The 118531-nt window shown below is 41.1% G+C and overlaps 9 protein-coding genes across 14 annotated transcripts; 5 read left to right on the top strand and 4 right to left on the bottom strand.

Moving 5' to 3' along the window:
- Nucleotides 1-3952: 3952 nt before the first annotated feature.
- hcfc2 (host cell factor C2) lies at nt 3953-10279 on the bottom strand. 2 transcript variants are annotated; one of them, XM_018662744.2, is made up of 17 exons: nt 9949-10279; nt 9060-9208; nt 8802-8962; nt 8510-8712; nt 8290-8374; nt 8069-8172; nt 7693-7923; nt 7403-7603; nt 7135-7199; nt 6229-6337; nt 5982-6038; nt 5822-5874; nt 5600-5734; nt 5270-5467; nt 4842-5139; nt 4666-4738; nt 3953-4565 (listed from the first exon to the last, which is right to left on the bottom strand). In XM_018662744.2, exons 1-17 carry the CDS (start codon nt 10253-10255, stop codon nt 4556-4558), a joined length of 2439 nt encoding a protein of 812 aa, XP_018518260.1. In that variant the 5' UTR covers nt 10256-10279; the 3' UTR covers nt 3953-4555. The 2 variants fall into 2 exon arrangements, with proteins under 2 accessions (XP_018518260.1, XP_018518259.1); XM_018662743.2 differs by having other exon boundaries at nt 5600-5737.
- Nucleotides 10280-11508: 1229 nt separating this feature from the next.
- Nucleotides 11509-21498, top strand: elk3 (ETS transcription factor ELK3). Of its 2 annotated transcripts, none has more exons than XR_001959653.2 (5): nt 11509-11979; nt 15310-15532; nt 15675-16400; nt 17843-17994; nt 19591-21498. XR_001959653.2 is itself a non-coding variant. In XM_018662729.2 (5 exons), exons 2-5 carry the CDS (start codon nt 15326-15328, stop codon nt 19684-19686), a joined length of 1152 nt encoding a protein of 383 aa, XP_018518245.1. In that variant the 5' UTR covers nt 11523-11979; nt 15310-15325; the 3' UTR covers nt 19687-21498. The 2 variants fall into 2 exon arrangements, 1 of the variants encoding a protein (XP_018518245.1); XM_018662729.2 differs by having other exon boundaries at nt 11523-11979; nt 17872-17994.
- An 83-nt stretch (nt 21499-21581) lies between these two features.
- cdk17 (cyclin-dependent kinase 17) lies at nt 21582-62610 on the bottom strand. Its single transcript, XM_018662728.2, has 17 exons — nt 62300-62610; nt 42377-42521; nt 38931-39095; nt 33197-33330; nt 30384-30509; nt 29221-29277; nt 29001-29115; nt 28728-28822; nt 28441-28503; nt 28162-28285; nt 27837-27957; nt 27384-27481; nt 27154-27259; nt 26777-26819; nt 25856-25946; nt 25658-25735; nt 21582-24826 (listed from the first exon to the last, which is right to left on the bottom strand). Exons 2-17 carry the CDS (start codon nt 42501-42503, stop codon nt 24786-24788), a joined length of 1584 nt encoding a protein of 527 aa, XP_018518244.1. The 5' UTR covers nt 42504-42521; nt 62300-62610; the 3' UTR covers nt 21582-24785.
- Nucleotides 62611-63794: 1184 nt separating this feature from the next.
- LOC108874300 (protein NLRC3) lies at nt 63795-72502 on the top strand. Its single transcript, XM_018662736.2, has 12 exons — nt 63795-63955; nt 65104-65241; nt 65341-65472; nt 65600-65713; nt 66193-66271; nt 66348-66576; nt 66698-68495; nt 68603-68776; nt 69488-69661; nt 70041-70214; nt 70994-71040; nt 71152-72502. Exons 2-12 carry the CDS (start codon nt 65153-65155, stop codon nt 71874-71876), a joined length of 3735 nt encoding a protein of 1244 aa, XP_018518252.1. The 5' UTR covers nt 63795-63955; nt 65104-65152; the 3' UTR covers nt 71877-72502.
- A 1478-nt stretch (nt 72503-73980) lies between these two features.
- On the top strand, nt 73981-80199 carry phyh (phytanoyl-CoA 2-hydroxylase). Its single transcript, XM_018662737.2, has 9 exons — nt 73981-74148; nt 74941-74999; nt 75530-75640; nt 75786-75954; nt 76293-76374; nt 76618-76799; nt 76898-77047; nt 77172-77306; nt 79327-80199. The coding sequence occupies exons 1-9, from the start codon at nt 74083-74085 to the stop codon at nt 79378-79380; spliced, it is 1008 nt and encodes a 335-aa protein (XP_018518253.1). The 5' UTR covers nt 73981-74082; the 3' UTR covers nt 79381-80199.
- A 2557-nt stretch (nt 80200-82756) lies between these two features.
- ucmaa (upper zone of growth plate and cartilage matrix associated a) lies at nt 82757-89005 on the top strand. The gene is made up of 5 exons (XM_018662740.2): nt 82757-82912; nt 84315-84374; nt 84477-84569; nt 87227-87325; nt 88440-89005. The coding sequence occupies exons 1-5, from the start codon at nt 82855-82857 to the stop codon at nt 88526-88528; spliced, it is 399 nt and encodes a 132-aa protein (XP_018518256.1). The 5' UTR covers nt 82757-82854; the 3' UTR covers nt 88529-89005.
- A 1572-nt stretch (nt 89006-90577) lies between these two features.
- mcm10 (minichromosome maintenance 10 replication initiation factor) lies at nt 90578-99053 on the bottom strand. 2 transcript variants are annotated; one of them, XM_018662739.2, is made up of 18 exons: nt 98812-99053; nt 98236-98286; nt 97859-98158; nt 97545-97763; nt 97308-97448; nt 97019-97208; nt 96741-96906; nt 96211-96378; nt 94893-95009; nt 94594-94790; nt 94103-94197; nt 93356-93469; nt 92695-93186; nt 92353-92483; nt 92107-92220; nt 91826-91971; nt 90971-91013; nt 90578-90866 (listed from the first exon to the last, which is right to left on the bottom strand). In XM_018662739.2, the coding sequence occupies exons 2-18, from the start codon at nt 98240-98242 to the stop codon at nt 90783-90785; spliced, it is 2724 nt and encodes a 907-aa protein (XP_018518255.1). In that variant the 5' UTR covers nt 98243-98286; nt 98812-99053; the 3' UTR covers nt 90578-90782. The 2 variants fall into 2 exon arrangements, with proteins under 2 accessions (XP_018518255.1, XP_018518254.1); XM_018662738.2 differs by having other exon boundaries at nt 97019-97211; nt 98812-99051.
- Nucleotides 99054-100181: 1128 nt separating this feature from the next.
- On the bottom strand, nt 100182-106372 carry optn (optineurin). 2 transcript variants are annotated; one of them, XM_018662735.2, is made up of 13 exons: nt 106211-106372; nt 105123-105247; nt 104552-104760; nt 104048-104191; nt 103772-103938; nt 103510-103600; nt 103196-103311; nt 102386-102535; nt 102043-102127; nt 101759-101917; nt 101482-101624; nt 101300-101382; nt 100182-101131 (listed from the first exon to the last, which is right to left on the bottom strand). In XM_018662735.2, the coding sequence occupies exons 2-13, from the start codon at nt 105241-105243 to the stop codon at nt 101019-101021; spliced, it is 1581 nt and encodes a 526-aa protein (XP_018518251.1). In that variant the 5' UTR covers nt 105244-105247; nt 106211-106372; the 3' UTR covers nt 100182-101018. The 2 variants fall into 2 exon arrangements, with proteins under 2 accessions (XP_018518251.1, XP_018518250.1); XM_018662734.2 differs by having other exon boundaries at nt 101294-101382.
- A 1430-nt stretch (nt 106373-107802) lies between these two features.
- On the top strand, nt 107803-117480 carry ccdc3a (coiled-coil domain containing 3a). Of its 2 annotated transcripts, XR_007814999.1 has the most exons (4): nt 107803-109213; nt 109638-109815; nt 115975-116362; nt 116584-117480. XR_007814999.1 is itself a non-coding variant. In XM_018662733.2 (3 exons), the coding sequence occupies exons 1-3, from the start codon at nt 108810-108812 to the stop codon at nt 116278-116280; spliced, it is 888 nt and encodes a 295-aa protein (XP_018518249.1). In that variant the 5' UTR covers nt 108308-108809; the 3' UTR covers nt 116281-117480. The 2 variants fall into 2 exon arrangements, 1 of the variants encoding a protein (XP_018518249.1); XM_018662733.2 differs by having other exon boundaries at nt 108308-109213; nt 115975-117480.
- The last annotated feature ends 1051 nt before the right edge of the window (nt 117481-118531 follow it).

Consider the following 118531-nt stretch of genomic DNA (forward strand, 5'->3'; position numbering starts at 1 on the left):
ATAAATATATAAATAAATATTAATATTTTTTGCAACTACATTGTTGAAAAATATTAATTACAACTAATAAATTACAGCACCTTTAATTTGTTGCTATTTGTTCCAGACGAGGTTTTAAAGTGTCAAACTACAGCTGAGATAATGACAGAGTCAGACTGAAAAGAAGAAACTACCACTGACCTTCTGAAAATGTCTTCACGTCTGTCTCTTCCCTCTGTGATTTAATGGTTCAAGTTTGAATCCTGTGGAGAAAGACACAACAAACATTAATATAAAGATGTAACTTTTAACACATCAAAATAAAAGCACAGAGTGCTTCTGGGTATTAAACTTCAAACTGTCAAAAGATAGAGAAGTAAAAGACAATAAATCTACAAAGAAACCAGAGTGTGGACTAACTGGTTCTAGACTATACAGAACTAGTCCAAGAGTTAAATTTGCTTTCTACACAAAAACAAAAAGAAGCTGCTCTGACTGGAGAACTGACTGCACCAGCTCCTGATATTCACACAACAGCGGTGGATGGAGATGTTTGTTTCTCCAAAGACAGTTAAAATTTGAACTAAATTTGGTTGATAGAAGCCAAAATGAAGCAAAATGACAGTGTTTCTGAACTGAATATTTTTCACATTTTTATGATTTACTGCACTAATGAGAGAGAGAGGGAGAGACACAGGGAGAAAGAGAGAGAACTGAAGACGGAAGCACAAGGGACATCGTCATCAGTCATATTTATTTACGCTAAAATCTCATTTAACCTCACGAGATTTGGAGTTGTGAGATTTTTAACATCTTTTAGCGCGTGGCAAGCTTAAGAGAGAGAGGGAGAGAGACAGAGAAGGAGCAAGAGCGAGGAACAGGGAGAGAGAGAAAGAAGGAGACAGAGAGCTGATGTTTAACTTGTTCATTTTCTTTGAACTGTACATTCATGAACTATGTTGTCTTTTTGTGACAAATCACACTGTTCAGACTTCAGATAAGTTACTGAGGATATATAATCTGTGTTGGACAGTCGATGTAAAGCTGTTACCTGGAGGCCTCAGTCCTGCTCTCAAAGAACTTCTTCGTGGTATGAAGACTTTCTGTGATCATGGACGAAGTGGTGACATCTGGAGAAAATAAAACATACAAAGAAAAAAATGCTCAATACACTATGACCTATTCCTCATCAACAGTTTAACCATGAATACACAGATAAATATTCAACATTACAGCTGAACCAGAAGATTTTCCAAACAATAGAGGAGTGTCTCAGAAAACGGGCTGTTTACTTTTACATGTGACAAGAAAAAGCATCTTTAAGAATCAATAAATAACAATAAATATTTGGGAAACTTATTATCTTAAATTTCTATATTAATTGTCTGTCAACTAATCACTGGAGGAATCATGTATATTACTGCGAACTGCATAATAAAAACATTTTTGAGAGTTTTAACGTGTGGTATTTTTAATGATACTTCAGTCCACAGGGAGAAAATTAACTAACAACTATTCTAGTTTTAAGCAATATTAGAACTAGTACTATTTTCTGACAATTTATAGACACAATTAATCAGTTATTATCATAATCAATACTAAACTCATTAAATACCAAGGATTTAAACAATAACACTGTTACTAACATTAATAATTCAGCTCATCAACACATATTTTCAGACTGGGTAAATCTTTAGGACACATACCAGTTTGGTTTGTAAGATGAGAGCTGGTGTCTCTGTCCAGGCTGCAGCAGCTGAACCAGTAAACCTGGAAAACACAAGTACAACAAACAAATAACCTCATTAATAAAGAATACTTCACCTCCAAAACCTGAACAGTGTAGAAGAATACAACACTGAAAACTAAACACTAGAACCTTGACAATCACACTTTGAGTCTTGAGGTGAATAAATTAATTCTGTTACTAGAGTATGACTTCATTGATCTCTGAGAGAAAAGCATTTAAAATAGTTTTTATTATAATTCCTAATGATGTATTTAACACAAAACTGAGTTCAATAAAGTCTCAAGTCACCACAAAGCTACAAAGACACACACAATGACCAAGAGGCAAAAAAACAAAACAAAACAAAACAAAACAAAAACAACTGAGTCGCATCACAATGAGATACTTAACTGCCACTCTGAAACACAAAATGATCTGGAAAACCACAAAGAAACAATACGATGCAAAAGAACCACAAAGAATATAGCTATAAGTAAATGTAAAACAGCCAGCTAGAGACTAAAACAATGCAATGCAATACCACCACAAATGATATCGACATGATAATCCACCATAAACTGACTTAAAATGACCGAGATGGAGCACAATATTACAAAGAAGCAGTAAAATGTCTCCAAAGTAATTGTAAAGAGATGCAAACTGTGTGAACAGACAGACTATTAAACAGTTACCACTCTCCGCAACTTATGTCAGGGACGCTTTAGTCACAGAAACACAAACACACTTTAACCACCGCAAATAAAAACGACGACGAAAAGGGAAAAGCCCCAAACACACCATAAAACGAAACGGCTAATTCGAACACTCGATGCTAATGCTAACGCTAGCCGCTAACGCTGATATCGCTTACCCGCGCGATATAAACGCCTGAAAATGGAATTAAAATATATCAATACAAGGTGGTGCTAATACTAACCTTAGCCGCTAACGCTACTTGCTAACGCTAGCCACGAACTCTTTGCCTTACCTTCGCGCCGTAGGTGCGTTGAGCGTCCAGCCTCACTCCCGTTTGACTAAAAGGTAGCTCCAGAGTTTGTTGTAGCATCCAGACCTCCTCGATTACAACGTTTTTTCATTGTACTGGCAAACAGAAGAATCCGCTCTAACGTGGCTTAAATATGTTTTCCTACTTCCTGTCTCCGCCTCTCTGCGCTCCTCCCCCAAGATCGTGGCCAATGACGATTTGCGTCAGCTAATATTGGTAGAATAACGCTGATTGGCCAATCGATTCTGGTCCGCCGTAGTACGGAGAGAGGCCTTAGATGTATTATTAGATATGTGGTACAGCCGTGCTCCAGGCGCATCATCAGTGCACGAAATCACAACTTAGACTTTACAATGGTGGCCTATGGGGAAAATGCTTTTTGGGCCGCAGGGGATTCTTCGTTGCAGTACCAGAGTGGCTACTGGGAAAAAAAATCCATGCTGTCACTATGGAAATGAGCCAATGACGTAACCTGACACTGGTGTCAGATATATAACACAGGGATGTTATAGGCCAACATTACCATGAAAAGTTTGAGAAAAGCCTTGTTTTTTGTTTTTTTTTTTGTTTGTTTGTTTTTTTAAACAAGACTAACTTTCAGTTTTGTAAATATTGGCCAGGGTCTTACTATTAAGTTCACATTTTGAGAATTAGGCTCATCCAACTGGGAAACTGTATGTTATGGTGTTGATCTGGATGAGGGATCTTTTATATTTTATTCTTCAGTTTTCTCCCTGAGGGATCACCACCTTATCGTGGTCAGGGGGTCTGTGTACCTCAGTGACCCTAGGAGCTATTCCAGCAGAAGCTTAGTCTTCAGGTGGGACACTCAAGCTGGACAGTTCATAGGGTCGGTGTACAAAGTGCAATCCACTTCTCCAGGTTGGGGGCTGGATACATAGTTAATGACCCAATTCAATGGAGAAAACACTGTCATAGGCAAAAATGCCCTCCACAAAATGTGTGTAAAATACTCCCCCAGAAAACTGCTGCTGTAGAATGATGTGTACCCACGATGCTCCCTTCACATTTCCGACCGTCTCTCATAATGATTACCATTACAGTTATTTTACTGTATTATTAATAATATCACAAATTGAAGTAGTGCTAAGCTTCTTTTGTTGAAGTCAGAAAAAACTTTCTTCTATCTCATAATCAGGTAATGGTGATAAATCACACTGAGATAAATGATCTGATGAAAATTAAAAGTAAATGCAACAAAATCATAAACCAATAAATGTGATGCAGATATGTAATGATTACAAATAATGTTTGCAGTAACATGTGGCCATGTACAATGACAAGACACATTAACAAAGATTTTAAACTAAACGTGGAACAAGAAATGATCAGATTATAAAACAACATCTCATTATACAGATGTATATTTTAAAACCTCACTGGGCTGGATTAGGATTGTAAAGGTGTTACACACTAACAAAACATTTTCCTTCTAATGTTCCTGAAAGCATATCACCACCTGTGTTTCATTCACAACTATGACACATGAAGCATTAGTGGAAGGTGAAGTGAGCGCTAAGGCACCTCCAACCGTTAAGAGTCTTAAATATAAAAACAATAGTGGTAGTAGTTGTAGTTTGGTCTACATCATATCACATATCATTACTTAACAAAACATTTGTTTACTAAAATAACCAAGTGGTTACACTTCCTGTGAAAATGTGTGTGTGTGTGTGTGTGTGTGTGTGTGTGTATATATAAACAAGGGTATAATTAAATACATAAAAAAATAAATTAACAAAACTATCTAAGAGATATACAACATCTGAGTGGTGTACATTGCCAGCTTCCTGAGTGCACAGTCTTTTTCCTAAATGTTTTCAGCTGGAGCTGCAAGAAAAAAAGACAAACAAAAAGAGTCAAATCAATATAAAAAATGTAATTTCCAAAGTAAAATGAACAGAGAGCATGACAGATGTTGTCTGGTTACCTGTCAGCAGCATCCTGGTCAGCCTCAGCACTGCTGTCTGCTTTGGAAGCAGATGTTCGCAATTTACTGGGATCTAAAAAGACAGAAAAAGGAGGAAGTTGAATTAAGCTGATATCTGTTCACAAAAACCAATGTGAAAAATAAACAGAAACTAAAAAAAACACAAGCTCCTCTACCTTGAATCCAGCGGATCTGCGTCGCTGGGCCGTAGCCCTGTTCGTTCTTGGCGGCGATGCGGAAGACGACGGCTGGCCGGTTGGAGGCAGAGCAGTCAATGTGGGCATTGTCCAGGTGGGTGGAGCTGACCGAGCAGGACATCTTGGTACCACGGTAAATCCTGATGAAGGCCATCTGACCCGGACGCTCCGAGGTGGTGGAGCGGCTTTTCCTCACTGCCATGTACATGGAATACTCCAGGATCCGGCCTGATGGAGAGGGTGGAGCCTCCCATGTGATGTGGACTGAATCATTAGCCTGCATAGAATAAGTAGTAATAGCATGATAAAGCTGCTTCTTATAAATCTACCAGTCTGAAGACACCATGACAGTGCCTTTGTTCCTCAGGCGACTGTGTACATGCGGTTCAATTTCCTCAATATGTCACCTTGGTAATCTTGACAGCAGAGGGCGCTCCAGGGAAACCAGGTTGACAGGTCTTGAACTCACTGACTGGGCTGAAATCTCCCTGGTCAAAGCAGTTGATGCCTGCAACTCTGAACCTGTATGTCTGACCTGGAGTCAGCTCCTGCTTCTCCCTGCCCTGGTAGTCCTGAGGCCCTGGCAGCTTCCTCTGGGCGAAGGGCTGATGGGAAAAGAAAGGATGGACAGAGGGTGAGTGGCTTTACCTTGAAAAGAGGAATAAGCATAGCATAGTGTTAAACAGCACCTTTGTAGAGTCCAGGTTAATGCCCACTACAGTATGTATGGTTTTTACCTCTTTGGTGTTTGGGGGCCGGCTGCTGATGGCTGAAGTCACCTGGTCACTGTCAGCAGGGAGGAAGTAGTGGCTGACCTCAGAGAAGAGTGTTTTGAACACACCGACATCAAACCACACTGCTTCAAGTGGATTCTGCTGAACATGTATACAGTATACAGTCTTAGTTTAGACCACGCTGAGTGAAAGAGGCAAAAGTTACTGTTCAGAGGTGGGGCTGACCTGATCTGTGTGGGCGTAGAAATCTGCTGTCTTGTCGGGACAAACAGGTTTATCTGTCAAAGATTTTAAAAATTAAAAAGAAAAAAAAAAGAAAATCCACTTTGAGCTTAACTTTCAGTGCTTAAATGTGTTATCATTTGAACTTGAGCATCATCTTTACCTGACTGCTGCTGAGCAGAGCCGCTGAGCTCTGTTGCTGACGCCTCCAGTCCAGCAGCTACAACAAAGTCAGAGAGAGCAAACTCAATTGATGTGGTTATTTCAAACTGAAGAGCTGCTCTGGAGTAAAAGCTTGCAAATACATTTATTGGTACTGCCTTGGTACTTCAAAATCAAATCTATAGGAGCATAACAAATATTTTGGGTAACCCAACATTAAAGGGTAGACCACTTGACATAAGACTTACGGCAGCTTTTCTGGCCTGAGTTGTCTGGGTCTCTCCTCCCTCCTGGTGCCTGGGTCTCTGCTGAGCCACTGGATGATTTCACTGAAGTTTCCTGTTGTACTGAAGCGTCCTGAAATTTGAGAAAATTAAAGAACAAGACTTTTTTTCTTCCTTTAGTCATTTTAGATAAAAGCATCGGTTAAAAGCCTAAACCTCATCCTGGTGTATTTTTTCAGTGGCATTTAACAGATAGAAGCACAGTAACAGGGTTTTCCATAAGCACCAGCTGTTGGGCTGAGGGCGGGACAATAAAACACTTGCAGCCAAATACTGTTTCAAGTCACATCACCCACTTTTTCTAATGTTATAATTATAATCTTAAACCAGGATTAAGGATTTTTGTCTTTGGACGTCTGGACCTTACATAATCAGAGAAACAAGCTGAGTAAACAGCTCCTCTCAGCTTCCCTGTTGCCACCCTGTGTCTCCGCAGGAGTATCACAGAGAAATAGTGACTTTTAACATGAAACTGCTTTATTCAGTGTTTTTACTGATTTTAATTACTTGGTCTGTTTGTTTTGGAGAGGAGACCCCTGTGGATAACTCGGTTCCCTGAATAATGAACACTGAAGGAATTCTAACCTAAAAACAAGCTGAGAATCTAGAAACAAGTTGAGCTAACATTAGCAGCAGCTCAGCTAAACACCTGCAGCCTGTTAGTTGTTTAACAATGAAAAGATGAAAACAATAACTCCTCCAAAAAACTATGTAAATGTGATAGGGCAGGTCATTGTGTCAGGCAGGAAATATCTGTCAAAATAAACTAGAACAAAACAAACAACAACAAAAAAGCTAACTACCTCTTTCACTCAGCTGGACACTGTTTGCACCTGTAAAAAAACCCTGCAGTCAGTCAGTCACATCTACCTGAGTTGATGCTTTCTCTTCTCTGTTTGTGGTTCCTTCATTCTGAGGTTGAAGAGACTGCACACCTAGAGAGTGAAGCAAAATTTTTCTGCAATGACAGAAAGTTCTTGTATGTTCTTCTACACCCTGAAAAATATGAAGTTGTGTTTTTACTGGTGCTGAAATTGTCTGTTTACAACTCTATGTTTCTTTCCTGTGTCCTGTGCTGAGCCTCTGAAGAAATGTTAACCTAATTGAGTAGATGACTGTGTATGTCCCCTCTCTCTACCTGAAGGATCTTTATTCTTGCCCTCTTTTCCATCTGTTCGTGTGGGATCGGCTGGAGGATTGCTGGCTGCAGGTTTGGGAGGATACACAGGCTGGATCTGAAGGATGTAGCAGTCTGCTGCAGCCAGGGGGCGCCACGCTACATGGAGCATACTGACGGTGGATTTGATGAGTAACACAGCCTCTGGGGTGGCTGGTCGATCTGAGGACAGAATACAGCACATTACACTGAGCATCTGTATTTGCTTTTTGTTTGTTTTGGTTTTTTGCCTCTGTCACACACGTCCTCACCTGTCTCCAGGTACCAGAGATCCTTGCAGCAGACCTGGTAATTCCAGCTTTTACGGAATCCGTCGCGGCCGCTCCAAATGTAAAGCCTGGACCCGACAGTGGCAGCACAGTGGCCGGCCCTGGCTCTGGGCCTACAGGCATACGGATCGTCACTCTGGGGTCCCTGGCTCTGTAGCTGGGACTCAATGTCATCTTGCTCCTCTGGTCCCAGGTTCTGCCAGCTCATAGTGTCTGTAGTAAAAAAAAACAAGGCAACAATGAACTTGGCTTAAAAAAAAAAAAAGGCATCGTCCCTATAAGTTTATTCATTTACAAAACTACTCACAACCTAGAAATTATGAAATTTCAAAGACATGTTTTGGTGAGACGTACTGACCTAAGTTGAGTACACTTAAAGAGTTAGTGCAGATCCATTCAGTTCCTAGAGCACTGTGTTCATCTGACTCCGGAATGGGAATCCAGCCTCCAAACACATACATCCTGCAGACAGAGGAAACCACTGTAGTATAACAAAGGCTAGTTCGATCAGGTGTCACAAACAAACTGTACATCTGCTTTTTTAAAAGGATATGATGTCAGTAGCAAACAATCCCTTACTTGTTTCCAATGACATTGGCAGAGTGAAGGCTTCTGGGAAGTGGTGTGGAACCCCTTGTTTCAGGCATTGACCACACCATTGTGTCTTATGAAGAGAGGATAAAGATAAAGTCATTTGATTGTTTTTAATTCAAGATATCACCTTAAGGATGAAAAACAGTTTCAGCTTTCCTTTCTCAAACTTCAGCGTCAATGTAATCTGTCAAAAAGGTCGTCCTACTGAGGTCAAGCTGCCAGAGGTCATCCAACCGGCATCCCTGCATTCCTCCAAAGATGTAGAGCTTTGGGGACCCGAGGCCTTCATAAGCAACCGAGCTGTGAGACTCCCGCGCTGAAGGACCACCACCTTTTGTCTCTGGGATGCTCCAGCCTCTTGCCCCCGTTACGGGCTGCAGCTCCAGCTCATAAAGGTCACCCAGGTACCTAAGATGGCAAACAATTAAACTCTTAGATTGAGGTTATATCCCATGATGTACTATCTCCATCAAGTCACTCAAAGCTTTGTACATTACCTTGGTACGTTGCCATTGGGGTCTTCACTATCATTGGCCAGTCCTCCAAACAAGTAACACTTATTACCCACAAGAGTGAAGCTGTGTCCAATCCGAGGGCAGGGAGGCAATCCATTCCTGGGTGCTCTGGGCTTCAGCTTCTTCCACAGCCAGCGACTAGCCTAAGCCACACAGACACAAAGATAAGACTTTAAAACTACTGTTCTACATAACAGCACCAATATCAGAATCACCACAAAATAAACGTAGCAGCATTACCTGAAGTTCATAGAGGCTGTTGGTGTATTTGCCAAATTCCACCATGCCCCCAAAGACCAGTATTCGAGTTCCTTCACAGACAAAACCATGGGCAGCACAGCCGGGCGGGATGTCACCCCTCACCGCAGGCAGAAACCACTGCTTTGATACTGGAGGAATGGGCACATGTCAGCAATTATACTAACATAACATCCTGGTGAATGTGGCCTTATAGACACTCCATCTGAGAACAGCTCTTAAAAATACAGCAACTGTGGTAGCTATATAAATATACCTCACCTCCTGAACAGGACATCAAACTTTAATGCCGTTTACTGCACAACGCACCACATTATTTATGACCTCAGCAGTCACCTGAAAACCCAACTGTACTAAGTGCTTATTTAGTACAATGCGCTTACACATTAATATCTAAATATATCACCTTCAAGCTCCGCTAACACTACAATGATAACTGCATAGCGACGTTACATTGAGATGTGTTGTTTTGTTATTCATTAGTTACGTGAAACTGCTTATAATTAACGTAACACTGGCAAAACAAATGACACGACGCTGTTACAACCAGTAGTGTGCTTTATGTTCGTCTTTCTGCTTCTGCAGTTAACATAACAATTAACGACACAGCTGGGTGTGATTTTGGGGGGGCGGGGGGTGGAGTAGTTAATAAAGCTACAAAGTTAGCAGGAGTAACGCTATTCAGCTCAAGTTAGTGGCTAGTTTACGATAACACACCACAATGCCATGACCAAACTAGAGTTAAAATTTTAGAGGACGTTTTAAGCAAATAACAAAAGCTTGGTACCTGGCTACGTCTTTCACACTCCTCTGCATGCTAAAAACATTAGCCGCTAAGTTGCTAGTTAGCGTCCAGCTAACGTTAGCTCACCAGTGTTGTAAACATGGAGGTCCTCTGCTATCCCTTCGTTTCCACCACCGAACACAATAATGAGCTCCCGTATTACTGCAGCTCGGTGTCCGTGTCTGGACCGCGGTACCACTCCCGTAACGGAGAGGACTTTTCTCCATTGAGGCTCCTTGGCATCAGTGGGCATTTTCCCCGTTCGGGAGCCTAAAGTTTGGCGCTGTTGACGTTTCAAAGATGTGGGCGGGGCCAAGACGGCATCAGGAAGTTCAATCAGAGAGGCAAAAACAGAGCGACGTCTCACTCTGCCGCGTTTATCGGGTATCAACATTTAAATAAGAAAAAAAAGAGTTTTCTAAATAAATAACGGCAAAAGAGAGAAAGAAACATTTGGTGATTCTATTTCTAGCGTTTTCGTGTTTTTTTGTATGTTGTATGTTTTTATATACACACACATTCACACATCGGAGGCAATTTGGGGTTCAGTATCTTGCCCAAGGATACTTCGGCACGCAGACTGGAGGAGCCGGGAATCGAACCACCGACCTTCTGATTGGTGGGCGACTGCTCTACCTCCTGAGCCACAGCCACAGGAGCAGGCCCTTGATTTTACACATGAAGCTCAATTTAGTCCTGTGAGCATTATTCACAGTTGTATAATGTCCTCTGTGACTCTGCTATCTGACATCTGAAAAGTTACTCTGATGATGTCTTTAATTATGTCATCAGGTCTGGGCTTGGAAAATGCTAATTTAGAGAACCTGTGTTATAAACTAGATATAAAGATATTTAACAATCAACAACAAGACTTCACTGATCAGCACAAACAGGCCAGTCCATAGTGCAGAACTGGTTGAAGTATTTTTTGTCTGACTTGCAACAAGCACACTGTCTGAACCTGAAAACACTGATGTGCTGTCAAAGGTTACTGTCTACCAACAGTATTAGCACTTTGTCAGATAACTAATAATTCCAGTTTGTCACATTGTGGTAAATGAATAAGTGCTCTGACTATCAGTCCTTTTCCTTTTAAGGAAAACTGTCTGCAGTTCTGAGCCTCTCCATTGATTAAAAGTCATCTGCATGAGCTATTTTCATCTGGTGCGTCATTTTTAAATATTAGAGCCAGCTACATGTGTGTTAAACTTTCTGAGAACAAAAGCAGCTACATCCAGCATGAAAGGTGCAGAGGCTGCAAACTCAGAGAAGGAAAATATAACAGAAAAGGAAAGAAGAACAAAATACACAAAGAATAATTGTTAAGGAACAGTTAATTTAAGCATGAGGCAAACAATAAAGATAATTCATTAATATATTTTGTATTCATTTGTATTCATTTCCCTCCTCACTCCACTCCCCCCTTCAGAGAGAGATTCAGTTTCCTTTAACAACGTGCTGCATTTTATCGAAGTGAAATCAAACGTTGGGCAACATTTTAAGTTACTGAAAAGCCCAAACTTGACCTTGTGTGTGTGTGTGTGTGTGTGTGTGCAGGAACAGGAACCCCTCCCGGTGAGCAGGAAGAGGGTGACGTCAGTTGTCAGTTGGCTCCTCGCTGAGTGTAGTCGGAATTACAACATTTTTCTGTGTGTGTGTGTGTGTGTGTGTGTGTGAGAGAGAGAGAGAGAGAGAGAGAGAGAGAGTCAGCCTGTAGAATATTGAAGATTTAAGTTGTGTATGCAGGTCTAAAAGAGAGAGTGTGTGTTGCGCGTGGCTTGTGCGTGAGAGAGAGTGATTCAAAGGAGGGGGGGTGTGTTTATGGGAAATTGAGATTCTGTGTGTGTGTGTGTGTGTGTGTGTGTGTGTGTGTGTGTGTGTTTACACAGACGGGAATACTGCGCCAGAGGAAGTGCGCCGGTTCTCCGTCTGCGCGTCCCGACTTCCTGCTCTGAGGAGGGGAGAGAGAAAAGCTGCGGATCCGCTTTCAGAGAGCAGCAGCGGCGGCAGCAGCATGGAACCCCAACACAACACACACTCCCCGCTTTAAGACACAAACACACACACACACCGCGCACGGGCGAGACGGACAGAGGAACAGCCGCCGTCCACAGCTGGGTAGGTGCATGTTTCCTTCTATCTACAACTTTCTGAAGTAATGTCTGTGCGCGCTTGTGCGTAATGGAGAGAAAGAGGCAGACTTGTATTAGCTGTTGTTTTCGCTGAAAGGTTCAAATATCCACTGTCAACTTCAAAAAATATAAAAGCCGCGCGTAAAGTGTTAAAACTGCGCGTAAAAAGCGCTAACGCCGTGCGTAAAAGGTGTGAGAGAAGTCTGCGCTTTGGCACAGACTTATGCGTAAAGCTGCCCCAGTTTGGTTCGGCCGCATTAAGGAAAAAAGAAAGAAAAGAGGTTAGTGTACAGGCTGCTGTGGAAAATAAAACCAGCCGTGGCTCCTTTAAAATCTAGTAGTAGACTTTCTGGTTTGTCTGGACCTCGCAGACTAATTGCCATGCGCTTCCGGATTGAAGCTGGCAGCAGACAACATCTTGAAAATGAGTCACTGGTGCAAAACAAAGAACCATTTGAGTTCCAGCAGAACCCTAACCCCCCCCTTACACACACACACACACACACAGAGAGAGAGAGAGAGAGAGAGAGAGAGAGAGAGAGTCATGTGCAGCTTTTTGGTTTGTTCTGTATCAGATAGGTTTACATTTGGAGCAGGAGAATCTTTATGCATGGGTCATAAACTGTATGAACTTGCGAGCCTACAGTGTGAGAGAGAGGGAGAGAGTTCATAGACAAACTATAAACTGCAACAGAGAATCAGTGCCCCAGACCGCTTTTATTCTGAAATTTTATAAATCCACATTTCCTGCTGCTTTGTGTCTCTCCAGTCCAGACTTGTTAAGAGTGAAATGTTGGAGGGTGAGAGGGTGAGCATAGATAGAATCTGACATCACATATGCATCCACATACTGTTGTTTATGTGTGTGTGTGTGTGTGTGTGTGTGTGTGTGTGTGTGTAGTGTTGAGGTGGTGCTCTTAAAAAGATTAATTTCTGCATCTGCCAAGTGTTAACAATAACACATTTTTACACAATTAAAGAAGCATGTGTGCATGTTCCTGGTGGTTCCCGGTGACAGGAAGTTCCTACCTCCCAGAGAGGGAAGGCCTTTCTCCGGGAAAGACACCCCTCAAGCTGAATGACAGGAAGCTCTCGTTTAGACAGACAGAAGGCTCTGCATTTCTCCCATCACTTAACACACACACCCATGCAGGAAAAAGGAAGCGAGGACATGGTCGGTTGTGTGTGTGTTTGTGGTGGTGGGTCATTGTTTGGACCACATGCACTTTCCCCTCTTTGCTGGTCGGTTTCCTTTTAGAAAGACAATGAAAGAAAGACAGATGCATAGTGAGCCATATGTTGTTATTAGGAAGATAGGTAGAGTAACCATCACCTCTGGCAGTGAGGTCCTTGGCTCCAGTGTTTCTCCACTATGGAAGCAGATGTGGTTGCCATGGGGATTTCTGATGCAACTGCAAAGTCTTTACTGTCATATTGTCATGGTTGCAAATTAAATCTGGTTATAATGAGGTATTTGTTGTTTGTCTTTTGGCAGTAAGTAGGTTTGTATTTCCTGCCATTGAGGCACCTTGTAAATGAATTGATCTGAGAAAGGGAGAGGAAGCAGAGTGGAAACAGGCGGACAGTCAGACGGGCGCTCACAGACAGTCTGGTTTCCAGGTAAACATGTCGGTTAGACCCGTGCTTGTCTTGGCAGGTCACTGACCACATCCTGTTTTATCACCATGGAAACATTTGAAAACCAACCAATGTCTGGCCATCTCCCTCTCTCTCTTCTTACACTCACAAACAGACGTTTACACACACATTTATTTATTTTATTGTTTTTTTTTTTCTTTGAACAACATGGGTCAAATAGCATATCTCTTTTTGTTCAGCTATAGTACATGGCCACACCAATGATGCACCATCCCCCAACAAATAATGCCTACTCCCACTAGTTATTCAGTCACATCTTGTGCAGTAAGAACACAAATAAATGTCCAAAAAACAGTTACTGAGTAAAACTAATACTTCTAGTTGACCCCATTCCTCTACTCTGACCTCTTCCCTCTACCTTTTAGCTTTTGTAAGACTGGTTATCTACAATTTCTTCTGTGATAGTGATATGTCCTATAGTAGTATCACTTGAGGAACAGTCAAGGAAGAGTTTAACAAGTTATAATTCTTTTCTTTTTTTTAATGATTGTTTTGGGGAAAAGCTGATGTCTATTTTAAAGGGTCATCATTTTTAAAGAAAGGGCATCCCTAAAAAAAAAAAAAAAAAAAAAAAAACTCCTGAAAGTGACCAAACATCCCCTCTACCCTAGATTTCAGTGGGCTAAGGAGGTGAAGTATGGGCACATGAACAAATTCATCCCTGAGCATCACACTGGCAGTATCACTCACGCCTGTATTTACTACTCACACCATCCTGTTTTGGTCAGTGAAATGTAGTTTAACATATTTTGTGTGATTCTGTTCAAGAGCCATCGTCAGTAACACAGAAGTTGATCGTCCTGTGGAGCCTTTAAACTGTTTACATGTTTGTGTCGTTGTTGTTGTGTGTTTGTGAGGTTCAGGGTTTGGGACAGGAAATTCCCAGTCTGAGTTGGGGGGTGGTGTTAGGCATGGTCAGCAATGTTATGGCTTGTGGTTTTTCAGTAGGGTTTTCATCAGAGGAAGGGCCATGATACACATTTGTGTTGACGTTAACAATCCTCCTCCTCCCCACCCACCTACCCTCCTCCTTTCTTTCCTTCCTTATTTTTATGTCTTCTGTGGTGTGTCAGTCTCAGTCTGAGAATGTGTGAGCTTATATATATTTTATACCTTTCAAAGTCATCAAATGACTTATATAATGATCTTACATAGTTAATTGTTTTCCTACATGTACACTTTCGATACAGTACAGTTTTCTAGACTGGCTTCATGTAGACAACTGAATTTTATGTGCTTTAACTGTGAATTTTAAAGCTGCAGTAGGCAATATAATGACAATATTATATTATAATTATATTATAATATTATATTATATTATAATTATAATGACAATGGATCAAAGAAATACAGTGAACTAATGTGAAAAAGGGAACTCATATTAACAAACCCACAGAGAATTATTACCCAAATCTGCAGTTTCCATCAACTCTAGGGAGTGTTTAGCATCTTTCAGCTCATTGCTTTACAACAAACAACTTAACTGTGCCCACACTGCTTTCCTAAACCATATTTCAGAGCTACAAAAAAGCTCTGATAAATCCACAATGTGACTTAGCAACCAGCTAGTAAATGTAGCATAGCATTTAAGAGTTGGTGGAGACCAAACTAGCACAAAAAGGAGAGTGAATATTGGACTTAAATTTGCCATTTGCAGATCGCTTGTGATCGTCATGGAGAGCTCCATCACACTCTGGCAGTTCCTGCTGCAGCTTCTGCTCGACCAAAGTCACAAACATCTCATCTGCTGGACGTCCAACGATGGCGAGTTCAAACTGCTCAAGTCAGAGGAAGTGGCCAAGCTGTGGGGGCTGCGCAAGAACAAGACCAACATGAACTATGACAAGCTGAGCAGAGCCCTGCGCTACTACTATGATAAAGTATGCAGCACACACACCTGATGACTACATTTAAAGTCCAAGATGTTTAACAAGTCTTTAGAGCCACACAATTGACATTAATACTCAAGAAAATGTTAATAAATGGGTTTGAAGTAACTTGCAGATCTTGTTTCTTCTACAGAACATCATCAAGAAGGTAATTGGCCAGAAGTTTGTCTACAAGTTTGTGTCATTCCCTGAGATTCTGAAGATGGATCCTGCTGTGGTGGAGTCAGGTCGTAGCAGTGAGGAAAGTGTGGGCGTGACGTCAGAGCCTGATGCTGAGGACGAGGATGGGGGTGGGAGAAACGAATACCTCCACTCCGGCCTGTACTCCTCCTTCACTGTCAGCTCCCTGCAGCACTCCTTAGAACGACACCAGCCGATCAAGATGGAGCCCAGATCTGATCGCCATGACGACAGCTCCTCTGTCATCCGATTCATAACTAACCGTGGCCACTCCTCCCTGCCCTCCACTCCACCGCCATCCTCGACTGACACCTCACATTCCTCCCGCCTGTCTCCTCGGCAGGCCTGCTCTTCCTCCTGCTCCTCCTCCCCGCAACGAAGCCCCACCCACATGAAATGGAGGGGGCGGAGCCAGAGCACAGATACTGATGAGTTAGAGCAGATGGCTCAACCCCTAAACCTGTCATCAGGTCAGAGAGAGAGGGAGAGGTCACAGACCACCACCACGTCAGAGAGGAGGGGACTGGCCAATGGTGTGCCTTTGAAGAGCAGGAAACCCAAAGGCTTGGAAATCTCCGCCCCCTCCCTCCTCTTGACAGGGAGTGACCTCGTCTCCATCGCCCTCAACAGCCCGGCACTGCCCTCAGGCTCCCTGACCCCTGCCTTCCTCACTACACAGGTACAACACGACACATCAGATATGTTTTAACACCATTGTACACACACTAGTGTTTCTGTAAACACAGTCAGTAGCAGGCGAGGAAAGAGAGGGGAAGTGGAAGAAATTTTGGATGAAGAAAGTCAGACAGGGAGGAGATATACAGAGGTGAGCGGAAAGAAAGGAGGAGGCAAGGGAGGGAGGGAGGAGGTTCATAAGTGAAGCCATATGTTCCTGAAGCTCCTGATTCACTGGCAACAACACACTGACCAAACCAGGACAGTCTGACTACATTCAGGCATTCAGCTGACGCTCTTACCCAGACTGAGTAATCATACACTGGTATGTGTACATCACTGCTGGAAAATAAAAGTGTATGCTAAACTGTATGTTCATTACTCAGCATGCTGTGGTGTGTTCATGTGAACACTTGAAGGTTTAGTATCTACAACTGCTTTTCAGAATACAGGAACTGTTTCAAGACCTTTTCACTTTGCATCACACCCCAAATAAAAGTACCTGCAACTACCCGATTAAAAACCCTGACACCAGTTTATGGTGGTCACTTGTCTTTGCTTGTCTAAGTTGGTATCTTGCCAGTAAAGCTGTCAGGTTGATTTGACCGGTAAATCAGCAAAAGCCATCAAAACACTGACATATGCGTACTGTAAGCTGGTCCTGGGCAAGTAGCTTCGTAGAAATGAGTATCAGTAACTGGGCCAAACTGAGGCTGATAGGCACGGTTTAGGTTAGTGAGAGTAAGTAAATGGTCAAACAAAGGAAATTTGAGGTATTATTGGATTCACAGTATAGCTAAAACACTGTATTTTTTCACAGAAAAAGTTTTAGGCTGCTTCCTGGCTTGAAAAACTGATTTTCAAATATTTTAAAGGAATATTATGCCTTTATTATACAGCCAGTAGTAGAGATGTGACAGGAAATGAGGGGGTAGAAAGATGGGTAGTGTCATGCAACAAAGGTCCCCAGCCAGGGGGACATTGTGGTTCATGGCCAGAGCCCTAAGCCCTTAGGGCTGCAAGGGTGCCTCTGAAAAACAGTTTTACAGATTTCCTTGCCTTTTAGCAGAATTAGGTAAATTGCATTCTGTTAACATTGCTAAAAGAAAAATGTAAACAGGATTTGTCGTAGAACAGAGACTCATGTTCCCATGCAAAAGCAGAGAGAAAACCAAATTGGTCTTAGTTAAATATGAAGAGACAGAAGAAAGATGAGACAGAAGAAAATAGACGTCATGAATTCTGTACGAATGGAGCTTCCTGACCTACACAGGGTCAGTCTGCCAAGTTGGTCTGTCTGGTAGACATGAGTTCACTAGAGGGCAGACTTGGCTTTGAGCTTTGGGTGAGACTGACATGAAATCTTCACCACAGACTATGTACAGCTCTCTGGAATTATTGCCAGAATAAACACCATTATGTCCATCTTGGTGAATTTCTCCTCAGATATTTAATTTGGGGTTTTGTCTGTGTAGACTCCGTCTGGTCTGCTGCTCACTCCCAGCCCTCTACTCTCCAATATCCATTTCTGGTCCAGCCTGAGTCCAGTGGGACCACTCAGCCCTGCCCAACGTCAGAGCCACGCCCCCCTCTTCCAGGTAATGCTCATACGCTTTCTGGTACTGCCATGAACACAAGGACCTTCAATGACTGCTGCATTTTCTTAGCTCCTCAACATGTCTAAACATGCTTTTGTCCAACTTATTTTAACTCACCCTAACCCTTTATTGACCATAACCTCGACCATTTCCCAAACCTGCATCAACAGAAGAAAACAGAACAGCTAAATGCTGGGGTATGCTTGAGGTGAACTAGTTTGTTCAATATGTAAATCATATGTGTGCTTGAAGCTGTTCCATATAGGCGCACAAAAAAAGAGCAAAAAGTCTGCTGTCATAGAGAGGGATGACTAGCTTTTTGATGAGAGTATCAATACACAAGTTAAAATCCTTTCTCACCTCTAAACACCGTTTCAGAAAGGGCACTTTTAAATATACAGATGCCTTAACCCTGGTCATACCTCCCTCTACTACATACCTAAACTAAACATTTCCACAACCACATCCACAGCTCTTATCCTAATTTAAAGATTATGGAACATTTGAAGGATTAGATAACACAATTTTCAACCTTCGCAGAATTTATAACACTGCTACAGTCTTTCTTGGTCTGGTATGACCAGTGACTTATGGTGGCTACTTTAGAAAAATGTTGTACTTGACAATACTGGGTAAGTTTGTAGACTGTTTGACTCTGTATTTGTTTCTCCCACGCCCACACTTTAAATGATTCTGCAATGAACTGTTATTCAGCAAAAGTTACATAGTCACTTTAAACCTACACCACACCTTTAAGCTAGTATCAGCAGATGGAACATGTTAAAATGTTAGTGCTAGTGTTAGTGTGTTCTCAAAAGCCTCTGCTGGTTTCAGTTCTGATAGCCCAGTTTAAAAACAACAAACATTTTCTTGATTTCTCGATACAAAGTCTCTGTCTGCCCACACACACACTCTATTTACACCTAATCCCTCTCTCAGGGTCTTTACAGTCATTTCACACTGCAGATTTACCTCTACAGTTATTTTCACAGTTGTGTGTTTATGTGTATGTGTGATTCACCGTGTGCCAGGGTTTCAAAATAAGCTACAGATGTTTCCGCTCTAGTGTGGACAAGAAGAGGGGGCAACTTCCTGTTGGCCCGGGGGAAAGAGAGCGGGCTGGTTGGTCAGGAGCCCCTCCCATGTCAACTCTGTGGCGCACACACACATGCACAAAAACTGTTAAGCTAATAATGACCAGCTTTTTGGTCCCCATAACGTAGGTTGGTCCCCCCAACATTGGTGCTTTACCAGGACTAGAGTCCTCACAATGTGATGTAAGAGCACTCCCTCCTCCAGTCAGACTAGACAGCTGTAGGCAATACGGATGAAATTACTGTTTGCATAATTCCTCTGAGATCATTAGTGTAGTATTGTTAGTGTGATTTGTTCCATCAAGTCATTAATGTGAAACTAGTTTTGCGTGCTCGGCCCAGCAATCTTATAAGATTTGGTCACACAAAGAAAGACTGACTCACTGATCTGGCCTCATGACCATGAAATGGAAAAAATGCTGATTTTCATAAAGAAGCAGTTTGTTTTGGGCTTAAATGTCAGATGGATTTCCACTTTTAACTGTTAACCGTCTCCCTGCAGTTCCCCACTCTGTTGAATGGACCCATCCCAGTGCCTCTGCCCAACATGGATGCTCCAACTCCCCTGCTGTTGTCCCCCAGCTCCCAAAAGTCCTGATGTCAGCTTGAGAAACCTGGGTCAAACCAGACTGAGCTGGTCCAATTCAGCGCAGATCAGGACTGAGCCAATCGATCTTAATCTCTGATGATGAACCACATTGGAGTCAGACTTCCCCTGAGTCTGATTATACTTTGATCTGAAACCTGTTTCTTTACATTTATTATATGAAGAAACAGAAGCTTCACTCTGAAGCTTTGCTCTCTGAGAAGAGTATTTGCGTATTAGACGTTTCTTGTGTGTTTACTACAGTTTAACTGCTCATGTTGTTCTCGTTCTCCTCTTTTCAGGATGTAAAAGCCTCTTCACTTTCTGCAAGAAAAATTGACTGGAGGTCACGCTTCTCATCTCATTTTATCTCATCTCGTTCCACATGGTTTTAACTTCACTGACTGGTTGCAGTTTCATGAGTGTAATTGCTATTTTTAAATTCCTGCCCTGACTAATCTCCGTATCCACAACTCTGATTCAAACAATAGAGATCTGGGGAAATCCTTGCCAGAAATAATGAGATAACAAGACCTCACAGAAACAGACAGAAGGCTTTACGAGTGTAATATAGTATGTCAGAAGAGACTCAACTACAGCTTTATGTAAAACATGTTCACCTTGCTACCATACAGGAAAAGGAAATGGGTTTGTTTTATTGCCGACAGTTAGCATTACCTGACTGACTTTTGTGTCTGTATGCTTACAATGACACTACAGCCAAGAGACAGTTAGCTTATGTAAACATAAAAAATGATGGGGATACGGTTTGTCTAGCTCTGTCTAAAGATAACAGAAACTGCCAGTTGCTAAAAGCTCATGGATGGATGCATTATCTAAAACCAGAGTAAAAATTACAGTTTGTGATTTTACAGAGGATTAAATGTTGCTTTGTCAAATTCATATTGATACCAAGACTCTAAGAGGCCAGGATGCCAAGCAATAGGTCACCACATAACCCACCTAAAACCACAACTTGTAATTTTTACACTTTGGTTTTTGTAGGGATTAACCAAAAAATGGTGATAATGTAAGTAGATTTTATTTTCTGTGGACAAAAACCAGGTTAGCTGTTTCCCTGTTTAAAGTCTTAATGCAAGTGGTATCCTCTCAACTCTCAGCAAGAAAACAAATAATTCTCTAAATATTTCTTGATCATAAAATGTGACCATAACTAGATGATTAGATGCTACAGGTTTGATAAGCCAGTAAAGGAATCTTGCTATGACTGATAACAAGTAGAGGATGATGATACTGTCTTTTTCTCTGTGCTAAGCCTTCCTTTTAATAGACCATATTTCTAAATGTGCTCAACTTCAGACACTGCAGGTCTCAGGATTATTATTACAGTTATTTTACACAACAAGAATTTGTCCAGATCTGGATTCTTTGAGCTGGACATGTGGCCACATGAGATGAAACCTTTACTGACCCCTAGCAGAACAACTGCTAGCTAGAGCAAACACTCTGGAAGTCTTTATCTTGTCTTTTGTATTGCTTTGACAAGTGTACTTGACGCTGTGAACTTTTATTCCCTTTTAGTTCAATGCTTTTTTTTTTTTTTTGAAAATGCACTGTATTTTTATGCCTTGTACCAGCTGTGCCTTTGATATTGTAAGATTTATGTAAATGTATTAAGCTTTAAACAAAGTTGTAATAGACATTCCAGGTCAAAATTGCACAAAAGTTTTTTTTGTAAAATGGCTCCTGGTTATTTTTTTATACAAAAATTAATGGAAGTGTATTCTCAGTGATTTGCTTATTCTTGCTGTTTTGTTGAGATAAATGTTTTTTGGAATAAAACTGTTTTTTGGAATAAAATGATTTACTTTTCAGAGTTACTATATTCATTTTAGTTGATAATACACACCCTTTCACCACTGAAAGAATGACTGCTCCACAGACTGTTTATGAAACAGATTAAATTTACTTTCGATGGTTATGAGAAATAAATAGTTCCAGTAAAAAGAGTCACACACCAACTGTTCATCGGCAGCTCAGTGTTTCAGAGAGGTCGTGTTCACAACACAGCAGGCCTTCCATGCATCAGGCACACACACACATACTTACACACGCGTTCAGACATGTTCACATAAATTCAGGTCATTCATACATTTGAAAAAGTACAGTTTTACAATGATAAATATTTAGCCATTGTAGAAATCTCCTTTCATGCATGTCACTGCTGTTCATGTACAAAAAGTCCTATTAGCAAAAACACAGATTGCAGCTAATAGTGTAACAATCTTGAATTCTTATGTCTGATTACAGGGAAACTTTCCTCTTTTGTTTTTTAAAGTGAAGTATCCAAACATGCAGATACAGCATATGTAATACAACATGAGGGGAGGAAAAATGTCTCCTCATTTTAAACCTAGCTAGGGAAAAACTATACCATTAATATGACTTGAAATGCAAACCACTTCCAGTATCTTCCAACTTTCTGTTGTGTTGACCTTTAATTTATGAGCTCATTTATTGAGCTTCTGAAAGTAATTTTCATCAATTTAACAAACTACTGAAATGATGGGAAATATAGTATGTTTACACAACTATTACACTCTTAGCTGCAAACTGTGTTAAAGTTATTATTACATTAATAATCTCAGTTATTAATGACTTTATCGAGCATTCGTAGTGCCTCCAGCACTTTTCTAGTATGTTCTACCAAATTAGAGAACTCTAGTGGTGTTGCTCGGATAAATCCTTTAAATCTCACAAAATAAGTTTGAAATTTTCATGTAGATGTTGAGCTGCAATAACAGAAAACCCCCTCAGATCTTCTCACACTCTTACATGTTCAACCTATGATGTCCGATGCATCCCTGGTGTTATTTAGTGAAGAAGCTAAAGCACTGCACTCAGTCCTATATTTAAAATATATTTTCTTGCTGCAGTGAATGTAGGACTTGGTCTTTCCCTCAATGTTTACCACTAATCTTTCAAAGGAATAGCTTGACATCTTCAGAAATATGCTTATTCACTTTCTCACCAAAAGATAAACAAGAAGATTGATGCCACTCTCATATATGTCCATTAAATATGAATCTGGAGCCAGCAGCAGGTTATCTTAGGTAAGCTTAGCATAAAAACTGGAAATGGGGAAACAGCTGGCTTGATTCAGTTTAAAAAAAGATAAATCTGCCTACAAAATGCTAGCTAATTCACATGTGACATCTTGTTTGTACAAAAGCCAAAGTGTAAAAATGCCAAGTTGTGGTTCTGCAGAGGGTTATATGCCACATGGGAGTCACTGCACCTAGCCAAGAAAGAACCTAATACATAACCCTCTCCAAAATACTGCATCTTGAGAGTAAACAAGCAAGACACAATGGGCTAGCCACAATACGTGAGCTTTAGAGGTGCTAAGCAAACTATCTGCTAACTATGGCTTTTTATTTATCGAGCAGCATTTCCTAAATGAAACACATTTTCCCACCACATAGCTGCTGGACATACCTTGACAATATGTGACTACACCTTGTTGGTCCACACAAATAAGAAAAACACAGATGCAACTAAATCAAACCAGGAATGCAAGGCACACCACTGTAACACTGTTTAAATGATCTGGAGAGATTTCCTTCCATTAGCTTCAGTAAACATGCAGTCAAAAGTGAGACTTCTCACCCGGCTGCATCTGTAGCATCACTGTCAGTTGCAAACAACACAGCGGGCAGTTAAATCTAAAATTTCAATTTGAAATCTTTTTTTTCTTTCTTGTGTACAAATGCTGGAGAGAGCAGTGGTCCGACGCCAAGTGGAAAACAACCATTTTGCTTTTGAACATCCCACCCCGATCCCCGCTATCCCACCCCACCAACCCCCTCCGAAAAACATGCCACAATGACACCGTTGTTTCACAAGGAGAGGTCAAAGGTCACAGATACAGAGTACACATCTTAATACTGTTGGGTAAACTCGGCCTTGCTGTGGCCCGGGTCCCTGATTCCAAAACAACACACTGAAGTGCAAGTTAAAAACAAAGAGTTACTGCAGTGAGATCTCCAAATGGACACGAGAGCGAGAAAGTGTAGTTTGCATTTTCTTTAAAAAAAAAAAAAAAAAAAAAAGCACTGAAGTCCTGGCAGTTTTGTGAGGGGTTTTACGGAAGGCTTGCTGGCTTCCTGTGGGACATCACATGACTTCCTGTTCAGCTCCAGTATTCCTCCTCTTTCATCCGTGCTTTCCGTTTGTCTTCCCAACTGTTTGCCTCCACCTCAGGTTTGGTCTTGTTGCTGAGCCAGAGTGGTTGAAAAGAACAAAAGAACCGCAAGTTGGCTTTATGTTCTCCCAGTTTGATTGGACTCTGTTTGTGCTTTTTTACCCTCAGCTTAAAACTATCAGAGTCCATTGACAGTCCATTGACAGTCCTGCTGTATGACCCTCAGTGTAACCTCCTGAGGAAAGCAGGACCTCTGAAAGGAGAGTCTGTCTGAAATGTTTAGGAAAAATGACAATTGGAAATCCAGAGGAACCACTTCTCCCCAACCAAGACCATCTAGCTGTCCCAGTCTTTCTAAACCCAGAAATGCTGTGGAGTTCAGTCACGGAAGCTCGAAGAAAAACAAAACATAAACTCCAAATATATATATACTGTATATAGATATACATATTTATAAAAAAAAAATCTGAAGAAAGTGAAGCGTTCGATCTCCAAGCATGACAACAAGAACAACAACTTGGATCACAGCGTCGACATCAACATCAGTGGAATTCTAACTCAAACGAAGCCAGAGAATCATAGTCAGAGGAAAAACAAACAGTAACCTTACTGACTGCTCAACTGTGCATGGCATCTCGAGTTCACATCATGTACGCACACGCACGCACACACATGTACACGCACACACACGGTGTGTTAAATACAGACAGTAGTAGTTTAGCAGCAAAAAATTCAACCTCACCCCACCACCCCCCCAATAAATAAACACAGTCTCCAAATAGATTCAACCCAGAGTCACTTGCTCAGAGGGGTGTGTGCGCGTGTTGATGTGTGTGTGTGCAGGTAAGGGGGGGAGGGTCACTCTGAAGGGAGGTGGGCTCATGCGAGAGAGGTTGGTGGGAAGTGATGATGAAGTTGGGCAGTCGACCATTCTCGTCACTGAACATTAGAAGAGCATGCTCTGCCTCCTGTTGATCTTGCCGTTACCTGGAAGAAAAGCAAAGACTTGAAAAATACAACACCCATAATGCCCTTTCCTTATTAACAATGGCATTTGTCGCCTTAATAGTGTATATTATAGCTTTTTGGGGCAGCACTCATTTTACACTTAAAGTTCACTAACTTTAAATGTAGTAGTGATGATGTCATCATTACCGTGATGACATCGTCAGGGTTATTGGCGTTTCAACTTAAAGTGTTTTTACAGAAAGTCTGCATTGGGGCGACTGTGGCTCAGGAGGTAGAGCGGCTGCCCAGACAACCAACCAGAAGGTTGGTGTTCGATCCCTGGCTCCTCCAGTCCGCATGCCGAAGTATCCTTGAGCAAGATACTGAACCCCAAATCGCCCCCGCTGCATGTGTGCATCGATGTGTGAATGGGTGAATGTGACATGTAGTGTGAAGCGCTTTGAGGGGTCGATATGACTAGAAAAGCGTTATATAAGTACAGTCCATTTACAAGGAAGGGTCTAATTAAAGACCCTATGAAGTTGCATTATGGGAAATGTAGGATTTAGGTTTTTTTTAAAGAGCTGGAACCAGACCAGAAACTAAAAGAATATCACAGCACCTGCTGCTTAAGATTTGATCATTCAATTCTAAGTCTGTGAGTCTCCAAACATCATGTGAGACCAAATTGCTGGTGTACCCTTTTAACTACCATTATCACATATAATAATAGCCTGTCAGCCTCTGTTAGCCTCAGTTTGCCTTATTTCTGATGAATGTCACACAATCCTACTGTAAGAAAAGTTTATTTCTTAATCTAATGATTTACAAGGTGAAGTTCTGAAGCATCTGGAGGAGTTCCCCACCCACCTGACTCTGGGTACGAGGAGTTCCTGTAGCCAGGGTCTTTCTGCAGCTGCACTTCTTTTAATGTGAATATTGATATACCTGTAACATGGAGGAAACCTTAGGTCTACAGCAAATAGTAGGAAAGTAGAAAAAAAAAAACACAGAAAGAAAGTCCTAGAAAGATAGACGGCAGCTTTATTATGTTGTGCATGTGCTCACTCTCAGGCATTGAGTGGACTCTCATTCCGAGCTGCCTGAAGTAGGAATGCTTCATCGCCTCATCAGCTGAAATCCTCTTCTTGGATTCATACTGTGTAGACAGAAACAGGAAATTTCAACCATCCAGTGATGTTAGCAGATATGGTGGGTGGTTGTTGTGTCTGCAATCATGGATTTGCTCAGATAACATTGATATGTGTAATGTGCCTCCTGCTGTCTACAACTGGTACTGAGGGCAATCATTTCTCCATAATAATACAAATTTTATCATGAAACACGGAAAAAGAAATATGGTCACTTGTTGCACAACCTCTGGGGACCAATAAGATGATCCAACATGGTGAGATCCAAATGCATCTCACCATGTTTTTGTATCAGGTGTCATCTCATGATCTTAACGTCTCAGTCATAACAGTCATAACATGATAACAGTTTCCCTTTTTTGTGAGGTCTTTAAGAATTAATCAAGGATAAGAGGCATTATTGAAGCATGTTTAATGACCTGAGAAACAATATTAACATTATTGGTAACAATAAAGGCTGCTGTATTTTATTTATCAAAAAGGTTCATCATGTTAACATTAATACCAACAATAATTTTTGTAGTTACTGAGTTGATAATTGTTATTATATGCTTATGGTGATAATTATGTTTGGAATTAGCAAATGAAACCACAAAATACTACTAACATTAATAAATGTACAACAATATTTATAATAAAAAATAAATGTTAAACAGTAATTCTACTTATGAAGAACACAGGTGCTGTTTCCATAATTAGCCATTTATCATGTTAAACTTGACAATGCTTTAAAGTAGGAAAATTAAAACAAAAAAAGAAGGTCAGGTGTGAAATTAGCTAGATAAATCTGTTTGAAGTGAAGTGCATTCTGGGTAATATATAGGAAGTAAACACTCACTCTTAGGAAAGCCAGCAGCAGCTCGATGCCTTCGCTGTCCAGCCTAGAGGAGACAAAAAGAAGAGCAACAGTTTATGGTCTGCCTGCAGCAGAGGCTGATGGGAATGTGAGGGCTCATGGGAGGAAGGAAGTGGACAGCCGTCTCTGAAACGTTCCACAGGATTTCCTGCCAGTGGTGCACACACACCCCATAACTGTACACATGTGAAAAAAAAATATAGGGCCATAGGTGCAAAAAAAAAAACACAAACGTACACATGAGAACGTACATGCCCTTACCCACTCACACACAAACACATGCATACACACACACACACACACACACACACACACACACACACACACACACACACACACACACACACACACCACAGTACCTGGGAGCGTGGTTGATTAACGGCTGCGGTTTATATTTGGGGAAGTTGTAGGATTTGAACTCTTCGATGGAGGAGATGCCCGGCCAGTTCTCCTCTGTGGGTGTGCCTATAGTCACACAATCACAGCAAACCAGACATACAGTATGTTTCCACATTTGGCTAACCAGACAGTAATGTGTGGTGAAACGTTTGGGTTGCCATGGTGATGTGGTCTGGCAGGAGTCACTCACCCAGTAACCTGAAGATGAGGTGGAGCTCGTCCTCCACGGTGGAGCCAGGGAACAGCGGCCGACCTGCAGCCATCTCATAGAAAATACAACCAACGCCCCTGTAGACGCACACATCAGAACAGTTACTTAATTTTTTGACTATTAGATTCATTTCTTTGTCTATAAAATATCCAAAACAAACATGGATTCCCTCAGAAGTTCAATCCAATATACAGTAATACTCCATAAAACAGAAAAGCAACTATTTCTTGGGATGTAAAACCAAAACACTGAGCTTAAAGATGCTAAACTACTCTGTAGAGCTAAGGAGAAGTGCAGTCAGGAGATATATCTATGTGTGTAGGTAAATACATGTCACACCTTTAATATCACTCATTTGATGAATTGTTAATGTAAAAATATCAATAGATGCATCTTTAAAAACTGTTAGTAGCAGGGTTGTGAGGCTCGTACCACATGTCGATCTGTGTTGAATACTCAGAGGATCCCAGCAGAACATCAGGAGGCCGGTACCAAAGAGTCACCACCTCGTTGGAGTAGGTTTTAGTTGGGACAGACTTGGCCCTCGCCAGACCTGCCGACCCACCACAGACAAAAACACACGTTAGGATTCGTACACAAGAAAGTATAAAGAGGAAATCAAACAGATATTGAGGAGAAATAGGAAATAATCTAATCCATTTCATTTCATGGTTTTCAAGTTTTCCTTCAAAATCATTCACTCCGAGGATGACAGGAATGCTCCTGCTCCTCCAACTGCTGCTCTGGGTCCTCTTACCAAAATCAGCCAGTTTGAGTTCTCCTCTCTCATTGATAAGGAGGTTCTGAGGCTTCAGGTCTCTGTGCAGAACTTTCCTCTTATGACAATATGACAGGCCTCGCAATATCTGGAACAGGAAGATCTGGAAAGACATGAAGAAAACATTTGATGTTATTAATATGCCTTATCACATACAAAACCTGAATCCCACACACACTTATCTATCCAGAAATACAAACATGAACATTATTTTCCACAGAAAGGAAAAATCACTAATAGTTCAAGCATTGTCCTCACCTTCACATTGTGCATGCTCATTATGTTTCCACAGTCATCCATGTACTGCTTCAGATCCTTATCCTACAGTAAGAGACAACACTATCAGACATAAAAATACAAGACAACAACAGACACCTAGACATCTTAAACCATGATGAATGCATAAAAACAGCTGCAGAAGAATCAGCTAATTACTAATGTACTATCATATCCAGCTCTTTATGTTAAATCCAGATACACTTTGTCTGTGAGCTCTTAGCAAAGACCATTATGCACTGAGAACATAGGGAAACAATGAACCTCACCAGGTACTCAAAGACGAGCGTGAGGCTCTTGTCAGTGTGAACAATGTCGTGTAGCGTCACGATGTTAGCATGTTTGAGGTCCTTCAGTAACGACACTACAGAGACAGAGACAGATGTTTACACAAAGAAAAACACACTTTTTGATGATAAATACCCCATGACTTAATTCCAATTTTAAAGAAGGAAATTTAAAAGACAAATATTATCCAAAAACTTTTTTGTGATTCGGTTGAACTGATCCTTTTGTGGATAAAAGGTGTTTTAGCTGACTACCTTCTCTGATGGCTGTGCATGGTGCTCCCTCTTCGTGCTCCAACCTGATTTCCTTCAATGCCACCAGGTTGTCCGTGAGCTTACTGCGTCCTTTGAATACTGTGGCGTAGGTTCCCTGAGGGAAATACATCATGTTGGCTCAATATTACTGACCTGAAGAGATGTATGAAGCATATTTTTTGTTACTTGTGCGTCAGATGGAATTTCCGACCCTTCTCACCTCTCCCAGCTTGTCCAGCTTAATGTACGTCTCCAACTTCCCAAAACCAATCTCCGACTAAGGAAAAGGCAGAAAAAGTCAGGATTAAGCCTAAATTACATTACTACTGACTAATATGACAGGGCTATAAGGCTTTACCTCAATTTGGTTTCATGAATCTGTGGTTTGCTGCTCTTGGAACAATACAGATAAGCAGGTGGTATTATTTTTTTAAATTCATTGAGTTCCTCCATTCCTTTAGATAACTGTGTGCCTCCTATATAATGGATTTCTCCCCTGTACAAATGTTGAAAATTCAACTTTTGTTTCAGAGGCACTGACACCAAAGCTGATGTGTACAGTTAATGTATTAAATCAGAGCTTTTCAGTCTGAGAGGCAATTATGGCACTTGGCACAAAAGGTATTAATCCTTCTAAAAACTTGCACAAATCTGAAGACACAGACATAATACACATATTTTTGGATTTAGTGTGACTTACACTTCCAGAAATTTACTTAGAAATTCTGGGGGGAAAACACTCCAGAGCTTGCCTGGAGTCATAAGGAGTCAGTATCAGTATCAGTATCAAAGTGATCCAGTGATAGCTGTCTGTGCATCTATGGCTACACTGCAAACAGGAACAGTTAATAGCTAATTCGTGCAAACTCTTTATGATGCTAATTTGCCAAAATGTTAATAAATATAAAAAACAAGGCTACAATTGTCAATGCCAACTTTTTTCATGTTGCACTATCAATATTTTTGTGACACATTGAGGCTCAGAATGATCTTATCAACATGTTTTTAATGAACATGAACCCCAGGCTCTGTATAGTGAAACAACCAGAAACTGTGTCCATTTTGCATGAATTTCTTTTTTAAGCTTTGGTGTCACTGTTGGCTTCTAATATACTGTACATAAAGCTCCCTGTCACTGGCAGTCTGCCACAAAGCTGCATAATCACACCACAGCTGAGTACTATGATCTAATTTGATGGGCTAAAGGCAGGAGGTGAGGGCTTGTGACTCCAGAGTAAACCTCTCTAGACTCACACTGGGCCAGTTGCCATGGAAACCAGCACAAGACAGAGTCTGGTAGCAGGGCTGCGAGCACTGCAAAGCAATAAAGGTGGCACGCGCAGAGACAGACAAACACCCACACAAACACACACACACACTGACCAGGGAAGCTCGACGGGAGCGTCGGCTGAGCGGCTGGTCGAAGGGTGGGCTGCTGAGCTGCAGCTTTTCCAGGTAACCGTCGGGAATTCGGATGTCAGCTGGCAGCGACAGACGCTTGTTGAGGTCCTAAAACACACATACATAAAAAATAGTTTAGGGGTGAACCTGGCTTTCAATTTGACATTCCTGTGGTGAATCTGGAGTTTGTTTGGGTGATGTGTTTTGTTCCTACGTAAACCAAGTTAAAAGTCAGTATAGCCAGATCAAATTGCCATTCACACTTTTAAATTCTGATATACAGTGTTAGTTAACAACATGAGCTTGTAGTTGTGAGCCACACTGTTGCTTTTCTGCAATCTGCATCACAGCACACCGTGAGAAAATATGCTGCTACACGCTTCATGTCTATATGTGGTGTGGGACCTGTTCCAGCAGCAAGCAGCACAAGGCAATGTAGGTTACTGAGTCCACACACCTAGACACCCACACACCCACACACACACACACACACACACGCACACACACAGACAGACAGACAGACAGACAGACAGTGTCTAAAATAACTCGCTCTGATCTCTTGCTACTCCCACAGAGAGAAGACAGGTCGATCACCATCTTACGAAGAGTAAAAATAAGAGAGTGTTGAAGCGTGACTGCAACTGAACAGTAAAACCTTTATGAGCAGAAATCGGATTGTGACTGTAAAAACACACACCCGCAAAACAAACAGCGAGACAACCAGGTGAGAGTAAAAACAAATCACATGTATGTTTATTAATGACAGCCTGTACTCATGCAGCAGGCTGTCACTGTCAATATTACTGGGCTCAGATCTTTTTGTTGTGGATGGCCGGTCATATCTATTCTAGGATCAAAATAAGACCACATCTGACTGTGATGAACTTACATAATGCTGAGGAAAAAAAGGCAATTGGAGTAAAAATACAACAACGAGAGATCACATCTATTCGGTTATCGTACATGCTTTTAAGTTTGGCTTCTTAATAAATACCATCAACTCATCCTCTCTCATTTCATTACTGTGGCTCTTTGTCCTCTCTGACAATGCTGCTCAGAGAAGACGGCGGTATTACAACAGCTGGGAGTTCAAATAAAAACTCTGATTAGGCAGAACATAACGCTGGTAAGATGTTTTATATAATGGTGCTGCTTTTTCTCTCATTTAATGTCAGTCTTTTGTCCTCTCAGCATTTCATCTATTTTTTAACTGATTTTCCTTTATATAGTTCCATCAGTTTGTAAAGCATTTAATCGTTAATAATTTAAGTTTGAGTGAGTGTAACAGTGTTTGTGATTAATATTCTTTGATTTTTGTTTATTGTTTGGCTCCTTAAAGTGAAAAAATTTCTTAATTCCAGATATGGAGAGGACAAGAGTCAGTGCCCGACTGAAGTGAAAGGCTGTTTGTCTTTTAATAGGATTCGGTAAGTAAGAATGCACTGTGCCTTTAACATCTTTACTGACACAATACAGCTTCATTAAAACCACTAGCAGCATCAAAAGGAACCACAAGAAGAGCAGTGAACTGTAACGCTGTTTATATCTCTGTGTGTGTTTGTACCAGGTCAACTGATCACCACATCCTTGAATACTTTGTTTCATGCAACTCCAAATGAGATAAACGAGTGAAAAATAGGTCAGTATGTGTGTGTGTGTGTGTGTGTGTGTGTGTGTGAGAGAGACACAACATCACTTTAAGATGTTGTTGAGGTGTGTTTTATCATGTTCATTCCTCTGCCAGTAGGGGGCAGGAGCCGTCCAGGTTGAGACGCTTGACCCTTTCAGAGTAAAACTCTCCCAGGTTCCACATTAATGAAGATGAAGATGATTTATCAGGGAAACCCACATAAAATAACATTTAGCAAAATGTTATTTGCAGAAAAACCTTTCCCAGCTAATATACTTACCAGTATGAAACAATAAAACAGAAGTCTGAGAAATTCATGTTGGCTTGGAGCAAAAATATCTTGAAAAATTTGTACAGAACGCATGAAAGCATGAAAGTAGAAACTAGCAGGCAAAAAAAAAATAAATAAATAAAAAATCCCATGATAATCATGCAGTCTTTTTTCATTTCATCCTATTCATTTTTTACTTGCTGAGCTTGTGCAAGTGACTGAATCGAGTTTACCCTGTGGGCCACCAAAACCAATTTATCATCTTTGACCCAATAAGCTTTTAAAAAGCTTGTTCTGAGCAGATTTTTGTGCGTGCAGCCAGAAAATATGAACAAAACATGGAAATGACTAACTGAAGGGGATGGAGTTTTACATTTAAAGAGGGCAGAGAAGGCTCTGGAAAATAGAAGATCATTTCCAGTTTAACTTGAAATTTTATTAAGGTGGGACGGATGTACCGGTGTTGTGCAGGTGTTTAAACTGCAACATGAATTTGAAAGGTATAACTTAATCATGTACGTCCTTAAAAGAGGAACAAAGGAGACTCCAATCCCAGCATGCTCTCCTGCTGTGCTGAGACAGTCAACATACTGTATGTGTATGTTATAGCACAGACGATCTCACTGCATCTCTTTACCAGGCTCTGCTGTGGTCCTCAGGGTGCAGGGCTGCTATCAGTATCATGACGCCCAGACGTTGAGAGCCCATTAAGAGACGAACAATCCCCTCTCCACCCCCCCACCCCTCACCCCCACCTCCCGACTTAGAACTCCCATGAGGCCAAGAAGGAAAAGAGGAGGAGGAGGAGGAAGTGGTGAAGGCAGAATACAGACTCTGCATGTCAGCCATTTATTGTGCAGGGTGTGCATGTATGTGTGTTGGTGTGTGCCTCACCTCCATGGAGATCCGCCGGTGGACTCGGTTCCTCAGACAGACGCCAGTAGGAGACTGGACCTCATCTGATGATGTTCCTGATGCCTGGTCGCTCTCCCCGTCTGATCCCATCTTCAAGTTCTCATGTACAATGTCTGACAAAGAGAACAATGATAGGTTTGTCTGATATTACTGTTGTAAGCACTATATAAACATTTCATGAATGGTTTAAAACGAGGGCTGAACAATTAATCGAAATACAATAAGTGTAACATCCAAATCACAGGAGCTGCAATTTATTGATTAAGGTAAAATGTGCCACAACACACCATTATAAATGAAGCATTGTGTTGTTACAGAGATGCCCTGGCCTATAAATCATTTTCTCCAGATGTATAGGAAAGTGCTTCCTTGGTACAGAGCCCAGCAAAAAAGAAAAAAACATAATCTAATTCTAATTCTAATAATTCTTTTCAGAGAAAATAAAATCTAAAAATAAAAAAACAACTCACAAATACATGGTAACATCTTATAAACTATTAAACAAATGTTCATATACTGTTTAAACATGCTAAATAAGAGGAACAAGTGAACCATTGCCAATATTACATTTACAGTAACACTGACTTTAATTATAGATTAATATGTTGATTATTTTTCAGATAAATCCATTAATTGTGTGGTCCTTAAAAAAATCAGAAAATCATGTTTAAATAAAAAAAAGTCAAAGTCAAAAAAGCCTAAGGTGACGTCCAAAATTTGCTTGTTTTGTCCAACTAACAGTCCACACCAAAAGACACTGAGTTTACAGTGATACAAAACAGAGAAAAGCTGCAAGTCTTCACATTTGAGGAGCTGAGACCAGAGAATGTCTGGCATTATGTTTGACAAATGACTTAAATTACAATTTTTGTGTTGGTTATTCTTGGGAAGTCTGAGCTGAGATGATTTAAAGATATTCCCCCGGGGGAAGAGAGCCAATGCAGGTGGGTCGCACATGTCCAGAGCAGAAATACAGAGTGAAACCTGCGTTGGACAGGCCTTTCTCACAGCAGACATTTGACATTTGTCAAACGCAGGTGTGACTAATGACATTAACTGCATTAGTTCCACTTGTGCTCATCCTGCTATGACAAAATGTCTGCTGTAAAAAAGCTGATTCATTTGGAAGCAATAAAGAAACAACTCTAACACTGCAAGGCTGTCAAGATTCATGTTAGCAGAATGTATTCTGAGAGCAAGAAGATGTTTTAAATACTTCTGACAGGGAAGAAAACAACTGGTGAGCCCCATCGTTCAGAACACATGAATCAAATTCATGTATGAAGTCTGTCTTGCTCCTGTATTCACTGTCAGTATAGCAGGTGAGCTAATATAAAAAATATTCATTTAAATTGAATATTTTGGAAATATTTCATTGAATAGAAATATAAGCTCTTCTATTGGCCCTCAAACTGCACATCAACCTGTGAAGATGCTTTGTCGTCTCCTCTCAGACCCTTGTAAGCCCCAAGGCCAAAGATTAAACACCAACCTGCACCACTTCCTCCAGGGCTGTAAAACTACCACCATTACCATAGCACAGCAGGAGAAACGTGCTGATGTACAAACCACATGCCCACCTTCTCCTCCAAACACACACACACACACAAACACAGTTAATGAGTAGCCATGGCTGAGCAGCTCTCTGTCATCAGTGTGTCAGCGCCTCCAACCATGCAGTCTGTCATCAAACGCAGAGGCACAGAGCGGAGAAATGAGCAGAGAGAGAAATCTCTAAGCTTTCTGTTGATGGAGATTAATCGTGAACAATTATTTCAAACATGATAATCCTCTAAATATCGCACCAAAGATGGTTATTTATAACAGCTGGTCTAGATTTTAGAAAACAATTATGCACTTTTGCACCCAAACAGAGCTCTTTTATTCTATTCATGCATCCTATTGAAAAACTTCACTTCATAAAGTGCCACTTCATTAGTCTGTGGTGCAGCCACAACCCAAAGCACACTTTGCTGCAGAATGTGAACCTGTCTGTGGTCATCTGGTTAAAAACCAAAGTCTCCACAGATTATAGGAAATGCTGATCCACTTTTAGAAACTAAAATGTTTTCAGGATTTTCCTCTAGGGCTGTTCCGTTCTACTGCACTTTGTATGTCACTCTGCTTTTCTGCAGATGGTTGATGTGAAGTTTCTCTGCTGCTTCCCCACCTGAACTTTAGTTTTGGCGGTGAACAGCAGGTTTTTAAGGGGAACATAAAATACCACACCTCAGTGTTTGGAAAGTACTTAGAGGGAGGGAGAGGAGAAAATATGTGAGAGGTTTTTGTTGAAAGGGAAGAGAAAGGCACAAGAGAGGAGAGGGTGAGGGTGGTACAAAGAATTAATGAAAAAAAGAAGAAAAACAGAGGGAGGAACAGGAAATTGTTTCAAGGTTTCCATATGGAGAGGGGAGACAGATGACCGCTCTTCTTTCCCATCCTCTCTCAGCTCCACATCCCTCCTCAACCTGCGTTTTCTCAAAATAGTGCTCATCTCTTCATCTGCTTTTCTCCCTTTTGTCTCTACTTTTATCCATCTCCTCCAAACAAACCCTTGGTGATACACAGGTGGAATCGTGGGTTAACACAGTCCTAGATTAAAAAGACACATTAACCCCAACTTTACTGTCAACAATGTCAGCATAATTGATAAGATTGTCGACTATTATTAGTGAAATCAGACCATTAATTCCTCTATTCGGACTTACCTCGCTAGTGCTGCATCACTGAGCACCTGGCTCAGTGACAAGAGAACCAGAGGATCTGTCAGTGACATCTCATTGCATCTATCTGCATTAGTAATGGGGGTCACATTCCCCTATCATTAATTTGAACTGATTTATAGCTACAGTGTGTAACTTTTTTGTAACATTTTTGTTTGGATGAAATATGCTCCAAAACACTTCTTAATGTGGAGAGGTACTTTGAAGTCACATGCTAGTGGTAACTTGATTTAAACATCTTACATATTGTAGATGTAAGTATGCCAGGTAACAATTAACAAGACAAGCCACGCTAACAACTCTTTGAGGCTGTACTAAGGTGCAGCAATGCTTTGGGCTAAATGCTAACTTGCTAAAGTACAGCTGATTTTCATATGAATGTCATTATGTTTGTGGGTATTTGCAGATGATGGTTTAAGCCAAAGTGAAATCTTTTCCATTTGTTTACCCCGCCCCATGCTGCATCAACAAGTGCATAAAAATGCACATTTGTAGAACAGGTGAGCTTGAACAGCATTCACTGTGTAAATGTTCAATAAAAAGCAACTTTCTTGTTTGTATGGGCGATTCAAACTCACTAATTTAGAACCTGATTTTGAAAGGAGTCTTCAGGAGATTAAAACCTCACAATGACTTCCTCCAGAAAATTCTTCCCTGTAACCACACTTTCTTCTTCCTAACCCAGTTACTTTCTCTCTATAAACACCTTGCAAACATCTCATTCTCGCCCCACTTTCCGTCTCATCTCCACTTTAAAAACTTCCAAATGATCTCTCTTCCCTTTTTCTCTCACTTCTCTGTCTCTCATTTACATGTTTCTTGCCTCACTTCAAAACCTCACCAATTTTTTTCACTTCCCACTTCTCTTCAATTCACTCTACATATTTCTTGTCATCTTGTTTTGTCTTTTTTGAGGTTTTCATAGGCAGTGGCCCATCTGACTCCCTCCCTATTGCTTCAACACATTCTTCCACTACCTGTGCTTTTCTAACTTGTGCACCTCCTCTCCAAAGCCTCCAAATGATCTCATCTGTCCTACTTTCTTTTCCTTTTTCTTTTCCTCTCCTTTTACTTTCACATCTCTCTCCATTATCTCCTGCTATTTTATATCTCCCGTCATCCTCTCCAGAAATTCCCCAAAAATCCAATCTCTCACAATATTTTCACTTCCATTCATCATTCCTTCAAATTCCAACAGCCAAATGTGTTCTTCTCTCCAAAAGCTGATCTCTAATCATTTGCTTTTACACCTCACTTATTGTCTCCTGCCTCTCCTCTTCCTCTCTACCAAAACCTACAAGGATTTCATTCTCCACCATCAAATGTAGCAGCAATATGTAGTACATCAATGTCCTACTTAAATGTCCTGTTTTTAGATCCATGTCCCTTTATCTAGGCCAGGGTCCAGTGTGAGGCTCAACAGGTCCTCTAGAGTATCATCAGTCTACAAAAAATAGCTTAGAGAATCAGGATCCATATATTTACTGAATAATGAACATAATATCATTGTTAAAAGAAACCCTGAATGGCAAAAGCAAAGTAACGCTGACTGGAACAGATTGCTTGCACAGATGCTGGTTATTGCTGACAGGCCATGTGGAAAAGTATCAGTAAAACAATGTTTAACAATGTTTGTTTAACATTTAAGGCAGCATCTGTCTGGTACAGTGAAGTGTAACTGATCATACGAGCAGTGAAACTGATACTGAATGGATGTCTACATTTATCAGTGAATGAAGTTAAACTGTCAAAATACAGTAACTGAACAACCTGACAATAATTAATAACAAGAGTAAGAGTCTAAAGCCATGCAGCTCTGACAGGCTGTAACATCAACATGCTAACATTGTTATGATGACATGCTGATGTTTAGTATAATATTATACCATGTTTGATCAATTAAATGTAAGGAAATAGCGAAAAATGTCTGCTCTAATTTTCTAAATCCCAAGGTCTTTAAACAGCTTGTTTTGTCAGTGAAAAGACCAAATCTAAAATATTCAGTTCACTATCACATAAAACACAAACCAGAAAATACTTACAATTTAGAAGGTGGAACCATTTGTGTGGCATTTTTGTCTGAACAAGATTTAGAGTCTTGGGTCTGGGAACTCTGTGAGGCTGCTATGTTCAGTGCAGGCTGTTTGATATTAAGTTAACTAGCTGAAATAACATAATCAAATAAAATAATATAAAATATTTAGTTTAGTTAAAGTTCAAAATGTGTTTTTGATCTTTAGCATTGGCAGTGAAGTAAATGTAATAAGAGGCCACGGGGTGATGTTAGAATAACAGCAACACATATCAGAAGGGTTTATCATGTGGTGAACATGATCATGTGTGGTATGTCTATATTGTTATTTGCATGAGGAAGGTGTAAACAGAAAGTACAAGACAGGATCCAGTGAGGTGAGGTCTAGAGTAATAAAACTGCTACTCTGCACCTTTGTAAAAACTTTGAGTATAACTGTACTCCAGATCTCGTCCCTTCAGATCTTACGAAATTCATCAGGCTTCACTTTACTAAATATTCAAAAAGCCTGGAGGCTGGTTGATCTTGATACCCACAACATGTTGTTCCTATGAATCATCTCGTCACCCTCTGGGCTGTCCTGACCCCCAGCCTGAAATCTGCTGCTGCTTTGACTCATTAGTATCGTCTCCCTTCCAGCCCTAATGATGAGACTCGTTGCTACGGATCGGCTGTGATGAATCAGTTCACACAGGAAACGAGGAAACGGTGTCATGTCTGACTGAAACCCCCATCCAGCTGTCACTCGAGTGAAAACAGCCCTGCTGAGGCCGCCTCATGGGAAAGACACCCAGTCACTCCAGCCAAGAGTGTGTTTGCGAATATAAGGAGGAGGACAGAAATCTCAGGACTGTGACACGTTTCCTGTTTGTTCCCGGATGCCATCTGCTCTCCCACTACTCACTTCCTTCCGTTTGTGTATGAGTTTTGTGTGTGTGAACACGTGTATGAATCTCACCCAGACGGCTGCCATTACGTGGCATTGCCATGAAGGACCCCAGGGTGCCGCCGATGACGCTGTGCGGCCGGCGGAGCGGGGGCTTCTTGAAGGAGCCGGTGTACTGGTGCAGGAAGGAGTGCATGCTGTGGGAGGTAGGGGGGCGGCCATTCCTCATGAAGGGCTCTGTAACAAAACAAAACAGTGGCTGTCATAATTTCTGGTTTTTGGAAAATCAGATGCTCAACAGTCTCAAAGAACCCACATGAGATACAAACATAAGGCAACACAACATCAGCTCTTATCCTCTTCAACTTCTTGCAGTGTGTTCTTCACTTGAAAAGCATGCTGTGTGGCCAAGTTTTGTTTAAACCAACACAAACTTATTTGACATTTGAGTCAAAGTCCTGAAGTTTCAAGAAATACCAACCATCAGGCTCAATTACAGAGAAATATGTATAAATAAATATAACAGGACATCAGTTTTCTCCAAAGTTGTGTACTGTCACAGTAAGTTGGGTGTGTATAACTAACTCAATATGAGCAGAATAAAATGTCATTCTAACTTTCATGCCTTTTAAGAAAGAAACTGAGGAATTTAAATGTATTTTTTTCTCTTCCAAAGTTAAATAAGATCAATAATATAAGACCAAATTTAGAATGTTAATAATTTATGGCTTGACTTTGTGTTCAGATGTTTACAGGAGTGGTACAAATTCACATCAAGTTGATAATGTTTCAATTGGATGGAAAATGTGTGCATATCCCTGGGCTTTATGAATCTAGAGAAGCTGTAAGGAAATAAGAACAGGAGTCTGACACACGGTCGGTGCATCCATTGCTTGCTAGTTAACAGCTACTGTACAGTTGGCTATTTGGGGTGAACAAACACAAACTGTCTAGCAGCCAAATTCATGCAAATTAGGCAAGACAAAAAGAAAAGAATATAGTTTGATACACCTTTACAGTTGCTGATAGGTGGATTGTGTTACCGCTGGACAGAGCCAGGCTAGCTAGTAATCTAAACTAACCAGCTGCAGTCTGTAGCTTCATATTTACCATACCAATGTGACAGAGGTATTAACATTCTCATCTAACTCTCAGCAAGAAAGCTTATAAGTGAGTTTCCAAACGCCACACTGGAGTTCAAGCAGTTTATAATGTCCAAATCATAACCAGGAGAATCTGTATTAAACACACGCTGCCTGACAGATGTAGGCATACAGCACATGAAGGAAAAAACTTGTTTGTATTACTGGAAAATTGATAGTCAAATGGCAATTATGTTATTGAGGCTCATTCCTATGCCTCAAACAGCAATCAAATTTCCAATCCTAAGAGGCAAGGAAACCCTCTAAGCAAATATTAGAACCCAGTGTTCTCCCTGTGGGCAGAGGCTGTCAGAGCACCGCATCGCCCGTACAAAAACACCATAAATCGTCCCATTCTGAGCTGCATTAGACAGACAGGCCGTAAGTCTGTCAGATTTCATGGCTTCATCTTTCTGCCGACTGTATTTAGCTCATCTGACCTTTTAAACTCTGAACTGACAGCCTGTGCTGTGTTCCCACATGTTAACCTCAATGATTTACATTATGCTGCCTTCAGGTGATTGTCAGACATTGTAAGGTGAGCATGCATGAATGATATCTATCAAGCTGGTAAAAATATATCAGGGCTAAGTGGAATGTTTGTGTCTTTTATGAGCAGAGAGTATGGAAACCTTTTCACCAACTGACACCAAAAATTACTTACATTACTGAAATACTGCAATATTAGTTAGAATATAGAAAACCCTACTTAATTTTAACAACTCTTATGAAACTCAGTTGCTCAGTGCTCAGTTGTGTCTGATTGAAATGTGTAGCCACTTTTTCAGTCTTTTTTCCATTTTCCAGAAAAGGATGAAAAAATATTATATTTAAAATGATGATTTAATATTATAGGAAAAAGTTAATTAGCTTTCTTGCTAAGAATTAAACAATACCATTCTCATACCACTCTGTAAGCTAAAGCTACAACAGCAGGCAAATTGGCTGAGCTTTAGCACAACATCAGCCTCTGTCCTGGGGTAACAAAATCCACCTACCAACAGCTCTAACATTTTATAGTATATGCAGCCTTTGTGCTAAACTAAGCTAACTGGCTGTGGCTTTATATCCAACAGTGACATATAACAGTGGTAACAAGCCAGCAAAGAAGTGACTTTTCCAAAAATGTGGAACCATTCCTTTAAATGGCTGAATGAGTAGTCTTCATCTGGCTTTCTTGCGCTTGTACCATTATTATGTAAGTACATGATTACTTAGATAAGATGGTTTTGACCTATTGACGTCTGTTACTGTTGGCTGTGTCTCTGCAGATACAGTAGAGTGAAAGCCAAATGACTGAAATAGGAAACATTCAGTAAAAGATGGATGTGTGTGTTCATTTATTCTGGCAGCTGTCAATCACAAGTGGCAACCAATCACTTACATGTGTCTATCACACCAGCAGGTCACTGGAGACACACTGTACTGTGATGCCAAAACAGGCAGAACATTATGTAATAAAGAGAAATCAGGGAAAGTGTGTTTGCCTGTGTGTGAAGTCTTGTTCCCTACCTTCTCACTTGCTGCTCTGAGAGTGTGTGTGTTTGTGTGATCACGTAGCTCCCTCACTCTTACTCCTGTTACATAACCTGATAGAGAGCTACTCACTGCGAGTCCATTACAGCTGTTACTGAAACACATGCTGAACTCTCTCACTTCATCAGCGTCAGTACTTCATAATTTAAATACCCCTGAGAGCTGCCAAGATACTGAAAGCTCTGTGTGCATGTGATTTTTACATGCCTGTCCACAGACGTGCACAGGAAGATATTGTAAAAATCAGACTGGTGGAATTTCCTTCCCCAGCTCGACTGTGGCACTGATTCTCTACAAACACTTCTATCATTTTTTCAGCATGAACTGTAGCGTAATTATGAGGTGTTTCTGACAAATTTCACTTTATTTAGAAACTGTTTTGCTCTTAATACAGCATTTTGTTTTTTTAAAATTAATTAATGCTCTATTACAAGGTATTTTTTAAATCTTAAATTGTAAATCCATTTTTTTTTCCACTAATTGTACCTCTTTTAGAAGTTATTTTGACAGAAGTTTTTTTAAATTATCTAATACTCTATTCTAAGGGTTTTTTAAAAGATTTTTTAACTACCTGTACTCCTTTCCAAAAGAAGCAGATCAGATCAGTTGATTTTATTTAATCCACGTTTTTTAGTTTTTTTTTTAATTACAAACGCAACTTTAAGTCAAATTAAATGAAAACTGGAACTGAGCTGCTGGTTTTACATCAGCATCCCTTAAAAATATATTTTTCTAATTTGATTTCTACCAGGATTTATGTATTATTGATTTTTTTATCTAATGAAATGATGAAAAATAAAAACTGAGGTAGCAGATAGCCTGACAAACACAAACACTGACCATTGTCCTTGGTGCCGCCGTCCTCGATGGTCATCTGCTCGGCCAGTTCAGACAGGGACTCGTCGATGGTCTGACTGGAGCGGAGTGTTAACGACAGACGCTTCTTGATCCTCTTCATCTTCTCCATAGCAGGGCGGTGCACAGCCTGTTGGACACACAGAAACACACAGTCTACTTTAATTCAGTGGTAATGGAATGATACACAACAAGACAAGTGCACACAAAATTAATAGGACTGTTTTGTGCGTGCACAGCGTAGAGGGATTCCAGAAACCTCCATACAGTCCAAAATATCTCAGCTCATGAATAACTTAAAACTGCTTTTAATCCAATATTCATTCATTCTGCAAATGCTTGAACAGCACATGAATAAACCATGAACAAAACATGAATAAAGGATGAATACCACAGACTTAAATACAGCCGTTTTCACTTACACTCACATTCACACATTTATACAGGGAGACATTAATGAATTCTAATTGAAGGAGGAGAGAGGCAAATCAGCAAGCAGAAAACACACACACGTCTATGAGCGCATGCGAGTGTTGTTCCAGACGAGTGTGTTTGTGTTGACGCAGCAGTCGTCCAGGTCACAGGAAACACCTTGCTCGATCTGCCTCAGGCCAGTCCCTGCTCATTGTGTCCCTGTGTTAACGCCCCATGCAAGTGTGTGTGTGTGTGTGAGAGAGTGGAGGAAATGCAGTGAGGAAGCAGCAGCAGAAATGCCCCGCCCGTCCCTTCTGACCCTCAGCGCGAAACAAGCTGACCCCTGCCGTCACCATCCCTCCCTCCATCTCTTTCTTTCTCTCTTCCTCTTTTTCCATCTCCCTCTCTTTCAAGGTCGTTAGCTCACCTCATACTCGTGAGACACCATCTGCCTGTCTGCTCACACACACACACACACACACACACACACACACACTTGCACATACCCCTTCAGCAATTTGTCATTCATGGCACTGCGTGGTGAGTATCACTTCATCAATCAGTGACAGGGCGTGTGACCGCAATCTCACACCAACACACAACCACAACCTGTTCATCGGATTCTGTACAATATAGCACACACATTTAAGGAAACTACAAACACTTTTAGGTTTGTGTATCTCTGTCATAGGCTATTTTTGGGGCTGGATTTTTAGTGGAGACGGCTTGTCCAGTTGAGGACAAAAGTTCTGTCCCAAATTGAAAAAAGCTGATTTTTGGGTCAGTGGTTAAGGTTAGATTAAGGTTAGGGTTGCATGTAATGTCCCCCAAAGTGACTGAGATCAACATATGTGTGTGTGTGTGGACATGACCTGAATTTCCTCTGCAGCTGCAGTGGTTCTAATTAAAGCCCAACAGGGTGCTGGAACAGGAATTTATTAATTAAAAGATTTCATTTCATAAATATTAATTGCACTGTAGGCGTATCATTTTTCAGAGGGTTCTTCATGTTGCCTTGGAAAGACTTTGTAACTGCAGCAGTCAGTCAATTCAGTTGAATACCCACACAGAACCCTGAACACACATTTAAAAAAGTCTTTCCATCATATGCTTCAACTGAGATCTTTAACAGGCTTTTTAACATAGCGTGATGGTGTTGTAGTGGAGTACCACTCTATAAGGAGCTTACACTCTGAGGTTTAATAAAGGTCTTACCAGCTAAGTGAATTTAGTGACTTTTCAAAGTAAAATCAGGCTCTTTGCAGAGGGACAAGAAAGAGCTGATGCAGATTAAATTAGTGGTGGATCAGTGGTCAAAGCAAATCAAAATTATGAAAGTAACTAATGCAGTTTGAATTGCAGTTTGTGGTTGTGGATTGATTACATTATGGCTTCTATTTTTACTGATATATTTCTAATTACTGTCCTGATTTATTTCAAGAAAACCATTTAGGCTGCTGAGAAGTCAAAGTTACTTAGAGTATTGATACAAACTGTCAGTTTTAAACCTTATGACTAACCCAGAGAGGATATAGGAAGTGTTCAGAATATGGGAGGGTTTGAGTTCCACAGGTTAATTCCAGCTGCTGATGAAGATGTGTGATGTGTGATATTACAAGACAAGAGACCAGAATACATCCTCTGGACTCTCATGTTGGACTGAGGGCAGTCCGAATGCTTCTGTGAATCACTATCACAAAGTGGTATATCGAGACAAGAAAGGCTAGCTGGTTAGCATGCTAACTTCAGAAGAAGATGTCATAGAACTAGAAACAAAATGTTGTGGTTGTTTTCTACTGCTGGAGACAGCTCTTGACTTGATACTGACTCGCAACGTTTCTTCTAGACTAGCAAGTAAACACCTTGTGTGAAGCCTGTTTATGCTAACCCTGACTATGCAGTGATGCCGAAAACTTACATGTAGCATATTTTAAAATCACTACTAACTATGGCCTCAAAATTGACCACTGAGCTGAATGGAAACTCTAATGACTAAATGTGGACCTACTGTGAGTCATTTCTGTTGCGCCCATTCTCTTCATTTATTAATTTGTTTTAAATAAGCATTTTTTTAAAACATTTTCCGCTCTCCCAGTCTACAAAGCGTATGTGCAGTGCCCTCCTGTAACCTGTGTGTGATTAGCCCACTTCTGGAGGGGAAGTGTGTCATACTGGCCCCGGTGGCCCTATCAGCATGAAGATCTGATGGAGTCACACACAAACACAGACTCACACTCAATCACACATACACAGAAAAAAGTCAGACAGTTCAGTGATGGGAAAAAAGACATAAAATTTCATCTAATAATGCTGAAAATCCAGCTTGTAAAAATCCCAAGTATAAAATGACTTCATTGGAAAACACTCTCACACACTCACAGATTTGCTCCCCCATACACACACACACACACACTGTATGTGAGATAAGCGCTCTTTGTCTCCCTTACAGAGGAGTGTAACAGAGCCGGGTTTTATCTCTGCAGCAAACCAAAACAAAGAGACTCATGTGACATGTGAGTGAGTGTGTGTATGAATCTGTGTGTGTGTGTGAGTGTGTGTGTGTGTGTGTGTATTGAGAGTACAGCATCTGGCGCATATGAATGATGTGTGTGTGAGGGGAATTCAACATGAAAAGCAGCACAAGAAATCTGCCAACAACTGAGAAACATAAAGAGAGAACTGATCCCCCAATTCTCTCCCTCTCTCTCCCTCTCTCTCTCTCTCTCTCTCTCAACATCAGCATCTCCAGTAATTTTCTTACACACACATTTTGACCCACATTCCCCAACAACCCCCACTTCATCACTCCTCTGCGCCCCCCTGGATGCCTCCCAAGTGCATTGTGGGTAGTTTGAAGGAGGAAACTTCAAAGGGCAAGCGAGGGGGGAGACAGCATGCGACGGGGCCTAATTATTGGGCTAATGATCTCTCTCACACATACACACACCACCACTTTCCTACCCCCATTGTCTTGTCTTCCTTTCCTTTCTCATTTCCTCCTCCTCTACTTTTTTCTGCCTCTCTTCATTCCCAACTCCAACATCAGAGTTAGGTAATGAGACGGAAAATGTGGCTTTATATTTGATCTCAGAGATGTGGGTGAAAGTGTGAATGTGAAGAGGAGGAGGAAGAGTGGGAGGAGGAAGAAGAAGACGAAGACGAGGAGGGAGAGAAGGAATAGGAGAAAGAAAGCAAGTTTATTTCGGTGAGCGCTGCCATAATGGAGCCTTTGTGTTTGGTTAAGAGCCATGAAATCACCCAAGTGACTGCAGGCATGTACAGTGCTGCTGAGAGAGAGAGAGAGAGAGAGAGAGAGAGAGAGAGAGAGAGAGAGAGAGAGATTAGCTGAGGGTGGTGGTGGTCCAACTCCACACTAAGTTTGGTTTCAGTAGCTGCATTTTGGGTTTATGACAGATTTGGGAATTGAAAGCATTAACTCTGCAGGTGACCAATGAAGTGTGAGTGTTTCCCAAATGCAGTTGGCCATTAAGTTTGTGTTCCCTTTGTAATTACAAAATTTAATTAGTGTCATGAAGTAAGTGCTCCCTACATTCAACCTCATCCAGCTGTGTTCCCAAAATCTAATTTAGCTTAGTCATCGTGTGAGTTTCCTGAGTCTTAGTTGTTTAACTGGGCAGATTTGGAAACACAGAGTTTAAAGATGCTGACCAAGAACCGCAACCTATCTGGTAAAAGTCTGGCCAGGGACCTATGTCACTCTCTCCCCATGATTACTGTCATCTCTCCACTGTAAAATGACCGAAAATACTAAAATTATAAGCCCCCTAAATCCAACAGTGATCAAGTATAATTGCCAACTGGTGAAAAGTATATGTTCCCTGACTGAAAAAAACAAAAATGAGTGTGTATGGCCCAAATTCAAGCATTCATCAACTATGTGTCCTTTAAATCAAGTTGGTCATCAGTGGTGTGTGTGTGTGTAGCAGATTTAACTCCTGGTTAATATGGCAACACTTCTAGTTTTTGGTGTTAAAGGTTCCCTGTGGAGTTTTTGACTCTAGTAGCGCTACGCATTCCTACCAATGGTTTCACACTATTTCACTGATCTATAGGTGGTAGGAACACATGTGCGAGACATGCAAAAGGTGACTACAAGCTAGTAAACATGGATGTAAACAATGCATAAAATTCAGCTTTGTAAATGTTTTACAAGGAAGGAAATGCATTCAACACATTTGTTCATTTGTATGTATCAAAGACACACATGATGTATTTTGGTAGGCAACACATAATGTTTGTTTACAAGAAAACTCCACAGGGCTCCTTTAATTTAAAATGATGTGTATCAACCATTGTGGTCAGCAAACACTGGTGTGGTTACACTGTCAAGAGATGCAACTGAGAAGTAGGAGCAACTAATGCAAAGTATCTATTTATGGTGCAACCAGACAACATGATTCACTGCATCACATTATCTTTCATATAATAAAGAAGACAAAATAAAACTGTCAACAGTGTCGGGCACTGAGGTCATGGTTGAACGGTGTCTTCTGAATTGAAGCACTGACTTTTGTCTTTTGCATTATGTCCAGTACATGCACGAAACATTTCCTGTAAATGTCTCGGGTGTGATTATGCAACATGAACACTATGTGGGAAAGGCAGACTCTTGCAAGTAACACAGAAAAACTACAGAATTTGCTGTACTATGAATGGCACTTTAGTTTATGTAAGGATAAAATGAACCAGATATAACCAGGTGTTGATGAGCTTTAGAGGTCTTGGTAAGCAGTCTCCTCCTTTTTCCAGTCTTTATACTAAGCTAAGCTAACCATCTAACTATCTAACTCTGGGCAAGAGAGTGAATAAGCATGTCAAAGTATTACCTTTAAAACCTTAAAGATTATAACCTAACTGATAAACTGTTCCCTAAATCCATACCATTTATACAAGAAGAAAAGTTTTTCAGTTCTTCAGATTGGTTTCATATTAGTGCTGAAATGAATCACACCTCTGAAATTGATATCTCTAACTTGGACTTGGACTGAGAGCCCAAACTCATGTAGAAACACTGACACCACTATAAATAAGTAACACACAGCACCTTATGTAAAAAAAAAACGAAATAACACTTACTTCTGTCAGTTCTATAAATGTTCGTAGAACTGACAGAATCAGAGCAAAATACGAGTGGAAAGAGGGAAGGCTGAACAGTCGCTGGTGCTGCTGTCTTCTTAAAAGGAAAACAACGTTGTTAAAACTGTTGCGCAAAATAGATCCTCTCATATGAGAATCACAACCACTTTTAAAAGACACAGCACCATCACTTGCCTTTTGGACAGCGGACATGAAGGAGCCAGACAGAGCCCGAAGGGAAAATGAGCTCATGTGTCAAAAAGATCTATTTATCATTACTTTAGTTTTATTTGTGGTTGGGTCTTTAAAGCTTAAGTCATACTGCCCTGTGGGATGTGTGGGTCTGATCAGTTAAAGGATAAAACCAGTCATTTTTAGCCCTGACCTTAGATTGTCTAATTTTTGATGAGATGACTACCAATTGCTGAGTATGCAAAATTAAGCAACTATTACAATGTACAGACGCTGGGAGCAATGCTGTCTATCAAGTCACACTTACACAGAATAAATACACTCTGTAATAATGTGCCCACAATGTAATGACAATGTAAAACCCTTAATGAAATGGGACCTGAGTCCAAATTGTCAAATTGTCATCTGCCTGTAGACTAATGCTGCAGAGCTAGTTGTTTTAACCTACGTAATGGACACCAAGGCTATGTAATATACTGCATATATAAGCAGCTGGCTTAATAACAATTAATACGCTAATCTATCTCCCCAAAGTTATTACAAGTAGGATATGTGAGAACTGTTCACAATTTCCTGTGAAAGTCGCACATTTAGGGCTTTTGTCAACATACCTGCTTTAAAATGTTAACAAATCCTCTAACATCTGCATTCTACGGCATCAATAATATCAGTTCTATTCACATTTGAGCAGTCAGCTATATCCAAAGAAAGCAAGAAGTTCCTACTTTAGTCTGTGGTTGACTCTAATGATGTTAGACATGTGCACTCAAACACAAAAGACATCAAAATGCTGTGTCACTCTTCTGCTTCCGCTTCATTCAATATGACCTGAAAGCAGCATGTAATGTGGAATGAATGTGAACAATGCCAAAACTGGTCTGTGTTCCATCACTTGTTCAATCACAGCTAGTTAAAGATTTGCCTGACTGGAGTCTAAGCATTGCTTTGTTGATTCTCAATCACTTTTCAGAGCCGGCCTTACATGTGCAAGATGTTGGAAATGACAGTACCCAAAAAAGTGAACATATACAATACAGAATACAATGACAGAATTCTAAAGGATAAAGCTGGTGATATGCTATATTTTTGTAAGTGTCAACAAAGTCTATGAAAAGACTAAAACCAATAATGAATTGATTAAGTATTGCTTTTTTAGGGAAAAATAAAGTCCTCCTGGGAAGATAATGTCTACCTTACAAAAGCCTGCTACATCTTATTCTTCTGTGCCATTGAGCTCCATTGTTTTTCAAAAACCATTAAAAAACACGCCAGTGAGCCACAGCATTTCACTGGGTGACATATTTCTTCATTACAATGAACATACAGTACACACTGTAGTTTATACTGGGTCATCATAAACTGAATCCTTTTGAAGTAAAAATACTTAATAGTGCAATTCCGGATTAGTCTGTAGTTAAAAAATATCACACTCTGTACTCCTTATAGAGTGACATTTGCTGAAAAATACAATGCCCAGCTGTTTTAGGAAACCATGTAGCCTACATGTTTTTGACCCATATTTACAGATTCATGCCTTTAGTAGGACAGAATTGGCTTGGGTCTGAGAGCCACAGACAGGATAGCGAAGTCAGAAAGTACTGCACATTGTTGGTTTTGGTCCTTTCGTGGGATTTATTGAACTTATCCTTGAAAGTCATGAAGGCAACCATTACAACAAACATTTCTAGAATCATCCTGAAACCTTTGGCAGCAGCAAACATTAGCTGGATTTTGTCAGCGTTTTAAACCTTGTTTGAATCATCAGCATGGCTCCACACCAAACATCCTCCGCACCTTCACTATTATCTAATAACAAATTGCTTTCACAGCTTTTGTTTTCTTTGCAAATTGTGTTTAAATTCAGTTGTCAAGTGTCCTCTATTTGTAAATGCCTCTCATTGACCGAGTTCTCCCACATTCACAACCTGCTAGCTCCCACATGCACACCACATTATAGAAATCACAGATTTATATAAAGCAGTGGCAAACCTGCTAATGAAAGCAGCTTAGATGAAAAACTACAGCTCAGCTGAAAAAACTAGAGGTTGAAATCTGAGAATGCACAGGTGCTCATTTTTGATTTTTCCTCATTTACAACTGTCTGGTTTTAAGAGGTGAGTGTAATGTTTGCACAGCCTCAGGCCCACTTACATCACTGCCATCACGTAAAGATCACAGCAGCATACACAGAGACACCGGGGAGTTTCCCTCATATTGCTGGTATACATTACAATCAAAGCACCGCTGTCTCTCCTACATGATGTACACCACTACAAAGACTTCAAAGGCCAGGAGCCCCAAAGGGTGTCATCTCCCTAAAGCCTACAGGGTGGATGAGTCCTTACATCTGATATATGACGACCACAACTGTGAAACCTACTTAAATAAACAACTTCTGGACAATTTCATAGTGAATCTAGTTTATGTCACCTCCCTATATTTTAGTGCTATAAATGGCTTTCGAACAGTTCTCCTCCAAATGAATACATCCTGACCTTCCCATAACACATGAGCATCTAGATTCTATCTCAGAGGCTTTTTCACCTTGTCAAGAACATTTGGATTCATTTTGTTGACATGCAAAAGTTAAAATTCAAAAATGTTACCACTGGCACCAGCCTTCAAGCACCCATTTCAGCTGAACCCCACCGAGTACAGTCACAAGCATGTGTTTGTGTGAATATGAGAACACACACAAACAGAACATCAGTGCTGCTGCCCAGTGCAGTGGGCGCTTTCCACTGAAAGACCCTTTGTTTTGGTCGAGAGAAAACTAAAAAGGAGCTTCAGCATGACTGACCCGGAGGGCTGAGCTGAAATAACCCTGTGTGTGTCTGTGAGCACACAAAAGGCTGCAATGTTAATATTAATAGGAAATTACCACTGACCATGAGTGAAAGAATGCCTTTGGGTGACAAAGGGAGGTAGGAAGAGAAGAGGAACAAAAGAGAACAGTCTCAGGAGCTTTCATGAGAGAGATTTAAAGAGAAGTGAGACTGAAGTGAAACAGTTTGAGAGTCATTGGTCAACTTACTGGTTAAGTGACAAAATGACAGACAACCAAAATTATCCACATGCCCATTTGTGCAGCTGATTTTGACGTATTATTGTAATGCTTCAGGTTGAGCAATATCAGGTAGCAGGTTACTAGCATCACTGTAAGTGAGAAATAAGAACTTCTAGCAGCTGTAAATCTAAACGGTCTGCAATCTGTTATGCTACGCCACTAAGTCTGTCAGTACTGTGTAAGAAAGTACTCCTGATATCTCAGACTCAAACCCAAATTTCACAGCAAGCCATCCAACAGTTGCTGAGATATTTCACTAAAAGCAAAAATTGTCACCTTCTGTTGGTGCTACATTAAACATTTTGGGATCACCAAAGTCTGAAGCTGCAGTATTTTTTCAGAAAATGGTGGATTGGGCTGAAAGTGAGCCACTGCCCCAAGTTTAAAGAACACCAGGGTCTTGTTTAGGAGGCAGAGTAAGTATGACATGAATGTACTGGACTTCGTGATGAAGTCTCCAGCTGATCTACATTCAACACCTCACCTACAGTCTTGGGAAATTACCTAAATAATGAGATCACAGATAGAAGCAGCCAAAATGGGTCCTTCATAGGGTGTCCAGAGACTTAACCACTTCTTCTTCACTTAGTCACTCAGTATCCAGTTGAGTTGGCAACCCCAGGATCCATTCTTGTAGAGGTTCTATGGGCATGTACAAATGTGAGGAGGCACCAGGTTAGAAACAGGAGAATCTTGCCTGGTATCACCTTCCCCCAGGAAGTGCTGAGTTATGTCTGTTCCCACTGCAACCCAGACTCTGATTTGGACAAGCAGCAGGAAATAGATGGCATAGAAGCAAAAAACTTTTAGATCCCCAACTTTATTGATCCCTGAAAGGGAAATTTGTATTTACGGAACAAAGGAAACTCAGGATATCACATAAAATTGTTAAATCTGGCTATATTCATTTAGATTATGCTGGTGGCTCCAATTTGTAAATCACTCATCATATCAAAACAGTATGCTAAATTGTTATTATTGAAAACTATAAAGCAAATGATCAGGCAAGGACAGACATAAAGAAAAACATGTTGTTGGAGAAAACAACAAGAGGAGGAAGGAGAAGAACACTGCTCTAGAGGTTTAATGGGGGAGATGGAAAGAACGAAGATAAAGATGGAGGAGAGGAAGGGCGAGCTGGAGGGAAACTGTTATTTTTAGGTATAAAGGCTGCAGTGTCTCCCAGCTGAATACACGCACACAAACAAATGTAAACACAGCACGTGGTGCACCATTACCCTGTCGCTCTTTTGCCATATGACAAACACAAACACAAAGCCCACAGGCCACAAAAACACACAGGGAGCTGAGCTGACACACACACCAAGGTTTGACTGCACGCCCAGACACTCCAGTGTCATCTGTTTGCAGCAAGAAGAGGGTGAGGTTCGAAAGAAACAAACACACCAGGTACCCTGTATATGTGTGTACGTGTGTGTTTGTGTGAGGGGGTTGCTTGAGGTCATGCCAAAGGCAATACACTTCATCCATCTTCCAATTACAAAACAGAGATTGTGTGCAGGATAGATGATCCTCTTATCAGTTGTTCACACCGTCATTGTAATCAATCCGCACACACACACACACACACACACTTGGTAGGAGGTGGAGTCAGCAGCAGGTAGACTGGTCTAGTGCAATCAAGGCTAACAGTATTTTGTGTGCCAACGTGTGTATACAAGTTTGTGTGTGAATGCTGAAAGAAAGCAAACAAGCACACACAGAGGCACGGCTGGTAGCAGGAACTGGAGAACCTGAAATGGACTGAACTTTCTGACTGATTTTTAAAGTTGCGCTAATCAATATTTTCATATTAACAAAGGAATTAAATTACTATCTTTACATGAAAGGTATCATAGTAACGACCCCACAGGAAACTATCACCCAACACTGCAGTTAACCTCAGCTCGACCAAGGAAGTTAGCCTATTGTTTTGATCATCTGGCCCACAGTTGTTTATCTATTTGTAAAACCAAAATGCCCTGCAACTTTGCTGTTTGGGTTCAGTCTCACTGCTCTCATCAACCTTTTTGTTGACAAGAACAGAAAAAGCTGCTGCCTGTCTGGCACCCACGACAGACTGACAAAATTAGTGGTTCCTAACATGTTAATGTTGTGTTTCGTGCTTGTTGTTCTGCTGCTATGTGGCCAACACATTTTCTATTTCTGCAAGTTCTTCATTACAGGTTTTAAGTTTGCCAAAACTAGAAGCATTTTCAAAAGTGACATGGGCGAGGGATTTTAAGTAAGTAATATAGACAATTTTGCTCACAACCAGTTAGCTTTGGTTTTTCAAAATGGTCGTTTAGCTTTAAAATACAAAGATGGGCAGACAAGAAAATAGGTTACACATTTATTGATGTTGATATTATGTGACTGTTAGCTATCTGCAGCAGGAATTTAGCACTAGCCAATACAAGTGTGAGATTATTTATGTATATTGTATGATCAGTGCTCCAGGTTGCTTTCATGTTGATCAGGGGAAAAAGCCAAATCGGTATCTAATGCTGCTGTAGTCAGTGCTGTTGTTCCTGATTCAAAACATACACAGTCATTGTGTTGTCTGTGTTTGTTGTTCGTTTGTTATCTGTCTCTCTCTATGACATAAGACAGGCAGGTTTATTACACATGAATGTTGATCATGTGGCCCTGTTTATCTCACTGTAGCTTCTCACTGTATAAACAAAAGACTTGCTCTCACTAACTGAGTGCCTAGATGCACATGTGAGCTGCAACTCCAAGTCAGTTGCCTCTTGCTGCCATGCAAAACTGCACGTTTAAAATGCATTTGTGTTGTGTTTTGTATGGCTCTCTACACAGTCTAACAGTAAGCCACAAATACACTGCCATTGTTAAGCTCATAGTTGCACTTGAGTGCATTTAATGTTGGGATGGGGATTTGGCTCTCAGATGAAAAAAACAGACAATCCTTTTATGGAGATAAAACTCATGGTTTATAGAATTATTACAATTATAATAAGTGTTATATCTTTTTTATTTTGTTAGGGAAAAAAAACACCTGCTGTAAGTGTGTCTTAGCTCCTTCAGCCACAATGATCTGCTGCTGCTCCTGCACACGTATACAATGCCCCCCCCCCCATTGTGTTTGTGAAATCAACACCTGCATTCTCCTCTGGTCCATCTGTTACATAATGCTCGTCTGCCTCATTACAGCCACACCAGACTAACGAGGGTTAACGAGAAACTTCCGACACGCACGCACGTGCACATGCACACACACGCACACACACGTACACACACAGCTGGATGAACACAACATACAAGAATGTGTTTTCCTGTCTGCATGTTTGGTTGGTGAATCCAAACACACAGCTGGAGATGGCACATTCCAGTGGAGAGAGATGGGAAACTGTATGAGCTGGTATGCACACATACACACATACACACACACACACACATGCACACACACACACAATAAATACATAAATAAATCTGTGTTCCCAATGAGTGTCATACAAATTAAGCAGTACTAAAATAGAAGGGCTGTAAAAAAAAGGGTTTCAATAAAAACCAATAAGCTCACTTTAAGATGGTTAGTTCTTAGCATTGTGAAATTTCTGGACAGATATTTACATGTGTTTGTGCATAAATAATGACACAGCAATGATCTGTCTGACAAATGATGCACTTATTGCAAAACATATCTCATTTCCATCATTACAATTTGCTGCGAAGTGTTCAATGTTTCCCTATTTTATCTGTGACTAAAAAAACTAAATGCAGCTTAGTGAGCCAAATATTGACAAATTTCAGTGCTCTCATTGGAAACGGCTAAACTACTAAACTCATTCATGTTTTAGTTCACATTCCCAGGCAGAGAAGTCTGAACGTGTTACCTCCTCTCTCTGTACCCACATAAAAGTAACAACAGCTTCAAGAGAACACACCCAACAACACAAAAACAAAGGCAACGCTTAACCACAGAGAGATTTCTAAGGACATCAGGTCATCTTACACAACTGAACGACGGGACTTTAACCTCCCTCCATCTATTATCACCTCTCCTCCTCCTCTTCTGTCTGTTTTATGGTTTTCCATTCTCACGCCCCAACCACTCCCCCTGAACACAGCCTCCATCTCAATTCTCCCCGAGGCCTTTGGGAACAGGTGTTGCCTCCCCAAGGTGGCTTGTTTTGTGTGTATGTGTGTGTGTGTTTTCTGCTCACCCCATCCGACAAAGTGGCCTGGGCTTTTTTCTGTCTTTGTGCCAAGGCAGGTGGGACATCCCAGCCTGAGATAAAAATGCAGTATTTCCCATAAATTCATTACATCAGCCATTTTCTGGCCAAAGAAAATCTCTGTTCCTCCCTCAGGTGCTGTGATGCACAGAGCTTAATCTAACCTACATTTTCAACACTGTGTGTGTCTGGTCCATCACATACAATATCTTTAAAGCTAAGTATGTAACTTTTTTCAAATATTTTTAAGTTGAAATATGCTCCATACATTTTAATGTAGAGAGGTTCTGTCAAAGGCTTCTGTGACCCAGATTCATCAAACAGCCTGGCAGCAGAGCAGAGATATTCCCCTCTAAAGTTTTGAAGCGAGCATCAGAGAAGGCCAAAGTCAGGGGTGAGAGCTCATGCTTTGCCTTCAAGTCTCATGATGGCACCTACACTTTGAACTTTTTCTATGCTAGTGTCAATTTTATACCAGAGCACTTTTTTGATGCCTTACTTTGAAACAGTCTGGCACATAACTCCCCTGTTTCTGTCTCCAGCCTTCATGCTGGAGATAATGCTAACCAGCTGCAGATGGTTAGCATTATCAGCTTTATACAGAATATACAGACAGACAGCAAGAAAAAGAGTGTATTCCCCAAAATGTCTAATGAAATCCTTCGGGGTGTAACAAGCCAGGAGCACAACTCCAATTAATTTACATATAGAGCACTGAATTCAACTCGTGCTTTAGATGCTATCGATCAGATTTGGACACATCTCATATCTGTTTTGCTATTTTCAAAATCATACCCTGTGGCCTCAAACTATTTTGAACACTGTCTTTCTCTCTCCCTGCAGCTGACAATCAAGAAACACTGATGGAACACATTTTCTATTTCTTGCCTCTGCAGCTTTGATGAGCGATGTTTTTACCTTGTTTCTACCTTTAGTGCCATGTGCTCACGGCTGAGGTATGCTTCCGAGAAACCTCCTGTCAGTCGGTCTACAATTGTAATCTCTATGAGTTCGTGTAGTTTCATAATCTGTTCAGCCACGGCACCTATCAGCACTCATGCAGGGGTCTGCATTAATCTGATTAGACCAGATTATTAGTGTGTGTGTGCAAACGCCCCTGGCAATGCTGACCTCACACTGATTTGACCTTTCAGATAATGATGAATGAGGTGCTTAGTGATGCTAATACAGTGAAGAGTTTGAGAAATAAAGTATAAAACGCAAGAGGACTACTAGGAAACTCTGGCCATTACAGAAACGTTTCAGATAGAATTCATTGGAAATGGCTGAATTAATAAGTGACAAGACCTTGAGTATTTTCTCTCTCTTCATGAGTGTCTATAGTCCAATTTTTGTGACTGTTTCCTGCGAACATTCAGTGCTCTTTGTTGGCACTAATTGCAGATAAAGTCTGTCTAGCAGGTGACAATTAACCCGGCGGGAAGAAAGAAGGATAATTAGAGATTCCTTCTTGAGATTAAAAAGGAAATTCACTTTTATATAGAGACTAGGTTAAGAGAAGGCAGTTACAGAGTCTGTCTCAGGTTCAGTGCCAATAAGAGCAGTGTGCTAAACACAATCTTCTAAAAACAAAATGTGACTGTGAATCGAGTGAAATAAATCAGAAAAATTTAACTGCCAGTGGAATAATTTCATTGTTATGATTATGTGAGCTGAGTTGCAAAAAATGTTTTACAGAAGTAGGCAGATGGTGAGAGTTGTGTAGGACGGGATGTACTGAACAGCAGAATGTCAACTACAGCTGACTGTGCTTGGCACTAACACTGCACCACTTATTTGTGTGTGTATTTGTGTGGAAGTACAATCTTCTATTATGATCTTGTGTTATGAAAGCCTTTTGGACAGAGCTGAACAATTAATTGATTTTACACTGAAAATGTGATCTGACTTCTCAAACCAGAGCCACAGTTTCAATAGCTTAATTAACCACGACTTATCAATCTGTAGATGAGTTTACTGAGGTACTGTTCCATCATTTAACTTTCAGATTACAGCTACCAGCTGTTGTTGACAGCCAGCAGAGAGTGAACAGTAGTTGGAATCTCCCACTTAACCCTCTAAGCACATCTTATCGCTTTCTTAAGCTTATCACCTTGAGAGCACTGAATTAGAACCTTAGGAATTTGTGGCTCTAAACTAGCTTGTCCTGTTAGTCTGTGAGGCTAACGCTAGCTGAAGAAGTGCAGAGATGTCAGTCAGTTGTTAACACTTCTTGGTTGTCATTATGTAGCTGTTGCTGATACACATAATGGCATTTTTTTAAGCATGAGTATTGCTAATGCTACTAATGTGATACAATATCAAATGAGGGCTAATTGCTTTTGTAACTCAAATACTTAATACTTAAATTGTGATTATGACTGATACAAACTTATCTTGTTCAATGCTAGGCAGATCACAAACAGGCCTGTGGTTTTGTGTTTTTATGCATTTATGAGGAAATAAGTGATTGTTGTAATTATTGTCAAAAAAATCTTAATTAGTTATTTTTCTCAAACCATTCAGCCATGTTTCAGGAGTGAAAACATGGAAACTAGCATGAGAATATTCTTGTCTATGCAGCATTTCTTAAAGGAACAAGATTTTGTGTTAAATTAAGGTTTAAGTGAAAGTTAGTTTGGGTCAGGTGAACTTAAGGTTAGGTGACTATAAGCGATGCAGAAAAGAAAAACTAACAATACATTAAGCTTCTGAAACATCATCTGTGCTTCTAGCAGATCCTGACTAGTGTGTGTGTGGGGTGTGTGTGTAATTATTTATATCTTCACTGTCAAATGACACCACCTGAGTTTACAGTGAGTGTTCACCACACGAGACTGAAGTGAAGTGACTTCATGAATGAAACTGCAGATCTGTTTATTCTAATGTATGACCTCTGTGTGTGTGTGTGTGTGCGCGTGTGCGTGTGTATGTGTGTGTGTGTGTAATCCCTGTCTGCTGCTGCTCCAACAATGCCACTGGTTAATCTCCAGATTATCAGACAGTTTCACTCAACCAACAAAACCCTCCATCCACACACACACACACACACACACACACACACACACACCTGGCAAAGCATGATGGGACAGTTTATCCTGAGGGCAACTGGACAGGGCATGATGCCAAAACATACAGGAATAATAATAGACAGAGCGTGTGCGTGTGTGTGTGCATGCATCTGTGCAGAGACAATGTACAAGAGACAAAAGCGAGTTAAGTGAAGTGTGCGTGAGTGAAAGAGAACAAAGACAAATTGCATTCACTTTTCCACTAACACATACAGACACACACAGTCATCCTACAAGACTAAACATCCCCTCTGACACCCAAACACATTCATACAGGGTGACAGCACACACACATACACAAATATGGCTTTATCTTTCTGTAAAATGACACACACACACACACCAGTAAGCTGCCAGAGGTGTTTGATGCAGTGTGACCTAAATTCTGCTTTTTAGAGCTAGGGAAATGGTGTGTCTTAGTGCATGTGTGTGACAGAGAGAGAGAGAGGATGAACTCACACTACCCCACATTCTTAGCATGGCTCACATAACTTTCCTCATCACTGTGTGTGTGTGTGTCTGTATGTGTGTGCGTGTTAGTTCACAGGGCTAAAAAAGTGTGCAAGTGTGTGTTCAAGCTGCACCCAGCCCACACTAATTGTATTCATTCTGAAGACCTAGAATTAGCCAGACCCCAAAAAAGCCCAATAATTACTAGTTCACCTACGTTGATGCCTACCCCTTGGCAGTGCAGACACACTACATATATACATAGTGCTGTACTCACTAAAGCACAGTCAACCACACACTCATGCAAACGTTAACTCACCCATACATATGTAGAATCATACAGACTCACACAGACAAAATCATATAAACGCACTGAAAGAGACACAAGTGCTCACACATACACACAAAAGCATACAAAAAGACACAAAGAGGTACACACATAGAAATACACATAGACTCACATATATACGGTATAGACACATGCTGCTCCGATCAATAAAACACTGCATACGTTGGGGTTATATAAATTAGAGAGAGAGAGAAAGAGGAAGATAGCAAGCTGCTGGCCTGGTTGTCAATAGCAACAGTATTTTGGAGGCTGATCAGTAAGTGTAGTCAGCCCTGCTGTAAAGCATGGGGGGATATCACCATGCTTTTCGCTACTGATTATAATACCTTTTCAGTCTGAATACAGATACGTTTTAACACAGTTTAATACTATATTGCAGTTGCATACATTAAAATACAGTTACATTTACTGTAACATTCAACATTATATTTCAGTAAGCGCCATGCTCTGGTACATGCCCACTTGATGCTGACTGGAATCCCAGCCTTAGACAGGCCAAACAGCTGCATGAACAACATGGAACAGCAACATTTCAACCAAGATGCCTCACATTACTATACTGTCATCACTGGCATTTCACTGATTTTTCTACTGAGTGTGATTTCCTTTTCTGTCTTTCCAGCTTATGCACATTTAAAGGGGCTATTTGTACGTTTTCTCTGCTGCCTGGTGGTGGTGATGGTCGCTTGCCAAGAGCTTCAGCTATTGTTGCGTTTACAATACAAGAGGTTAAAACATGCCGTTTGAGCAGTGCTACTTCCTCAGGGCAGACTAGACACTACAGTCAGATGCTATTGGAAAGTGATAAGACAGGCTGGACTGGGGATAGCTGGTTAGCATGCTAACCTCAGTTGGAGAAAAGAAGTGACAGAAAAAGCAAGAGTTAACATTGTATTGCTTTCCACTGCTGGAGACAGCTCTTGGCAAGTAAAAACATTAAGACTGTTAAGTAAACAGCTGTTAATGCTATTGTTGGCTATGTAGCAACAGCCAAACTTCAAGGGGGAACTCCAATGATTTTGTATTGATCTTCCATAAAGTTGGGGGACTCAAAATCAAGTGTGCGGTAACTCAGACACACTGTCTGGGGTTACTGTATCAGACAGCTCCCCCATAGCAACAGAGCAAATTACTCAACTGTTCACAGGCTGAGTAGTACTCTTGATGACAAGCAGACTGATTTTAATGTACAAAATAAGAGGAGTGCTTGTTTTAACAGCAGATTAACAAATGTTTCAATGAGCATCAACCTACCAGAGAGCACAAGAAAGCTTGACCTGGTTTCACCTAAAACTCTCAACCTAACCTCTGCTCACACTCTTCTAACCCAATGGGAAATTTTGAGCCAATCACAGAGGCCCGCTGTGGTTCCATCACAAGGTACTTTAACTTCTCAAAATGAAACCAATCACATATCCAGAAACGTAACTCTGCCACGAGACAACTCTCTTCACTGGAAATCCTCATCTATCAGTCCCAGGAGAAGAAGCAAGAACAAGTGTGAGTGTGTATGAGTCTCTGTGTGTACATATTTGCAGTGCATGCTCTCATCTTCCTGCCGTATGCGACATAATGCAGAGACAGATCAATACAAGCTCTGCTATACGGCCCACAGACATAGGGAGGGGGCTGTCAGGGTAATTACTTTGTCTTGTGGGGGATGTATCACTCTCACAGCCAACAGCCTGGATCTGAATATGGGTCAATACACACACACACGATTGAGTGGCCAGTTGTTCCAGATGAAGAGCAGTGGAATACAGGTCAAACAGGAAGTGGAAAAGAGCCTAAATATCACTGTCACTTCACTGCAGAGATGGATGATAACTGGTCAATTTAACAGCTTATCATCAAATGTTTTAGGAGTTAAGATGCCATTTTTCTGGCAGCAATTTCCTTATTATCCCAGTTTCCAGGGTGACAACAGGATGGTGCATTGGTGTTGTGTTGGATTTACCGTACACTTGATGTGGCTGCAAAAAAACACAGTTATGTCTATCCTCTAGAGGTAATTTCCTGGCAGGATGTCACTGTTATCTCCCACCTCACATCACAAATCACAAAGGCATCTCAACTGAACTAGCAAAAGTCAGAAGGCATTTGAAAGCCACCGTCATTTTGAACACAAATCCTTTCAAGTGTGGGCATTTCAACTAGTTAGCAGACACTTTCAAGTCTCTCTAGAGGCATTTTTTCCCCTCTCGCACATGTTGGATGCAGCACAAGCAGAAATAAAGTTTCTTCCATTAGCACAAAAGCAAGTGTTTATGGACTTTTATTAAGAAAAGTAATGTCAAAATGCTATGTTTTTTCCAACTTCAGGTAACCAAATAACCAGTGGTAAAACTTTACTATGGTCTAGATAAAGCAAACTCTCACTGTATTTATAATATGTGAACAGGTAGTTTGGTGTGGGCCCGAAGCAGTGGCTGCAGGCAAAGGTTATTGATACGAATGAAACCTATACATGTATAATTTTACTATAGTGACATAAGGTCTTAAGGTGTTTCTGTGGTGTTAAAAATTTAAAATAAAATCACGTGTATTTCTGGAGATTTTGAATGACAGTCCTGCAATCTTTGTGTTAATACTTACGCAGAAATCACACCAATAATTCTGTAATGTTCTAGTAAATATGATATTTCATGTTGACACTGAAATTATATTCCTACAAGTTGTAGTTTTTCTATAATATGCTTCTACAATTTACCACAGGGTTCCGTCGCTGGGGGGTAGCCTGACTGCCAATACATACGTTATGTAAACAAACCAAAATATTTGCACCCGTATTAACGAAAAAGAAGAGCTTTGTTGTTGGAAATATGTGCCAGGCGCGAATATTACAGTCATAATTATAAAGGGTAAAACGGAAGGTAGCGGTAAAATATGAAATATAGCTACAGGGTCTGGCTGAATTATTCTTCAGCTGCCGTTTCCTCTGTGTTGTAATTTTCACACACCAACACAGTTCAGTCCTTGTCCTTCACTGCCGGACGAAATGTAACGTCACGGAGTCCATTATCGGACAGGCTGTGTTGTTATCCAGAAATGACATTCGAGCGAATTTACCTGAAAATGGTGAATTCCGTCGTTTCAAGCCGACTCTCCGGAGCTGCCAGGCCCGGATGCCCTCCTCCGCTTTATCCGCCCACTGAAGTAGCCTAAAACACAGCTCCGTCTGTGTTCGGTTTTGGCTCCAAACGCTCCGACAGAAAAAGAAATATCCTCAGAAACACACACGCAGATATGAGGGGTTCGAGGACGGAGAGCTACAGACCAAACCCCCGAAATGTCGTCTGTGTGGCGGTGAAAGCAGTTTAAAGAGGCTGGAGGAGGATCTGCTGTCGACAGAGGAGACGGGAGGGGTGCGAGCTGGCCGTCAAGCGCCACATAGTATAAGGAAATTTCCTGTGACGTTTCAAAATAAAACCATTCTCTGCGACCGTATGTTGAGTTCAACAACAACTTTCAAAATAAAAGCGTCAGTTTTAGGTATATAAAGTCTATGGGTTTTCGGTCACAGTGTTCAAAATAACTGAAACTGAAAATGTTCACCCGTCAATGTCTATGGACATATAAAGAAAAATATGCGTGCTACATAAATTCTCCAGGACGTGTTTTGATATATTTACTTATGTGATATATAACAATGCTATAATTTAATAGGAAAGTCAACTTAGTTCCGTTCTGATGTTAGTAAAATGTAGGACAATTGACGAAACTGGGCGCAGGGGTATGACATGCAGATAAACGAAACAATAGTATCTTTATTTGAATAGTTTCTTTTCCGCTGTTCCTGTAACTCTTTTTTTTTTTTTTTTTTTTTTTTTTTTTTTGTAGCACTGTGTGTGAAACATTTTTGATTGAGATTAACCTTAGCCTGAATATAAAAAGACATTTAAATTCTTATTATTTTTTTATTTCAGGTTGAAAGGGTGACTGTATCATTAGAGAGTTGTGAATATTTCACTTCTCTTTGTCAAACATATTATCATTTTTACAAAGATGAATTAATAGTCTTAATCTGTGTGACAGTCAGAAACAGAAAACTGGGAAATCGGGCATAAATTGCAGGCAACTGTAAACTGTCATTGAGTTTATTTTTTGGTTATATGCTGCCACCTGCTGGATAATAGCGGCAACAACTAGAATTATAGTAATCAAATTGTCGAATATTGGTAATATAGATATACAGACGAGTGACAAATTAAAGCAAAAACCAACATAATTGAAAAGAACATCTTAAATGTGCTTAAGCATTGATTCTGGAGGGATGAAGCATCATTTTCCAATTAACCTTATTTGGTATTATGATGATGGCGGAGGAGCTTTGGAGGACTTTGGACCCCACTGATAAAAGAAACTGGACTTTGGGGTCAAGTAGCCTGCATTCGGATGCGGACCGCATATTAAACCTAACAACTGAAAAGCTTCAAAACTATAGTAGCGAATAATCTGTCAAAAGATCATTCAGGGTTTTTTTTTTTTTTTTTTTTTTTTTTTTTTGACATTGGTAATTTATAGCGGAATTTGATATACTCTGACATTTTAAAACAATTATTAATGGAGAAAATAAGCGACAGATGAATCGATGATGAAAATAGTCCCTGCTGCTCTACAATGAAAGAGGCGCAGACTCAGTTCAAAGTCTGTTTCCTGTTTTCGGTTCAGTTTCATTTTGCCTGGTTATTGTGTCCCGTATCATTTTCTCCATTTTAAGGCAATGTAAGCAACATTTTCAGTCTTTTCCTGCTGAATAACTGTTTTCTCGTGTTGTTAGCGCTTTGTGCTGTCAGTTTATTCAACTAGAATCTGCAGGAATCTGCCGCTCGATGCTCGGTTAACTATTAGGCCTAACTCTGATAAACAAACGCAACTAACGAGCCGCAACCTCAATGCTCATTTTGTATTGTTGAAGTTGAAGCGGTGGAATAAGAGGAGGTGAGGAGTTGGTCGATCGTCAGATACTGAACACAGAGCCGTTATTACTGTGTAGCACCACTTGCTACACAGTCTGTATCTGTGGAGGACACTGACGGACACTGTCTCAGCTGCTGACTGCGGCCTGAGCTGAGACTTAGATTTACACTAGATTTATACTTTGATAGATAGACTTAGATTTACAACTGATGTGATTTACAACTGATTTAGAACTGATGTGGACACAGTATGGCAGTCAGAGGCACAACTCAACAAAATATATCACGTAGCTCTAATAGTTTTTAGACATTTTAATGCGGGAAACTTATATATATAATATAATGTGTACATATTTTATAATATAGATCAGTAAAAGCTTCTCAGCAACCTGTGTATCCTTCTAAAACCAAGAATGGACAGACATCAACCTGGCCCCGCAAGTGCGATATTTGTAAGATGCAAAAGTCAACTCTGGAATCTTTTTAGATTTATTTAAAAACTTTTACTGTCAGTGAAATGAATGAATGTTGAAATCTTGGAGCTGTGAAGTGAAATAAATTCAGTCCCAGTTGTAGTGTCTGATATAATCAGCTGTAACTTGTTTCATGAAGTTATCTTCTCTAGGGACAGTGTAGACAAAGGGATTAAGTCTGGTAACAGATAAAATCAGTTGAGCTCAGTCTGTCAGTGAAGGTAAATGGTCATCCATGCACTGGGCTGCTCTTTAACTTCACTGTAGTGTCATGACACCACATCATGGACTGACAGTGGTACAGCAGCTGGTGGCAACTTCCTCTGCCTCACCCTACTGTCTGTCTGCTTTCAACCGACAGTGAAGTGAAACAGAATGAAGAGTCCATCAGTGGAGGAGAAGCTGATGTTTTTACAGGATAAATTATGTTAAGCATGATTTCAATCGATATGCAGATGAATGATATGTGTTTCCTCCCCAGATGAAGATAGAACATGTATGTGAGCTGATGTGGATGTGAATTCAGCATCATGAGTCAGTGTGAGGACAGAGAGGAGGGACTCCCTCCCTCCAAAACCACTCTGTGTGAGGAACCTGAGAGTCAGACCAAATTTCAGAGGTAAGAGGAGGATCTCTAACTATCTATGACGGAGCTCAGCACTCAGATTACTCCATCATCATTATTCACACTCAAAGCTCTTTGTGGGTTATTTTGAAGCCCAGAGCAGCAGCACACACCAGACTCTACTGGGCCTAAACCTGGACCTGGACCTGAACCTAGCTGTGTTTCCATGAAGAGTGACCGTTCAATGTCTATTCCTCTGTATTTCAGACAATCTGATGATGAGAGGTAAGAATTTAATACTGACAGTCATGTATTTCCAACTAAAAGTTAGATGTTGTGTTTATTAAAAGACTGACTATATTTCTCTGTTTTAATCCAACATGCACATTTATTAGTTCTGTTTTTGTTTTAGGATACAACAGCAGAGAGCAGACTCTCCTGCACCCAGCTGTCTGTCCATCAAGAGCGACTTGTCAAAGGATGTTGTTATTGATTTTAAAGAACAACAACCATCTGCTAATCCAATGTAAGCTGTCATTTACAGTAAGACTTGAGTTACTTTAGAAAAGAACTAGTTTGTATGACATGTGGGATGGGGGTGGGGGGTGGATGGGGGTTGTGATGTGGTTTAATATGGAGAGAGCTACTTCCATGTTCACATGTCTGTTTCATGTTGTCTGTCCTGGAAGACATTCATAGTGTCGACCTCAGTTGTTCACATGAAAAGTGACAGAGATAGTTGTGTGAAGAATGGAACTTTATCACCTCCACACAAATGACCAAGCACGGAATGAGGTGGATATTCCAGATGTTGTTGGACGATCTGACAAACACCTCTCATGGAGTGTACTGATCCCTTCAAATGTTCTTGATTTGTGTTTGAACCTTTACCACTGCAGGGAGTCATCAGATTTACTGTTCACATCAGCACATGGACCTTTACCTTGTGTCTGTCTCTGTGTGGACAGACATAACATGAGCTAATTCTTCATGATTCCTCCACAGAGTCCATCAGGAGAGCTCAGAGGTTCCCAGTGATCAATCTGCCCAACAGCATCAAACACACTTGGACTCTATATTTATGGTCTGTCTGTATGGATCTGATATTTGCGTCCATGATTTCAGTTGGATATTGTCATTCATACAGTATTCTGTTCCAGGTGCTGGAGGAGAACATTGTCACTTTTGCGAAGAATGAGCTGAAGAGGATTCAGAGGGTTCTGAGTCCAGACTACCCAGAGTTTTTAGCAAGTCAGGGGGAGGATGAGGAGTTGATGGATGATGAGGATGAAGAACACAGGAAGAGAAGCAGAGATGTATTTCTAAAGATCACACTGAACTTCCTGAGAAGAATGAAGCAGGAGGAGCTGGCCAACATTCTTCAGAACAGTAAGAGGATCTCTCTAATGATATAACATAATGGGGTGCATATATACATCTTTTAGGAGACTTAACATGTTGAAATATTTATTTTATAATGTAAGATCTTATTTGATGTGTCTTCTATTAGAGCTTGTTCCTGTTTGTCCACATAAACTCAAATCTAACCTGAAGGAGAAGTTCCAGTGTGTGTTTGAGGGGATTTCAAAAGCAGGAAACCCGACCCTTCTGAATCAGATCTACACAGAGCTCTACATCACAGAGGGAGGGACTGAGGAGGTCAATGAGGAACATGAGGTCAGACATATTGAAACAGCATCCAGGAAAGCAGCCAGACCAGAAAAAACAATCAGATGTGAAGACATCTTTAAATCTTTACCTGGAAGAGAGCCAATCAGAACAGTGATGACAAAGGGAGTGGCTGGCATTGGGAAAACAGTCCTAACACAGAAGTTCACTCTGGACTGGGCTGACGACAAAGCCAACCAGGACATACAGTTCACATTTCCATTCACTTTCAGAGAGCTGAATGTGCTGAAAGAGAAAAAGTTCAGCTTGGTGGAACTTGTTCATCACTTCTTTACTGAAATCAAGGAGGCAGGAATCTGCAGGTTTGAAGAGTACCAGATTGTGTTCATCTTTGACGGTCTGGATGAGTGTCGACTTCCTCTGGACTTCCATAATACTGAGATCCTGACTGATGTTACAGAGTCCGCCTCAGTGGATGTGCTACTGATAAACCTCATCAGGGGGATACTGCTTCCCTCTGCTCGCCTCTGGATAACCACACGACCAGCAGCAGCCAATCAGATCCCTCCTGAGTGTGTTGACATGGTGACAGAGATCAGAGGGTTCACTGACCCACAGAAGGAGGAGTACTTCAGGAAGAGATTCAGAGATGAGGAGAAGGCCAAAAGGATCATCTCGCACATCAAGACATCGCGAAGCCTCCACATCATGTGCCACATGCCAGTCTTCTGCTGGATCACTACTACAGTTCTGGAGGATGTGTTGAAAACCAGAGAGGGAGGAGAGCTGCCCAAGACCCTGACTGAGATGTACATCCACTTCCTGGTGTTTCAGTCCAAACTGAAGAACGTCAAGTATGATGGAGGAGCTGAGACTGATCAACACTGGAATAAAAAGAGCAGGAAGATGATTGAGTCTCTGGGAAAACTGGCTTTTGAGCAGCTGCAGAAAGGAAACCTGATCTTCTATGAATCAGATCTGACCGAGTGTGGCATCGATATCAGAGCAGCCTCAGTGTACTCAGGAGTGTTCACACAGATCTTTAAAGAGGAGAGAGGGCTGTACCAGGACAAGGTGTTCTGCTTCGTCCATCTGAGTGTTCAGGAGTTTCTGGCTGCTCTTCATGTCCATCTGACCTTCATCAGCTCTGGAGTCAATCTGCTGTCAGAATCAAGATCAACCGCCCAGAAGTCTGAAGCAAGAAAAGATGAATCTACAGAGGCACACTTCTACCAGAATGCTGTTGACAAGGCCTTACAGAGTCCAAATGGACACCTGGACTTGTTCCTCCGCTTCCTCCTGGGTCTGTCATTGCCAACCAATCAGACTTTACTACGAGGTCTGGTGACACAGACAGGGAATGGTTCACGAACCAATCAGGAAACAGTCCAGTACATCAAGAAGAAGATCGAAGAGCCTTCTTCTGCTGAGAAAAGCATCAACCTGTTCCACTGTCTGAATGAACTGAATGATAGTTCTCTAGTGGAGCAGATCCAACATTACCTGAGTTCAGGAAATTTCTCCATGGATGAACTCTCTCCTGCTCAGTGGTCAGCTCTGGTTTTCATCTTACTGTCATCAGAAAAACATCTGGACATGTTTGACCTGAAAAAATTCTGTGCTTCAGAGGAGGCTCTTCTAAGGCTCCTGCCAGTCATCAAAGTCTCTAACAAAGCTCTGTAAGTATAAAGCATAGGTTACTGCATTTATGCATCATTATATAAAGCACTGTTAACTATTCAGCAGGATTCCTTTCTTATTTAATTCCATATTATCATCTCTCCAGACTGAGTGGCTGTAACCTGTCGGAGAGAAGCTGTGAAGCTCTGTCCTCAATCCTCAGCTCCCAATCCTCTGGTCTGAAAGAACTGGACCTGAGTAACAACAACCTGCAAGATTCGGGAGTGGAGCAGCTGTGTTTTGGACTGAAGAGTCCACATTGTAAACTGGAGACTCTAAGGTAAGATCAAGATACTGTTGTTTAGATGATTACATCTCGCTATTAATGCCTGAAAACTATGACAAAAAAACAACCAATTTTTCATGATGATATCAAAATTATGATACTGACTGACTGAGTGCAGATCAGAGTATGGAAGTATGGAAACCGCTGGGACCTCAAAATGCTCAGACTTAAAAATTTGGACTAAAATTTCACTGACTAAAAATTATTAAAAATGGTAAATGGCTGCATTTTATAGCACTTTTACCCAGGGCATTTAACATGTTGCTGCTCATTCACCCATCCTTTAACACTGATGGCTACAAGGTGCTGGCCTGACACTCAGAGGACACTTTGTGTAGACAGGGAGAGCTGGGATTGAACCAAGAGCATTGTAATTCATAGACAAACCACTCTGCCTACTGAGCTGAATGCTGTACTAGCAACTAATAAACATGTTTGTCAGAAAAAATTAAACTAAATCAAAATGAGATGCCAAAATGAACAGTTACATCTGTCATATTTAACTGTCATGTCAAATGGTTTTGAATGAAACAGAAATGATTTGATCTCCTCATTAGTTACTATGTAGATAAAGAGCTCGTAATTCTGCTTCACAGAACAAATCCATATTTAATTTTTTGCCTAGTGCAAAAAATGCAGGTCTGTTAGTTTGTTGTCCTTGTAACCCAGTGTTATTTGTGCTCTTGTTCATTACTTCCTCTCCAGACTGAGTGGCTGTAACCTCTCAGAGAGAAGCTGTGAAGCTCTGTCCTCAGTTCTCAAATCTCACTCCTCTAGTCTGAGAAAGCTGGACCTGAGTAACAACAACCTGCAGGATTTGGGAGTGAAGCTGCTATCTCATGGACTGGAGAGTCAACACTGTACACTAGAAACTCTCAGGTCACAATTTATCCACCTCTTTAACTGATGATCCTTTAAAGTCTGATTTACATAAGTGAACAAACAGTTAACTTGTGTAGAATTGTGTAAAGTACCTTTTACTAAAGGTACTTTCTAGACTCAGAAGTACTTTACATGGGAATACTGAATTATTGTCTCTTGTTTTTGTTTTAGCTATTCACTTATTTAATCCAAAGATGACGGCTAAAGAATATTCCTAAATTTAATTCTAAGTGGTCTTGTGCACACAATTTAACCCTCAGTAAGATAGTTACAGGATACAGAAAAAATGAAAATGTAAAAATAGAAACGAAAATCATGAAAACATAACACCAAGTGCTCACAGAGGGTTCATGTGTGATGTTTTCTATGCTTGCAGTCTGTCAGGCTGTCTGATCACAGAGGAAGGCTGTATTCTTCTGGCCTCAGCTCTGAGCACCAACCCCTCCCATCTGAGAGAGCTAGACCTGAGCTACAATCATCCAGGAGATTCAGGAGTGGAGCTGCTGTCTACTAGACTTAAGGATCCAGACTGGAGACTGGACACGCTCAGGTATGGAGAGGTCTGCTGTGATCACAGACAATGTCTGATAGAAGAAGAAGAGCTGGAGACATTTTCTGATCTCTGAGAAAACCCCTAGAGAATTATGACTTTAGTATTTCATGATGACTTACTTACTGTGTCATATTTACAGGAAAACACAGATATATATATATATATATATATATATATATATATATTTTTTTTTTTTTTTTTTTTTTTTTTTTACTACTCGTGAACGAAAGGACACTTTGAACTCAGAGTGCTTTACCAGAACAGTCCCGAGGACTTGAGATCCCTGTCCATTGTTGGAATGCTAATAATATGACATCAACAGTAATGATACCATCTCCAGTGCTCAGAGAGAGTCATGCCACCACGTCTCTGTTTTCTAAAATATTGATTATCTATAACAACTAACCTCTTTGAGATCCTGGTCTTGTAATTATGCAATTTTTGTTGTATTTAGTGATAGTAAATCTTAACTATAACATAAGGATGTCAGAATTTTATGGAGCCACAGCCAGCCAATCATAACTTGTGTTTTGAGAAGACTTGTTTTCAGACTGTCTCTGCCAAACAAATCTGACAACAAATAAGATGAAGTTATGACATGTGAACATCAGCTGTAAGATTTACTGATGATGATCAACATCACAGACTGTGAAACTGTAGAGCAAAACAAAAGACTCAACATACATGAAAAATGACAACAATTGGTGTATGAGAGTGATATAATGTCCATCATGCTGAAAGAGAATGTGCTGGTCTGACGCCCTCCCTATTTTCAGGTTGGAGCCCGCTGGAGCCCAGTGGTTGGCACCAGGTCTGAGGAAGTGTAAGTGTGTTTTGACTCATTAAAACCAAGCTGCACACGAGTCATCATCAAACCGTCGATAATGAACAGATTAATAACTGCAACTGTGTTGTATCTCATTCCCTCCATCAGATTTCTGTGAGCTCACACTCGATGGAAGCACAGCAAACAGAAAGATCAAACTGTCTGACAACAACAGGAAGGTGACACGTGTGAAAGAGTATCAGCCATCTCCTGCTCATCCAGACGGATTTGACTACTGGTCTCAACTGCTGTGTAAAAATGGGCTGACTGGTCGCTGTTACTGGGAGGTCGACTGGAGTGGAGATGTTGATATATCAGTGAGTTACAGTGGAATCAGACGAAGAGGAAACAGTAAAGAGTGTGTGTTTGGATGGAACGACCAATCCTGGAGTCTGAGATGCTCTGAGGTTCATGGTTACTCAGTCTGGCACAATAACAGAGAGACATCTATCCCCTCTGCATCCTCCTCCTCCGCCTCGGTCTCTCGCAGAGTAGCAGTGTATGTGGACTGTCCTGCCGGCACTCTGTCCTTCTACAGCCTCTCCTCTGACAAACTGATCCACCTTCACACCTTCAACACCACATTCACAGAACCTCTTTATCCTGGATTTGGAGTCAGGTTCTGGTTTTCTGGTTCCTCTGTGTCTCTTGTCAGAGAGAGAGTCTCCTGGAGTGAAATTTTGATTTCAAAGGTGGGAGGGGCACAGTTAGTGCAGTCACAAATGCTCAAAAATATGAGAGATATTGTCCTGGTGTTCTTCGCCATTTGGCTGCTGAGCCTATATAGCAAGTGGAACAGACAACAAATAAATGAATTCAATACTGCCTTCTAAAAAAAGTGCAGGGGGCATGACAGAAGGTTTATGCCCAGAGGAGAAACTAAAAAGTTCTAAGAAATGAGGTTTACAGATTTTTAATTAAGAAAGCCAGTGTCCATAGGAAAGACCCAGTATCTCAAGGTCATGGCTTTTGATCCTCAGTGGACCACATGAAGTTTGAAACAGTTAACTTTAACACCCCCACCCCCCCCATTTTACTGAGAAAATGTTTTTGGGTAATTTGTGTGATTTCATCTGAGATATGACATTCCATGGCTGAGATAAGCAATGTAAAGTTTAAATCATTATCTGTCATGGGACCATACTGCCATCCATTGACTATGTACTAATCCAGTATCACCCACACAATATTAGGGTTTGTGATAATTATTATACTGAAGTTGTCAATCAATTAACGGATTTATTCTTTTGTTTGATTAATTAATCTCTCATGTAGTATGTCTTAGATTCGTGATTAATGTGCTGATATATAATCCACATATGCATTGTTTATTTTTGTTATTAATGGCATCAATAAATATCATATATTATCTTGATTAATGTTTTAATTAGTAATGGTGTGAGGCAAATATGTGCATGGAAACTCCAAATTAAATCATTAAAAGTCATTAAAAGAGAAATTTCGCTTCTCGTTCTGACTGAGACAAAGAAGGGAAGAGTAACGAACACAAACAAGCGTAAATGCAGTTTTCTGAATATGCATCGATTACCCACACTCCATAGATACTCAAGTAACACCAAAGGGTTATAACTCTACATAATGTTTTAGGGGCAAACATGGCAGCACATAGGAAATCTTAGCAGTAACTGATCTTACAGAGAATAACATTTGTTTTTAACCTCTCGGTAAATGGTGGAATATAGCAAATAAACAGGTAGAAAAACAGGCAGGACGTAACATCCCTGTTGCCTCATTACGTATAAATCACAACTTAAGGCAAGTAAAATATTCACTTACTTTCTCGACTGATGCACACAGGTAATCCAAATGTTTCTTAATCTGGTAAGCTACAAACCCACTACAAATTTTCTTTCTTCTTACTTTCCTTCATGGCTAGTTTTCTACAAAGCTGACCAGGTGTCATGATCATGCACATCACATGATCTCACAAGTCCACTCTCAACTCAGTTGAACACCTGTGGGAGGTTTTGGACTACACTACATACTGGTTTTAATTTGTCACGTCTTGTTAGTGACTCTGAACAATGATTATTATTGAAATTGTTGGAATAAACAACAAAACTGTTTCTATGAATGTACAGCAGATTTATCAGCTGCAGGTTAAAGCTGCAAATCTCCCATTCTGACACATCCCAGAGGTGTTCTGTTGGATTCAGATGGAGACTGAAGAACTGTGAACTCACTGTCACGTTCATGAAACCAGTTTGAGACAACATTTGCTTTGTGATATGGAGTATTATTATGCTGGAAGTATTCATTGTGGCCATAAAGGGATGAACATGGTCAGCAAGTGTTAAGGGGCTGAAAGTAGACTGGATCATGAATTAATGCTGTTGACACCAAATTCTCACCCTTCCAGCCCAGACTGTTTTTCCAGTCTTCATGATAAAACACTCAATTGATCAATGGATCAATAGGTCAATCTATCAATCAAACAATCAATTGATCAAAACTCTGGATCAGGCTCTGTGTCCAGATAAAAGACTAGACATTACATGGAATGGTATAAAAATAATATAAATCAGTGTCCTACAAAGAGACAACTGTGCTATTGTGTCCACAGCTGCGATACTAAACCTAATGTCTGATAAGGCCACAATGACCCACAACAACATGTCACCTGTGCGTCCATTGCAGTCACTGATGGCACCATTATAAACTTCTTGAAATACTTGAAGCATTTCTATATTTTGACCACAGGAGTGCAGCATAGAGCGGTGTACAACACGCTCTGAGCAGTTCATGCACTAACACGCGTAAGGGAATGTTTATGTGCATCCTAAAAAATATCTTCATCAACTATCATTTGTTGTGTAATAAAATCATAACTGTAAATAAAACATAAACGAATGAGCTTCCTCAGAATGCTTGTACAGATGTGTATGAAACGAGGTCAACATGCGGTGTTGACACTGTGAGAGTGGGAGTGTGTGTTGTCTTTTCGCCCTTTACCCCAGCTTAAAGCCACTCTCCTCAGTGTCCACTTGGATCACATCGGGACTACAACCTGACTAGAAGATGTCTCGGGCTGCGGAAAGACTCAAACTGCTGATCAATCATCTTGATCGATCACCCGCTGCGATCGTATCCTTTTATTACTATTCTATGATCCGCTGTATCACCGGAGCTTCACGAAGCGGAATTAAGCGGCCCTGGTTGGCCGATAGCAGCTCACCGAGGGGCGGGCAGCTCTGATGGAGCAGGCCGGGGTCCCGCTGTCTGTGGGACAACAGGCCTCCAGGAACACGGTTATAACACCGTTATTTTTCAATAAAGGCACTGTTTTGTGGCAGTTTGTTGTACGGCAGGAATTTGTACTAAAGGTTTGAAATTGAGCATTTGAAGAGTTGTAGGCTACAAAACGGCTGATATTTGTTACGGTTACATGAAAGCTCTGGAGTTGAGACTTCTATGAACATCTATTTGGTCGAAACATTAGCTTCAAATAGCTTTGAGGGCTAGTTTGTCTGTATTTAGGTCAGTTGAAAACCTGTTAGCCTGCTAGCTTTACACTCAGTTAATGAGTTTATATAAATATTAGAATGTTAGCTTTTCACACTGTCTCAGTAAGCTGACTTTTACATTATTACACAGCAATAATGCAGCCATTTCACATAATACAAAAGATAACAGAGTTTGTTATCTTTGTGTCTCTGCTGGCTGATGTTGCCTCTGACCTCAGTGACCACAGGTGAAGCATAACAATAAACCAACACCTTCTTTTGGAAGTTGACCAGTAAAATGTAAAAAGTGCAGATATTCTGGTTGGATTTTAGACACAAGTGGTTGAGTTCAGATCAGGAAACAGATCTGAAATCTCTCTTTCTGTGACATTGTCACTGTTGCCTCATTTCCTCCTTAACTAGTTTTCTTCAGAGAGCTGCACCGACCTCTGCACAAACCTTCACCTACAGCAGTCAGCCACAGAGACTGAGGTAAAGACCTTTAGCTTTACTCCACCACAGTGTTTGGCAGCGTCAGCAGCTACCGCAGGGTAAAGGCTCTTGTATACACACTTATACAATCCACATTTGTCAGTCACCTTTGACACACTTTCTCTAGTGCTGCTTGTGCTATTACCTGGTGATGCATTTAGTTGTTCAAGGGAAAATAAGAACTCTCATGCTGATATAAGGTAGTTTGGTGGCAGTGTCATAGTACGGAGCAGAACACAGGTAGTGATGTACAATACACCGTCTGACTGACTCATTCTTACATTTTGTTATGAGGAGACAAAGCTTAAAAGATCAGAGTTCCAGAAGTCTTTATATACCCTGCTTGTAGTCACCACTAGCAGGTAGTCATTGTTTTTTCTGCTGGTATTTACTGTGAATCTAATATGACATTTAATGCAACACCAGCTGCTGTTAATCATTTCCCACAGACCAAAGAGTCTGCAGCAGCTTTTCACTTCAACTAAACCCACATGCAATCAACTATAGTGTATTGTTACATTTTTTGGCAGATACACTCTTGATACTGACCTGCTGACCCCAGAACAGCGACTCTTTTATGAGGAAAATGGCTTCATTCTCATCAAGAATTTGGTGTCTGAGGAGGACATCGACAGGTTCAGGTGACGATCACAAACCTTGGTAACTGCAAAGAAAATGATTCTAACAGTGAAAAGAAAATGATGGAACTTTACTCTCAGTGTATTAGCATGTTATATTTTCAGATGCACTGTGAAGTGCTAAACATGATCTATGCGTGTTCCTCAGGAAGGAGTTTGAAAGGATCTGTCGACGGGAAGTGAAAGTTCCCGGTCTGGTGGTGATGAGAGATGTGGCGATAGCTAGGTCAGAGTTTGTTTCTGATCAGAAAGCTGTCTCCAAACTCCAGGACTTCCAGGAGGATCCAGAACTGTTCCGGTACTGCACTTTACCACAGGTACAATGACACGCATGTGCTGCAGATCATACCTGGCCATTGTTTTAATCTGTTGTCTTAAAAAAATCAACTCTTCTTTCACTTAATTTGAAGGTGCAGAGTGTCACACAACCTTCTACTGAATTTTTCATGCTAACCAGCTAGCCCCCGCCAGCCTGGCCATCTCGCTACTTTGTGATAGTGACACACTGTTAGCATCCAGTTTATCCTAAAGAAGTAGCTCTGCTCAGAGGGTGCATTATAACCTCTTATTGTAAATGCAACAATGGAGAAAACTTACATCTAGTCCCTTTAAACCCAAACACTAATCAACAAAAATCTCTGTCTTTTCATGTCAGATCCTTAAATATGTGGAGTGTTTCACCGGACCAAACATCATGGCCATGCATACCATGCTGATCAACAAACCTCCTGATGCAGGTATGGGGTGAGGAAATTACAATATTAGAGCTGAATTAATTTGTGAATCAATCATTTAGTTCATTGGCAGATATTTTCATGATTAAATGATTATTAAGGATGATTAAATATTGTATTTACAATAATGATGAAGATAACTCCAAACCTGACGTGAGAAACAACAGAGGACAATATTTTTTCTTTTAGTGTCTTCAAGCCAGGATTAGGTGTTATGATACCTGTGGTGTGTGTTCTGCGTTTCAGGTAAGAAGACGTCTCGTCACCCGATGCATCAGGATCTGCATTACTTCCCGTTCCGACCGGCCGACCGGATCGTCTGCTCCTGGACAGCAATGGAGAAAGTGAACAGACAGAATGGCTGCCTGGTCGTTCTGCCAGGAACACACACCGGCACGCTGCAGGAGCACGACTACCCCGAGTGGGAGGTATATACACACACACACACACACACACAAAACACTGCCTGAAGCAGGATCATACCTGCCGGGAGGCACACACACTCATACACTGTGTTTGACCTCAGGGTGGGGTGAATAAGATGTACCATGGAGTGCGAGGCTATGACCCGCAGCACCTTAGGGTGCATCTGGAGATGGAGAAGGGTGACACTGTCTTCTTCCACCCACTGCTCATCCACGGCTCTGGCATGAATCAGACACAGGGCTTCCGCAAGGTACTACACTACCCATAATGCACAGCATTTTAATGCCATTATTTATATGAATTGCAAACAGCAAATTATATTAATAGAGGTGATGGAAATACATGACTAAGTGTGTGTGATCACGTGTGTCCAGGCCATCTCCTGCCACTACGCCAGTGCTGACTGTTATTACATCGATGTGAAGGGAACCACACAGGAAAACATAGAAAAAGAGGTGAAGGAGATCGCAGCGAGAAAGTATGCTCTGAACGAAGAAATTTCATTCAAGGTCAGACATTTACATTCACATTACATTCATCAACTTTAAACATTCCCTTTGTACAATACACAATATAATATAATGAGCAAACAGCTTCAAAATGTTTGATACAGTGTGACTACCTCTGGATTGACACCACACAGCTCCACATGACTATGAGATTCCAGTCAGACAAAACATGTGAACAGATAGATGAGAGTGAATGATAGTGTGTACACTGTTGATATTTTGCTTATGGTTTCTAAACTTGCCTGTCCTCACAAACATACACTTTTAAGCTTAGTGCAAGACAAATGTTCCCCCTGGGGCCGCCTAGAATCAGAGCACACAGGTGGATGATGCAGGTTTGGGCTGATAAAATGGAAGCGTTATCTCTGAGATTTTGAACTGATGGGTTCAAAAGTCCTGAATTAGCATCACAGGCTTCACTTTTTTTTTATAGCAGTTCACAAAAACAATGGCTTCTTGTGGGTAGAGTGTTGATATTGGGTGTCTAAGCTCTGATATGGACCCTGCAATTACACACTTTAAATCTTAGTGCAATGAGAGAGCAGGGAGGAGTGATAACAAAATTAACCCTTAAAGCTGCATTGGATACAAAGCCAAACACAGGCTATCTATTACATGTAATCTCCTATTTGTGAACCACGTAGCAGCTGCCAAGCTCTTCTGAACTCTGAGGGAAATATGCCTCAGTGAAATCTACGTCAGACCATTTTACAAATTAGCATTTTTGTTGGGTACACTACACTCCCAGCAGTCTACCTAATATATATATACTAATTAGAAAATGCTAAAATTACAGCTGCATGTTATAATTGAGGTCTGGTAGCAATAGCAGCATCACTAGCTGATGTCTTGTTTGCAGGCAGATCTGTGAAGACTGCTTTATGCATCGGTCATGAGCTACATTTACTCTGCGGTCAACCTTTGCAAAGCAACAAGCATCTGTATTTAGATGTTTGGAACCCATCATAGTGCAAAGAAAACAGAGCTGTTGTTTGTCATTATCATGCATATAACTGAAATTTAGCCAAGCAAACAACCTATAATGATGCATCTTTAGAATTCAGTCAAATGTAATTTGGCTGGAACGTTCTGGTTTTCTGGTTTGAATCCAGTTAGGGATTCTGCTGCATGTCATACCCCATTCTTTTCTCTGTTAACTATTAAAAGGCTAACTTGTCACATATAAAGAACAAATGTTAACAGTGAAAATGCTTAGTTTGGGTGATATGAAGCAGTGAGGACTTGCTGCTGTTGGGCAGAGAGGGCTGAATCATGGGCTTAAGATGAAGTTGGAGGGAAAACAATTTTTTCCCCTATAAATGTGCATATTATTGCATATGTGTGATTTTATTGACACCACAATTAACTACCTAAAAACTGAAGGTGGGTCAGGCCTGCAAGTGTCACATTGAAGTTATTGTTGCATCAATAAAAACTAAAAACTAAAAAAAGTATTAAAGGGGCACTCCCATCAGTTTTACACACAAAGGTCAGTTTACTCACCGCAAGAAGTCCTCCTCAGCCTGTGGAAACATACACTACTATCTTCAGTGGCTCTGGAGACAGCTGGAGAAAAAGTTTGAAAAAATTAACAGGGTCTAATGAAAGACAGTGTTGGGTAGAATTATGGGAAATGGGTCAAAATAGACCCATACTAGAGACTCAAAGTCAGGATATCATGACCTCTGCTGCCTCAGTTTTCGATCGATCAAATTGAAATACTAAATTGCTGGAGTACCTCATGAAAATTTGCATGAAAGATGTCTGGTTAAAACGAGTCAGCAAAATCCTCCTATATTTCTCATATATAACACACGAGAGGCCATACAAGAAATAATTAATGAAACATTTCATTAAAGGCTGTAATTAGCTCCATATTTCAGCAAACAGACTGCTGGGGAATACTGGTAATGCACAAATAAAAGCTACAGAACAGAAAAACCCAGTTGTCAGTTTTTAAAATGTTTTTTTTTTGTGTTTGGTTTTTTGTTGTACTGAACCTTTAACTCCTCTCCCGCAGGATACTTGGGCTTTCCGTGGGCGTCTGGTGCAGGGAGAGAGGGTCTCACTGTGAGGACACCACAGACGTGCTTCCAGAGGCCACTACATGACCGCAGGGTGACCAATCACTGAGCTGAAATGAGAAGAGATGAATATAGTGCCTGAATAAGAAGCAACAGGACATGTCCACACTGACACAGAGAGGCCTCCCTTTAGCTAAAGAAGAGCAATTTGTTTTATGGTACAATCCCTAATTTCCTTTAGCAGAGGAAGAATGTGATTTTTAAATTACTTTTTTTGTTACTGTATGCTCTTAACAGTTCATTTGTTTTGGAAATGTGATTTACAGCACGTTGTCCTAGCAGAGTACATGAAGACAGGGAATAATATTTAAACAAAAATGTCAGCTACCTTACACACAAATTGCTAGGCAGTGCTTCAGGAAATAAAACTCATTTTACAGCACAAAACAAAGCTGAAATAGCAACAGAACAGTGTGAATACATCCTGAAATGTCCATGAAGCTGTTTAATTAAACAAAACCTTAATGGAAAAGGGGGAAGGGATGCACAGATGAACTTGAGAAATACATGTGGCATGTTGATTACAAAAAATGTGAATTATTATACAGTGAGAGAGAAAGAGAGGTAGAGTGAAAGATAAAGGAGCGAGAGACGTTAATAAAAGCTGTATTGAGGCAGAAATGTGGAGATAATCTAGGCTGACTGAAGCACTTAACACTAACAGAGGCCTTGACCTTACACTGCCTTATAACTGTATCACTGTCTGTTGATTGTTAATGAGTGAATGGATTTTGTTCATGTTTTTAGGATCTTGCTATGATAAATGTAACCTTTTAATAACATTAATAATAAAATGACTGCTCTAATTATCAGACTTTGCTGTGATTTCCTCGAAAGCTTCAGATATCCCTGTTATTTAATGTCAGTTATGTCATTAGATTATAAATGATAAAGTATAACAGAAAGTCTACAATTAAATGTCAATATTGTATCACAATCAGACATTACAAACAATAAAATAAAAATAACTGAAAATGTGAGGTGAGATTTTAATTTATGTAACCAGAGGGAACAGTCCCAAAACACAAGGGATTATGGGTAGTGGAACCACAATGCTTGGAAAGTTGAGCAGAACAAAATAATGTTACATCAGATAGACAGACAGATAAGGTCTTATCTGCATTCTTACAGTCTTATCTGTATGATATATGTGTTTAGAATCTCATGATGACAGGTTACAATAACGAACATAGATTATGGTCTGGTAAACAAGAAGCTCGAGAGCTTGTTTTTAAGCCCTTGTTGCCATGGGATTACAACAACCACCAAATTCAAAAACATAAACAAATCTGTATACATACACATTAAAATCAGACACACTGTGTTTGGTGCATCAGAGAAAGTTGCTCAACACTGAATGATGTTTGAACAGCAATAGGCACATGTTGGTGTCAGAGGGTTGAGCTGCTTTCAGATGGAGGCTCAGCTATTTCCTGGCTCCCCACACTGGGACCCCCACCAAAAAAACACCTGATCCTGACACAGCTAAGACTGTGAGTGTGTATGTGAGGGTGACTTTAAGCAGCGCCTTTGTTCAAAAACCCAGAGGGAAGATGTCAGCGTCTTAGATTCATTCAGAAATGCAGGAAATTCATTCACATGCAGACCAGATGAAAATGCTTTGTCACAGCTAACACCACAGAAGCAGATGGTGGTAAACTGCCTCTAACACTCAAATGCACATATGAAAAAAATGAATGCATGCACACCTGCACGGGCAGCAACATCAATACACATTCTGTATGTGCACACACCTGCATATTCACACAAATGTGCAAATGCATACACAGCTAACAGTTTCTCTCTCTCTCTCTCTCACACACACACACACACACACACAGGTCTAACTGTACGCTCATTTACTGCTGAATGTTTCCCAGACTTCAGATCTGCTGTTGTTTCCCTGAACAAAGTGGCCAGTCGTCTCTGCCCAGTTTCCTTTAAAGGAAACACATTTCAGATTTAACTACATCACACATACTCAAAGGAAAAATCCACATCTCGCAGTAGCTCGCAGCGTAACTGTAGCATTAAACACAGGTTAGTGTGATAAGGTATGTATGCTGAACCCTGAGATCATTCATTCCTGGAACGATAATGAACAGGTTCAGAGCAGCTACAAGATGTTACCACCTGCACACTCTGCCTGTGAGGGGAATGCACATCATTCATATAGAAACCAAACAATGCAATGGAGCACGTCAAAGCCAATACAACAGGTCTGTTAAAGTCTATTATTAAACAGCTATAATGTGGGGTTATGTTGTAATACCTATAATGCAATACATGATCTATTTCTATAATATTATACCTGGTCTTTTGACAGGTTTGGGGTTGATTTCTGATTTAAACCTTTGTCTCAGTCTTCAAATTACAAACTGACCTATTTACCTCAATTTGTCAAGTTTAGTGAACTTTGGCCAGCAAACTCAAATTTAACCTGTGATACAAAGAAAACACACACTCACACACACTCACAGTCTTGTCTTCATGGGGACTCACTTTTTGTCCTCATAAGGAAGTCACATCCCCATAATGAAACTGTGCACACAGCTTTAGGTTCCCACAACATCAGTAATATCTAGACCACACACACATGCACACACACATAACTGCATATTCTCTCTCTACAAACAGCCCCAACTGTATGAACCTCATCCACCTAGAGAGACAAAAGGGCCACTGACTTCCAGGATGAGTCTTTGATAACTGATTGGCTGCTGGTGAAAGATGTGTCCTCATTCATGTCAACATATCCACAGATATTAGACAGTGGGCAAAATTCAAAATGATTGGAAAAATCTGACTGGGCCTCAGAGGAACAAGTTACATCTTAAAGCAACCAAACAACACATACTGACCACATTTTTTTGTTGCCCCTCTCTGTGCAGCTTGTATCTGCTGGTGGGATTACTTAATGACTTGCAGTCACAGAAGCAGCAGACAGCCTCGGTTTCCTTGGGTTTTATTCCATCCTGACTCCCTTCTGTCTCTCTGAGAATTGGAAACAGGCAGAGAGTCGTCACTGCAGACTGCAGTCTTTCCTGAGGTAGATTGCTTCTTAACTGTAATCTCTGTAAAAGTCCTATTAAGACCTACAAACAGTAAGTTTAAAGTTTTGTAATGTCGAAGAGGTCACTTGTAATAAACAAACCTGCAATATCACCAACTCTCTAATTCCCCTCAGCTCAGTTGAGCAATTTAGCATCTTTCAGCTCATTGTTTTGGTTTTCTGTCCTTCAGTTCTTGAACTTTGACTTCTTTAATTCACCTCACCCTATCACTCCTCCTTTTTCTTATTTGCTTCTTAAAATTCCAGCAGCTTCCCTCCCCTTTCTGAGCCTTTCTCTCCCTCTCTCTCCTCCCACTCCTTTCCTCCCTTCCCTCCCTCATCTTTCTCTCCTCTCTTAGTTGACTTAGGTGTGCTGTCAAGTCCAGTAGAGTTCTTGCCTCAGTCTTTCAAGATGTCCTGGACCCGGGTCTTTGTCCTCTCTTTGCTCACTACCCTCCTCATCCTCACCTGTGAGTATCATGTGTGGGTGGGTGGGGAAAGGGTGAGGGGGGGAGGGTATTTTTGGATTTTACATCCCTGGGGGAGATAATCAGAGGAGGTATAAAGCACTGATATGTGCTTTCACCCTCTAATATGAAAAAGAATATTAAGCTGGTTTTACTTTAATTGACCTTTCCATAACAGTTGGAATTGATGCATTAATTTCATGGTAATTTTCAAATTCCACCCAATGATAGCAGGACATTTGTACAATTTTTCTGACCATAGGGATAAATGTGAAATGATTTGTAGAAGCTCTCAAAAGAAATGCTGGTTGTTGCATTACATGTGCCACTGAAAACTGAAGTTTTGAGTAACATTTTCAGAGGTGAGTTGGGTAAGTAATTAAAGTAAATAGTATTGGTTTAGCTGTACAAGCCACAGTACAGCTAAATAATCTCTTTCAATAATCTTGAAGCTGACAATAGTGCTCTTAGTCACCAGTGAGAGGTGCTCCACTACTAAATGATTGATTTGACCAGTGACAATGCTGATGCAGTATGGTTCAGTTTGACAATTAATTGTCGGAGGATTTGTCTATACATGTACTGAACACCTCTACCACTGTGAATAAAGTGACATTTGGTCTATGGTTTTTCAAGGCGACACATCCTGTTATTTTCAGTAATTGTGGATAATTACAGCAGTGGCTATTTTAATCCTGTTCCTTTCTGCCACATTAATAATTTGTAAAGGAACAGTTGTTGCCCAGATAACCTTCCATGCACTGGTGAAGACTGACATTTTTCTACAGTTCTTTTTGTAGCATTTCCACATCACTTCTAACAATAAACTGAAGCCGCAGCTTTTAAAGGAGATATAGATAAGCTTTGCCATTGCTCTACAGTCAATGTTAGCATTAACAGCTGTTTATTTACCAGTCGAGAAGAAAGGTTGCAAGTTCAGCATCAAATTTCATTGCTTTACTTGCCAAGAGCTGTCTCCTGCAGTGTAAAGCAAAAGCGATGTTTTGCGTCTAGTTCTATCATTTAGCATGCCGTCCAGCCAGCCCAGTTTGTCTCATCACTTTCTGATAGTGACTCTAAGTAGCGCCCAGACTGGCTGGAAAAAGTGGTGCTGCTCAGTGTATTCTAACCTCTCGTATTGTAAATGCAACATTGACTGAGGCTCTTGGCAAACACCCATCACCACCACCTGGCTCCATGTGCACTATATAACTTGTGCATTTTTCTTCATGTCAAGTAATGTGTTGAAAAGCGGTGTTTGAAGCTTCTTTCCTCAGCAATTAGCCCATGAAGTTGAACATAAGAGCGGTTGTCAAGAAAATGAAATCAGAGATTTGTCCATTTATAGAAAAAAAAGCATGTTTAAGTGTAAAAAGAGGAAATAAAAGTTTCTCCTTTTGCTTAGTTTTCAGTGTGGTGGAAAGTGCAGCAGTACGGGACGACTCAAAACCATCCGATCGTACAGGTGATACCTGTTCAACACTATTAAACTATTTTACACAGCCTTTGCTCCACGTGTCCTCTGTACATGACCTTTAACCTCTAACCTCTAACCTCTGACCCTTAGGTGCAGCGCGGCAGGTGTTCATGCCTGAGTCAGAAGCCTCCAACTTCTTCAAACGCCGTAGTCGCCGCTCTGTCCGATACTACGAGCAGCTGGGTAAGAGCTCTGCTGTAGATAACTATTACTCTTTGTTCAAATTCTTCTTGGACAGTCTGATTCCTGCAGCAGTCGGCAGATGGCCAATATGTTTAATGCTAACAATCAACCTCGGGACTGGTTGGCATTTTTGTAAAAGGGTGGAAATATTTTTGGAAGTATTATGTTTTTTAAAAGCGAGGTTTGCACCTGACAGCCAAGATCAATTCAAGAAGTATCGCTTCTCTAACACTTTTTCATCTTAGGGAGGGAGGGCCTGTCTGTCATCTCGCTGGCAGAAAACCAGCAGGATCTTAAGTAAAATGTTTGGTCTGTGGTTTGAAAATGGGGGTGGACAGCTGTATTTATTTATATTTGGTGTTGTGTGGTTGATTTGCCCTAACACTGCCTGAATGGTTGATGTGGCCACACTGTGGACAGTCTATAATATGGCAGGTTTGGCCTCCTGTAGAGAAGTTGTGTTTGTGAGTGTGTGGGGGAGTGTTGGTTTATTGGTTTGTAGTTAAATTCTGAAGATGATATGGCTTGAGGTTTTGACTGCAAGCCGTGAAAGTTCAAGGGAGAAACAGAGACAGAGTAGTGGAAACTCAAGCAGGTGTTGCTCTATACAGTAGCAGCTCTTAAATGTCTCACACACACACACACACACATACACACACACAGAGGAGCTGGAGGCTGCAGAAGGAGTCACAGGGTAGTATGGAGCAGGGTCTCTCTCAGCTTCTCAGTACAATAAGCTCATTCTTCCACTGCCAGCATCAGTACGACACACAGCTCCAATAAACACACAGATGAGAGGTGTTTCAGGACAATTTTGCAAACACATAAGAATTTATCATCACAATGTTTGTCTAAATCAGTTTTTCGAGAAATTAAAGATTCATGTACTCATTTAACTCAGATGAAAGTGTGGAGATGGACAAATTAGCCAATATTAAGCTGACAACAATGATTTCAATCTTTTCACTGAAGCATGTATTTGCTAATTTTTCTCTTTTCTACTGGAAAACCCATCAGAGAGGCACATGTGTGGCCCCTGACCAGGCCTCCAGAAACAGGCTGTGGGTCATTTCACCTTGCCTGCCCATCAGAGTACCAAACGGGGTCTTGGCTTTGAAAAAACAGGCGCACATTCCAGGGAAAAAGGTTGATTATGTAATTTGCCAGCCCAGTCTATGAGAAGTTGAGTGGGCAGCTCTGTGTGTGTGTGTGTGTGTGTGTGTGTGTAAGGATTTCAATTGTTTCTTTTACAAAAAAGCAAAGTGCAGGTAGGTGCGGCTGGAATGCAAGAAGCAATTTAGTCTTCACCTAAAAGAAAGTACCGCATTGCACACCATTTATAAAAGATATACATATTAGACATATACAATAACGCATCTATCTTTTATTGTCATTGCAAAGCAGAGGATCGCCAAAGTCATTACTATTCCATTAACTCTGGTATTTTTTTTAACTCGGACCTTATTTTCCTATGTTTTTTTGGGTGTGAAGGACTGACAGAGACAAAAATCCCTGGAATCTGTGCATTATTGAGCAAGAACTGTGTACCTGGCCAGACAACTGTTGCAATGTAATCTAATGGGCAACTGTCCACATCAAAGAAAGCCCACTAAAGTGCTTATTTTTGTCACTGACAGGCTTGTTATTTTAAGTGTCTAACAAAAACACACCAAGCAAATGAGGCAGCGATATTCCAGCAGCTCCCCTCTTCTGCTCTATAAAATTATTGCTTTTGTCAATGGAGTCTGGTGGCTATATATTGCGATGTTTCTAGTTAAACAAAAATAAGATCTATCTCCCTTTAGTGGATATACACTGAGGTGGACGACTGACCGTTGGATATCATTGCAGCAGCTGTTTGCGGTGGCCAGGTACACTGTTCCTGTCAAATACTTCCAAAGATATTTGTCCCTGTCAGTCATTTACATCCAAAAATATGGGGAATAGGTCCCAGGTTCAAAAATACCAGAGTTATCTTTTAATGTGTGTCCAATAGTTGTTGGCACATAAAGCAGCTGAATAAAAGATGAATTTTCTGTGTCAAAATTAAGACTGGGTGGGAAAAACAGAGAGGCAGCACAATTACTTGTTAACAGGTCATTTCACACATGAATTTAGTGTGAGGGTGGGTGTTTCCTGCAAGCCACAAATCATTGGCCTATGTGGAGGGAAAATAAGTTTAGATACAGGTCTCTGTGTTTACATGAAATGTTGTGATGTAATCCCCACACTTGTTATAATTCAAGTTAAATTGAAGGAAAAACACAGAGAGCGCAGTAATGTCTGATGTACACAGTGGATGCCTTGTACCTGTATGGGTGGGAATGTTTGGTTTTGTACAGCGAAGGAGCAGGAGGGAGGTTTAGGTGCTTACACAAATATCTATGACCTTACAGTAAGTAGTGTGGGTTACCAACATTTATTTGTTTTCAACACCTCACTAGACCCAGCATACACTCATATGTTTGTTGAACTTTGGTTGTTATGAGATCAAATTTGTGATTTTGTTTTGTTGTGACCTGATGGTTGGTAAGACTTAGACTCTACAGCCATGCTACTAGGTTGTTTAAAGAGGGAACAGTAATGTCTGCACCTGCTTCATCCATCAGTATTGTGAGTGGGTGTATACAAATGAAAATGTTGTGTTGTCTCCGCAGCTGAGCAGAGGGTAAAGATGGCAGCGAATGAGCGGAGGAGGGAGCACAATGAGGAGCAGAGGAATGAGTATGAGAATTACGTCGAGGAGGATCGTGATGGTAAGACCTGGATGCAGCTGCTTTCAGTTTGAAAAAGGACCAGAGTGCTGGTAAAAGTAGTAGATGTTAGTTCCTACTTGTGTCAAATAATGGAGAAATAATCCTCCAACATTTTATATATCGTGTAATGAGCTTGAGCTGATCCTTGTGGAAAACCTGAGATTTACTTGAATGTCACTTGTCACAGGAAGGCTCATGAAAGAACACACAGAGGGAAGTCAGTTTTAGTTTAGATCTTGAATGAACCTCTCGGCACCCACGAGCCTGCGGGCCGCAGCAGAATGCCTGAGACTCCACACCAAATCAAAGTGTTCATTTGTGGCTGACCCCAAGATGACAGTCTTCCCTGTGGTTGTCTGTCCGGTGTGATATAGTTGCAGTGACAGTTTCTAAACTAAGAACTGCTAACCACAAAGATGTGACTGGATTTTATATGTTAGATACACAGTGTTTTGGGTGATTTGGGTCAGTGACTTTTATAGGAAAACAAAAAGATCTCCACCAATTCAAGGAACACACTGTCGAGAGGTTTTGTAGAAACTGGCTCATTGGTCGTAATACATAAATGTCTCTGATTTTTTTCTAGACTGTTTACTGTTTATGCTGCATTTATGCCATGTCAGCAAGAACAAAAATACCCTCTGTTATTCTGAACTGAAAGCATCCATGCATTATTCCAGGATGGTTACCATCATTTTTAGCTTTGTAGTTCCAAAAGTTGAATAGAAATTCAGCCTAAATTAGCTTTTTCCCCTAAGTTAAATATTTGTAGTGGGTCATTAACAGGTGATGGTGGCTTTGTCGCCGTTTTGTCAGTGGTTTGTTGACACACTTGTTGGTTATCAAGTGGGACACATTGTACGTAACAGAAGTTATAATTATATATATGAATTAGAATTACAGTTAGGAGACAGCAAGAAAAGTTTTTTCAGCTTGACAATACGGTCTGTATTATAATACATGTACATAGTTTTACTAACTTTTCCTACAGCATGCATCTACCTAAATGCTAACAATTTAGAGCACTAGCATTAACACTAATTACAACAAAGCTATTTTAGCAATTTAGCATTTTAACATTGTAGCTGCTTTAACTGAACTTGTTAATCCACAGAGGTAAATGAGAGATCAAGGGAGACACAGGAGCAGCTGCGAGAATATCACTATGATGGCCGCTATCCTCGCTATCACTGGTTCCACTGAGCAACCGCAGTCATGTGGGGGGTCGGGCTACAGCACCTGTCATCGGAGCAGCAGTAATAGTGCCATCACTTTCACCCTTTACCAAAGGTCAAGTTATCGCCACATTTTCTACTTTAATCAAGTTAAAAGTTTTCTTTTCTTTCGCTTTATTTTTATACAACCTAAACTGTGCAATATGTGTCTCCATGTCAAACTGTAAAGCATATTCAAAGTGCAGTTTTTTATTGTAAGCTAAGCATTATCACATTCAATGGAGGCTATATGTTTTGCATGCTTGTTTTTCAGCCTTTTACATGTACATACAAGCTATACAATGTCTTCTATGTCAGCCTGAGGCATTAGTAACAACAAATCAACCTTGTGTAATGTATTAACAATTGACTTGTTTTACCACAGGGGGATTTTAGTTTTATTTTTGCTAAGAAACTGACTTCATTTCTTTAAGACAAAATGACAAATAAAGATAAGTTTCCTGAATCCCAGACCACTGATGTGTTTTAACTCAAGCTAGCACTGTCTGGTATTTGGAGCATTTAAAGGGAGGGAGGCAGTGTGGAATAAAAGAGAAGATGAGGTGAGCTGCAGAAGTCATCACGCTGAAATAAATTCCATTCCAGAGTGGAAATATTAGACTCGAACTGGGCAACGAAGAGACAGAAGAGGTACAGAGAGGGGAAAAAAAAAAAAGCTGCAATGGATAGCGAGCACAAATTAAACCCTCCAAATGATGTGGCATGGCTCTCTATACTTACTAATCACACAGCGGTATATCCAGAAACCTTATTTTATCTCTATACTGTGATTCCACCTCTTTCCTGTTTAAGGCCATGTGGATTGGCTCGGAAACTTGAGCGAGCGCCACCTGGCCTCCACAGTCATCACACCAACACATGGAGTGTGTTAGAGGATGCTTGTGTCTTGATACAGGAGACTGGTTCAGTTCCTCTGAACTAAATATCTTACTGCTAAAAGAAATATAAACAGAAAGTAGGCTTCTTACAGGCAGAAATGAAATAACTCCCTTCTAATATAATAGAGAAGTACTTTTGTTACATAAACAACCTGCCTCATCTTTATGCTTCACTGGGTTCCTACATTTCCCCAAGTGCATTTCACCAACCCAAACAGGAGAGGCTGAAAATACTGCTTTCAGTCAGTGGTTATATGCAGGCCAAATAAACACTGTTAATGTGTGATCACTGAGCTGAGGGCTGAAGGTGTCTATGATGATAATCACACCCCTTCAAACTCAATCTGTCTCAAATCTGTTTTGTATTGTGTTGAAACAGTGTGCCTCTGTGATGCATTTCTCCCTGTGTGACCGCTAAACTTTGAGATGCGGATACAGTATGTGTCTATGTGTACTATTGCTAACACGTTTAGGGCAGAATTTTTCATGTTTTTTTTTTAACAATTTGAATTTAAACAACTGTACAACAACCATACTGTGACTGCCTCTTTGGACTTTCTGTTGATGCAATTTTTAACATAGAGTGATTTAATATATATATATATATATATATATATTAAAGATGAGAAGTATTTGAAAAGTAGAAGTTGAGGTGGAGTTTTAAACTTTGATCTAGATGGAAAGACGTTTTTCCAAAACAGACATTTTGATTTGTCATAGTAGGAAAAGTACAGGTGTTACTTATAACAGTAACAACGGCTCTGTTCTATCCAAGTGTCCCAGTAAACCATGACAGTGTGACAGTAAGACAGCAGGAACCACACCAGGACCCTGAAACTGGAGCAGCTAAATGGAATCATCATTCATTTTATTACTTACAGATGTGCTTTTCCTAATGTCAAAATGTCTTCTGTGAAAAAGGCCAAATGTTACTATTCACTCACAAAGTTTAAAAATTGGTTTAAAGTTGCTATTTTAAATCAAGGAACGTGTTTACTATTACTATGATCTCATTCCATTATATATTTACAGTAAACCTTCTATACTTTCCAGATCTGCACCGGAATCTGTGTGCTCAGTCTGTCTTCACTTGTTTTATCAGCTGCAAACTGAATAAGAACAGGTAATTTCACATGATATCTTGCAAATTCTTACTTTAATCAGCTTATTTCCAGCATACACGATGTTATCACAGGCCTTTAAATGTCCATAATCAATAAAACAACATCCAACTTTAAAAACATGATTCAGACACATGTCAAAAGACAGAAGTCAAACGACAAACATATAAATTTAAATACACCCTCCCTTAACAACCAGTTTGAGGCAGTGATGAAGATGCTGTCACTTCATGCTGTTGAGGAACTTGGCGTGCTCCTCTCCTCGAGGCTGGAGAAGCTCTCCGCCGATCTTTGGTCCTGTTTTCTCCTGCAATGAAATATCACCCACAACGTCAGGCCTGTTTTCTTTCACAACAAAAAATATGTTTTCTTTTCAAATGAGAGATGTTGGAGTCAGAGAAAAAATTTTACCTTCAGCATCCCATCACGCTCCCATTTAAACAGACCACAGTTACTGAAATGGTAAAACAGTTGCAATATTAATTATTTTATTTTATTACTTATTCACATAAAAAGAAAAAGAAAGACAGAAAATCAGTAAAGTGAAAAACTACACCACTTTTTAACATTTGTCTTTAAAGTCCAGTTGCTGCTTTCCAGTTTAGTTTCCACTCAGTTGGACTGAAAATAATTAAAGGAGCTGTATGTAAGTTTTTGCTGTTACTACATAGCCAACATTGACAATAACAACTGTTTACTTACCAGTTGAGAAGAAATGTTGAGTTCAGCATTCTTCATTATTCAAGTTCATTCCTTTACTCACAAAGGGCTCTCTCCCGCGGTGGAAAGTAATTCTAATGTTAACTCCTGTTTTGCTTCCATTTCTATCATGTATTTCCTTCTACTGAGGTTAGCATGCTAACTAGCTATCCCCGACCTGTTCCATTCCGTCACATAATGCCACTTTACGATGGTGAGTCACTGTTGCGTCCAGTCTGTCCTCAGTCCATCATGAGAGGATGAAGAAGTAGCGCTACGCAAATGGTGTATTTTAACCTCTTGTCTTGTAAATGCAACAATGGTTGAAGCTCTTGGTAAGTAAATAGCTGTCAGTACTAATGCTGGCTATGTAGCAATAGCAAAAACTTGCATATAGTACCTTTAACAAGTGTGTTCTGCAGTACTAATGGAAAGTAAAGCATTTCACTTCAAATTCTCTGACCCTTGCTGTCCGGAATACACATTAAATCAATGTGAATGAACCCTAAAACTATTAAAGGAATGAGAATGAGACAACAAGAGACATGAAAACACAGCCAGTCTAACCTGCAGTGTTTGTGTGGCAGCCTGTCCAGAGCGATGGCTCTCTGTCCACAGGGACATTTGAAGAAACGTTTCATGGCGTCGTGCCACCGCAGATCATGATTCTCGTCCACACAGCGATCCGCTGGCTTAAAGTAGGTGTAACTACACTGGAAGCAAAGGAACATGGGAAAAAAACTGCTTATCTTTCATACTTTTGAGAGACAGTCAGAGGCTACCAATCATCTCCACCATGTTCTTGCTTTTGATGATGACACTGACATACAAACATCAGCTTTAAGTACCTTTTTACAGGTGACAGCACGACACTTCATCTCTCTGATGCCCTTCATCTTCTCCTCCATCTGCTCCTTCTTCACCAGAACATCAAAGTAGCGCTCCTGCAGCTGGTACTCCGCCTGAGAGAGGAGGTTTGGATATTAGTTTTCATACTTTATAATGTTTACTATGTAGAAATGCATTGAAATCAGATCTACTCTCAGCAAACTGGGCTAAGACAAACAAGTTTGAATAGATGAATGTGGTCATACCGCCTGTAGTACAACCCCGTGACGAGATTTGGCGTTGAGGATCTTTTGGAACTCCTCTGACTGAATGTAGCGGAGGTGATCTCGCTTCTTCTTCTGGGCTGGCTCGTCATCCTCATTACTGGACGATTCACCTGCACAGGTAAGTTACCAAACGGGTGATAATAAACAATAAACAACCAAGGTCAGAATTCTGGAAATTACCGATCAAATCAAGTGCACATTTCTTTACATTGGTTACTGAAAGTCTTGTCCTGTCATCAAAAACCTAAATGAAGAGTCACTTTTTTTCCAAGTAAAACATATAAAATCAGATAAATGGAGGAAGAGATAACATATATGTACCATTGGGTGAGGTCAGATTCTTCTCCACCCGGGTGTTGATCTCACTGCTGTTACCCCTTTTCCTCTTCACAGCATTGGGGTCCTCTTTCTCAAGTCCCGCCCCTTTAGCTCTCAGTTTTTTCAGAGCAGCCAGCTTGGCAGCTGACAGGCTGAGAGCACTGGGAGCAGGAGCTGGAGGCGGGCTGTTATCGAAAAAGAGGATGTCGTCACCCTCGGAGAACCCTCGGCCCAGAGTGGGCGTGTGGGGTGCTAAGGGGCTTTGGGAGGATTTGGGGACCTCAGACGCTGCTTTCGGGGACATCAGACCCTCTCGGCCCAGCATGGACGACGACCCAGGTCTGGCCCCTGCTGAGTTCTGCAGCACCCTTTTCTGGATCTCATCAGCTCTACGTCGACGGTTCTCCAGAAGCTCCCGCTGCCTCTGTTTCTGCTGCTTCAGCAGGTCTGAGGCTGAGATGGACTGAACTGAAGCTCCAGTCACATCTTTGGAGACTGAGGATGGATTAAAGTAATTTATTAAAGCTTTTGATTTTCGTCTTTGTAGCAGAAAGCTTGAAGTTAACACAGACAAATAAGTGACGATGTTGAATTGACATTGCTTCAATCCTTAAATTCAGAGCTAGAGCAGTCAAGAGCACAGAGAGATTTCTGGGTTGTGTACCTGATTGGCTGCCCTGTGCTAAGTGCTTCTTCAGCTGCAGAGCTCCAGGTGTTGGCATCGACAATAGGCTCTTGAATTCGCTTGAACAACCTGAAACTTCACCAGACTGCATGGCTGAAAACAGAAATATAAAGTTTTTTAGATATTCAAAGACTAAAACGACAACTAGACAAATCAGGTTGAAGAAGAGGTTCTCAATACAACACAAAATGTTTTTTTTTTTGTCTTTATCGGTTTACATTTTGGCAAACTGTCAATATGCAGTAGACTGAATTAACTATCAGTAACATACCCATGGATGTACAGACAACTACCACTGGATTACTTCAATACTGAGGAAAACTTAAGCAAGTTCTGTAAAGTCCTTTTTCAGTGATTTCCGAACACATTTATGGATGGTCACACTGAATCTAAAAATGTGTGTGTCGTGTCTGTGTGTTCAGATTTGAGTTATGACTCTGAGGAGGAATGCGACTTTTGGTTGGCGATAAGGATTTTTAGATCTTAACTACCTCTGTGAGTGTGTCACAGCCACTGCTGCTGACTGTGCCAGTAAGTGACCAAACTACAATAAATAACTTCCAGAGCACCAGCATGCCTCACATATCACTGTCTGCAGCCTCTCCAACCCTCAGTTTGAAAACCTCTGGATTTTTTTGTTGATATGTTACAGATAACAAGGATTTAAATGGAGGTTTATTTCCCTGTAGAACATTTAAGCTTAGTATTAAACAACTTGGTTCTTACCGAGCCTCTTGGCCTGATCCATGAGCTGAGCCGAGCCCTTCACAAACAGCTTGTCCAGAGTTTTCTGGACGGGTTTGTTCGGTTTGGACGCCGTTCTGTAACACACAGACCTGTTACTGAAAATGTCAGGCAGCTGAAATTCTGCCCAGTCCCACACTGTGTTCCCGGCTTTTTTAAGGTGCAGTTAGCGTACACAAATTGACTTCAACACACAGTAAAAGTGTAAATACAATTTTAGCCAAAATCCAATTTGGACTGGGGTGTGATCTCAATATGTATATCTGTATGTCTGCCACAGTGTCCAACACTGTGAAACCAACACTTTCTACATCCAGTTTGAAAATTCCTGCATTATTATGTTATTATTTCTTGGATCAATTAGATACTGTTCATTAAAGGAAAAATTTCTAGAGAACTTGAGAAGTTTGGCCATGGCATGAAACACATTTGCAAGAACGTCTAATGAAACTGCTCCGACTAACATCACTCACAGTGACGCAGCGCAGGCAGCTGAGGAAACGCCGCCGTAGTAGAAGCCGTCCTGACACAGCCGCTCTCTCAGGCTGCCGCCCTTCCCTTTCACCTTGTTTGGAGCTTTTCCAGAGAACGACGACTGCAGCTCAGCCCTCTTTGAGCTCATCTTCTTATACTGGGCCTTGACGTGATACTGGCAGTACTGGCACTCGTACTGTAAACGACCACAGAGAAACAACTGTGCTGTAAGACATGACAGAATGATGGTCCCTGATTAGAATATGGACTAGCACAGGGATTGAGAGGATGGACCCACCATGTTGACAATCTGAGAGCAGGGGTCTCCGTTCTTCTTCATGGCCTTGCAGGTGCCGTAGTCCTGGGCTTCACCCATCAGCAGCACCTTCTGTGGGTGATCCACCGTCAGGCTGACCTGTACATGTTCAACACACACTTTTATTCTGTGTAAGAGGAATCAGATAGCAAGAAAAGTGAATATCAATCAGACCACAGAGTGTAAATGATTGTTGATTTGAGAGTAATTGTTTTCAGACAATTTACGGACCAAACAATTAATTGTTAATATTCCATAATAAGGCTTTCAGAAAAAGAGGAACCTTAAGAATTACAACAGCAAAAGGGGGAAAAAGATGGAGCATCGGTCATCACTTACTCAGAGTCACTGTTTTTTTTACATTTTGTCTGCTCTTTACCACAAATATCAGCTGATATGATCACAGTAAAGAAATTCATTGGTGGAAAATATAAAGCTCCTATTGTTCTGAACTGTAAGATTGCCTCCTCTCTGCTGAGGTGTCTGATTAAGTTGTGTGTGGTGTGTGTGTGTGTGTGTGTGTGTGTCTGTCGTGTGAAGCTGGGAGCAGCTGTGGTTTTCCTCACCACTTTCCTCTCTTAACATCTCAGTCATGCGATACTGACACCAGCAACCTTAAGGACTATTTTCACCGACACCACCAATCTGTCTTAGGCTTTAACTAGCGAGGGTTCAGTTGCCAAACCATTCAATGATAAAGAAAAAAAATCTAGTAAGGCAAGTGATGAAAGCCTCACATGCAATTTCCCTCTGTAGGATAGAGCTAGAAGCAAAACATTGCTGATATTGTCCACTGCTGGACACAGCACTGAGTGAGTAAAAGAATGAAGTTTGATGCTGAACTCACAACATTTCTTCAAGACCTGGGAGTAAACAGCTGTAAATGCTAATGTTAGCTACATAGCAATAGCAAGAATTACAAATAGCTCTTTTAAGATCACAGAACCAGATCTGCAACCAGTGGACGGACACTGGTTTAATTCCTGGACCTGCAGGAAAAATTTGGTTGGGGAAAGTGAAAGAGCAGACCCTTGAACAAGATCCTCAACCCTCAAAACTGGCCATAATATCAGACTTGTAGTGTGCTTACATATCTGGAACTGAAAATGTTGCTCTCCACAAAACTCCCCTAAAATGAATGAAGGTGGTATTTGATGGAACTGACCTGAGGATCTTGACATTCATAAAATATCTCTGATTTGTGAGACGTGGTAAAATGACTGCAACATTAAGGTAAGGAAAGAAAACCATCCTCAGACTACTGTATGTACATTACACTGAGTCCAGACTGTCCACTCACCCCGTCATATCCATCCTTCTGCTTCATGGGGTTTGGGTTGAGGAGTCCGATCACGGTGCCCGGCTCCGTTTTCCAGTGCTCTTTGTGGACTTCACCAAACAGCAAGAGAGATACAAACACTTCCAGATTATGGAGGTCATTCATCTTCCAGATGCTGAAGGTTTTGCCCTGCAGAGAAGAGGCACTCAGTCAGGAATGTGACAGTACACATTATTTCCAGTCAATACATCTGAAGATTTGCTCAGTTAAATACAGCTTTAGATGCATTTTACTGTTGTGATTAAAGAAATCTCATCACTGAGATTTCCTACTGACCAAGATGTGAAGCTGCCAGTTTGCTATAAATCATCTATTTGTGACATACAGCCTTTGTTCTTAATGGACACATTATACAAAGTAACAAAAGCACAAGCAAAACAGTACAAGAAAATATATTCAGTATTGCACTGTTAGAAGAACTGTTGACACATCACAGTATTTAGTAACACACAGAGAGTATCCAGGATGGCAGGCTTTGAGCATAGACTTACACTGCTGCTGCTCTGTGGAGTGGCCTTGTTGACTAACACACCAAACGTCACCCAATCACTGTCCTCCAGTTTCTCCCGAGCCAATCGCTCCGGCACCTGTGACAGTCGGATCAGACGGCGGTCAGCCATCTTACGGTCCATGTCACTGGAGGAAACCCGCGGTTTTCTGAAATGGAAAAAAAGAAGCCTGGATTCAGATCAAAGAGCCTGGATTTTTTGTTTACACCCTTTGGTTTAAAAAAAAAATTAAGTCAATCATATAATTTCTGTGTCCTGACCTGAGCCGCAGCCCTGAGTATTTCTCAACAGCCACGTCTTTAGGGACAGGAGGGAGAGAGGAAGGTTTAGGCTGGGCTGCAGGTCTGGTGTCGGAGGCTGGAGGTGATCGCAGAGGATTGGAGACTTTGCTGGTGCTCTCTACTGGCTGAAAGGAGCTGCCCATCTTTATCTCCACCAGTGGCCCCCTGTCTCCTGAAGAGAAATTAACAAAAAAAAAACACACTCAAATAACTGCACAAGTAGCAAGGTAATGACTAAATAAACAGATCGTACAAGGATGTGCTTTACCTGGTGATGTGCTGGGTTTGGCTTGGTGAGATACCCTGGGTTTACGTTTGAAGGAGTCAGCGTTGTTCAGCTGGTCTGAAAAGTCAGAGGACTCCTGGAGCTTCATGCTTCCTCCTCTGGCTGGAGTGGATGAAGATGTCACTGAAGGAAAACAGAAGCATATTTAACTTTTGTTTTCCCTTGTCATTACTGATGTAGTTTGTAGTTTATGTGTAAAATTAAATAGCTAATGTTTACCTGTTTGTGTCTTGGTCTTCTGTGTGGTAGCTGCTGGTTTGTCCTGAGTCATTTTGGAGGTCAGCTGTCGGGGAGTTCTTGGTTTTGGGGTCACTGGTTTGGGACCAGCTGAGCTCCCTGCAGTCCTGACTGGAGTAGATGATGGGGTGGAAACCTTCTGACTTGCCTCCAGCTGCTGCTGCAGTCTCTTCATCTGCTCCTGCATCCTCTTCAGCTCCTCTGAAGAAGGAAGACATGGGGCTCCAGTGGTGAACACAGACACAACGAGCAACACAAACTAAACAGAGTAAAGCACAGGCTGCTTTGGTACAAACCTTGTAAATCGTCCTTGGACCTGTTCAGGCTCTCGCTGGCGTCTCCTCCACCCGCTTTTCCTTTAGTGTCTTTCTCCTCATTTTCGATGTCATCCACATCTCCAAAGAGATCTAACACTATGTCCTCTGTCTCCACATCTCGCTCTTCTTCCTCGTCGCCCTCTTTGTACTCTTCCTCCTCGTCGTTGTCACCATCAAACAGTCCGTCCAAGTCGTCTGCCTGCTCCTGACCGTCCTGATCTTCTCCAACACCCTCGCTCTCAGCCAGCAGGGCCGCCAAAACCTCAAAATCATCCTCACCTGAGCAGATAATGAGAGTAAAGCTATGTTCCCTGAACTACTGCTAAAGCTTATGTTTTAAATCTTCTGATACTTACTGTCCATTTAGAGGTGTTAATGGTGGGGCTGATTTCAGATGACCTGGTGACCTACAGACATGAACATGATGAACATATCAGAATGAACTGATATGACTGACCTGATTGAGCTGAGACACAAAAGGCCTAGATATGCAACATCACATCATGCTCTACAGAGAGTATTTTGACATATATAGTAGTATTGGTGGTACAACAGATTTCCATCACATTATGTACAGCTGATGATCAAAAGACAAAGAAACAAGGAAACTTCTTTCACTGTATGTTTTATGGTGTCTATGTGACCAGTGCAGGCAAAACACCCATCATGTCTGTACTGGAGAGAGTTTTCAATTACACTTGAGAGAGATGACTAAAGTACTGGATTCAGGTTCATCCTGAGGCAGCCTGGTTCGCGGACATTTACATTTAACTAGATAACAGTCAGTGAAGTCATACACAACATTTGAGGAGATTGATACTTTTTACTTTTTTCTGTGAATATCAAAATGAAATCGTGGGTCAAATCTTTTCTAACACATTTAACTTTCCATTTATGTATTTACTTGGAGGTAAAGAAATAAGGAAACTTACCTTGCACCCCAGCGGTACGGTTTTGGGACCTTTGCTAGCTCGAGTACAACTTTGAAGAACTTTACAACCACGTCCGTACTCTTAATATAGTACTTATTTTCCAGTAATTGACACTACACGTTCCTGCGTAGCATACTTTCAGTTATATTTCATAAGAATGACACATTTAACCTATCTATCCATTCACAACCTGCACTCAGAGCGAGGGAGAAAATCCAAACTGGCGCTAAACGGAGGACCCTGCTGTGTTGTCAAAATTCTGCTAGGTGGCCAACGATTTGCCTAACTGAAAAAAAATATTACTGTGTCGTAGACGGGCTTGGAGACCAAAGTCTTAAGACGATGAAATGAGCAGAGGTTACAGATTTAATTCTTATAAAATCTATATTTTCAGGACCATCAGTATGCTCTTGAGAAGGAAATATTACCCTTTCCACATTTCCACAAATTTGTATTTATTTCATGAAAAACATGCAGCTCTAAGTACTGTAACATTTGTTTATCAGAGTGGAACTATTACACTGCACAAACCTGCTGATACACTGTATACTTTTCTGTACATAATAGTACTTAAATAGTATTTACCTTTTTTTTGTATTCCTGTGCCAAATTGTATTGTTACGTTTTTACAGGATGGAAAGAGACGAGGACCCAGTTCTCAAACAGCCACACCAGGACTGTCCAAGGTGACTAAAGCTGCCAGCCAACACATCTAAAACTCCCTAATTAAGAAAAACCAAAGTGTTAAAGCAACAAGTTGTGGTTTTTTACAGGGTATTATGAACTAGATTGTTTGTTTGTTTATTTATTATTTTTTTAGATTAGATTATATTCTACTATATAGATTATATGGTAGGCAGATTGTGTTAGTGACAGAACCCAGCCAGCTTTTTCCAGTCTTTATGCTAAGCTAAGATAGTTTCTTAGCTATCTGTTGGAAAGAAAGCAAATACACATTTCACAAATGTTAAATTACCTTAGACACAAAGGCAGAGATTAAAATGTGTACAATTTGTTGTTGACACACCAACGTGTAGAACCTCTGACTATAGTGCTTTTCTCCTGGTAGTTCTGATGGAGTATGTATTTGTTGGCAAAATAAATAAAGAAATAAAAATAGTGACAATTCTGATGAAAACTTGGGGTGGGGTAGTTTATGTGGCAGATATTATTTTTCAGTATGACCACTGGGTGTCGCCAAAGTCATAAACTTTAAAACCCTACATAACATCGTGGTTTTAATGAGCTAAATGGCTTATCACCAACATCACTATGTTCAGGTTTAATTCAGGTTCACTGAAATGTTTTTGGAATAGAAAAAGAAATGTACAGTTTTGTTATGTCATGATATGAATAAAAGTTGACAGAGGTTCACAAATACTTTCATTTTTATTTATTGTTTATCAGCAGGATGTTGGAGCCTCCTGCACATACATATACCATCCAAAGGCTGTTGCTTACACTCACAGGCTGATTAACACATTAAATACAGTGCACTCTAATTACCAGATATCATCTGCAGAGTCAAAATAAAATATATATCTTCATATTAAAAGTGCCGACGTGGTGCATGCTCCTTTTTACTCCAACACCAAAAACCCAATCATGAGTTAAAATATCATTTCCAAGCAAAAAATACATAAAATAATTTTAAATTGATGACAAAACTGTCAACAAACTTGATAAACAAATACAACTTGTAAAGACTCAACTTTGGTTGATTATTTAATGTATGTGTGACGGGCAGACAGCACCAAACTGAAATTTCATCAAAGGGTTCGTGCAGTTTCTGTTTTGATGTTCCAGATCTGTTTTACCTTGAGGATTTTCATCTTCAGCTTGTTTTCATTCATTACAGCAACAAACAGACCATGTGCCAGTCAGCGTGGACCCAAAACCTACAAGAGGATGTGTCCTATGATATTATTCCTACACTATTCTAAATGTGTTTACAAGAAATAGATGACAAATTCTTCTCAGACTAATTTCCATCATCATCATCCTGTACAGCTTTGAAGTCAATCTTCTTAAATTCTGACAAGAGCAAAGTGTTACCATCCTACAGTGAATATTCCTGATCTTGTAGTGGATCTGTGGAGTGCCGTCACAGGGATCAGAGGAAGAGGATACAGGTCAAAGCAGAGGAAGACTCAGATTAAGGTGCTAATGTTGCTGCTGTTGTCGTAGATACTTATAATGACGGAGGTCTAGTTGATGCAGTCCATGATGTGGATCTGCAGGGAGTCCAGATCTGGCAGGATCTCATTGCACTTGGGACAGGCATGTTCGGGAATGTTTCCCTGATGCTGCCAGTCAGAACCTGAGAGTCAGAGACAGATGTTTCAGTCACACAGAACTGACCTATTCAACTAGCACTTGCTGTCAGACTTGGTTGGATATCACGATATATGATGTGACTTGTACACAGTCTGGGAGGTATGTCTGCCTTTAAGGCTACGCTCAGGGAAAAAAAGAACAGCACCTGTACCTCTTCCAACCAGAGTTGCTCCGGCTCCATGTGGATTTCCTCCCAGCGACACATGTCTCCTCTGCATCTCGTTCAGTGACTGCCTGCAGAGAAGAATGAAGAAAACGGCTGCACTGAACTGGAGCCACACTAATAAATGGTTCAGTGATAGAGGGCTTTAATTCTCCTATTTGATTCCATACCGGCCCAGAGAGTCCATCTCCTCCTGCAGCTGGGTATTCTGCTTCTTCACATACTCCAGCTGAGCAGCCAGGCGCTCCTTCTCCTCATGGAGTTTCTCCCTCGCTGCCCGCTCAGCGTAGAAGTCTGAGGAGTAGACCTCCGCCTGCAGAGAGAGCACGATGACCACCGAGATACGTTAACTTCCAACACTCTGGGTCCAGTGCTTGTGGGGTAAAATGTAATAAAATGCAAAAATCAACACACACATCACATCAAAACATTTGTATACCCACTGACCTGAGCCTGGAAAACAGATATGGTCTCCAGCTCCTTCTCCTTCTGGAAGATCTCCTGCTTCATGTCATCAATCTTGCTCTGTTTTACAGCCAGGGCTTCCTCAGCAGTGGTCAGCCGCACCTGCAGCTCGTCCAACATGTCCTTGTGCACCATCAGAGACTGCAGGGCCAGAGGGCAAAGGTCAAATATGAACAGGCATGTTTGAAATTATTTAAACCATGGGTTGTGCCAGAGGCAGGCTTATGGGGCTTGATCTGAATCACGCATGGCATTCAGCAATTTACCTTTCTCTTCTTCTCCTCCTCTTTGAGCTCATTGTAGTCTTCAAACAATTTGGTATAGGCATCCTTCAGCTGGGCCAGGGTGTTTCTATGAGGGAGGGAGGGAGTTACCAGTGATTGAGTGTGTTTCCAAATATAGGCTAATGACTGCTAGGAAAAAGACTCCTGCTGGCTTGGGGAAAAATGGGGGTTTCCAGTACAAACTGGGGTCATATGTTGCCAGCACTACATGTCAAGCTGTTGCAATATTTACAGTGAGTCAATGCTGCCATTTTCCAGAGAGCAAACAAACTAACACACAGCCTGCAAACGTCTGTGTTTATTGTATTTTGGCGTGCCCTCTGACCTCTCCTCCCCAGCCTTCTTCTGCTCCATCTGGCTCTGGGCCTGCATGCTGTCCAGCTGCAGTTTCAGCCGGTCGTTCTCCGACTGAACGGCCTGTTTCTCCACCAGCTGAGCTTTCAGAGTCACCACGTCCTGCTCCACCTCCCGGCATCTACACAGAAAAAACAAAACAAAAAAAACCATTAACACATCAGACATCAGATATAAAAGTGGAAACATTTGCATACAGGTTGCTATGTATTATTTTTGTTTTTTTATCCCTGATCATACCTCATATCATAAGTGGACAGCTCTGAGTACAGGTGTGGATACACCAACGGATGATCCAATTGTTCAGATTACATTTAAAGGTGGTCTGGGCCACATATGGTCACAAGCAGCATTTATGCAGATGTATCCAAGGCTACATTATAAGACCCCCTACTCAACTCAAGTCCTCTACATCACTGGAAGTACATACTTATTAAATCATACTCATTCAATTGGTTCTCAAATCACATAATCTGACTTTGTCCGCTGTATTTGAACATATCAAAAAGCCAATGGAGATACATTTAGAGTGTGTCAAACATCTGGGGGGATTTGGTTTGCCTGGAACACGGCAAGGAAGAGACCAAGTCTGTTTGTCTGCGTATAAAGCAGGGAGGTGAGATCTGATCACAAGAGGTCGCTCGAGACGCGTGAGAAGACGTGTTCTAATGTCAAGTGTGAGAGGTGACGTAGCTGTCCACTTGTGATCAGATCATGCATGCATGTAAACGACAGGTATGAACAGGGTGTATGTGTATGTGTGTCACTGTGTGAGCCTAACCTGTCCTGCAGGTTCTTCTTCATGCTTTCTGCTTCGTCCAGCTTGCTCTGGGCCTGCTGCAGCTCTTTGAACAGTGTCATCATCTGAGACTTGAGATTTTCCACCTCAGATGCTGCCTGAATATTTGCATAAAGACACGCAAACATTACACAGAGGGAGGGAAACAGATACAGCACACAAGGCTTCTTTCTCTTGTAAATTGTTGGTTAGGATCAACAACAAAAACAGCAACTCACACAAACCTACTTCTATAAGGATTTAAGATGCATTCGTTATCACTTTAAATACCACTACTGTTCCAGAGTAAAAAGTACCTTCTCCTCCTCAGAATCCTCCTTGGTCTCTGGCTCGGTCGTCTGTGTTGATTTCTCTACATCACTCTTCCTCTCCTCCAGCTCCCTAATCCTGTTGGATAAAAGACACATTTCAAGGTGAGGTGAGAAAAATAAAATCATGAGATACTTATAGAACTCACTGCAGTTAAAACAAACAAACAAAAATTAACTAAGTGGGATTACTGCAAAAAACAGAAACATGGTCGTGGTGAACTGTTCCTTTAAGTGGTAGTTCGTCTACCTGGCAGCAGAAACCCGAAGCTCCTCCTGCAGCCGATCGGCTCGCTGAGTCTCGTTCCTCAGCGACTGCAGCAACTGGCTCACCGTCAACTCCTCGCTGTCCAACCGGGACGCTGTCATGCTGCGCTCTGTGCCATGCATGTCGTTCACACCACTGACGCCTCCATCCTGAGCAAAAAACATCCAGTTAGATGCTAAATTTTAGTGCTAATCTGAGGGAAACACTAATTACATATGAGTGTGATTCTAATTTCTTGTTTGTGTGTTTGCACCTCACCGAGACCTTGATGATCTCGATAAAGGAGTCATCCCGAGAGTCCTGCTCCGCCTTCAGCTGCAGCTCAGAGTTCATGGCCACCAGGTCGTTCTTTTCTGCCTGCAGGCGAGCGACCTGGGCACGGAGGGCTTCCACCTCTGTGCTCTGATTGGATGATTGAGTAGCTTTGGTTGTAATTTGGTTGTAACGCATTTTGACAGAAGGTTAAATGTAATGCAGTTTTAGGGTGCTACACGTAAGTTTTTGCTATCGTTACATAGCCAACGTTAGCATTAACAGCTGTTTAGAAGAAATGTTGTGAGTTCAGCATCAAACTTCATTCCTTTACGCAAGAGCTGTCTCCAGCAGTGGACAGCAATGTAGTGATAGCAAAAACTTACATATAGAACCTTTAATGTACAATGAGAGTCTCATTAGGAAATACATAACACAGAAAATATGATTTAAAAAATTATTAACCTATGCATACAATACTGGTCCTCAGCTGCTTTGATCCACCCTCACCTGCCATCCTCCTGGAGCTCCTCCTGCCCTCCCCGCCTCCTCCAGTTTCTTATTCAGCTCCTGGTTTTGGTGGGTCAGCGCCTCCATGCGGCCACGAGCCTCTGCCAGCCTGCTCTCCAGGAAGTCCCGCTCCTCCCGCTGCTTCTCCCGCCATGCAGTCAGACCCTCGAATCGCTCCTTCATCGTCAGATTGGTCTGACGCAGCGCCTCTGAGCAAGGGACACATAGAGAATTTGAATAAATACACTTTGTGTTAGAAAAGTCATTTGAATTATGTCCTTCTGAAGCTATTGCACGTTCTGGGCCCTCTGCATTTGAATCCCCATACAGTGCCCCAGCTGGTTTGTAACACTACAGTGCTGCAACTCCACTCTAACTTGAGCCATCAAGAACTCACAATCCACTGACCTTTGACCCAAGACAGCATGACCAGTCCTGATAAGTGTGTGAGGGAGGACTGGGACAGAGCTCTATGCTGCTGAACGCTGCAGCAACAACAAACTAAAATCCTACCTCTTCGATCCTGTCTCCTCAGCCCTGAACTCCTCTGACCACACAAAACTGCTCTCACCTTTCAGGTCTCGGTTCTCCTGGATGAGGATGTTCATCTGCTGCAGGGTTTCCTCCAGCGTACCAGACTGACTGGGAGAGCGAGAGATGTCGCCGTTCATCATGGGGCCTCCAGACGCCATGACGCTAAGAGGAAGAAACAATAGGACAGAGAATTTTGATCTTGCTGGTACTTTGAATACTGATATAACAATGACACATAAAGGCAGAAATGTAAACAGAACTGACATCTCACACAACTTCATCTTCTCTACAACTTCAGTCCCATGTTTGTTCGCATTACACATAATTGGTGTATTTCTCTCTATATACTCGACTCATTATATACTGGACTTGCTGATTTGTGTGGAGACTGTGGGATTGACTTTAAACACACTGACATGTAATCTAGGAATAATATGGACCAACTGACTCCAAACCTCATTTTGTTCATCTAACTTTCATTTGATATGCTTACATGGCAGAGTTTAGTAAAGCATAGCATAACAAAAGGGTATTTAAACTACTATTTGCTACTTCTAAGCTATTAATAGCCATACAAACATACAAACACAGCTCTGTTGAAATCACCAAGTGACTCAGTGATTCAGCATGCAGCAGCAGAAAAAGACGGAATTATCTCATCAGCAGGTCACGTGACGATTCAATTTTATTAAAATAATAGAGAGCAGTGTGCTACACACACTGCCGTCTACTTCTGCTCTCACACAATGACTTGCTGAATAACCATGTCCAAAAAAATAACATAATAATTATTTTAGAGGCATATTACGGACGATAGAAAGGTGAAACTGTAACTCGCTATAGAATCACTACAGTGTTTATCAATGGGATAAAAGCCACTCTGAAATCGTCGTGTAATAGCTACTATAGACTCGCTGTCTCTCATTAAAAAAATTTATGGAAATATGAATTTTAGGTTTCTGTTTCTATAATTTTACTTTCGCTTTCCTCAGGTGGGCCTATCCAGTGAACGACTCATGGTAAACATTGAAAAGTTACCAGTAACTTACACAGCACGAGGGCGGTTTAACCCAAACCAAACTGCGTCACATCAAACGTTAAACAAGTTTAAAGGTTTTAACTCACCTGCTGTCAACTCCGGAGCTAAACACAGTCGGGGCGTTCACTCCAAAAAAGACATAGAAACACTCGGACAGGTAGCAAAGTACAACCTTGTACTGCTGCTTCTGGTTTGTAGCAACGTCAAGTCACGAACAGCAACAGAGCATTTCCGGTCGATGAAAGAATTAAAGATTAAAGAATAAAAGCACATTTTGACAAAAAAAAAAAAATACAATAATTCTGAATAGCCGTTTGCAACAATTTCTATTATCTTCTTAAAAGGAAAAAAGAAAAAAGCCCGAATGTATATGACCAAGGTTGTTATATTTACTATGACTTAAAAACACATTTTAAAGATTTGCTTGGTAATTTTGGCTTGTAAGGTATTCTTTATTATTCAAATAATGACAATACTCGACTGCATTTGGCCATCAAGATGCCATAATCACAATGGATACTACGTCATGTGATTTTAAATAATGTTACATTCTATAAACCATTGCCGAGACCTCTAATAATTTACTGTAATGCATTATGTTGAAGCTTTTCAGCCATCTTATCCAAGCCGCCTATACTGAGCTTTTATTCTAAAGGCTCACTTGCCTAACTTCCTGTCCAAACTGGCCTTATTGTCGCTAGTCCGACGCAGCCCAGGATTTTAGAGGTTTTCATTTCCTCGAAGTGACGTTGCAAAGCAGTAACAGATTTGAGTGTAAAACGCAGCTGCGTATGAACAGAGCCGCCGCGTGCGCAGGTCCATCCGTATGTTTTACACACCAGTGAAAACCTGGCAGCAGAGGGCGGAGCCAGCTGTCAGCTGTCTGCGGGAATTCCCTTCAACAGTCACCTTGCACTTTGAGAAGGGAAAGGAAAACAGGAGATTCCCTGAACCCACCCATGCAATTAAATCTTCAGAACTTTAAGGAAAAAAGAGGGAAAAAAAGAGGGAAGTAAGAAAATACGATGATATATTTAATCCTGATGGATCTCAGTTGGATGGATATCAGTTAATATTGTTGTACAAGAACACACCTGCTAGACTATAATGGATAACATTAGGTCTAGTCTTTACTTTCGTCTTCATTCATTTTCATGTGTATTTTTAATGGAAATAAAATAAAATACTACAGCAGCTATTCAATTCTGATAATCTGTTATATAAAAGGAAATATATATATATATATATATATATATAATATATATATATATATATATATATATATATATATATAAACTGCTGTTCACACCTTTTCCCACTAGATGGCAGTATTGCCCAAGCAATTACATAGTGTATTTTAAAAGTCGACGGATTAGCCGAAATTACTGTAGTTAGTTGACATTTTGTACAAAACTGCATACGATACATTTACAGGAGTAATAGTGGAGAGACTGAATTCAATCAAAGTCATTGCTTGTGTTCCTCTGTGGGCTACTCTTTGTCAATAAGTGAAATAAATATGAGACATATTAATAACATGACACCTGCTCACAGTCTCCTGGGATCCCAAGTAAATCCTGGGACCCTCCTCAGAATTTATAATCTCCTCAGACACCACAGGAACAGGTCCCAAGGATCCCTCACCAGAATGCCTAAAAATAAAATAAAATAAAATAAAACTTAAAAACTTAATTCTACTAGAACCAACAGCAGCCTGTTAAGGTCCCTCCATTACCTCATGAATGCCTGTCAAGGACCTTAGGTATGCCTTGCTCAAGAATCCCTGAAACCTACTCGAGACCATGTCAAAGACCTCAAGAGCTCACACAGTACCCACTAGAGCAACCTGAACCTCACTGGAAAGCTTGAACGAGGCCCCAATTTTTTTGGAAATTGGAAAACCAATTCTAGACAGTCCAGATCCTGCTCAAAGACTCCTTCTGAATATGTTCTCACAGATACCACCAGATACCACTTTTCTACTTCACTGAGGGACTGATTGATTTTTTCCCCTTTCCAAATCCCTGGGATGCTTTCAAATGCCACATGGGAAAATTTCATTAAGAAATCTTTCAATAATTACATAAAACCCCAGTGTCTTTGTTGTTTGTCCTACAATCTTAGGAAAATTACCTGGTTCAACAAGTTCAAAATTAAGTCCAACTATCCGACAAAACAGCACTTGGACGCATCAAATACCCCATATGGAAATCTCAAATGTCAGAGCGTCACATCAGTCCCTGAACGCAGCACCGGTGCGCTCTGGAGAGGCTCCTCGCCCCCATAGCAGACAGATGAGAGGGAAACACTGGTGACACAGCAACAGGTTGGAGTTATTGGACTTTGTGGACACTGCTCTCTTTATTTTACTCTCTTTTATAGTGAAGAGTTCTGAGTCTCGGCAACATTAGTGGTGTGGGGGAATGTAGTGTGAAAAGTTATTTGTCATTTCTTTTGTATTTTGGTCAAGTAGAGCATCCTTACGCGTTCAGGTGGCCATCCAAGAGTTAAGGTTTTTATAAATGCAACTTTTGAAACCCTGTCATAATCAGCTTGGATGTAAAGAAATCTCTGACCATCTGCATAAAACAATCATTTGTCACCAAAAAGTGGACCAAACTTTTTTTTCCAGTGAAGCATCACGACAGGTTTAAGTGCCATTAGGGACTTCTTTGGCTCTTCGGGATGTTTTCCACTACTCTCTTCCTCGCGCTCTGCTTTTTTGCGCATCTGGACACTTTTACGCACGGGTGCCAGCTCCCCTCCGAGTGGCGGCCGCTGAGCGAGGGTTGCCGGGCGGAGCTGGCGGAGATCATCGTGTACGCCCGGGTCCTGGCGCTCCACCGAGAGCCCCTGGGCGGCGGGGCGGGGAACCTGTACAACTCGCTGCCCTTCGGGTTCGGGTACGGGTACGAGGGCGCGGAGGAAGGGCTACTGTACTCGGCAGAGGTGGAGCTGCTGTGCGACCAGGCCTGGGGCAGCATGCTGGAGGTACCCTCCGGATCTAGGCTCAACCTGACCGGGCTAGGGTACCTGTCCTGCCAGTCCCACACTGTGATGGAGAACTACTCCTACTTCTTCTTCCTCAGGTGAGGTGCACCACCTGGACACATTACTCCACAAAGTTCCAACAGATATTTAGACTCTACTGGTTCAGACTGTACTTACAACAGTCTACAAGTCAGTGTTATTGTTGACACACAAACTAAACTGCATCCCATAAACTCTTTTTTGCCAGACAGAGGTGCACTTTACAGCTTTAAACACTAATAACTTTCCAGTCTTTTCTCTATTTGTCTTGAAGCAAACATTACAGAGGCTACATCAGTATTTCCATTAGTGACACTTTAAATGTTGTACTTTTCCTGCCTTACACACTTACACTACACATCTGACAGCTGTAGTTGCTAGTTATCTTGCAAAGGAAAATTTTAGCTGCTAAACAACACAGGTTCATTAAACATGAGCCGTTAAATGCCTCCTCACTGCTCCTCCTGTTCATGTCACCTGCAGGATGGATGAGAACTACAACATCCTCCCCCACGGCGTCAACTTCCAGGACGCCATCTTCCCCGACACATCCGAGAACAGGCGTATATTCTCCAGCCTCTTCCAGTTCTCCAACTGCACCCAAGGGAGCCAGCCGTTCCACACCTTCAGCCCCGAGTGGGACACCCAGGAAGACAGCAGGGTAGGGCGTCACATTGTTTGTCTGTTAACATGTCAGAAATGAAACAGAAGAATTGTTCTGAAACTAAACTGCCATGTAGCATGAGTGGATAGCTGGTTGTCATGGTAATGCTTGCTGCCTCCTCGAAAACAAAAATGACTTTAACAGGTTGACCTGACTCCCATCTCCCTTTGCAACCTCTTTACTTTCTAAGAATATGATTAAAATGCCTCTGTCTTAAAGTGCAGTCAGCTTTTTTGGTGTCTGCATAAGTTGTAAACAAGCCAGACACCATCTTGTTACCATGACGATAACAGATTAATGGTCCACGAACAGCGGGGTGCAGGGAACTGTAAGTGAGGGGGGGCTAAGAACTATTGTTAGGGTGTTGTGGTTTGTTTGTAATGTTCTTGCTTTCAGGACCTGGATCTGCTGAAATGCGAGATTAGTGTGTGTTGGAAGAAAAGTGAGACAGCAGAGTGAGGTCTTGGTTTGTGTGTTTGCCTGAGTGTGTGTTTGTCTGTTTATGTGTGTGTGTGTGTGTGTGTGTGTGTGTGTATGTGGACACCTAATCCTTAGTCAATTTGTGACTCTGCTGACAGGAATGTGGTGAGGATCACTAGAATCACAGTTTAACTACCCTCTGGCACAGTGCAGAGCTACACACACACACACACACACACACACACAAATATTGCCTCACTGTTCTGATTTTCTAAAAGAATTTAAAACACATACAAGGACACACACATGCACAGAAGAATTTATTAGATGCTTAATAGAATTCCAGCATGTGATTGGTTCCACATTATGACCAGCGAGTTGAAGATCAAAGCAGTCACTGATTGGTCGAGGTCCATCTGTCTGGCTCCTCGGGCCGACAGGATACTGGCCGCCCGGGGGGCAAAGGTCAAAAAGCAGAGATCCACATCTTTTTGACAGGCAGCAGTATGAAAGTGTGTCAGTCTTCAGCTTCGATCCATGTCGGTATGAAGCAACACACCCTGCTGACCTGGGACCAGAGATAAGCTGAACCTTGTCAACAGAGTGCAGAAGGTCTGATGCAGAGATTTGAGCATTTATTATGACACCTCCTAAGGTCGCACCTTAAACAAGACAGAACAAGGCAGCTGGAGATGGAACAACACAAGACACTGCCTTCATTTTGAACACAAGAGCAACTGTTCAATAGAATTTGATTTGTTGGCACAGTAAAATACTTTCAAAACAATTTTCCAAAGCCTTTTTAATATGGATGTTTCACTGCTTTAATATCAGACAGTGGACATTTGTGGTCAACTCTGTTAATGGTGACTGCCAGAACTTCTCTGTTACATGCTTAGCAAGGTCATGTCATAACAATAAGCTTCAGATCCAGATCAAGTCTCACCTCTCAAGTTCCTACATGGCCACATAGCATCAAGAGTTCTTAGGCCTGCACATCACAGGAACAAAACAAAAAACAAACAAACAAACAAACAAACTCCAAACTCAATTAAAATGGTCAGAGTTTAAAGACCTAAAACACACACACTTGACTTGATACTTGACATGGACGTGTCTCTGATGTTACGTTTGACTAGTTACCACAGACTTAGAAGTGACTAGGTTTGTTTGAGTTGACTTGAGGCTTGACTTGGTCTTGCTGACTCATCTCTTACTAACGTTTTACTTGACTAATCTCCACTGACTTAAAACGTGACTTGGTTTATTGACTGGACTTGAATTGGACTTCGGTCTAATGACTTAACATTTGACTTGGACACAGTATTTTGACTGATTCTTAACTTGACTTGGACTTGTCTTAAATGTCTTGAGACTTGCTGCTTAATGCAGTCACATTTGCATCAGTTAACATCCTTACAGTTTATTGTCATCATTGCAGTAACAGACTTGATATCTCAGACCCTGTTACACTAATTCTGATGGAACCTGGCGGGATGTTGCACCTTGTTCCTGACTGACCCAAACTGTGCCTGCAGCATCCACAGAGGCTGACATGACTAATTGTCCCCAAGATGGATTTATGGTATTTGTCATTGTCCACTGTTGAGACTGTAGAGCTCGATCAGTAAAGGTGCAGTAAAGGTGCAGGAGTCCTTTTCTCTTTGGGTTTGACCTGCAGGCCACTGAGCTATGAGGTCAGAGGTCAGTCAGACAGGGGTTAAATGCACTGCTCATTTCATGGACGAGCACTCGCATGTAGAGGCCGTGACCTTCAGGCAAGGCGGGACGCCAAACAGGTGGTTCACTCCCAGAATTTATGAGATGGAAGGACCTACTTCTCCCTCCACATGTGTCTCCTTGCTCCTCCATTTCCCTGCCTTTTGAATTTCAAAGAAAACCAGAAGAAAAACCCTCCTCTCCTCCTTTCCCTCTGTTTTGTTTGGGCTGTAAATTAAACAAAATTAAAAACATCTAATAAGAACAAGATCCTATTTCTAATTTCTGGGTTCCGAATTCTGGGTTTTGTCCAGAAGCATTTCCATGGTTACATCGCTCTCCCCGGTGCTTTGAGGATTCAGGACATCCTTCAGCTGGAGTTAAACACACAAAACATTCCTTAAAATTGGGCGTTGGGAGGTGGTTTGCTTCTGGTTTCAGCCTCGTGGGAACCAGACTCCCCTCCAGAAGGACAGACAAGAGACTTCCTCCACTTTTCTGCCAAAACCTTCAATTAGCTTTTGTTCAAAGCCTCCTCTTAACAGCAGCATGCTGAGCCGCTTTTACCGTGAGCCAGAGGTAGAGACTCCTGTCAGCTCACTGGTCCTCTATTTAACACAGATCTCATTGAAACTGGAAGATATTGTAGGTTTTTTTTCTGATTTTCTCTCGGGTCCTTTAGCCTTCATTTCATAGGTCACAGTAAGATAGAGACAAATTCCACAAATACCTCCTAATCAGCACTTTAATGATTTGATTCGTAACCACAGAGGGAACACTGGTTGTAACTGTCATGTAAAGACCTTTAACAAGTTTTCTGACTCCCATTAACGCTCAGTCTGCCTGTTTCACTCAGTAGTTAAAGCTCAACATGAATACAGTGTCAATGTGTGTCTCTCACTTTCTCTCTCATCTTTGTTTTACTCTCTTTCTCTGCCTTCCTTTTGTTCTTTTTATCTCTTCATCTCTTACTCTCTCTTTTCTTCTTTCTCATTCCCTTCCCATGCACACACACACACACACACACACACACACACACAAAGCAAAATAAAACCTAAGGAAGAAGAGGAGAACCCCTGGCTTGTCTCTTTGACGTCAACAGTGAAGCTCTAAAGACAATAAAACACTAAGTGTGTGTGTGTGTGTGTGTGTGTGTGTGTGTGTGTGTGTGTGTGTGTGTGTGTGTGTGTGTGTGAGCGGGGGGTTAGGGGGTGGGGGGACTCATGCTGAGGTTCTATATAAAGTTAGAAAGAGAAATCAAAAGTCTAGAGAAATAAATGAGCACTCAGGTCATGCTGGGCACCCACGCACACCCACCCACACACCCACACACACACACACACACACACACACACACACATACCACATCTCTCAATCCATCATCCCTTTACTCTCTCTTTTGTTCACAGTCCTTATTGTCTTCATTTTCCTCCATGCTCCTCCTTTCTCTGTCAGATAGTTTTCTAATGAAATGTTCAGTGCATCTTTAAATGGTGCTACAGTCTGGTCCAGGGTAAAATATACTGAGAGACGTTGTGTTAAAGCTCCAGCCTTAAGTTTGTTCACACTAAACCTTAGTGCATTTCTAATGATGTCACAGTTAAAAGCACTGACGTTAATCATCTTTCAGGTGCTGCCCTCGTGTGTTTGGTCAGTGACGTAGGAAAGACTGCATCAGTTACACCTGATGTTGCATGTCACCAGCACATGGGCATCCAAAGCTTGTCTTGTTGCCACAGGTCAGACTTCATAAAAAAAAAATACATTCTACAGTGAATTCAGCTATTCCTGCAGGCAACAGCCATGCCTGTGTATGTAAGTGAATTATATTTGGTACATATGTGAAAAGTTATGTTATATGGCTGGCTGTTGGGGCAACAAGTGCACAACACTAACATCACATTTTAAAATGGATATGGCTAACATGTTAGTAAACAGTTGATAATTTACACATCCAGCAGACACGGTAGTAGCTAGTTTATCTGAAATCTTAAATTAAAGCAATATTATGTTGTGCCCAGAAACCACAATGAGACACCAACACTGAGACTCAACTGAAACAGTTAAGTTGCTGCCTATAAAACCAAGGCCATAAGCTGATGCTACAACGCTTTATAGGCTGAACAAAAAGTGCACAGCTGGATGGTTATCTGTGTTACGATTCACAAACGGAAAAGGAACTTGGAATGATGATAAAGAAAGATTTATTGTAGAAAAACCGTGAGTCAAAACTTCAAAAACAGATCTCCAGGGCGTGGCAGGCGAGCAAAGGTGAGGTACCGGTATCTGGTTAGGAGCAGAGACAAAGTTAGCCAGCTAATGGAGAGGGTTTCAAAAAGCTAGGAGTCATGCGTTAGAATACCATGCAGGCACACGGACGATCTGACGAAGACTGAAGTGAAGGACCCGGGTATAAATGCAGCAGGACTCAGGTGAGGTAATGAGCCAGATTGAAGACAGGAGTGCTTGATTGAGTGGAGGGAAACTCAGGTAGGAGGGGATAACCAGATGGCCACGCCCTGGAAAACAAACACAGACAGGGGAAGACAAACAGGAGACACAGGGAAGGGAAACACACTGACTGCTTCTTATACATAGTCTTTTTATTCCATTGTTAATGTAAATATATTGTCTTGCAATTGCAATTGCAATTCAGTGGAGCATCACTGTGATTTAACATGATATTGAACTGGGCAACACAGGGCCGTGGGAATATAGATACTCTCCCATTCTGCAGCCTTGATAGAGTTTTGGACAAAAAAGACACTGTCTTTCTGTGTTACTGCCATTAAAACTTAGCATAGCCCACTTGAATCTGTGGACGCTGTGCACTTGCATGTGTCTTCAGATGTCCTCTAAATACTGTTTATATAGAAGATACTCAACAGCAGGCAACACCCAGATGTTTTGACAGGTGGTGTGCATTTGTGTGTGTGCATGTCTGTTGGGGACATCCTACTGAGAGTCTTCCTAAGAGCATGACAAAGGGTTCAAGGGTCAAACTGAAAGAAAAGTACTAACATTATGTAATCTGGATTTGACTTAAAGTGAAAGTGAAGAAAAAGATGAGTCTTAAAGGGTTTAAACATTCTGTCTCACTTGTCCCTGTGGTCTAAGGTACAAACATTTCAGTTCGTGTTCAGATTAACCAATGAGATATTATGTGTTAGTTGGTGAGCATCAGATGTGCTAGTTGGTGAATATTTTTGGCTAGCTGTTTCCCCTTCCAGTCATAGGACTAAGCTAATGAAATCCCAGTTCCAGTTCCTCTGTACCATATGTACACTCACAAAAGTGATATCAATCTTCTCATCTAATGCTTGGCAACAAAGCAAGTGTGTATTCCTTTGTAAGTGCATTTTCACATTTCTCAAAAAGACTCATCTTGGAATGTGAAAATAGCTATGGAGACCATGAATTGTTGTGGAGAAAATGTGGGCATAGAATTACTTTGTGTAACGTTGGTGGATCTGAGGCAGACATGAGGCTATCTGAGGCTTCTTTGACATTTTGTGAATGTTTTTGTGTTGATTATTGCCAAGTGGGGCAAGAACACACAGTTGATACCCTGTACCAGTAAAATTCTGTGCAGTATGTTGTTTTAAAGTGTTTTGCAGAGCAGACCTGACCTGACCCTGCTGGTTCAGGTCAGGTCTGCTCTAATAATGTGACCCGTTACATTGTCAGGGAGGGATGGGAGGTCTGTGGGTGATACATTTATGTTACACAGACACACGAAAACAGCATACATTTTCCCAGTGTGTTTTTGAACTGGGAGTAGGGCGCCTGTGTGGATAGGGTCAGGACCTCTGCTTAATTTCCCTATGCTAAATAACAGCACTGTGGAGATCAATTCATTTTGTCTGTGGGGCTGCTGGGAAAATCCCATCACCAGAGCTCCCACACTACACAACCAGCTGACTAGATGGCAGCTGGTGGTTTACAACAGTTTGGTTAACTTGTTAAAAAAACAAAGCTTCCTGTATGTTAACTTCCCTCCTCTCCTCTTCCCTACAGCTGCTGTGTTCCTCAGTGCAGGCGGCGCTGTTTGAGGAGGAGGAGCGAGGCCGCAAGCTGCAGGAGCGCCTGGCCGCGGCGGAGAGGAGGAACCGGCAGCTGAAGGAGCGCGTTCGCAAGGTGAAGCGCTCCCTGAGGAACGCCCGCAAGGCCACGCGCAGGGCCGAGCAGGAGCTGCAGGAGCTGCAGGAGAAGCTGATGGCTGCCAAGCGGAGAGAGGGGCATCACCTCAATGCCATAACACAGGAGGAGCCTCCACCCGGGCGTTATGCAAGCACAGCTGTGCGCCAGCAGATGCAACTTTAACTTATCCTACCTGCCCCAACCTGTTACCCACCTGGACTGAAAACTGGCTGTGGAGAGTGAGAGACTGCTGGGCGGTCTCTAAGTAAGGGACAGACAAATAGCAACTGTCACATATGAGTAAACATACTTTTAATGTAATAACCTGCATAGCTTTGTTGTAAGTAAAGTACTCTCTCTCTCTTTTATATCTCTGATTGCAATAACACAGCAGTGAGCATCAGGATGATTCCTAGTCATCTGACAAACAAAAAGGTTTCCTGGAAGAGAATCAAACATTTATTTTCCTGATAATTCCTCTTGCAGGTGGAGCAGTACTTTAGCTCAGCTGCCTTCCTGACTGGATCCAGGGCTCCTCTCAGGCTGTGATCACACTGGATGTGTTTTTGCTCCAACACTAAGCACAGCTGTGAGTGAGCAATAGTAACAGCATCAGCGGGCACTTACAGGAGTGTAAAGAGTGACACATTAATGTGGTTGCCATAGACAGCTGTCTTGTTCTCCCAACCTTAAGTAAGAGAAGTCAAAGGTTTAAAACAAAAATCGCCTCAATAAAGTATAAAGTATAAGTCTGTTTGATGTCTGATGATGAGAACTAAGAATTTGGTTAAATAGGCGTTCATGATGACCACTCTTTATCTTTACTATCTTGCTTCAGAGCTGTGACAATAAACACAAACAGTCAAGTTGCAGGCTGAAAAACCAAAACAATGAACTGAAAGATGCTAAAATAGAGCAGAGTGGAACTGCAGAATCAGGTGATATTTCTCTGTGGATTTGTCACTGCAAGCATCTCCTTCCTCAACACACACACTAATCTGGCCTATTGTTAATATAAAAATATTGATCATAGCAGCTTTAAGTAAATGACAGACCTTTAGTGGCATTTTTAGTCTTTACGTTTTTGTAGGTTTGTATAACAATCTGTCACAACCAAAAATGTAACTCAAAGAAAAAACATATTCAAATAGCTGTTTATGTGACACAGCCTAATGGAGCACTGATTTTCTTTGAAACATGCTGTGATTAAGCAAATTTTCTTGAAATGAAATTTTGAGAGTGGTATGTCTGTGTATGAGAATTCTGGGATGTTTGAGAAGGTTCATTTTTTATTACTCACGTCTGGAACATCGGCTTGTATGTGAATATTTTTGTATGAACTTTTTTCTGCTTATAAAATTGAAATTGAAGTTGGACGAATAACAGTGTGAACTTGACAGTGTTTTGAAGAAGCATGTTAACATTTGGGTCACTGGAGTACAAAAAACAAATACCCCCCCCATACACACACACACACACACACACACACACACACACACACCAGTGGTTCAGTTAAGCTCTACAGTATCACACAGAGAGTGTAAAGAGAGGTTAAGGTCAGCAGAGGCACTGTATGTGTATATGTGCGCTATTTGGGGAGAGGAGGAGTATGTGTATGTGTATGTGTGTGTGTGTGTGTGTGTGTGTGTGTGCGTGTGTGTGTGTGTCTGGTCCATCAAGTGACTGGAATGTGTTTGTGTGGGCAGCAGTGTTCTGAGCAGCGGGACGTCGCTGAAATATTCCTCTAATTCATTGTGGAAAACGGTAAGCTCTGGAGGGAGGCGACATCACGAGACCATGGTCAATGTAAGGAAAACAAATCACCAATACACAATGAAGTGAGAGGCAGGTTGGATGGACAGGGATAAGTACTTAATACCTTTGTTTAAGGTTCTATATGTAAGTTTTTGCTATAGCTATATAACCAGCGTTAGCATTAACAGCTGTTTCCTCACTTCTTCATCCTCTCATGTTAGACTGAGGACTGACTGGATGCTAAGGTGACTCACTATTACAAAGTAGTATTATGAGACAGGACAGGCCAGGGCTAGCTGCTTAGCATGCTAACATCAATAGAGGATAAGAAATGATAGAAATAGAAGCAAAACAATAGTTAACAGTGGTGTTACGCTCTACCACTGGAGAGGAATTAAGTTTGATGCTGAACTTGCAACGGTTCTTCTAAACAGTTGATAATCTTAATGTTGGCTACGTAGCATTCGCAAAAATGTACATATAGCTCCTTTAAACCCGTAATAATTTCACTCAGAAACACTTTTTATGTTATAATGTTTTTTTTAAGTCACACTTTTATTTTCATTTTCACTTAATACAGTTTGTGTTGGAGCACCTTGGTACCCTAATGCTCACAGCACATCTCCTCTAATCACAGTGTTGATGGTTTGATTTCAGTTTGGCCTGTCTTCACTGTCAT

This window comes from Lates calcarifer, linkage group LG18 (genome assembly GCF_001640805.2).
Source record: "Lates calcarifer isolate ASB-BC8 linkage group LG18, TLL_Latcal_v3, whole genome shotgun sequence".
NCBI classification, from domain to species: domain Eukaryota; kingdom Metazoa; phylum Chordata; class Actinopteri; family Centropomidae; genus Lates; species Lates calcarifer.

Bases quoted from the DNA above. Each gene is read 5' to 3' on its own strand.
- ccdc3a (XM_018662733.2), top strand. From the start codon at position 108,810: ATGTTTTCCACTACTCTCTTCCTCGCGCTCTGCTTTTTTGCGCATCTG. The intron at 109,214-109,637 runs GTGAGGTGCACC...TGTCACCTGCAG, and splicing joins TCCTACTTCTTCTTCCTCAG to GATGGATGAGAACTACAACA. The intron at 109,816-115,974 runs GTAGGGCGTCAC...TCTTCCCTACAG, and splicing joins ACACCCAGGAAGACAGCAGG to CTGCTGTGTTCCTCAGTGCA.
- hcfc2 (XM_018662743.2), bottom strand. From the start codon at position 10,255: ATGTTGATACCCGATAAACGCGGCAGAGTGAGACGTCGCTCTGTTTTT. The intron at 5,468-5,599 runs GTAAAAACCATA...TTTTCCCATCAG, and splicing joins GGCCCCCAAACACCAAAGAG to CCCTTCGCCCAGAGGAAGCT. The intron at 5,140-5,269 runs GTGACATATTGA...TATTCTATGCAG, and splicing joins CTGCTGTCAAGATTACCAAG to GCTAATGATTCAGTCCACAT.
- ucmaa (XM_018662740.2), top strand. From the start codon at position 82,855: ATGTCCTGGACCCGGGTCTTTGTCCTCTCTTTGCTCACTACCCTCCTC. The intron at 84,570-87,226 runs GTAAGAGCTCTG...TTGTCTCCGCAG, and splicing joins CCGATACTACGAGCAGCTGG to CTGAGCAGAGGGTAAAGATG. The intron at 87,326-88,439 runs GTAAGACCTGGA...GTTAATCCACAG, and splicing joins CGTCGAGGAGGATCGTGATG to AGGTAAATGAGAGATCAAGG.
- mcm10 (XM_018662738.2), bottom strand. The intron at 94,791-94,892 runs GTGGGTCCATCC...GGTCGTTTACAG, and splicing joins GCTCTCAGATTGTCAACATG to TACGAGTGCCAGTACTGCCA. The intron at 91,014-91,825 runs GTTAGACTGGCT...TTACCATTTCAG, and splicing joins CTGCCACACAAACACTGCAG to TAACTGTGGTCTGTTTAAAT.
- cdk17 (XM_018662728.2), bottom strand. From the start codon at position 42,503: ATGGAGAAGATGAAGAGGATCAAGAAGCGTCTGTCGTTAACACTCCGC. The intron at 39,096-42,376 runs GTCAGTGTTTGT...GTTTTGTTACAG, and splicing joins CGGCGGCACCAAGGACAATG to AGCCCTTCATGAGGAATGGC. The intron at 29,278-30,383 runs GTCAGTGTGTGT...CCTTTTCCTTAG, and splicing joins GCTCCCGTCGAGCTTCCCTG to TCGGAGATTGGTTTTGGGAA.
- LOC108874300 (XM_018662736.2), top strand. From the start codon at position 65,153: ATGAGTCAGTGTGAGGACAGAGAGGAGGGACTCCCTCCCTCCAAAACC. The intron at 66,272-66,347 runs GTCTGTCTGTAT...ATTCTGTTCCAG, and splicing joins ACTTGGACTCTATATTTATG to GTGCTGGAGGAGAACATTGT. The intron at 70,215-70,993 runs GTATGGAGAGGT...CCCTATTTTCAG, and splicing joins TGGAGACTGGACACGCTCAG to GTTGGAGCCCGCTGGAGCCC.
- optn (XM_018662734.2), bottom strand. From the start codon at position 105,243: ATGGCGTCTGGAGGCCCCATGATGAACGGCGACATCTCTCGCTCTCCC. The intron at 101,383-101,481 runs GTATGGAATCAA...TCTTCTCTGCAG, and splicing joins GAGATGGACTCTCTGGGCCG to GCAGTCACTGAACGAGATGC. The intron at 101,132-101,293 runs GTGCTGTTCTTT...TCTGACTCTCAG, and splicing joins TCTGGTTGGAAGAGGTACAG to GTTCTGACTGGCAGCATCAG.
- phyh (XM_018662737.2), top strand. From the start codon at position 74,083: ATGTCTCGGGCTGCGGAAAGACTCAAACTGCTGATCAATCATCTTGAT. The intron at 75,955-76,292 runs GTACAATGACAC...TTTTCATGTCAG, and splicing joins GGTACTGCACTTTACCACAG to ATCCTTAAATATGTGGAGTG. The intron at 76,800-76,897 runs GTATATACACAC...GTTTGACCTCAG, and splicing joins ACGACTACCCCGAGTGGGAG to GGTGGGGTGAATAAGATGTA.
- elk3 (XM_018662729.2), top strand. From the start codon at position 15,326: ATGGAGAGCTCCATCACACTCTGGCAGTTCCTGCTGCAGCTTCTGCTC. The intron at 16,401-17,871 runs GTACAACACGAC...TTGTCTGTGTAG, and splicing joins CTGCCTTCCTCACTACACAG to ACTCCGTCTGGTCTGCTGCT. The intron at 17,995-19,590 runs GTAATGCTCATA...GTCTCCCTGCAG, and splicing joins GCCACGCCCCCCTCTTCCAG to TTCCCCACTCTGTTGAATGG.